At 44.5% G+C, this 113229-nt stretch overlaps 13 protein-coding genes and 1 pseudogene across 14 annotated transcripts; 9 read left to right on the top strand and 5 right to left on the bottom strand.

Moving 5' to 3' along the window:
• LOC8056874 (homocysteine S-methyltransferase 1) lies at window positions 5208-10120 on the top strand. 2 transcript variants are annotated; one of them, XM_002468214.2, is made up of 7 exons: window positions 6798-7165; window positions 8551-8607; window positions 8738-8943; window positions 9074-9203; window positions 9318-9521; window positions 9606-9677; window positions 9760-10120. In XM_002468214.2, exons 1-7 carry the CDS (start codon window positions 7013-7015, stop codon window positions 9907-9909), a joined length of 972 nt encoding a protein of 323 aa, XP_002468259.1. In that variant the 5' UTR covers window positions 6798-7012; the 3' UTR covers window positions 9910-10120. The 2 variants fall into 2 exon arrangements, with proteins under 2 accessions (XP_021305554.1, XP_002468259.1); XM_021449879.1 differs by lacking the exon at window positions 6798-7165 and adding an exon at window positions 5208-5473 and having other exon boundaries at window positions 9318-9677.
• Window positions 10307-17447, bottom strand: LOC8085287. The gene is made up of 14 exons (XM_002465584.2): window positions 17114-17447; window positions 16787-16964; window positions 16368-16699; window positions 15336-15538; window positions 15201-15249; window positions 14467-14551; window positions 13808-14081; window positions 13642-13734; window positions 13510-13558; window positions 13291-13413; window positions 12141-12245; window positions 11958-12049; window positions 11712-11865; window positions 10307-10942 (listed from the first exon to the last, which is right to left on the bottom strand). The coding sequence occupies exons 1-14, from the start codon at window positions 17162-17164 to the stop codon at window positions 10661-10663; spliced, it is 2070 nt and encodes a 689-aa protein (XP_002465629.1). The 5' UTR covers window positions 17165-17447; the 3' UTR covers window positions 10307-10660.
• LOC8085286 (glucan endo-1,3-beta-glucosidase 3) lies at window positions 21398-25888 on the top strand. The gene is made up of 3 exons (XM_002468213.2): window positions 21398-21741; window positions 24041-25297; window positions 25410-25888. The coding sequence occupies exons 1-3, from the start codon at window positions 21675-21677 to the stop codon at window positions 25592-25594; spliced, it is 1509 nt and encodes a 502-aa protein (XP_002468258.1). The 5' UTR covers window positions 21398-21674; the 3' UTR covers window positions 25595-25888.
• On the top strand, window positions 32432-35083 carry LOC8056873 (G-type lectin S-receptor-like serine/threonine-protein kinase At2g19130). The gene has a single exon (XM_021464687.1). The coding sequence runs from the start codon at window positions 32597-32599 to the stop codon at window positions 34985-34987; it is 2391 nt and encodes a 796-aa protein (XP_021320362.1). The 5' UTR covers window positions 32432-32596; the 3' UTR covers window positions 34988-35083.
• LOC8056872 lies at window positions 35187-44025 on the bottom strand. Its single transcript, XM_002465583.2, has 11 exons — window positions 43410-44025; window positions 41952-42209; window positions 41610-41852; window positions 41333-41488; window positions 39494-40929; window positions 38637-38710; window positions 38363-38444; window positions 38155-38280; window positions 37907-38016; window positions 37109-37263; window positions 35187-35621 (listed from the first exon to the last, which is right to left on the bottom strand). Exons 1-11 carry the CDS (start codon window positions 43869-43871, stop codon window positions 35385-35387), a joined length of 3339 nt encoding a protein of 1112 aa, XP_002465628.1. The 5' UTR covers window positions 43872-44025; the 3' UTR covers window positions 35187-35384.
• Window positions 46659-49228, bottom strand: LOC8085285. The gene is made up of 2 exons (XM_002465582.2): window positions 48923-49228; window positions 46659-48842 (listed from the first exon to the last, which is right to left on the bottom strand). Exons 1-2 carry the CDS (start codon window positions 49007-49009, stop codon window positions 47001-47003), a joined length of 1929 nt encoding a protein of 642 aa, XP_002465627.1. The 5' UTR covers window positions 49010-49228; the 3' UTR covers window positions 46659-47000.
• Window positions 54820-56597, top strand: LOC8085284. Its single transcript, XM_021453253.1, has 3 exons — window positions 54820-54985; window positions 55056-56104; window positions 56256-56597. Exons 1-3 carry the CDS (start codon window positions 54820-54822, stop codon window positions 56595-56597), a joined length of 1557 nt encoding a protein of 518 aa, XP_021308928.1.
• Window positions 59240-59912, top strand: LOC8085283 (chloroplast stem-loop binding protein of 41 kDa a, chloroplastic). The gene is made up of 2 exons (XM_002468210.2): window positions 59240-59511; window positions 59615-59912. The coding sequence occupies exons 1-2, from the start codon at window positions 59240-59242 to the stop codon at window positions 59910-59912; spliced, it is 570 nt and encodes a 189-aa protein (XP_002468255.1).
• LOC8085282 (peroxygenase) lies at window positions 63041-66474 on the top strand. The gene is made up of 6 exons (XM_002468209.2): window positions 63041-63594; window positions 63789-63938; window positions 64334-64419; window positions 65177-65271; window positions 65376-65501; window positions 66066-66474. Exons 1-6 carry the CDS (start codon window positions 63492-63494, stop codon window positions 66202-66204), a joined length of 699 nt encoding a protein of 232 aa, XP_002468254.1. The 5' UTR covers window positions 63041-63491; the 3' UTR covers window positions 66205-66474.
• LOC8085281 (peroxygenase) lies at window positions 74617-77541 on the top strand. The gene is made up of 7 exons (XM_002468208.2): window positions 74617-74834; window positions 74993-75141; window positions 75458-75607; window positions 76254-76339; window positions 76623-76717; window positions 76836-76961; window positions 77110-77541. The coding sequence occupies exons 1-7, from the start codon at window positions 74758-74760 to the stop codon at window positions 77249-77251; spliced, it is 825 nt and encodes a 274-aa protein (XP_002468253.1). The 5' UTR covers window positions 74617-74757; the 3' UTR covers window positions 77252-77541.
• Window positions 78928-86775, top strand: LOC8085280 (chaperone protein DnaJ). Its single transcript, XM_021453234.1, has 17 exons — window positions 78928-79254; window positions 79453-79521; window positions 80206-80301; window positions 80678-80802; window positions 80880-81075; window positions 81437-81612; window positions 81928-82057; window positions 82329-82489; window positions 83103-83170; window positions 83255-83345; window positions 83657-83875; window positions 84506-84536; window positions 84603-84752; window positions 84858-84907; window positions 85007-85112; window positions 85200-85258; window positions 86301-86775. The coding sequence occupies exons 1-17, from the start codon at window positions 78970-78972 to the stop codon at window positions 86353-86355; spliced, it is 2067 nt and encodes a 688-aa protein (XP_021308909.1). The 5' UTR covers window positions 78928-78969; the 3' UTR covers window positions 86356-86775.
• LOC110432553 lies at window positions 87477-89033 on the bottom strand (annotated as a pseudogene).
• Window positions 89779-94253, top strand: LOC8056870 (probable inactive receptor kinase At1g48480). Its single transcript, XM_002468204.2, has 2 exons — window positions 89779-91574; window positions 93320-94253. The coding sequence occupies exons 1-2, from the start codon at window positions 90173-90175 to the stop codon at window positions 93940-93942; spliced, it is 2025 nt and encodes a 674-aa protein (XP_002468249.1). The 5' UTR covers window positions 89779-90172; the 3' UTR covers window positions 93943-94253.
• On the bottom strand, window positions 110126-112108 carry LOC8085277 (cytochrome P450 94A1). Its single transcript, XM_002465580.2, has one exon. It carries the CDS (start codon window positions 111994-111996, stop codon window positions 110437-110439), a length of 1560 nt encoding a protein of 519 aa, XP_002465625.1. The 5' UTR covers window positions 111997-112108; the 3' UTR covers window positions 110126-110436.

Genomic DNA, 113229 nt, shown 5'->3' with positions numbered 1-113229 from the left:
ACCGCATCGCTGTGCGGTGCGGGGCGTTGGAGCGTCTTTTCGGAGGTCCGCACGTGCCACGTGAGAGAATTCCTTGCGTTGGCGGACGGGCACGGCGGTGGGAAGGGGGTGGACGCTGGACGGAAGGCCTGATGGACCGAATGGGTCGGACCTAACATACGCTTCTGGGCTGAAGTGAGGTCATGTACGTTTGTTTCGTGTGTGCGTGCACAAGGTCCAGATGATCAGCTTGACACTTCTAGCCCAGCAAACCTAATCACATTATGCGGGCCCATTTAGGCCCTCTTTGGATCATAGGGTAGAGAATATATAGGGATACAAAAAATATAGGAACACGCCCCGTCTTCTCCGATCCTCACGACGCTGTGCCGTGGCCGTGCAGACGTGACGTGCATGGCTGCACGTCCTCAAATAGCATGTTCGTTTGTTTAAAAAATCATAATTATAAATATTATTTATTAATTTATTATGAAAGAAAAAACATTATTGAATGATGGTCAAATGTGGTAGATAAGCTTTAAACAAATAGGCTCTTATTTAAATTTATGTTTGTTAAATATAAATAAATCTATAACTAAGCTATACATGATTTGATGAATGTGAGATTTTTGCTATAATTCAATCATATAATGGCTCTGTTCACTGTAGATATGTCAACGAGGCCTGTTCCCCAATTCCCGTCGGAGAATTCATCCATTAGGAGACGGGGATGGTATAGATTTTGCCCCTGTGGAGAATTAAATAGGACTAAAGTTATCCCCGTCGGGGTTCACGGGGTCGGGGATGCTATGCATGCTACCATCCCCGCTCCTCGCATGGACCCGACTGTGAAAGTTTATATACTTGCAAGGTCCAATAATAGTGATATATAAGTAAAATTGAAACCCTAATATTTCACTTTCTTTGGTCTCAAATGTGAATCTTTATAGAAGGGATTTGTTTGTATACCATTGATAACAATTCGTGAATATGTGAATAGTTGACATCACATAAACTAATATGAACTAATGCGATACGAGGAACCCCACGAGGATTACTCCCCGCACGGGGACGGGGATGGGGAGAAAATCTCCCCCGTGACATTTGGCGGGGACGGAGATGGGAATGGGGAAAGTTTCTTCCCCACAGGGATGAGGATGGGGAAGCACTCCCCGATGGGGAATTCCCCATTGACATCTCTAGTTCACTACGCTGAAAAGCCAAGGCCGAAAGTACTGTTTGTTGATTTATTTAAAAGAAAAAAACACTATTGTATGACTCACAAATTCGGTAGATAAGCTTAAAAGAACATGCTCAATAATTAGTCCACCATAAATCTACAAATTATTCCAATTACTCAGTGAAAAGCGTAAATCTAAAAAGTAACAAAAACTTTATACTAAACTAAACTATACTATATTATATGTTCACGTGTAGATTTATTCATGTGGAGTTTAATAATTTTTTTTTATTTTATAATTTATTTGTGATTTAATGTGATTTTTTAAAGATTGAGCAAAAAAGATAAAACCGCCTTTAAAACTACTTTAACATGGTTATTAGTAGATAAATAATTTTAAAAATTGAGAAAGATATTTTGGTTGATTTTGGAGTTTGGAGCGGAAGAATAGACTTTTGCGAAAGTTCATTTAGGTAATGGACTTTTTTCCTTTGTTTCGTGTGTGTGCACAAGGTCCAGATGATTGGCCTGCCACTTCTAGCCCAACAAACCTAATTACATCATGCGGCACATTCATAAAGGAACAAAGGCCCAGGGCGTTGGCGCGAACGGATTCGATGGACCGGCTCGAGTTTCGCATATTTGTGGAATTGAGGCCTTGTTTAGAGGGATGTTTGGACTGCTCCACTCTATATTTTTCAGCTCCACTTTATATTTTTTAGCCAAATGGTTTCAGCTTCACACACTCTGTTCAAGAAAAAAAGATGGAGATATGAAAGCACCTAAAGAGGTACTCCACAAACTCTAGTTTTTTGTGGAGCTGCTTGGAGTTTGTGGAGGAGTCCCAAACACCACCTTAGTTCACTCGAAAAACCAAAAACTTTTCTAGATTTTCGTTACATCGAATTTTACGTCACATGTATAAAACATTAAATATAGATGAAAATAAAAATTAATTATAAATTTTGCCTATAAATCGCGAGATGGATCTTTTGAGCCTAGTTAATCTATAATTAGACAATATTTGACATATAAAAACAAAAATAGTACAATATCCAAAACCAAAAAAAAATTCGGAACTAAATAAGGCCTGAACTAAGAACATCTCCAACAGTTATGCAATTGGACTTTGCATTCTTAAAATTTGCCAAAAACCTTAAAAATTGCTCTCCAACAGTTTTGCATTTGACTTATGCATTTTGGCAAACTTGGCATTTGATGGACCAAACTTGGCATTTTTGCATAGGCACAATGGCTTGGCAAATTTGATATTCCGAGAATCTTGGACTCCTTGTCGTGCCCGTACTCCCCACGTCGCGATAGTTTCCCGCGAGACGAGTCCTCCTCGCGCACGACTCTTTTCTTCCCCCGCGCGACGCCTCCTTTCTTCGTGCGCCGCCTTCTTTCTTCGCACGGAGACGAAGGAGATCCATCACCGCCTCCTTTTCTTGCAGCGACGCGAGGCTAGGAGATCGATCGCCGCATCCTCACCGTGCCACTCCTGGACCACAGCGCCGTCATCTTGTTGGGGTTCACCGCCGTTAGGAAGACGTCGAAGTCCACGCGCTGCTGCTGTCATCTTGCAGCGTCGAGTTTTTGACCAAACGACGATGTGGACTTGCGAACACGGGCGAACACGAGCGAACCTGGAACTGTTGCCTCGATTGATGAACAAGGCTGCGCGACGCGCGAGAGAATTGACGGCGACAGACGAAGGAATTGCACGCGAAAAAAGCGTCTGCGCGACGCGCGAGAGAAAATCCCGCGAAGATGAAAGATTTCCGGACAAAAATAGTTGGGTCCACTATTTTGGGAAATACCAAGTCAAAAATGCCAAACACTTGGAGATATACTTATTTTTGCTTTGGCAAAACGTTTAGGGACTTGGCAAACTCCAACAAATGGCAAATTCCAATTGCATAACTGTTGGAGATGCTCTAACACAGAGTCCAATCCTTTTGCTAAAAAAAAGGTCCAATCTTGTTGAGAGTGAAAGTCCCGAGTGGCGCGATGGTCCTTTAGGGCCTTGTTTAGTTCTCTACCTAAAAATTTTTGGTTATTATAACATTTTTATTTGTATTTAATAATTATTGTCTAATTATGAACTAACTAGACTCAAAAGATTTATTTTGTAAATTACAGATAAACTGTACAATTAGTTATTTTTTATTTATATTTAATGTTACATACATATGTCGTAAGATTTGATGTGATGAGGACTTTTGATTTTTTTTATTTTTGGGTAGAAATAAACAAGGCCTTATTCTAGGGTAGGTTCCATTGAACATTGCGAGATTTTGTGGTGTGGAATGAACCCATTACCGGTCTTTGCCTCTTGGGTAGTTGCACCGCGCCCAATTCTTAATCCAGCAGCTAAAGTACCACTAAAGCTAAATTTAGCTACTAGAGATCTAAACGGCCCAGCTAAAAAACCATCTAAAGTTTAGCTGTGTTTAGTCATTTTAATTCAGCTAAACATAGCTAAAGATTAGCGGAGAATCCAAACACCCTAGATAATTAATCTCTTTTATAAAACACACCCCACCTAATTAATCTCTTTTTTGAAAAAAACACCCCAACTAAAGTTTAGTTGGGCCTTGTTTAGATTCGATTTTTTTGGATTTCGCTACTGTAGCAGTTTTGTTTGTTTGTGGCAAATATTGTCCAATCATAAACTAATTAGGATCAAAAGATTTATCTCGCGATTTACAGAAAAACTGTGTAATTAGTTTTTGTTTTCGTCTATATTTAATGTTTTATGCATGTGTCGCAAGATTCGATGTGACGGGGAATTTTAAAAACTTTTTGGTTTTCAGTGTGAACTAAATAAGGCCTTAGCTAAAGTTTATCTTTGAAATTTTAGCTATCTAAATTTTAGTTGGATGAATCCAAATATGACTTTAAAGTGGAGAGTGAACTGAAACTGTTTCTTGGTTCCTTGCGTCAAGTCTAATGCTTTAAAATTATTTTAGTTACTTTTGTATGACTAATGGAACTAAACTATTTTACCTCTTTTAGTCAATGTTTTTAGAACTTTAGCTATTAAAGTGACTAAAGTTTAGCTACCTAAAATCTAAAATTTAGCAAGCAGAGAAGTCGATGGTGCTCTGCCCGCAGTCACGTGTTTTGACTTTGAAGATTCCACGAGTAGGATGTAGCAGTAAAAACGACACAAAGCATCGCTTCAGATGAAATTGAAATGCGATGGTTACTGAATCTTCATTCGACTAATGGTCCAGCTGTTTTACGACCACTGGCGCAGGGATACCGATACACCGATACGGATACAACGATATGGTCATACAACATTTTTCAAAAACAAGTACCCATAACATTTTTCACTAGTAGGACAATCAAAATAAAAATGACATAACATAGACACAAATCTAGGTCATCTGATAACACATCAAAGATATCATAATAATTGGTCTTACAAAGATTATGGCTTCAACGAATAGAGACAAATAGCTAGCGCCATGAAGCATTTAAGATAGTATAGTATAGTACTTGAATTTAAGGTTCTTATTTATCACATCACAATAATAAAGATTATGATCATATGAGGGTCTGTTTAGATGCCTTCAAAATTCTAAAAGTTTATAAAATTTTTCATTACATCGAATCTTTGGACACTGAAACATTAAATATAAAAAAACTAATTACACAGCTATAAATCACGAGATAAATTTTTTGAGCCTAATTAATTGTTAAATATAAATGAAAGTTCTACAATATGCAAATCTAAAAAAAAAGATCTAAACACGCCCTGAATGCTCCACCCGGACTGGCGGACTGCTGAGATGTGCTTTAATTTTGTGGGTTATGGGATGTAAAGTATCAGATAAGTATCAACATAGCATCGAAATTTAATTAATTTATATTTTTATTGGTGGTATTATCCGATACTTATCTGATACGGTATCGAAGGCGTATCAGAGTATCCGATACGTATCTCGATAGCGATAAGCAACTAGGGCGAAGTATCGGGGTATCCTAGCTCACCAATATGTACCTCTCCCCGTAACGCTCCTCGGTTGATCACGTAGCATTCGCAGACAGAGCAGCAGGTCTCCCATCGGCTGGCTCTGCATCCCACCCCCGACTCCGGTTGCTGCGTGCGGCGGACCGAGTAGTCGTGCTTGACTGAACCGGCGCGCGGTGATGGGGGCGCTGGAGGAGCTCGTGGCGAAGGCGGGCGGGTGCGCGGTCATCGACGGCGGCTTCGCCACGGAGCTGGAGGCGCTCGGCGCCGACATCAACGACCTGCTCTGGAGCGCCGCCTGCCTCATCACCAGGCCGCACCTCATCAAGGAGGTAAATATAATAGCCCTGGGCCAACGCCCCGCCGCGCGACATGCCGATGCCGGCATGCATGTGCACAGCACCTCTATCACACGGGGACAAAGCTGCGCTAGCTGTTTATTACTAGTACATTGCAGGCTTGCGATGCAATGCAACCCCCAACGTATGCCATCTGATTACTGTGTTGCTGTTCGCCGCGAGAAAGCTAATGATATTTTTTTGGGGGGGGGGGGGAGTTGGTGATTGTAGTCTAGCTCCCCAGCTCCGTGGGCGTGCAGACGTGACATGAGTAAAGCTTTCGGTTAGCCCATTGCTACCGGCACGTTTTGGTCGACGCTGATCTCAGCCAGGGCCGGCAGCGGCAGGGCGGTCTGGAAAAGTGCCCGACCGGCCCACCGTCGGCCCCGTAGGCGAGGCACGGGGCGGCGTTTCAGGCAGGTTTCCGCAACCGCGCGCGCGTGGAGTTGATGACGTGCGAGCAGCCGCATCGCTGTGCAGCAGGGCCGGCGATGGGACGTGAGGTCCGCACGTGAGAGAATTCCTTGTGTTGGCGGAGACGGGCACGGCGGTGGAAGGGGGTGGGCGCTGGACCTGGACGAAAGGCCTGATGGGCCGAATGGGTCGGACCTACATACACTTCTGGGCTGATAATCGGCCTGCCACTTCTTATGCGGCCCATCGGGAAAGGAGCAGAGAGGCCCAGAGCGTTGGCGCAAACAGATTTCATGGACTGGCTCCCATTTGGCATATTATGGAAAATTATTATTGTGGAATGGATGGATTGAACGAACAAAGTCCAATCCTGTTGAAAGTGAAAGTCCGGACTGGCGCCCTGGTTCAGTTGAACGTTGCCGGATTTCGTGGTGTGGAATGAACCGATTACCGGTTCTGCACTACGGCGGTTGCACCGCGCCGATTCCTTTTTTTTTTTTAGAGTCGACTAAAACTGTTTTCCCGGTCGCAGTTGCTGCACAAAACTGTCAAACCTTGGCTTTTGACTTTTGAAGATTCCATAAGTAGGCTAGCACTGAACAGACGCAGAGCATCGCTCAGATGAAATTATGGAAATACAGGTTCATCTCGTTGCGGTAGGCTGGTTCAAACTTCAAACTCGTTGCGAACTAAACAAGGCCTATATTACCTGGGTAGTCAAACCCAAACAAATTTCCCGAACTAATTAATTTCGGTTACATCTGCACATCTCGTTGCGGTAGGCTGGTTCAAAACTTCAAACTCGAAGCAACGCATACGCATTCAATCGTGGTCCTGGACGGTCCAGCTGTGCGAGCGCACCTACCCCAGAAACCAGTCCGCGTTCGTATCTAAGCTCGATCGCCACTTGGATTGCTTTGCTTGTCGCCAAATTTAGTCGTCGTCTACCTACTACTCTTGTATATAGGCCATCTCATTCTCAGCAATATATATCCCTCTCCCTACCGCTCCTCGGTCGATCACGAGGCATTAGCAGCAGGTCTCCCATCTCCCGTTGCTGCGTGCGGCGGGCCGAGTGTCGTAGTCGCGCGCGCTTGACTGAACCTGAACCGGCGGGGGATGGGGGCGCTGGAGGAGCTCGTGGCGAAGGCGGGCGGGTGCGCGGTCATCGACGGCGGCTTCGCCACGCAGCTGGAGGCGCTCGGCGCCGACATCAACGACCCGCTCTGGAGCGCCGCCTGCCTCATCACCAGGCCGCACCTCGTCAAGGAGGTAACAGCCCTGCCCTGCCCTAACCCTGGGCCAACGCCCCGCCCAAGTGCCGGCATGTGCACCTTCATCACCGTACCGGGGGCAAAGCCGACGCTGTTTTATTATTGGTTTATTACATTGCAGACTTGGGAGTTGCGATGCAATGCAACCCCCAACAGATGCCATCTGTGTTTCTGTTTCGCCGCGGCCCGCGAGAAATAAACTATTGTTGCGCTAGCTGTGAATGTGAAGATATTGAGTTTGCGCGTGTTGCTGATGATATTTTTTGGGAGTTGGGATTGTATTCTAGCTGTATTTTTCCTATTAAAAATCAATTTATATTACTGATCAGTGATATGGCATTTTCTGAAAACAAGGATACACCAATACGGTAAGTATATAAATATACCAAAAACCAGAATACATTTACTCATATATTTTTCACTCAAACAATCAATTTGGTTCTAAGACAGTATACTAGTATAGTACTGTACTTGATTTATAGTTAGCATAATAATAAATTTAATGAATGTGTAAATGGGCCACCAAGTTGGACTGCTAAAATGATATACTTCAATTTAGAGTGTTATAGGCTGTGAAGTATCCCACAGTATCGACGGTGTATTGAGATTTAATTTTTGTATTTTTATTAGTGATATTATCTGATGCTTCTCTGATATGGTATCGGAGGTGTATCAGAGTATTTGATACGTATCGCGATACCGATACCCGGGTTTTTTTTTTTGAGGGAAATAAACTATTGCTGCGCTAGCTGTGAATGTGAAGGTACTGAGTTTCCGCGCGCGTGTAGCTGACGATATTTTCTTGGGAGTTGGTGATTGTATTCTAGGTGTATTTTTCCTATTGAAAATCGATCTATATATTACAAAAAAAGAGTACTGGATCTATGGCCTGGGCAGGTCAAATGAACCAAGTCAAAGGAAGGAATTGAATTTGTCCGGCTCTTGTCTTGGGGGTTGGTGGTGACTGGTGACCAGCCCAAGAACAAAATCCCCTCTCTTTCCTTTCTTCTTGGAAAGACAAACCTACATGTATACCAAACATTCCCCTCCCGTAAATGCGGCCATTGTCTAGTTGGGCACAATCTGTCATCAGAAATCCAGAATGGCTTTCTGTGGCATGGAAGTGACCATTGTTTAGTTGGGCACAATCTGTCATCAGAAATCCAGAATGGCTTTCTGTGGCATGGAAATTCCGGTCTTATCCGAACTTTTTGAAGCACCCACCGATAGATAAGACAAACAAACCCTACCGCCACCGACCAGTGCATCTAGGACCACCTGGCAAGTCTCAAGTTTGGATAAACAAAGACAGCGCAAGGAATTCAAACTTTTTGAATTGTCTCCAGCTATCCATTTTGACATCTTGCTATTTTACCTGTCCAGGTTCATATGCAGTATCTTGAAGCAGGCGCCGACATCATTATTTCATCATCTTACCAGGTACTACTGGCGGCTTTCATCTTCAGAACTGTAGATATTGACCAGATTCTGCAGTTCATGGTTGTTTCATGTTTAGAACTCAATAGAGATTCAAATGTTACTTACTACATACACGTTTCTTTACCTGCAGGCAACGATCCCAGGTTTCCTGGCTAGAGGAATGTCTGTTGATGAAGCCGAAGATTTACTGCGAACAAGTGTAAAACTGGCCGTTGAAGCTCGAGATGAATTCTGGAAGTCAGCACTGAGAAAGGCCAAGCCTATATACAACCGTGCCCTGGTTGCTGCATCCGTTGGGAGCTATGGAGCCTATCTTGCCGATGGATCAGAGTACAGGTAACACGACCACACGAACCATGTGGCAGCATCAGATTCGGTGCCATTTTTGTAATGATAGTTACTTGTACATTCTAGAGACTGTCCTCGTGTTCTGTATGCCTGTCACTCACACAAATCGGTCTCGCAGTGGATCATACGGAGCTGACATCACAGCCGAAAAGCTGAAGGACTTCCACAGGCGCCGGCTGCAGGTCCTTGCAAGTGCCGGTCCTGATCTGATTGCGTTCGAGGCCATTCCTAACAAAATGGAGGCACAGGTGCATTCCCACTCAGAGCTCCAAGAATGAACTGAAACATGATTGTTCAAGAAACAAAGGTTTGAACTTAACTTGTGCATGCCCAGCGTTCAAACTGAGCCCTTTCTCGTGTAGGCATTGGTTGAGCTTCTGGAGGAAGAGAAGGTCCAGGTCCCTTCTTGGATCTGCTTCAGCTCCGTGGACGGCAAGAACCTGTGCTCTGGGGAGAGTTTCGCAGACTGCCTTAAGATCCTCGACACGAGCGATAAGGTGGCCGTTGTAGGGGTGAACTGCACACCACCTCAGTTCATCGAGGGCATCATATGCGAGTTCAAGAAGGTCTGCAGGCACCTCTACGCACACCAGTTCCTTTCTGACATTTGCTTCTGTTTAATAATCCATTCTCCCTTCTGTCTCCATCAGCAAACCAAGAAGGCGATTGCAGTGTACCCGAACAGCGGCGAAGTCTGGGACGGGAGAGCGAAGAGGTGGCTGGTGAGTATACACCACATTTTTGCCCCTTTTGGGAACGAAAACAGGGAACTGATGATTATATGCATGTGATGCTGCATGGCAGCCGGTGGAGTGCTTAGGTCACAAGAGCTTCGACGCGCTCGCGAAGAGATGGCAGGAGGCTGGGGCCAGCCTCATCGGAGGGTGCTGCCGGACCACGCCTTCAACTATTAGGGCCGTTTCCAAGATCCTCAAAGGAAAGACGGGACATTGATTTGTTCAGAATTGAGCTGTTGTTGCATTATGTCAGTAGCCAGAATAACATTCAGAATATGCATCCTGCTGCTCTTTCTTTTCCCTTTCAATTTGAGCTCATTAAAAGCGGGTATCAATATAATTTTGCAGTGTAAAACGTAATACTAGTTTGCAGTGTTAACTCACAGTAGTGCTTAGTCACCGCTTCAGGTATGGATTTTAACAGTCAATGTTGTTTGGGCATGTTTACCATATTAAGTACGTATTTAAACAAGACTACCGAAATTCCTTATCCAATCAGTCTTGTTTAGAAAAGCTCAAAGTAGACATAGAATACAAAGGTTATAAAAAAGAACCTGTGCAATTAGTCTCGTGAGAACTTTAGTGCTACCTGCATTTGCTAGACAGGACAATACTGGCGAAAATGTTAGCTTCGTGGAATGAAAATACTCACGAACGAATTCAGTTTACAATTCAGATATACAAGTGCCACGTTATTTCATCAGAGAACTGCAACCAGGGTGCTCATATCGCTACGAACCAAGTACATTCATCAACCTACCTAAAGTGTCCTGGCAACAACCGAGATAGCTATGTCCCAAACTACAGTGGCACTGGCACTGGCACACATAAAAAGGTTACCGATCACTAGCCTAGTGAAGGTCAGATAAGTTGCAAGTCTTTTTGTACAACCTAAAGTTTATTTGGATGCATTCAGGACTATACGTACGACTACAAAGTACATATTGTACCTATACACAAGGGATCTCTCAATAAGGATCCTCCAACTTTATTTCAAGTTCAGCATCCCCAGTAGCTTCCAACAGGTCCACTATTTTCTTCGGACCATGAGTTGTGACTGATTGGCCCTCGGCATAACCAACCATTAGAAGCTTCCCTATCTTCGCCCTCCAATCAGCAACACATTTCTCAGTCCACCTGTCATGGACCACACGATCACGGTAGTTGACCATCGTGCCAAGCCCAGTGTTTCTAACCCAACCATATTCTTCCAAAACATGTGCCTCACCTTCTGTTAAATCTTCACCAACCTGAAACATACAATGGAAGCACAACAAAGGAAAAAGCAATGAGTCTTCATTTCTCAATCTAGCACACCTGGTTCTCAAATCTCAAATTCTCAATGCATTGTTCTAGAGAGATAATAAACATTGAGTCTTGACTCTTATAATTTATAATGGTTAACTACAGGACCTCATCTTAACTACTTTACATCAAGTGAATGCACAGATTCTCATTTTTTGGTTGGAAGAGGTTGCATAAGGGCGTCCCCAATGGAGATTAAATCGCTAGCAGACGTGAAATTTGATTGGCCATGGGAGGTACTGAGCACAGCGCTAGCTAGTCTTGCACGGTATTCAAGAAAATCTATCTCACAGTCCTCACGAGCTTGGGCTCTGATGTCCTTTTTTTAACTGTTCTTCAAGCCAAGTCGCTAGCGATTTGCTCAGGGCCGTTGAGGACGCCCTAAGGAGCTGAACTAGAGCACGATTCAGAAAATCAGTAGCAAAGCCACATTTGTGTTTAACCATCAAATTCTGGAACATCTAAATTAAACCATAATCAGAAGCACACAATAGTGTGAAGGGACTGAAAAAGATAAACCAGTGCCTTTAATAGCCCATATACTTGGCCTTATACATGGAGCAGGTGGTCCTACTTGTTACCACGTAATCCCAGCCTCCCTGATTACATAATCGGCCCAGTTACACCATACAACCACTACTAGGTCGGTGAGTTGGCTCTTAACAGTTATTAAAATCTTGAAAATAAATTTCGTAGAAGCAAGAAGCCTCTTACCATTAATGGCCTGTTTTCAATAAGAGCTGTCCTTCCACAGCCACTAAGCTTCATTGCAACAACCAGCCTACGGATCTGCCATTCTATTGGAGTTGATTGGACCACCTCAAAGAAGTATGTTGCATAACCATATTCAGGACGCTCAAGAACTATCCTGTGTAACAGATGAAAAGGACAACAGTTATAACAAGTCTTTAAACCATTTTGACAAGAAATATTGGACAAAGATCAATCAGTAAGAGGCACCTATTATGGCTTGTAAATACAAAAATAAAGGATTGCAGATCCCTGCACCATCCCCATTCCACAGGACAGTCACGGAACTGAAGGTATCGTGACTGCAAGAGAGAAAAACAAAATGAATAAAGCTCTCAAATTAGCATGAAATTGAAACTTATTGGCTAGAGTGTATCAATGTGACAAAAATACCTGCTCAATAAGAGAAATTAAACAGGATAGGCAGTAAATAGCCTTTTCCCCCCTTTCGTATCTAGATACTGATAGTAAATAGCCTTTTCCCTTCTTTGGAAATATCTGCACAATGAAACAAATAGCATTGTCAATTGAAGGTCATATTGTTTTATATTCAGTCCATATCACAAAAGATGGTACTACAGTACCTCGACAGAGATATCAAGTACTGTCTACTAACTGTTTCATCGGTTACTTACAAGCCTGTCTACTAATTGTTTCATCGTTACTTAAATGGCAATACACAAGTTTAAACTAGATTACAGAGTAGCATCTTATATGCAGGGGCGCAGAGCCCCTCCAGAGTCTAAACAGAGGTATATATTATTTAAGGGCTTAAATATGGTCAATAGAGCATTCTTAATGGTGACACCAATGATCTTAACTATTTTCCAATTGGTGGCCTCAAAGTATTTTAAATTTAAAATTTCCATATAGTAGTTATTTAAGCTGCAAACAACGTTCAAACAAGTAAGTGGCAGACTGGTACCAGATTGCTAGTGGTTCTTAAGTTCACTGAATGGCTTGCGATAAACCAATTTACATCAGCACTTGCAAGAAAATGGCATTAAACACTACTACCTACATCCTGAAATATAAGGGATCCAAGTTTATCCTAAGTCAAACTGTATTAACTTTTACTAAATTTATATAAAAGAAATAGTTACAACATCAAATTAACATCATTAGATACCTTATGAAATGTATCTTCATAATTTACATGTTTGATGTGACAGGTGTTGATACTGGTCTATATAAATTTGGTCAAACTTTGCATGGTTTGACTTATGACAAACTTGGATCCCTTATATTTCAGGACAGAGGGAGTATATCTTAATCTAGTTGACAGGATTACAGCACATCTTTTAGAAAACTGTTCAATCCGCCTCCAGTTGGTAACTTGAACTATTCCAACTGTTAAAATTAAAATTTTCAAGTCAAAACCAGCATCACCACTTCAAAGTACAGGACCATAAATAATGGTTGCAAGTGTAGTTTGTGACTTGTCACAAATTGTGGGATTATAAATACTACACCAAATCAAACTGCCAGTGGTTCAGATAAGAAAATCATGTGTCAAGCTAAGCACTGTTGTAAATCATCTTACATTTGCAATGACGTTTTCAAGATCTTCAAAGTTACTTTCTGTAGAATCTTCTATCATTTCATTATCTTCTTCAGCACCATAAAGTTTGATTTCTTCAACCCCTATTCCTCTGTTTAAAAGAATCTGCACGACAAAAAGAAAATGCACCAGAAAGAATCACAGGCTGAAAGATTTTCCACAGCCTTATTATATTCATATATATATGCAATAAATGATCACCTGCAGAAGCCCTGGAGCATCTTCATCAAGTGCCTTTTCAATTGAATCCCTGCACAGCATATTTGTAACGATAGCCCCCCACCAAAAAAGTGTAAACTTTAAAAGAAAAGACAAGTTACTAATGAAACGTACGTCGCTGTTTTCTTTCTCCTTCGACGAGAACGGTAAGCAACACCCTCCTTAACAGTGTCAGCATCTTCTTCAAGCATTTTTTCAGTTGAACAACTGCAAAGATGCTATTCATAAGCATGTTGTGCAGCATACAATAAAAATGAAACAAGTTACTGATGCAGCATACCTCGTTTTCCTTTTTCTGCGTTGTCGGGAACTGAAAGAAACTTTCTCAGGTAGCTCACAGTCAGTAAGTTCATCTTTTACTCCTAAAGACGGTACTGAGCCTTTGGCATGAGTAGAATTTGCTTGAGGAGATTCAGAAGGGCCAATCTTATAACCTTCTAATGCAGGCTCCAGTTTTACATCAGCTAGATGAGCCCCTTGTTTTCTTGCAACCAGCTCACTGTTTTCACTCATACAAGTTGCAGTGCCATCTATCTGGTTTTCGGAACCCTCCACTGGATCATGACAATATCAATGTTCACATAGGGATGGGTTAGTATGAGATGACATGCAGGAAATATTCGGGAAACCTGAGTTCCGTGCATTAGCTTGTTTAGCAATACACGTTGCAGAATTATTGTTTTATTGACATTTAGATCATTAGATAGACACTAGGCAATAGGCATGACCAAGCAAGGAGTTGAGTAAATATAAGGCATGTCATGTCCAGCCTCATAAGTTGGTTGACATAGCCCATCTAACTGTTTGTTTTTAGGACCATCAGAAGTGCAAGAAACTACACTTATGCAGAATTTACAGTGTGTGTAGCTGTCCAGTGCCCTATGAGTTTATGACATGAAATGCTTCCAACAAAACATTCCCTAAAAGACATTTGGGTACCTGGAAGATCTTCACCAAGTAACGTCATGTTGCTGTTATCATCCATGGGATTACTCTCTATAATAGGAGGTGCAGAAGAAATTTCCTGTATCAAGTGTGATAAGGCCAAAAGACCAGGTTCTCAGAGGGGGGCAAAAAGGTAACAGAATCTCATGCTAGCTGGATGTAATTATTATTAACACAGCACAGCAAGCAAATCTGTGTAAATATACAGCACCACAGTTAGTATTTTATTAATATTAAATTATTAATTGATATGTAAAACACATTTGACACTCGTAAATTTAGATGTAGTTTCAACATTCCTTTTAATATCATTTTGAGTTGCAGCAGCTTGCCTCAATTACATTATTGTATTTTTTGGAAATGGATCTCGTAAACCAGGGCATGGATCGTAAACCAGGGCATGGATCGTAAACCAGGGCATGGATCATCAATCTCAGTGACGCCATAAACAAATCCACTCATAAATTAATAGCAACATTCACTAAACAGGTTTGAATAATATTATAATTTCACACACCGGATTGGATCGTCTTTCTTGGTGTTTTAAGTATAAATAAAAAAATAAATAGAATGAAAATTGGGAAATGATAGTCTTATGTTCTAGGTAAATAGCACCAGTGCTAATGTGATGTAGATAGAATTGAGCAAGCGAAGAGCGTGGAATTTTCTAGAAGTTTCATAGAAATGCATAATAATTAATCAGATAACAAAGGCAAGTGTATCAACACCTGCAACATGCTGCATATATCTTCTTTATGTGTTGTTCCCTCATGATTTCTGCAAGAAAAATTAAGTGAATAATGTTATGCATATAACAAAAGAAATCATAGCCCTCTGTAACAATCAATATAATTTCACACTACCTTTTGGGAGATGATCTGCTAGTTTCCACACACATTATAGATTTCCCAGTTGATACTGTACCAAGCCCTGAACTTTTGTCTGCTAGAAGGATCCTGTAGCGCTCTTTCAGAGGTATATGATCAAGCTCATCAATCTCAGTACAGATTTCAAAGTTAAAACCTTTGGCACATTCCACGCTTGAATCTTTATGTGTGGAAACATACTGCAAAGGTTCTCCAAAGACAATCATCCATTCAGTGTGAAACCTTAAAAAACTAACTCATAAGAAGCTTCAGGAAATAGCATGTCTACTAACATGAAACAACTAACTAATATGGACTTGAGAATAACTACAGTGAAATTGGAAGAATAACACAAGAAGAAAAAGAAGATAGACAATAGGTTATAAGAGAAAATAAGGAAACTGCAAAGGAACTACATGACAAAGTAATAGGAGAAGCAGATTAACAGTGCAAAACAGATCAATCTCTATAAATGAATACCTCCAGATACCATGGTCAATGTTTTAATCTAGGTTCAAACAGAAGCAGCAACAACTCTGATTTACTCCTTTCAACAAAAGTATCATTGCAAGGGTTGTAACATATAAATAAATGAGTAAATGACTTGCGTAAGCATAATTCTCTCTTTTCTATGAAGTCCAGCTTTTCATAGGATGTGAATGGTGCAGTCCAGATCTGTCATTCAACGGTAATACTAAAATAGAAATACATTTTTTTACCATAATTTCTGAAAAACTTCAAAAACCTTTTTTTTTTTTTGCTGTATCATTTGCCTAACCAAATTATTGTACGAAAATAATGAACGCCACAAACAAGGCAGAGACAAAAATGTTAGTAAATCAAACACATTTTTCCAGCACTGGTGATCAAACACATTTTTTGTGGGATTGATCCAGCATATTTCAACTATCCTTTAGTAATGATAATTGACAAGCCAGAGGAGGTGAGAGTTGATGTGAAACTACAAGACAAGTACTATAGGAATTTCTAATCTTATTATACGAATGGACACTGATAAGAAAGTTGTACCTGTTCGGATTCAATACGACCTTCCTCAGCCAATTCACACAGATTATTTCGTGATGCAAGAAATATTTTCGACACCACTATCTCTGACTCTGCCTTCACTGTGTTTTGTAAATGATACTGATGTAATCTCCAGTCAGTTTCCTGAGAGCTTTTATCACTCGTCATGTCTGCATACAGGGCAAACACCTCCTTGCAACCCTGCAGTGTTCCACCCAGGATGATGGATCTAGGGCTTCCAATTTTCTTCCAGCAGTTACTTGCATCATTCTCATTGTTGCACGGCTCAAAACTTCTATGGAAGAAGTATGATGCACGGCCATCTTGCCTAACACCTGCAATATTGCAGTTAAACTGTAACAGGTGCTGACAGATAAGTAGATGATGCTAGAATGTGACGTTACTTCAATAAAATTAAATACCCGGTATATCTTGAGGGTGTCTGCAGTAAAATCCTCCATCACCATCAACAAATTTAATAAACTCATGGATAAACGGATGGCGCTCAGTTCGACCATTCCCAACTTCTGCTGCGAGATGCCACAGAATATCACTATCGCTGGGGTTAAATTCTACACCCCTTGGTAGCCCTGGCCAACTCTGAAAGCACAATGGTACAGTAAAGACGTAGCCTTAGGAGAGGGGGGCAGTAAAACAAACTGTTAAGCTGCTTAATGATTCATTTCATTTGGAAAATAGACACGTCCACTCATAACAGTATCAGTTCTCAGAGTTCAAAATCATGGTACCTCGCAATGCATCAGTACTGTAGGATCAGGGGCGGACCCAGCAAAGAACATGGGTGAACAGATGCACCGGCGGAGCCAAGGCCCGGCCACCCTGGGCAGCTGGCCGGGCTCCCACGGTACAGCAGAGGCGGGAGGGGAGAGGGAGGTGCGTACGCAGGGTCGCCGGCCGGTGCCCGGAGGACGGAGGCGAGGGCGCGAGGCGACTGGCGAGAGGCGGGAGGGGGAGCCGCTGACGCCGCCGCCGAGCCTGGGACTGCCCCTCCGTCGCTTGAGGGCCCGAGCCTGAGCGCCGCGAGCGCGAGCGGGGGAAGCAGCAGAAGACGGAGCGTCGGCGCTGCTAGGAAGGGTAAAGATTAGGGTTAATCGGATCCATGCCATTACTATTTAAGAAATTACGCTAATGCCATTATAATTATTTTCTGCTTCGAAATATGACATTAGGCGCCTTGTTTACTTTAAAAAAATTTGCAAAATAGGAATAGTAGCACTTTCGTTTGTATTTGACAAATATTGTCCAATTATGGACTAACAAGGCTCAAAAGATTCGTCTCGTCAATTCCGACCAAACTATGCAATTAATTTTTATTTTCATCTATTTAATACTCCATGCATACGTCTAAAGATTCGATGTGACGGGAAATCTGAAAAAATTTTGCAAAATTTTTGGGAACTAAATAAGGCCCCTTTCACGCATTTTAAGGGCATGCACTTAAAAATCCAAAAAAATATAGAATTCTTCGTCACATCTAATCTTGCGGTATATGTATAAAACACTAATTACATAGTTTACCTGTAAATTGCAAGACAAATCTTTTAAACCTAATTAATTTATAATTTGACAATATTTATCAAATATAAACGAAAGTGCTAGTCAAAATAAAAAAAAGTTGCAACTAAGGTCTTGTTTAGTTCCAAAAAGTTTTGTCAAAAATTTTAGATTCTCTGTCACATCGAATCTTGCGGTACATGCATAGAGTATTAAATATAAATAAAAACAAAAACTAATTACACAGTTTACCTATAATTTGTGAAATGAATCTTTTGAGACTAGTTAGTCCATGACTAGACAATATTTGTTAAATAAAAACAAGAATAATACAGTACGCAAAATACGAAAATTTTGACAACTAAACAAGGCCTAAATCTTTTGTATAGACATTTTTGTCCCTGCTAGTCTCTCTACGTCCCACTCTATGATGCATCGGGCCCACTTGTCATCCCTTTCCCATCCATCGTTCTCGATCGCCCCTCCACTCTGCGTCTCGAGCAACCCCGCCGCTACAGGCCTAGCGCGCTGCGCGCCGCACACCGCCGGCCACAGGCCGCCTGCCCAGTCCGGCTGGCCGAAGCCTCGTCCTCAGCTGAGCAACCTCGAGCCCAGCCCCCATGGCTGGCAAGCGCGCGTGTGCGGGCCGCCGTGTTGCTGCCAGGCGAGCGCCACCGCGTCGCTGCTGCACTGCCGCCAGGCGAGCGCGTGGGCAGGCGGATGACGCCCTCTCATGTCATCTGCTACCGCCGGGGAGATACCGCCGGCTAGCCTTGCTGCCAGCTAGCTGTGCCACGGAGCCACAACGTCAAGGATTACGCTACCGTGGAGCCACGCCCATGCTGGTTGGCACCGCAGCTTCGTCGCGCACGGAGAGAGGAATTAAGGCCTTGTTTTCACCTCAAAACCAATTTTTTTTTTAAGATTTCCGTCATATCAAATCTTACGGCACATACATGAAGCATTAAATATAGACGAAAACAAAACTAATTGCACAGGTTATCTGTAAATCGCGAGACGAATTTTTTGACTTTAGTTAATTTATGATTAGACAATATTTGCTACAAACAAATAAAACTACTATAGTAGCGAAATTTAAAAAAAATTCGCATCTAAACAAAATCTAAAGGAGCACAGAGAGCCAACTTCTCGTTCCTAAGGTGTTGCAGGCGGGTGACGCGAGGAAGCCACGAGGCCATGTTGCGAGCAAGCCAATGGCATCTACAGAGGCGCGTGGAGGCAGGGAAGGTCATGGGTTAGCTCCTCACCGCTGGCGAGGCCTACACTAGCTAAATCAACGAAGGCCCTGTGCATGTGCTGTGTACAGGAAAAGGACTAGGGAGAGGACAGAGGAAAGGGATGACACGTTGGCCCCTGCTGTAAGTGAGATAGAGTGGGAGAGGTGTTTTGATCCATACAAAGATACATAATTGTTAGTACACCTAAACATGGGCCCAAAAACACCATATCATTTGGTGTGCTTCGCCGAATGATTCACCACAAGCCACCCATGCATCACCGGGTCATAAATTATCTTAAAGTAACTTGGCAAGTCTACACATTGTCATACTAGATCATATGTTGAACTCTAGTAAATTGGCCACTCGTCATGCAACTGAGTCTCGGACTAACCGAATGGTCCTCCAAGTGCCACCTAGGTACACCATCGTATATCGTATGGTGAACTCTAGTATCATGGTCAAGGTTAAGACAATTGAGCACATCACCACCGGATAATCCACCGAGATGGTCCCAATCATTCGACACACATATCTTAGGCCGTTTTAAGTTTGATTTCGTCCAATTCAACCTTTTGATACCCCATCTTTTAAAACCAATACAATGGACCCACTTTTGAGCTGACTCGGTGAGAGAATACCATATTTGTTCATCCAAAGCTCTCCATCTAAATCTTCATCAAGTTACTAGTCTCGCCCCCCTACTGAGCCATAATCTTATTCACAAATATCATTGTGTCCATACTTAAAATCGCCTTCGGTGTACTTTAGGGGGTGTTTAGTTCCCCTTTTTCCCAAAAAAATTCGGGTTTTGGTCCATCATTTTACAAAATGGAACTAAACACCATGCAAATTTTTCAGCAAAAAGATGGTTATTCTCCATTTTGGATTTTGGCCTCAAGAGGAGGCCAAAAAAAAATCCAAAATGATCCTCAACAGGCTCTCATGAGATAATAAATTCTGTATTTTGGATGGAACTAAACATGACCTTAAAAATTTTGGCATTTTGCATTCCACCATTTCAAAATATTTTGCATTTTGCATTTTTTTGAACTAAACACCTCCTTAATATGACAACTCAAAGTGATTGATACCCTGCAGATTGCAGAACACATGCGTTCGATCACGAGGGCAGCTTCTCGGTAATTACTTGAACGCTATGAAAATTGTGTTGGCGAGATAGGGAGGATAAGCATCGGCAGTGGCTTAGCGTCATCGTGGGTGAGGCCGTGCGCGGAAAGCAAACTAGGCAAATGAGCTTCAAATGCAGCGTTGAGAAATGGATTGGAACTTTGAAGCATGGACTACATGTCTGCAACCATACCGATCAGATTGACCCCTTCGACACGGCCGTCCTTCGTCCGAAATCCCAAGCAGAAAGATGAAAAGCGCTGCCGGAGGACAGCCGTTCGTACTGTACGACCTGCATGCCGGTTGCCGCCGAGGCGACGCCTGCGAAGACGACCGTTGGGACGAAAGCCCAAGAAGCCAGTGAGAGCATCATGGCCACGAGCACCGTGCAGGCGTCCAGCCCCAGCCCGAGCAAACCACATGCAGAAACCGCAAAAAGCGACGCGACCGGCGCTGCCCTCGCTGCCTCGCTTGCTGCTGCCACCACCGCCGGGGCTGGCGCTCGCAAAATTTGACCGTTGCTGCGCCACGTCAGACTCCGTCCCGTCCTATTCCTCCTCCTCGCAAACCGTGCTGTCGTCCCTCCTGCGGCGCTGTCCCCACTCCCCCATGCAGTCATGCGCCTAGCCGCTTCGCTGTAGCTGACGTGTGGGCTCCGGCGCTGGCCCCATGCAGTCATGGACGTTTGTTTTCCTCTCGTTGTACTGACAGTCTGACCACGGCAAAAGTCTGACCATTCGTTCCGCGTACCGAGTGACTGACAGGTGGGGGTTAGTTTTTCTAGCGGTCTGTATCTCTACACTCTACAGTACTGGTACAGTACACATGTACGTATGGGTCGGGATGGCATGGGTGCGCAAGAGCAAGCAAGCGGCACCGCCTCGTGGCGGCCCGAGATCGTGTTGAAGCCGTTGGATGCCTGACATGCGCAGCGTGATCCGTGCTGCCTGCCCACCGGCTAAGCGCGCTGCTTCCGAAGAGGGAGCCTTTTCACTGACATGTGGGGTGAACTTAAACCGGGCCTACCCATCAGTGGCGTGTATGAGGCTGGATGTCACCCAGCAGCTTCGCCCACCGATCACCGATGGGCTCCTCCTCCCATTGGGCCCCTTCTTGCTTTTCTACAAAAGACCCTCCATTTCTCTACTCTCATATTTATATCCCCAAGTTGCCTTCACACCTCTGCCTCTGCCTCCACTCCACTCCCAAGTTCCTTCCTTCCCGTCTCTTCTCCCCCCTTCCACTTCTTGGCCTGCTCTCTTGGCATCCTGCTCGATCGAATGCTGGATCAGGCAGATTGGAGGTTGCAGTAAAGACGGTAGGTGCTTTCCTTCTTGCTCCGTTGTGAGAGGGACAGGGGGAGAACCCAACCCAACAGAGAGAGGCTGCAAGTTCCCGAGGGCCGGGCTTCTCTTGCGGCGGCGACATGAAGAAGCTGTTCTTCGTCTCCTTCGTCCTCCTGCTGGCCGCTCCAGCAGTTCACGGTGAAGATGGTAAGGTTCCTCGTGCTCTTTGCTTCGATCTCTGGATGTGTATCTTGGTTCCGGATGCATGGATCGATCTCCACGTACGTTCTTGTTCACTGCGTCGCTTCGCTGCTCAGATTGTATTCTGCATATGCTTGTTTCTGTTTGCAATCTTGCAGCATCCACAGTGCGAGTGGATTGAGTGGCGTCCCTTTCCGATGCGGCTATGTCTGTCGTCTTGTGGTCTGCCTATATTAAGTTCTACCATTAGCCCTCTTCTCAGTCTCCGTAGATTAGCAGAAATTAATTTAATACTTACAATAAACACCTAAGGTAATTTTAAAAAGGAGTTCGTTCAGATACTAGAACAGCCCAAGTGCTTATTTTACCGGCACAGATAACTTTTGGAGCTTGGATTTGACTGAACATCCTGCCGCCCATGCTCTGCGTCTCATCGCCCCCCTGGGATTCCTTTCTTCTCCTTGTTTGTTTCCCCATGCTCTACCATTCTCGTCCGTCGCAACCATCACGTGCTCCAGTTTTTATATGGGGGTTATGCGTGTTGGTTGGAACATCCACTGTCATTATCATAGTATTAATCAGACTTGGCCCTGGAATAAGATTTACTCTAGTGCTGTACTTGCAGCCAAGGGAAGGAATACTGCTAGTAGTATACTAGTACAGCATTACATTGAACACTTGCCCATTTGGTCTATCAACGGCCAAACATACCGAGCAGCTAGCAACATCTCCCCCTGTACTGTAGTACAGCTCTCGTATTTAACCCAGCTTTCCGTTGGAAAAGTTTTGCAACAGCATAGCATGAATCTCTGATCGCTTTGTGCGTAAGTTTAGCCTGAAGAGGGTTGCCTCCGAGTTTGTACATCTTTAGTGCTAGCATCAGCCTTTCTGGGTCCTACCTGTCTGCCCTGCTAGAGTAGTGCTCCATCTTTTCTGCGTGGCGCGGTGGTGCCACTAATCTCGGTGCCAGGCAAATGCCATGGGCTGTCAGCCAGAGATTGTGCAAAGTTTGTCAGTGACTCAGGCCGGTCTCGGTCCTCCTAGTGAGAGTAATCACTGGCAGTCGCTGCTTTGCTTTGACCGCCACTGGAGCGTGCCTGGATTCGGTGTTCATCATGAGGTGGGCTTGGTGCTAAATGACTAGTACTCCTGTGTAATTAGAGGGTGTTTGGGACTGCTCCGTTCCACGTTTTTCAGCTCCGTTCTACGTTTTTTAGCCAAACGGTTTCAGCTCCACGCGTTCGAGTAAAAAGGGTGGAGTTGTGAGAACACTGAAAACATACTTCACAAACTCCAGTTTTTTTTTTGAGCTGGTCTATGCTAGAGTTTATGGACCGGAAAATTTTCGAATTTCGACACTGTGGCACTTTCGTTTGTTTATGACAAATAATATTCAATTATAAACTAACTAGTATCAAAAGATTCGTCTTGTGATTTACACCTAAACTATGTAATTAGTTTTGTTTTCGTATATATTTAGTGCTTCATGCAAGTGCTATAAGATTCGATGTGACGAGCAATCTTGAAAACTTTTTTTGTTTTCGGATGAACTAAACAAGGCCTTAGTGTCACAGATGACCTGTTGATTACTGTGCGTCCGTACATGTACAGCCCTAACCAGTGCCGCTGCTTGCAGTGCCGCGCTGTGTCGTTTGACGGCTGGGTTGAACAGAGTCGTTCCTGGGACCACCTGGCAGTGTCTTCTTCTGGGTTCTGGCTGGTGCCGGCCCCGCTGTAATTAAACAATCACGTCGTTTGTGGCTTGCTCGCTGCTTGACCGTGCACAAGTCTGCATCGCTGATGCATTGTGTCCACTGCACGATGCCCAGGATTTTCTGTGGACGGCTGGGACAGCAGCATGGGGGGCTCCTGTTTCCAACGTCTTTCCCCGTACGATGGCCTGTGTGTTGTGCTTTACAGCTAGCTCGGCGTCCTCTTCCATATCTCGATTTCCCTTTTGTTTGTTTTTTTCGCTTGGAAAACGCATGATATCATGCATTTGGTCCTTTCTTGTTTTCTACTGTTTGTGTACGAACATTTTTTTTTAAAATTCTTTGTTCCACACAGTCACAGCTTTCCTCGAAAGAATGTGTTTTTCTATCTGGATTCCTGCCTTACAACGCACTTCCTGTCTTGTATTAATCAAATCGTATAAAAAATACCATCTGATTCTTAAGTTTTGGCGTTTTGCAATAGGATAACTGTGATACTCTTCTTAACGTGGTTAGAACTCGTAACTTTCATTATCAAAAAAGATTTCTAATACTTTGGTTTGTCTATTTTTTTTTGTTGTCATTGCGTGCAGGTGCGTACATTGGCGTGAACATTGGCACGGCCATGTCGTCGGTGCCAGCGCCGACGCAGATCACCACGCTACTCCGCTCGCAGAACATCCGCCACGTCCGCCTCTACGACGCCGACCCAGCGATGCTGGCGGCGCTGTCCAACACCGGCATCCGCGTCATCGTGTCGGTGCCGAACGAGCAGCTGCTGGCCATCGGCAACTCCAACGCGACGGCGGCCAACTGGGTGGCGCGCAACGTGGCCGCGCACTTCCCCGCCGTGAACATCACGGCCATCGCGGTGGGCTCCGAGGTGCTGTCGGCGCAGCCCAACGCGGCGCCGCTGCTGATGCCCGCCATGCGCTACCTCCAGAACGCGCTGGTGGCCGCGGCGCTGGACCGGTACATCAAGATCTCGACGCCGCACTCGTCGTCCATCATCCTCGACTCGTTCCCGCCGTCGCAGGCCTTCTTCAACCGGTCGCTGGACAACGTGCTGGTGCCGATGCTCAAGTTCCTGCAGTCCACGGGGTCGCCTCTCATGCTCAACGTGTACCCGTACTACGACTACATGCGCTCCAACGGCGTGATCCCGCTGGACTACGCGCTGTTCCGGCCGCTGCCGCCCAACAAGGAGGCCGTGGACGCCAACACCTTGCTGCACTACACCAACGTGTTCGACGCGGTGGTGGACGCCGCCTACTTCGCCATGGCGTACCTCAACGTTACCAACGTTCCGGTGATGGTGACGGAGACCGGGTGGCCGCACAAGGGCGACCCGTCCTCGGAGCCCGACGCCACCTCCGACAACGCCGACACCTACAACAGCAACCTCATCCGGCACGTGATGAACAGCACCGGCACGCCCAAGCACCCCGGGGTGGCCGTGCCGACCTACATCTACGAGCTGTACGACGAGGACACCCGGCCTGGCTCCACGTCGGAGAAGTACTGGGGCCTCTTCGACATGAACGGCGTCCCGGCCTACACCCTGCACCTGACGGGCTCCGGCGTCCTGCTGGCCAACGACACGACGAACCAGACCTACTGCGTGGCGCGCGACGGCGCGGACCCCAAGATGCTGCAGGCGGCGCTGGACTGGGCGTGCGGCCCCGGGAAGGTGGACTGCTCCGTGCTGATGCAGGGCCAGCCTTGCTACGACCCGGACACCGTGGAGGCGCACGCCACGTACGCCTTCAACGCCTACTACCACGGCATGGGTATGGGCTCGGGGACCTGCTACTTCAGCGGCGTCGCGGTGGTGACCACGACCGACCCAAGTGAGATCACTAGCTCGAGAAACCATGCATGCTGATCTCTCTTTGCCATCTGCTTCTGCTGGTTTCACTGATTCGCTGTGTGTCGGCGGCTGGGTGCTTCTTTTTTTTTCAGGTCACGGGTCTTGTGTTTACTCTGGGAAGAACGCGACGGCGTTGATGAACGGCACGTCGCTGGCGCCGTCGTCGAACTCCACGGAGGGAGGCTCCGGCGCGCACCGGGCGTTCGGCGACGTCTCGTCACTCGCCCGCATCGTCTCCACCGCGCTGCTCTTCAGCGTCGGCCTCCTCCTGTTGTAGGCAGTGGCAGTAGTTAGTGGTAGCAAGTAGGCACCATGGAATCATGCAGTCTTTGCAGAGTTAGGCATTCGTGAGGGAGGGATGGATGGATGATTCTTTTTGCTGTCAAGAGGCAGGAACGGAGCCGGGATGTTGCTTCTGCTCTGTCTGTCATCTGCTGGGTTTCTCTCGTCTGGTATTGGTGTGGAATGGAACAGGAATTGGTTTGCTTCCTAGCAATTGCTCCGTTGCGAATTCGCTGGACTGCCGGTTGGTTGGTTGATTGTGATGAGCAAACAGGATGTTTGGGGTTCAGGTTGCATCTCCTTTTCGTATCTACTCCCATAGTCCCATTAGCTCCATTTCAATGCACTGTTTCCAAAACAAATTCGCTGACATGACATCAATGAAACGAATAATAAAATAACCTCCACAATGCATGAGTTTTATCTTGACGTTTCCTGAGACGAATCTGTCTATTGGAAACATGGGGGTGACGGAAACAATTAAAACACTCAGTTCTCGTATCAATTACAAAACAGGTGGCACATGGAAATCAAACACCCGAATTTGAAAACCACAAGACCTACATCGAACGTACCATATAAAAAACAAAGGATCCAAATTAAAAACAAATTAATTATATGGAGGCAAATTTGAAGAAATTCAAATTTAAAAAATAAAAACACAAATTGTAAACACAAATTAATTCTATGCAAGGCAAATTAGAAGAAATTTAAATTGAAAACATATCAAAAACACAAATTACATAGATAGATTAATTCCATGGAAGGCAAATAGGAAGAAATTCAAATTGAAAACATATGAGAAACACAAATTTCAGAGAGCAGATAAAAAACCATATTTACACCAATAATAAAATAAATTTACACCAACATAATCAATGTAAAAATTACAATATACAACTGTAAGAGAGAGATATGAATTAAAATAACACATGAACAAGAAAAACATGTTGACACCGAGCATGGACACTAATATGCATTTTATTTGAAATCTAGACAATGAACAAAACGGACTTCTAACATAGAAGCAAAGAAGAAAGGAAGGACTAGATCAAATAAAAGATGAATATGATGGCCACAAATCCAGGTGACAAAAAAGAAAAAATTGCCCAGGCAACGTACATATTTACCGTTTCACTAGCGACTTGTTGAAATCAGCGTGTTGCAGCAGACGGATTTCTCGTAGCGGCTAACCAGAGAGTTTAGAGATTTGTTCACCCTTTTCGTCGTAGCGGGCTAACCGTATTACGAATTTCATACAAGTTGGGCCGAACACTATCATTTTTTGGCCCACCCGCCCGGAATGGGTAAAGCTGTAATTTGCCTTATCCGCCGTGCGCGCGCCCTAACCAAGGCCCTATATAATGCTGCAAAGGCATCGCTCTGTTCGTCCTGCGCGCCGCCGTCTTCTGCTTCGTATCCGTTCCAAGGAGATTCTCCTGGTTTTTGCTGTTTTTTCCTCTCCAAAATTCGATGTTACTGTATCTCGTCTCGTTTTCTTGTCGCATGTTTGCCCACATAGCTTGAAATCTTCTTTCGTTTCTTCGATTGGTTTCCTTCGAGATGTTCTTTGCTCGAGCACTCTTTTCGTTTTGAAAGATCCGAAGCCCGTGTCGCCGTTGTGCGGATCTTGGCTTTGGTTTTCGGAGAGATGCGAGATCATACCACTGGACCTCTGGACATGCGGCGTCTTTCTTCCTATAGATCCTCGCATTTTCTCGTAGGTCCAACAATTTGCTTCTCTTACAATTGTAAATCATGAGATTTGTTCTTGGTCGTTTGTCTTTATTTTTGTTTGTTTAGTTTTTTTGAAATGGATTTGCTGGAATTAGTCAGATGTACCACCTTGAATCCGTGATGACGAATCGATGGCTCGATGATGATTACTCTTGCTTTAACCACACCGAACCAAAGGCCGGAGGAAGGGTTTTTTCTTTCCCTTGGGCGTCGCGCTCCCCTCTCTTGGCGTTTCCTCATGAAATCTTGCTCTCCTGTTGAAGAATCCAGTTTCTGTTTTCTTCCGCGAGAGGGCGAGGTAGAAGGTTTCAGTAAGAATTGGGAGCGTTGCAAGGGGGAAAGCGGGAGGCCTCTTCCGATGGATCTTGGCTTGTGGAAAACCCTGGCCTTTCACTGAGAGCCTTTTGTCCTGGATTTGCAATTGATACCCTTCCTCCGCTTTTAAGTATTTTTCCTTAATTAATTTTCAATGTACTTTGCACATTTTATCCGGCTATAGGTCTATCTCCAAGGCAACAAGCAGGGCATAGACGTGCAACGAACAAATATAGATATTTCGTAATTCAAATCAACATAACAAAATTAGCAGATAAATTAAATGCAAATGTAATTCTTAATGATTTAAGATTAATACCACAAATCTATTACTTTTATCTGTAATTAAATGCACGTCTTGCTTTCTAGAGTATTTTTTTTAAAAATTTAACTAAAAATATATCAAATAATATCAGTATTTGTATATGCAAATAAATATATTATAATAGTTTATTTAATTTAATATAATTAATATTACATATAATAAATAGTATATTTTTGTTAAACTTTAAAAAGTTTGATTTGGAAAGTGAGATGTGTATTTATTTGTGCATTGAGAGGGATCATTTTTCTATTATCAAGCGATGTACTCTCTCCGTTCCAAATTATAAGTCGTTCCAGCATTTTCAAGTTTGACCAAAAATATAGAGAGAAATATAAAGATTTATGTTATAAAATAGGTACACTATGAAAATATAACTAACAAAGAATATAATAATACTTGGTTGGTACCAAAAATGTTATTATTTTGCTATATAAATTTGGGACGGAGGGAGTATCGGTTAGCTGTTTTCAGTTTTACTGAAAGTGATAAACGGAAGGATCGAACGATTTATTCGATTGGTTGGAGGAAAGTGTTGAATAGGGTCATATTCTCATGAAGGAGCAAGACGGCGTAACACTGTATCAGATGGATCTACACGGCGTCGCACTTGGCATAGGAGATCACAGTTTGATCAGTTTGCTAGGCTAAAGCCCATTTTGGGTAAAGTACGTGTTCGACCTAGGCCCAATTAAGAGGTTGATTGGGCTCTTAACCAGCCCTCAGACGTCGTGGTATGAACTTTGTTCTGACAACATAGAAGAATTAAAATCTCTCACCAAGTGTCCACCACCAATATTCAAGTGTGTTAGCATTTCATAAATATTTTATCAAAGAAGTTAGGTTAGCATAAGACTAGATCCTAACACATATACACAAATATTTTTTCCCTCTTGATAGTTGGTTATATATCTTAACACGGTCAAACACTTTTCTACTCAATTTAGACCACCAAAAGTAAAATATTATGTTTATACCTTTGTCTTGATCACTTTACTCATTGTCATTAATGATATTTACTCTATGCTTCATCTCTTTGTAAACATGCTCAAAATCACTTAAACACAAGACATTAGAAACTTTGTCATTAATTATCAAAACTTTAGTTTTTAGGGATCCGTGTCCCCTTTGGTCAAAGGTACATCAGCGGCTATGGTTGATGAGGCATGCTAGAATGCGGATCGAGGTCGACCTTCCGGCAGCATGAGTCGTTAGTGAGTTTTGATCCGGGATTGGCGGAGCTCGTGGTGTATCCCAGTTGATGTTCTTCCCGCGACGATCTCGTCTTGGTCTCTGTGCCGGGTGACTACTACTACTGCTTCCTCCAAAACTTTGATGCGATGGGGCTCCTCCAGATTGGGGCAACCACGGTGGCTTTATTGATGACGACGGCCGTCGATGCTTTGATGGTGGCGATCGATGGAGGCCTCTGGCGTTTTTGGGAAGCACAAGGTCCTTGGATCTCCTTGTAATTTCTGCTTTTTTGAGGGTCCTTTGTGCTAGATGGGGACAGATGTCTCGAGCGTATCTGTATTTGCATGTGTACTTGTATGTTTTTCTTATCCAGTAATACAAGTACGTTTTCAAAAAAAAAAAAACTTTGTACGGACAACAGTGCTTGGAGTGGCATGGGACCATTTCTTATGAAGGTCAGCTTTGCTAGTGCCTCTCAGCGACAGCGAGTGGAGTTGAGGAAAAAAAAAACAAAAAACTTTTTAAGATTTCTCGTCATATCAAATTTTGTGGTATATGTATGAAACACTAAATATATATAAAAATAAAAATTGATTATACAATTTTAAATCTAATTAATTTAAATAATAATTATTAAATAAAAACAAAATGCTACAGTACTTGAAATAAAAAAATCAGGACTAAAGAAGACCAACAAAATGGTTTGCACTCACCGTGATGTGCAACTGCCAACCACCAGCAATTACCCATTGTTAGATTGTTCTAGCCTTTTTCTCGGGCTGTCATGTCGCATCAGCATCACGTACATTTAAGGCCATCAGCCAAACTGTTTTGAGAGCCTTATTTAGATTTAAAAAGTTTTTAAATTTTGATACTATGATATTTTTATTTTTATTTGATAAGTATTTTTTAACTATAAAGTAATTAAGTTTAAAAGCTTTGTCTCGTGATTTACAAGTGAAGTATGTAATTAATTTTTATTTATATTTATATTTAATGTTTCTGACACAAGATTCGACGTGACGAAAAGTTTTTAGTTTTGAAATAAACTAAACAAGGCATGCCCGTGCGTAGCGAAGCAGGGTGTGATTGCCGGATGATGGTGCATCTTGTATTCTGTATAAGAGGATATAGGTTAAGTGAAGCTGTAATTTAGAATAAAAAGATGTGTCGTAAAATTGTATAAACGGGTCTAAAAGATGCTAAAATTGTACTGTATGAAACTGTGAAACTGTAATTCTATCTCTCCTGAATTTTTTTAAGTTCTCTGAAGGTGTTGCGAGGCCTGCTGTATGGCACTTTGACCTTTTCTTAGGCCTTATTTAATTACAAAATTTTTTTAAAATTTTTTAAGATTCTTTGTTACATTAAATCTTTATACGCATGCATAGAACATTAAATATTGATAAAAAAATAATAACTAATTGCATAATTTACTTGTAATTTATGGAATTAATCTTTTAAACCCAATTAATCTACGATTGGATAATAATTATGAAATACAAATGAAAATACTACGGTAATTAAATCCAAAATTTTTCTTACCTTAACAAGAGCGAAACTATGGGACCTCATCGTCACCATCGTCCAACGACGTGTCGGAGTATCTACCGGTCGCTCACGTCTTTCTATCGGCCAGAGTCTTAGTTGCTGTTACTACATTGATTAAGCCGGGACGTCATGACGCGTGATGATTCTGAGGGAAAAAAAAAACCGGGGCACAGAGAGCCGGATCGGATAACAACGAAGGCGCCTGGATGCGTAACGGAGAAACTCTTGATCCGATCATCGAACACTCAACAGATACTTATGTTCATAGCGACATGTAACCAGCTGTAATAACTATAAAGTGGCGATTTCTTCATGCATACTACACTTATGAAGAGAAATGGTCAAAGGCGATGCATGCCGGCCGGGAAATGAAAGAGACGGGATCATACACACAGCACGTACTGATGGACGCTATAAAGCTAGCATGTTGTACATGATTTGCTGCCTATGGGCTATGGCTCTATCGTGCCATAAAGCGTGAAAGAAACAGTGTTACTCGATCGACGGAGCTCACTGACTCGGCACCGGTTACTTATGACCACCTCAAACTATTTTATTTAATATTTTAATAGAAGAGAAAGAAAAACTAGTTCTTAATCAAGAGTTAAACTTATACATATATTTCAAAATCATGTGAAAGTATTATGTGAAACTATTCATATTACGAGCTACTCCCTCCATACCTAGAAAAGTTGACGTTTTGGACCCCTGTGTAGATTTTGCAAAGCTTGTCGTTTTGCACTGGCAGCTGCTGCCGCGGACGGAAATGCCCCTGCGCTCACGTCCTTTCAGTCTCTGCCAAGAGCACGTCTGTTCGACTAGCCGCTGCACGAGCATCCAAGAAGCTGCACGCGCTCGCGTCCGTTTGGCTGGCCTCTGCCAAGAGCGGGCTCGCGTCCGTTTGGCTGGCCTCTGCCAAGAGCGGCGTCACGAGCATCCAAGAAGCTGCACGCGCTCGCGTCCGTTTGGCTGGCCTCTGCCAAGAGCGGCGTCCGTTCAACGCTCGAATTGCTAGGCACTAGCCAGCGGAGCCAGTTCATTTTCTTATATAAAGAGCCTCAGCCACCTTATTTATTAGGGGTAGACATGGAAAACTAACCTCTAATTAATCACTCCTTGGTTAGCACAATTATGTCCTAAACGTCAAGAATTATGGGTATGGAGGGAGTATATGCTAAACGTTAGCATAACTGAAGAAGTTGTCTTAGAGCTGGTAACTAGCTTGTACCTTTCGGGTGCCCTAACAAAATAATTAATACACCTTTATCTCATAAAAAGTATCATTCTCGTTTTCTAAAAAGTCATATATTTTTAACTTTGATCAAATATATATTAGAAAAATTAATATTTATAGTATCATCAGATAGATCGTTGAATATATTTTTATAATAAACTTCTTTAGAGATACAAATATTACTAATATTTTACTACAAACTTAGCAAAACTTATTTTTATTTTGACCAGCACAAGTTCCATAATGACTCAATAGAACGGAGTACTACCTTTGAACAAGCGTGCATCCTGTACTATCCTCGAAAAATAATGTTGAGTATGTTGTAAAACAGTAAAAGTATATCCTACAGTATAGCCTGTATGAGAACTCTATGATGAGTTGATGACTAATTACGAAATAGGGGAGGCAGTTTGAATCTTGAATGACGATTTTCTAATTTCTATGAGAGTGACGCAATCAAGTGTCCTACGGACAGCCAAAAAGAAATGAAATTTCGGCCGCATGGATCCGTGATCCAGTTCCAAGATGCACGCGTGATGCTTTATATAATTGCCTCGGCCTGTTTCTTGTATCTGAAACAACAAACTGAGACCAACAATCCTGAGCTCAAGAAGCAGGAGCTGTAACTGCAACTGCAAGCCACCATGCTCATCCTCGTTTTCCTGCTCTTCTCCAGCGTGGACCTCCAAATAAGTGGAGCAACCGACACGCTCACCTTGGGCCAGTCTCTCCCATGGAACCAGACGCTGGTCTCCAAGGGCGGCAACTTCGAGCTCGGCCTCTTCTCCCCGGGCAACTCCAAGAAGCACTACATCGGCATCTGGTTCAAGAAGGTCTCCAAGCAAACCGTCGTGTGGGTGGCGAACCGGGACCGCCCGATCCTTGACCCGTCGGCCTCTCGCTTCACTCTCAGCGGCCGCGGCGAGCTCCTCCTCACGACGCCATCGAACACCCTGCTGTGGTCATCCAACGCGTCCTCCCCGTCGCCGCCGCGCAGCACCGTCGCCACGCTCCAGGACGACGGCAACCTGGTGGTGCGGAGCAACGCGTCGGCGTCGGCGTCGGCGTCCGTGGCGTGGCAGAGCTTCGACCACCCCACGGACACGTGGCTCCCCGGGGCTAGGCTCGGCTACGACAGGGCCCGCGGCGTGCACAGCTTCCTCACGTCGTGGACCGACTCGGAGAACCCGGCTCCCGGCGCCTTCTCCATGGAGATCGACCGGCGCGGGCAGGCCAAGTTTGATCTGCTCGCCGGCGGCACGAACCAGTACTGGACGACCGGCGTGTGGGACGGCGAGGTCTTCGCCAACGTGCCGGAGATGCGGTCGGGCTACTTCGACGGCGTCCCGTACGCACCCAACGCCAGCGTCAACTTCTTCAGCTACAAGAACCGGATACCGGGCATCGGCAACTTCGTGCTGGAAGTGAACGGGCAGATGCAGCGGCGGCAGTGGAGCCCGGAGGCAGGCAAGTGGATCCTCTTCTGCTCCGAGCCCCACGACGGGTGCGACGTCTACGGCTCCTGCGGGCCCTTCGGTGTGTGCAGCAACACCTCCAGCGCCATGTGCGAGTGCCCCGCGGCGTTCGCGCCGCGGTCGCAGGGGCAGTGGAAGCTGGGGAACACGGCCTCAGGGTGCGTCAGGCGGACCAAACTGGACTGTCCCAACGACGGCTTCCTCAAGCTGCCGTACGCCGTGCAGCTTCCGGTCGGCTCTGCAGAGTCGGCCGGAGCCCGGAGCGACAAGATGTGTGCTCTCTCCTGCCTGCGAGACTGCTCCTGCACTGCCTACGCCTACGAGGCAACCAAGTGCTTGGTGTGGAACGGCGAGCTCGTCAACCTGAGGACACTCCCTGGCGATCAAGGCGTCGCGGGGGCGGTTGTTCTTCACGTCCGTGTGGCGGCCTCGGAGGTGCCACCTCCTGCGCCGCATCATTCTTGGAGGAAGTCAATAGTGATCCTTAGCAGCTCAGTGTCCGCCGTGGTCCTACTCCTGGCGGGCCTCATAATCGTTGTCGCGGTGGCGGTGGTTTTGCGGAAGCGGCGGGGGAAGGGCAAGGTGACGGCGGTGCAGGGCTCGTTGCTGCTGTTCGACTACCAGGCCGTGAAATCGGCGACGCGGGATTTCACGGAGAAGCTCGGCAGCGGCAGCTTCGGCTCGGTGTACAAGGGGACGCTCCCCGACACGACGCCCGTGGCCGTCAAGAAGCTCGACGGGTTGCGGCAGGGCGAGAAGCAGTTCCGTGCCGAGGTCGTCACCCTCGGCATGATCCAGCACATCAACCTCGTCCGTCTCCGCGGCTTCTGCTGCGAGGGGAACAAGAGGGCGCTCGTATACGACTACATGCCCAACGGCTCGCTGGATGCGCACCTGTTCAAGAACAGCTCGAGCTCCAAGGTCTTGAGCTGGAGCGAGAGGTTTGGCATCGCAGTTGGCGTGGCCAGGGGTCTGTCTTACTTGCACGAGAAGTGCCGGGAGTGCATCATTCACTGCGACATCAAGCCGGAGAACATCCTGCTCGATGAGGAGCTGGGCGCGAAGCTCGCGGACTTCGGCATGGCCAAGCTTGTCGGCCACGACTTCAGCCGCGTTCTGACCACCATGCGGGGAACGATGGGTTATCTCGCGCCAGAGTGGCTCGCGGGCGCGCCGGTCACCGCCAAGGCCGACGTGTACAGCTTCGGCCTGCTCCTGTTCGAGCTCGTCTCGGGCCGCCGGAACAACGGCTCCTCGCAGGCCGCCGTGTACTTCCCGGTGCACGCCGCCGTCAGGCTGCACGCGGGGGACGTGGTCGGCCTGCTAGACGAGAAGATCGCCGGGGATGCCAACGTGAAGGAGCTTGAGAAGGTCTGCAAGGTCGCGTGCTGGTGCATCCAGGATGAAGAAAGCGACCGGCCGACCATGGGGCTCGTTGTGCAGCAGCTGGAAGGTGTTGCTGATGTCGACCTGCCGCCGATCCCGTCGCGGCTTCACATGCTAGCGATGATGAATAACGGTAGCAAATTAGACACCGAAGTGCAAGTGTGTAACGAGTAGAAGTGTGAAGGTACTACGTAGGTCCGACAGGTAATTGTACTTTCAGCATGCGTGTTCATCATGGGTAGTATCCTATCCTATGGCCTGTTAAGCGTAGTTGCCAAACTGTTTCTTCGCAGTCTATTCCGTGAATTCCTGATCAAACCATCGTTGCGACAATACCCACCGCAAAGAGGTTCTGAACAAACATTCCGCCAGCTGCCAAAACTGCAACCCCATTCATTTACACTCCTACTCGCTCTGTTCTGTACAACTTCTGGCTGGGAAAACCATACTACAAAGAATACAGGAAACACAAAACTAGAACCTAACTATCAAACTGTACAGATTAACAGCTACATATACAAACCCCAAAAGAATGAATGAAATCACCGTAGAACTATAATAACCGACATTATCAGGATATACACTTTACAGGTAAAGACGAAGCTGCTGCTGTCGAGTATAGAGCCTTAAGTACAGAAATAAACTTCAGAGATGCTTCTTCAGAGAACCACTTAAGTTTCCATGTATGTACTGTGCCGATTTCATCAGACTGCTTGTTTTGAGGATTTTGGATGCTATCCTGAAACTCTCCTTGCCTACGACTATCCAAAATCAATGTCAAACATTTGTCGTTGCCCTGATCCATGACCTGAAGGTAGACATTGCAAACAATATCAGCTTTTTGAATACCTCGCACAGTTTGTGGGGCAATAAACAAAACAAGCACAAGCACCCTGTGCCCATGCCATGAATATGACAAGGACTAACATCAGAACTATAAGATTTCAAGATAAACTCATTAAGGTACTCCCTCCATCCCAAATTATAAGTTATTCCAAGAATGCTGGAGAGTCAAACCATCTCAAGTTTAACTCTCCAAGATAATAATATTTATGGTGTCAACTTAGTATCATTACATTGTTCATTAATTATATTTTCATATTATACCTATTTGATGTTAAAAATCTTTGTAATTCTCTCTATAATTTTGGTCAAAGCTGGGATGCTTTGACTCTCCAACATTATAACAGCTAGCAGAAAACCATATTATTCCTTGACCTCTATTGTAACAGAAGATCCACTAACCATGATGGATATAAAATCTATGCTTGCTACTATCACTATCAGCTCCATGACACCTAACTTTGTCATCTATGTTCTTCCAAAACAAGTTATTTCTTTTTTTTTTCTGAGCAAAATGCAAAAAATATACAATTGCTTTCATTCAATAGAAGTGACATTGCGCCTATCCCCCAAAACATGATTTGTCTCTATGATGTCCACAGAAACACCTTTTTTTTTCTTTGTTATTTCCTTCTAACCATTTGGCAATCCTGAATGCATATTTGCATCTGTTTGACAAGTTTACCATAATTTTCACATATCTTTTTTTGAGAGGATAATTTTCACATATTACATGCAATTAATGAGCTTGCTTGAATTACTTCATGCTCACCATAGAGCTTATGAGCTACAATGGACTAAAATATGCTGTAGTTTCCCCCCTTTAATTCCGATAATGATTAGACAGGTAAGAGCAGCAATACAAGACCCTTGTATTAGTTGATAATTTGAGTAGCAATCGAAGGCGAAAAGTTAAAGTCTTTTTAGAACACAGTACATAATGGCAAGAAAGTCAGAAAGCTATCATTCCTAAGTACAAAGTTAATCAAGACAGAACTGGAACCATAAGAGACTGTTCTAGTATAGCGACTGTCTTAGAAAAGTCACTTCTGCTGAACAGAAGATGGTGTGCATATTAGGCCTTGTTTAGTTCCAAAAAATTTTGGGAAATCGACACTGTAGCAATTTCGTTTGTATTTGACAAATATTGTCCAATCATGGACTAACTAGGCTCAAAAGATTTGTTTCGTTAATTCCGACCAAACAGTGCAATTAGTTTTTATTTTTGTCTATATTTAATATTCCATGCATATGTCTAAAGATTTGATGTGACGGGAAAGTTGAAAAATTTTGCAAAATTTTTTGGGAACTACACAAGGCCTTAGATATTAAACAACATATATGATTTTAATTGACGGAGTTAAGAAAGGGTATATGAAAATAACAATGTTGCAAATTATCATGTAGTGAACCAGAGAATTTGGAATTGCAAAAAAACAAATTGCTACTTACCACTTCTCGGATATTGCTAATAGAACAAGATGCATCAAGAGAAAAGTATGGGGGACTTGAATCATAAGGGATACCACCAAACTGATCTAGGTCCTCAATGCACACCAATATGGAGCCTTCAATGACAAAGATGGATCTAATACAAAGGGAGTCTTCTGCAGAAGAAAAATGACCAATAAATGTTTCAGCAACTTGTAAGAGTAATCAATAATATAAAGTAGGAAATGATCAATTGGAGTTAAGAGTGAATATTTGGGACATGCGACAGCCAGGAGTTTGCACTGAAAGTTCACATGATTGCACCCATATACAAGTATACGGTAGAAAAATCTACTTGATTGACTAAATCTATCATTTAACGAACAATTATATACACAAATAATTGCCCTTGGATAGGAGTACAAGGAAAGCAGCTATTCACGTGCCCAAACTATGGACAAGCTTTAGATCCCCCAATAATATTGTTATTGATGCCTTGTATATATGTCTCTTTCTTTTCCCTTTTTGCTGGTGGATCATATTGGGTTTCAACTCTAGCATACCCCAACTTTCTTGGGACTAAAAGGATACATTGTTGTTGCTGTAAAGAATAATGACTTATTTGAGATGACTTAACATTGGGCCCAAAGTTAATATAAGGCTAAAGAAATAAACTGAAAACCCTGACCAATGTTTGCAGCAAACACCTAATTCCAATTTAGTTACAATGAAGACTTCAAAGAATGGAAAGGTGATTCTGATGTGTTCCATGAATAAAATATAGGGACGTTCATCACCCAGATTGCCAGACAATGGTACCTTCAGCGTCATTCCTCCAGAACATCAACATAGAGTAGAGAAAAAATCCCATATTTGCAGTTCTGCGTATAATACATTTCTCGAACAATTTAACTTGGATGTTCTCCCAACTGCCATTTAAATTGCACAATAAACATAATAAGAGACATGGAAATGTAAGCTTTTAAAAAACAGGATAAGAATTCTTCATTTGGCTCAAAAAGAAGATTATTAGTTTGTGGTGATTGTAGAAACTACCAAGACTATACCTTTGAAATTGTATCTTGTGGTTTAATTTGGGGAAGTTGGTTACACTCAAGAGCCAAAGTACATCTTGTGCTTCCTTGGAAGTCCTTGTGAAGAATAGATGAGTTGTATCATCTGACATGTGTACTCTGTCACATTGAAAAATAAAAGTAAGCCCCAGGTAAAATAAGCCACCACTGTTAATGAATAACGATTGATATGCTAACACACCTCAGTGCCTGTAGTCCCAGCCCAATCGAAACTTTTTCTAGACTTTCCAGACTATAGCTGCCCAAAATTCTTGGCATGGTTTCTGTAAATTAATCAATACATTAGAAATTACGGCAATAACAAAGGTCCAAATAGAGATATGGGTAATAAAAGCTTCTATCAAGCAAATGATTGTGTAAATGACCTGTCACAGTTATCAAATAAACGCAAGGAAACTAGAAGCATGATTCAGATGGTGAAAATAAACAACATGTAGGAAATTAAGTAGCTATACCTTGTCCATCAAAAACCATATCAAGTAGTAGAACATACAATTTGTTTTGAGAACTTCGCAGCAAGGCTACCTCTCTACAGAAGGGAAAAGAAAAACTATCAAGTATAGATAGACGGTATAAACCATAATGTGAATACATACTAACTGCATGTCCAGGAAATTTCAGTTTCTTCAGACTTGAAGTGTCATTTAAGCAATGTGGCTTACAATAAAATACAGCAAGCATCTGGTTAGTTAAATGAAGGTGGCTATTTTGGTTTCAATCGAGAGGCTATTGGTAACTGCTTCATGCATTAACGGATGGAAATGGCTGCATGCCTGTTACCATGCAATAGAATTGATAAAGCATATATGTAAATGGTGCATATATAAAGGGTAGCATCAACTACCCTATATACAACAAGTCCACAACAAGCACATTTCTTCTTTAACTAATCTGCAAATTTGAAGATAAAGAAATGCAATTCACAAAGTGCTGCAGAGGTGTATTCCTTTGGGTTAAAACTAACTCTGGCAGAAAAAGACATGATTACATTCATCCGACATATTGTACTCAAGCCCTAAACCTTCTTTTTCTCTTCATTTTTTTCCTTCCGAGTACTAAGTCCTTAACCTTTAAACTTACAGAAAGATACTACTCTACATAGTACTCATAGTATTCACAGAAGTTCTACAAAACATTATTCTCAAATCTTGTAGCCCAACAAAATATTTTTTTTCATTTAGCTCATTCATATGGTGCATTCTAATTTATTAGCCAATGCAAAATCAGTTCATCAATATGGCGCATTCCAATTCATATGGTGCACTCTCTTATAACATTCTCAGGAATGGAGAACACAGAGAAAAGAACTCACCTTTGAACTAAACCACTAGAATCCTGAAACATGTATGCACAACAAGCTATTTGTTCACATGTTTCAGACCCATCCTTGTTTGCTATTTCCAAGTTGAAGAAATCCTCAAGAGTCTTGTGTTCGCCAGTGTCATGAGAAATTATATTTGTGCCAACAGATGAATTGTTCTTATGCAGGATATTAGAACTTTTAGAGTCTTCCTTGTGAGTACTTTTGCTTGGGTTGCATGTCAACTGGCCATTTCCTTCAACTAAAATATGCTCAGCCACCAGATCACCATTCATTTTTGGAATTTCTTTTTTGGTACCATTATGATTCTTGAAAGGAAATACCCTCCACTTAAACTTCTCCTTGCCTTTTTGCCCAATTAAATGACCTAAATAATGCCCTAGATGTCCATTTCTCTGGTTACTGTCATGGAACTCCTCAATATCAAACTCTCTGTGATCTGAACAACTCGCACCTTCTTCTGAGTGGTCAAACAAAGTATTCTCCCCTGAAAAATGCTCTAAGTTATTCTTTGCCTCATGATCATCACCATTTACAAAAGGAAATAAAACCATCTGGCCATTACAAGACAACTCCATCTTTGTCTGAATTTCTTCACAATCATCTTCAGAATTGCATGAACCAAAATCACTCGAAGAACCATCACTGCAGCTGCTACCACTACCAAGTGAACCAACAGAATGAAGATGTCCTGAAATCTGCAAAAATTCTTCCTCCAGAAAAAGTCTGCGATGTAGAATGTCCTCCTTGTATTGTGGAGGTGACTGTGGACTTGGATATGTATGGGGTGGACTTGATTCTATTAACTTGCTCATTGTATTGGATGGTGTCCCATTTGCCAGCATATTCCTAGAGCCATTTTCCAACTCAGAAAAGGGGTCAGTTTGTGAAGTGGCTACTAACTCTAGGGGAGGAGGTCGTTGAAAAGAATTCAAGTGCATCCCTAGATGATCTTGGTCAAAATTAAGTTCATTTGAGGATTGTTTGATGACTCCATTCGAACCAGAAAATGCATTATCCGTGAAAGATGAATCTGATTCCAAAAGGTTTGAGCTACTGCCACCTTCTGATACTTGTACCAAATCCGACATGTTATTTGAAGTCTCCTTGTGTGCTTTCTGCTTTTTCTTTTGTCTGACATACTTCCCATTGCCATTAGTTAAGTCAACAGATAGGTTGTCATCTTCTGTTTTCTCTGCATTGTCATCCATCCACTCCTTAAATTCACGAAGCCAATTACTTGACTTTTCTTTCTTCAGCAATTCAGCGGTGTTTATCAAAGAAGCAATTCTTATGTCATGATCAACAGCTGCAGTTTCATCCTTCTTAGAACTGTCACTATCACAGTGGGTTGACTGCTGCTCTACACCTTCATCACAGAGATTTTTCTCTTCCTCCACTATGCTCACAAGCCGGGAAATTCTTCTCTACAGTAAATAAAAGAGAACCAATATAATTTAATCGCGAAAGTAGTCGTGCATGCTCAGACTGTGTATGCAAGGTCCAAGGCTAGTTCACTGTATCATTTTTGCAAAGAAGGATGTAAGGCAGATCTTGCACTTTTAAAAATGAGGATCACATCCACCAACATCTGGGATGAACCAACTAGAGACCAAATTCATGAAAGTAAGAAAAGGACCTTCTGCGTTGCATGTGAAAACTAAAAAAGAGTGTGCAAATGGAACCAAACACATGCATAATTGCTATTCACCATAATATATGTGCCAAATCACCTATACTAAAGAAGAATAGTAAGGAATCTTGATATATGGTGGTACATGCAATGTATCAATTTAGTGCAGCTGGTATAATGGAACAACAGATACATACCATCTTCAAATTTAACATGTCTTCATCTTCATTTTCATGATCATCAATTGCAGGAAAATAAAATCCATAACCAGCAGGTTGATCTTGTCTACATGCAAACAGCACTTGCTTTTCCCAGTATTCTTGTGTGTTCATACCTTTATCATCTAGCTTCAACTGAACCAGAAAAAGCCAGGGAACAGAGCTGTCACTTTACTCCAGTACTGCGGAACAAACTATTATGATGGGGGAAATTTAAGAAACAAAAATATTTAATACTTTGAAGTCAAATACTTACATTCTCTGGATTACGAAAAAAACTGAAGACATGTGCTCGATACCACCGGGCACAGCAGATTGGGTTGCCTTCCAACCAGAGGTTTTGCAACAGAGATAGAGTACCAAGCATTTCCAATTCTGAGAAATTTGAGATGATATTGTAGGAGAGATCAAGCCCCATAAGTGACTTGAGATTTTCAATCCCATTTACTGTAGTTAAAGCGTTATTTCTCACAACAAGTTTTACGATTCGACTGGAAACCTGCAAGAAAGCACATGTAACTGTAGATACCACTAAATGAGTGTAAACGCAATAAGCTAATCTGCAGCGCAAGTTCAGGATTATAAAGGAAATGCTCACCTCACTCAAGGATGAAATCGAACGCAAATGATTAAATCCAAGATCCAGATTTCGCAACTTTGTACATTTCTGCAGATTGTCCACCTTTGCAAACTTGTTGCGACTAAGATCCAAGGTTTCAATTGCAGGTAACAATTGCAATGACTCATCCATGAGTACTACACCATTAGATGCACATGAGACATATGAAAGTTTGCTCCATACAGGAGAGTCCTTGATATCCATGATTCTACTCGCGAAGACATGCCTAAGAGCATCCTGCGGTAGCATGAAAGTCAACTAATGTGAGTTTGGCCAAAATATATTCACATAACATGGAAGTGCTTAGAAATGAAGGCTGGATCCAAATAACTACTTGATGAAGAGATGATTAATGCTACTACTCTTTCTAGATGGATTATTTGGTGCTTGCTGAACATTTGACTGTATCCATTATAAAGACTATAAGTATCACAAAACCCAATCAAGTTACAGCCACCAAAGCTGCAACTAAATACTAGAAGAGTTCTCCACATGCATGTTCAATTTCATTCCATATTTCCGTCAGCCAATAAAGAACATTAGAACGCCATGTACAATGGCTGATATCTGATACCTGCCCAAGCCACATGGAACAGGGGAAAACAGAAAAGCTAGAGGAATAGATGCTTGATAGTTTTTAAGGGGACTGTAAATCTCAAACTCTCAGATAGTAAATGCCAGCCAAAATTTCCTTCATAACTTGCAAAAGAATGTAGAAGAAGATACATGCAACTATGCATGTGTTGTGTGCATCCATCAAGAGGCCACGTGGATGAACACTTTTTTAATGCCAAAGCTTATTAATTAGGCCATGGAATAAATATATCAAGCGCAGCAGGGATGGTTGCTACAGTTACATATATGGTATCTGCAGCACAAGCATTGATACAAATAAAGCCCTGCACTGCAGGTGCTAAGAACTTGAGATTTGAGAAGCTCTGTAAGACGCCAAAATCTATTTAACTCTGAGAAACTGCTGAGCAAATACGTTCATTTCGAATTTAGTAAAGAGTGCTTGATTATGACTTAAAATAGCATTACATTAAATCCCATTAGCATGACCTGAAACTACAATAAACATAAGTACTAGAAGGTATCTTAACACGAATATCAAATTGATTGACGAAATGGCAGAAACATGCTGAGTAAATACTAAACAGGATTCGATCAGATCCTAGGAATAAATCAAGTGTGTGACCATAGTATTGCAGCAAACAGGCTAAAACCATAGTGTTGAAAAAAACATACTAAAAGCCATGGCACTTTACTAACTGTAGATGTAGATGAACCAGAAGAGCAAACTGTAGGTACAATTTGATAGTTCAGAATAGCCCACGGCAGTTGAGGATCATAAGTAGAGACTGTGGTCACCACCGCGCGAATTGTCGCAAAAACCGAATTCCAAACGAAATTGCACGGCGGATGGCGGAAACGCACCGTAGAATTGAAACAGACGAGCTTCTCGAGGGTGTGTCGGAGCTCGAGAAGGCCCCTGGCGGCCGAGGTGGAGAGGTCGCAGCCCCGCAGCTCGAGCACGCGCAGGCGCGCGAAGGGCAGGAGTGAGAGCGGCGCGGGGTCGCGCCCGGGCCCCGGGGCGACGACCTTGAGCGAGGTGAGGAGGCGCAGGATCCGCCGGAGCTGCTCGAGCGCGCGGTGGTCGCCGAGGTCCGCGACGTAGGCGCGGAGGTAGTCGACTGGCGCGCCGGCGCCCACGGCCTCGAGCTCCCGAAGCGCCTCGAGGCGGGAGGCGACGTAGTGCAGGCCGACGGGGTGGAGGCGGAGGGTGACGGTGCCGTCGAGCATCGCGCCCGCGTTGCGCTCCACGAAGCGGACGAGCAGGTCGAGGTAGCGGTCGCCGGTGACCGGGGACGCCGGCGACCCCGAGCGGGGAGTGCCCATCGGGATCGGGGCTAGGGTTTGGGGGCGGGAGCGCGCCGGCGCATCCGCGAGCGGCGGGGCGGGCGCGGGAGGGGGAGAGGGAGAGGGAGGAGGTGGAGGGTGGAGGCGAGGGAGGGAGGGAGGATGCAAGCGGACACCGTCGCGGTGGTACGTATGATTGGGGGACACGCGGGCTAGCTGTGGTGTGATGTTGGAGAGGGAACGGAAGGCGACGCGACGCAGATGTGCGAAGCAACCGCGGTTTGCGAGTCGCGGTTAACATTCTCCAAAGACTTGGTTTGTTGGGGCTTAACGGACGGGAATCGCGCGCGCCGCGGGCGGCACGGTGCCGTCTGGCTCTGGCGTGGGTTTGGCCGTGTTTTGCAGTTTCCGGCGCTGGCATTGAGGTGCGTGCGCGGTTACGGCTCGGCTGTGCGCGAGTTGGCGTTTTTGTTGCGGCCTGCAGCGAGCGAGCCGGGAGTTTGGAGTGTGGTGGCTGGCGGCATGGAGCGTTTTCTGGGTCTAGACTAGACCAGACGCGTGAGATCTGGCGTCAGGGCTCAGGGGGGGGGAGCGCGGAACGCCAGCGCCGTCGTCCGATTCCTATAGCCCTGGCGGCCTGGCCTGGCTACTCCTGGCCGGTGAAATATTCCTTTTAACAGTCTGTGTCAGTGGCTATGACTATGCGCTGTCAAGATTTGGCGTTTGCTCCCTCCTATATTCAACAGCACTCCAAGTGGCGTCTTCAGCAATCAGCACCGGTGTTTGCACAATATTGTGCTTATGCTTACGGAGGAATAAGGAATGGCTTAGAATATCGGCGGTCGGCGCAGATGGTGCAGACATCGCTGCCTCACCTAGGCACATTGATGCTAGCCCACATGTCCTCGTTCTGGAAAAAAATATTTCATCGGAGTAGAGTACACTGATAGATGCAGGCATGCAGAGCGACACGTTAACATCATAACATGATCACATGGATGCCTCAGGTCTCTGTGTCCTTTTTATTTATAGTTTGAGACTCATGTCAATCTCAAGTCCCAGAGAAGCCAAAATGTCAACTTGATCGTTGGAGGTACACGTTAAATTGCTAATCTGGGTATCCAAGGAACCAGGGAGATGCCCTTTATTCTTGTTTTTTAAAGTACTTTCTCCATCTTAAAAAAAACAGATTTAGGTAGATCAAACTCTTAAACTTAGCTAGATTTGTAAAATAAAAAAACATCAACAATATTTATATTTTTCATATAAAATTATTATAATAATATATTTAATAATTAATCTAATGGTGCTTATTACTCCCTCCATCCCAAATTATAAGTCAAAGCATCTCAAGTTTGACAAAAAATATAAAAAAATACAAAGATTCAAATAGATATACTATGAAAATATAATTAATAAAGAATCTAATGATACTTAGTTGATGTCATAAATATTATTATCCTATCGTATAAATTTAATCAAACTTGAGATGTTTTGACTTTTCAAGATTTTTAGAATGACTTATAATTTAGAATGGAGAGAATGTATCATAAATATCAATAATTTTTATATGTATTTGGTTCTCGAAAATAAGAATGATATTTTGTGTGGGACAGAGAGGTCTTGTTTAGTTCACTCCGAAAACCAAAAAGTTTTCAAGATTCCTCATCACATCGAATCTTTCGGCACATGCATGAAGCATTACATATAGACAAAAATAAAATCTAATTACATAGTTTACCTGTAAATCGCGAGGCGAATCTTTTGATCCTAGTTAGTTTATAATTGGATAATATTTGTCACAAACAAACGAAAGTGCTACAGTAGCGAAATCTAAAATCTTTTCGCATCTAAACAAGGCCAAAAGATTAGACGAGAGTCTTTAGAGCCGCTCCGACTAGATCGCCGCCACCATTAGAGCTGGCGGCTTGAGCGCAGGAACACCAAACACAACTTCATTTCCGTATATGAAAATAACTCTAGCTTCTCCTTCGTGAAAATGACTCTAGCTTCTTCCGCGCCGGAGCACCAAGCAGGCCTAATAAGCAGCAAGAAGCATCTAAAATTTATTGGGCCAATGTTGCCTTGTCGGTACTAGTACTGATCGAAATTGGGCAGGTGAACAGCCGGATGTTTATTAGGCCTAATCAGCCGGATGTTTTTCTTAACCAGTCGAACGATTATTTTGTTTTCACACAAAGTTTTGGACGTTTCTCAAAAAAAAAAGTTTTGGATGGTCAGGATTTTTATGATGCGTGTAGCCTTTATCATTTTGAGATTTGATTGGGGGAATTAGTAGCTAATAACAGGCTATTTTACTTCCAATTGTATTTTTTGGTCAGATTGAAAGTTGACTAAAAATTCAGAAAAAGGAAAATAGTAAAAGTCGAAAAATGATAACGCCAAATTTTGGTCCAGCCAATTATATGTGTCCCATCAATTTGATACTCTTCATTGTCCTCCCGGAGACCAAGACCAAAAGGTTAAGGGGCATTTAGAACAAAGGAATTTTGAAGGAAAATCGTAGGTGGTAACAGATAAAGGTTTAGGCTCCGCGAAGTTAATTAAGAATTAATTAGATTTAAAAATTTTGTCTCACAAAATACGGGTAAACTGTGCAATTTAGTTATTTTTAATCTATATTTAATATTCCATACATGTTTCCAAATATTCGATGTGACGAGACAAAAAGTTTTTAGGGTGAGATTTAAAATTAATGGTAAATGCACTCGAGGAGGCGCTAGTTTCAACTTTGTCTTTTGCCAATCACTAAAAAGTATAGAGTATGATTAAACATTTAAACAAAAAAAGTGTAATACAACATACTAACAAGGAGAAACATGGCACATTTTTTTCTGAACAAGTAAATTTGTCAAAGCAAATCATAACAACAGCGTAACAAATGCTGGGAAACATAAACTCTCCAATTCACAAGTCCTCTCCGCTAAACGCCATGCAAACTCCTAAGATGGAAGATCTGCTTCCAATCCTATACCAAAATTGTTGTGGGTTGTGGCGACATATATACTTCTATATAGTCCCTCTCTTGCTCCTGTTGATATACATAGTACAAGTATATATAGTGTGATATATAAAAGTACTAAAAGTTGCAGACGAACTCCCCAGGTAATGGAATTGCAGTGCTGCATCCTGAACGTAACCGGCTGCTCACGAACAAACGCCATTGGCAACTGGCTGCCCTGGCCTCGTCATCGAGAAGGACGGGTCCAGCCATCCTTCCTTCTTGGCGCGGTCGATGCAGCAGCCGAGCTGCTTCGCGGCGTCAGGCACGTCGAGTGCGAGGTCGTCGACGCAGTCGGCCACCCTGTCGAAGCCCTTGGTCATCTGGTTGGGCGTGATCAGACCGCGGCCGTAGCACTCGCTGAGGAGCCCCCAGAGGCGCTCGTCTTTGCCCCGCTTCTCGATGATCGCCACCAGCGCCTTCTTCACCACCTCGTGGTGGAAGAAGGGCATGCCGAGATCCTTGATGCATCGGCACGCCTCCCGGATGTCGCCGCCGCAGTCGTACTCCTGCAGCAGCTTGCCGATCTTGTCCTTCACCTCTTCCAGCTCCCAGCCTGCTTTGCCGCTGCCGCCGCCGCCCCAGCACCGCAGGATCCGCTCCGCGGAGAGCTTCGCGCCGAGCAGCGCACGGGCGTTCCGGAGCGCCAGCATGCCGGTGGAGCCATCTGCCTTGACGCGGCTGGCGTCCTCCTCCATTGCCTCCAGGTCCGACGGCGCGATCACCTCGTCAACCACGGACCTAGCAAAGAACATGGTCAGGTCCTCGACTATGGCCGGGTTGTCCAGCGCGGCGTCCTCGGCGGCCTCGATAAGGAGGTGGAACCCTGCCACGACGTCCTCCGGCGGCATGCAGAGCGAGGAGAGCAGCACCGACGCCATCTCCTTCTCGCGGCTCTTCCGGTCCATCGCGGCGTTGACCAGCTTCTGGACGAAGATGGCATTGAAGGAGGGACAGCACGAGAAGTTCTCTGCCTCCAACCAGCTCAAGACCTCGATGATGTCGCCGGTCAAGAAGTACTCCTTTATGATCAAAACGGCCTTCGCCTTGAACTGCCGCACCGCCGCGTCGTCGACCTCGCTGCTCTTTTTGGGCTCCGGTGGCAACGGTTTCAAGCACGACACGCACAGCCAGCCCTCCGACGAAGCCTTATGGATCACCGATTGCACAAGGCACCTCGCATTCGGCACGTCAAGCGTCAGATCGTCTAGAGAGTCGATCAAGCGGTCGAACCCTTTAGCGATCTGGCTCTCGTTGATAACCCCTTCCTCCGACGCCGACTTGAGCAGGTCCAGGATATGGGCCTCGGACGCACCGCCGCGCTCCACGGCGAGAACGAGCGCGCGCTTGACGACGTCGTGGTGGAAGAAGGGGATCTTGAGGTCCCTGATGCACCGCAAGGCCTCGCACCTATCTCCGGCGGCGAGGTACTCCTCCAGGATGTCGGATATCTTGGCCTTGGCCTCCTCCACCGTGATCCGCTTGCTGCCGCCCCACCTCTGCAGGACGATCTCGCCGTGGTGCGGCACGGACAGGTAGCTCTTCTCCGCCCTGCGGAGGACCTCGGCGCCCTTGCACCCGTCGGGCAAGCACGCGCTCTGCTTGGCCAGGAACGCCGGCGGCAGCATGTCGTCGACGACGGCGCGGGCGACGAACACGGCGAGGATGTCGACGGCGTCGGGCGTGTCGACGGAGAGGTCGTCGCAGGACTCGGTGAGCTTGCAGAAGCCCTTGCAGAGCTGCGGCCGGTCGACGACGTCGCCGTAGAGCGAGGACAGCAGCACGGCCGCCATCTCCTTCTCTCTGTCGTGGCGGTCCATCGCCACGGACACCAGCTTCTTGACGAAGTAGTAGTGGTAGCACGGCACGCGGAGCTCCCGCAGCTCGTTCGCCGTCGCCGCGACGTCGTCCGTGGAGAAGTACTCCTCCACGATCGTGGTGGCCTTCCTCTTGAACTGAAGGAATTCTTCAGAAGAAAGCGTCGGGCTCTGCCGGAGCCACCATTTCCTCGGGGTCGTTAAAACGCAGAGGAAATCAAGCATCAACACGACAAACTGCGGCCAAATACCTCGCATTTGAGCGGCGCCTGGTGTTCCTGAGGCCGTGGAACAACGCAGTCGTGGCCGCACTCCATGGGGACCCTTCCGCAGCTCATCTATGGCATCCGACCGAGAGCTGTAGGCAGCAGACGTCCCCTGCAATCAGCTGCAGACTGCAGGGGGCTTTCTTGTCATGAGTTGGAGAGGTTCAAAGCATGGAGCAGCACCGGAGCTTATTCGAGACAGTCACCGAGAGGATCGAGGGGCTCCCTTGTTTTTTTCTGAGTTATTTCTCTTCTTGACGACAGCTCTAACTCAGGGAGCGATTGAGAGAGAGCTGTGAGGAGCCAATGCATCAGATCGAATGGTTTTTATGTGCTTGAGCCTCTCAGTCAGCGTAGGAAGGAAGGGGCAAAGGCTGTAAGAGGTCTAGGCGCGCCACGTCATCTATGGACCTTGTCACCGTATGGTGGGCCCGGGTGTGGGAGATACGGCGCACAGGCTTTGCGGTGTACCGAGAATTGGTGGACGTAGAGCATGCGCATATGGCGCTAGGTAACTGGAGCCGATGAACCGGGTCCTGGCCCGGGAGACCCGGGCAAGCGGTGAATACTTTTTTGGTCCTAATCCTAAACATAGAAGAAAACTGCAGAACCCAAGCCCACCGTCCAGAGTTTTAGATGCGATGAATGAATAGGAGGAAGTGCATACATGCCGCGTACGTGGGGAGATTTGCGTGGAGCGCGGGATAGCTTCGTGAGTTCAGCGGACTTGATGATCAGTCTTGTTGTGGCAAAGGCTCTACCTCTAACTATAAATGTCTATGTAACCCGAGGCACGACGGCTGGCACGAGGCACGATATTTTAGCCCGGCACTAGCATGGCCCGGCCCGGTGAACTGTGGGCCTAGCCCAGCCCGGCCTAATTCTACATGCCATGCTTGGGCCGACCCCCTAGCCCGCGGGCTAGCACGGCACAGCCCGGTGCACAGAGGGTGGCCCGGTAGCGGCCTGACCAGTCGGCCTGCTAAGAGCCCCAACGGCCACCCTAGCTCCCTATTCGGCCTGTTAAGACCTCAATTGGCCCACCCCTCAACCCTAACTCCCTTTTACTTCCTCTCCCTCCTTGTCTCCCACGCAGCACCCCACGCTGCGCCGCAAAACCACCACAAAGGTCCTCCTCCCCACCCTCCGTATCGATGTTGCAGAGTGCAGACGCAGACACCCCTCTCCTTCCCTCGCGAGCTCTCTAATCCTTGCAGTTGCAGCGCCGCCAACCGCCGCCTGCCCCTTCCTCTCCTCGAGACTCGAGTGAGGCCGCAAAGGGAGTGAGGGCACGAGACCGCTGCAGGAGCGAGCGTGCCGCCCTGACGCCGGATCTGGTGACCGGCACCAAGGGCAAGCTCGCCGGCGGGCGGCGACCACTCCGGCATGCGCTCCTCCACACCCCCAACGACAGTAGTCCTCCACTCTCTGTCGTGGGCCTCGTGTTGGCTCGGCCCGTTGGCCATGGCGTGCTTTTCGGGACGACACAACACAAATTTTGGCCCGCAGTGTCGTGCTTGGGTCGAATCCTAGGCACGAGGCACGAGGCACGTGGAGGCATGGGCTAGGAGGCACAGCGTGTCGTGCCGGCCTGACACCTCGCGGGCCATGCCTAGCTCGTCCCCATGCCAAGTCGGGTCGGCCTGATGGCCATCTATACCTCTAACTCCTCAGAAAAATATGGATTCTTTAGTAACCAAGCCGTTTATAGAAATATATTTAGCAAAACAACTCCTCATCATATTATATTTAGAATGAAAGGCAAAAGAGATCGTCCATTGTGCTCTCGTACATTTAGTTTAGTTATTGTTGACGAAAGCTGGTCGGTAGTCTACCTTAGGGTATACCCACGGTAGTAGTTTATCGGCAGACAGGTGCGCAAGCTACAAACTTGATGGTGACATAAGACACAGACAATGATTTTATCTAGGTTCGGCCGCCGTGAGGGCGTAATACCTACGTCATGCGTCTGAATGTACTGATGCGAGGTGTAATGAATTGATCTGAGAGGGTCCCTTGTCCCTCTTTATATAGTCGAGGGGACAAAGTTATAAATCTAGAAACTAATCCTAGTCGGTTACAATTGTCATATCAATCCCTATTCTAACTGACCAAGATCTTGCTTGATCTCCACGTCGAGTTTCCTTGTGCAGAACTCCAAGTAGATGGATCAAGCTACGAATCATTTTGTAGTGGGCTAAATCTCTCGGCCCAAGTCTAGCCGTAAGGGTATAGGGGTTTATACCCCCACCGTTATATACTTTTTTTACGAGATTAGCTACACCGGATGCTTGCATAAACTAGGGTTAACTCACCTCTATGGACGTCTGTGCCGCATATCCTACCTCTATGGATCTCTCAAGAATTAAGGGGGTGTTTGGGACTGCTCTGCTCCACGTTTTTCACCTCCGCTCCACGTTTTTTAGCCAAACGGTTTCAGCTCCACGCACTCAGTTCGAGAAAAAAGGTGGAGTTGTGAGAGCACCTAAAGAGGTACTCCACAAACTCTAGTTTTTTGTAGAGCTGCTCCACAATGGAGTTTGTGGAGCAGAGTTTGTGGAGCAGTCCCAAACACCCCCTAAGTGGGACGGACAAATCTCGAGATTGACAAAATCGAGTCTCGCTGTTGATGCGCATATCGCCTGTCACTGTAAAAATAACGTCCTCAAATCCTAGATTAAATTAGAATAATGACAAATACCTTTGTTGACGGAGACATCGCCTATCACAGGATAGCACTATTAAATCTAGGAAAATATAATAACCCGTGTCAAATTAAGGGCTTTTAGGTGGACATGTTTCACCATAAAGATCCAACTAACTAAGCTCCGCATATACGTTAATAAGAAACTATTAAAATACACAAGTAATATAACTGTGCTAACGCCACGTCACTACTCAGACATGCAAATTAAAATAAATAAAAATTCAGACATATACAAATTAGAACAACTAAAATACGAGCTGACAAACTTAAATTTCATTAAAAAATAAAACAAAAACCCATGTCTTGATACATGTACAAATCGGTAACCTCTGAAACTTTGTATCCAACCTTTTCATTCCAATTGTTTTCTTTTTCATTCTCTTATAGGCCATTCTCAATTGGAAACTGGAATTTTGTAGGATTTTTTAGGCCATTAAATAAGATGAATGACATAGTACATATAGAAAGAGATATGATGAACATTTTATTGGCTGAAATAAGTTTTATAAAAATAAAAGAGTAAAATCCACCGCTGGTCCTTGAACTTGGCCGGTGGTGTTATATAGGTCCCTAAACTTCTAAAGTGATATATATGAGTCCATAAACTTGGCAGATTGTGTCATCTAGATCATTAAACTTTTAAGGTAACCACCACATGTTCCTGAACTTGACCGGTGGTGTCATTCCGGTCTCTAAATTTTTAAGGTGATCACTGCAGGTCCCTAAATTTTGCAAGCGATATCATCCTTATCCAAATATGATCTAACCTACTCTATAAGTTGTCATGAATCCAAAATATGTCAATTAATCAAGTATTATTTATCTAATATTTATCATGAAATTATAAATTATATAAAATAATTTATATCAACAAAAAATAAATTAAAGTGTCAAAATAATTTACACCAACAAATATATTAGGTTTAAACTAAAGTATAAAAATAGTACAATTAATTAAATATTTATGTATCATTGATAGTATTATAAAATAATATTAAAATTCCTATATATAGTATTAAAAGTTTTCTCTATTAAAAGTTACTCCTAATTTTAGTACTATTTTTAAAATTTTAATAGTATGATTATAAAAGTAACTTTTTCTCTGTTATTAATATTATTACATTATTATTAAATATTTTAATACCATAATACTACTATTAAAAGTTTTAATACTATAATACTACTATTAAAGGTTAACTTTTCTCTGTTATTAGTACTATCACATTATTATTAAATATTTTAATACCATAATACTACTATTGAAGTTTTAATACTATAATACTACTATTAAAGGTTACTTCTATAATATTATTATTAAAAGTTTTGAAATAATACTAAAATGAGAAGTAACTTTTAGTACTATAGGAATTTTAATATTATTTTGTAATACTATCAATGATACATAAATATTTAATTAATTTTACTATTTTTATACTTTAGTTTAAACCTAATACATTTGTTATTGTAAGTTATTGTAATACTTTAATTTATTTTTTGTTGATGTAAATTATTTTATATAATTTATATTTTCATGATAAATATGAGATAAATAATGATTGATTAATTGACACATGTTGGATTCACGTTAACTTATAGATTAGGTTAGAGTATGTTTGGATAGGGATGATACTGATTGCTAAGTTTAGAGACCTGTGCTGATCACTTTGAAAGTTCAGGGACTAGAATGACATCACCGACCAAGTTTAGGGACATGTGGTGATTACCTTGAAAGTTCAGTGATCTAGATGACATAGTTTGCCAAGTTTACGGACTCACAGATATCACCTTAGAAGTTTAGAGATCTAGATGACACCAGCGGCCAAGTTCAACAACCGGCGGTGGATTTTACTTAAAATAAAACTTATCTACACTGATTTTCAATATATAAAGACCCTGCTAAGACTAGCCTTACCGAAAGTATAGAATGCAAGATACTTTGACGTCAATAAATATTACTATATTCCATTAGCTGCGCAAAATGTACTGTAGTATAAAAGACAAATAATTAAGTCATAGCTAGTTGTTCGCCATTTGTTAGAGCTAAATCTAAAACACATATACTCGCAAAAAAAAATCTCAAACACATATGCCAGCAAATCCATATCTCCGGGGGAGAAAAAAGATCGGACAAGGGCACGAGGTCAAGTTCTTGATTTCACCATGGTTATCCATAGAGCAAAAGTAAGATATTTCCCCGTAAGTTAAAGAAAAAGAAAGATATTTTTCCCCCACTTAATGGATAAAATCTTTATATCGTCTCTTTTTTGTTTTCTCCTCTCTTTGCGTTGCACTAGATTCTTTTAACTGAATCATAGTAATAGAGACGGATGTGTGAGTCCTAAAGACATTCGTATCAGATATGAACACGTGGATTCGGTCTTCGTATGAGAACCTAGTAGGATATAAACGCGTAAGCTCTAAGTGAAGGTTGATTCGTATTAGGATGAAGACTGATTCTCGGTTTACTCGTTGGTGATAGATTTAATCTGCACAGGATCAACTAGTAGTAGATCTAGACGGGTACAATCTTTGATTGGTAAACAAAGAGTACAAATTGTACACAAGAGCAGCATGGGCGGCGGAGGTCGATCCTGAAGCCATATCGTCGCTGGTGAAGGAGATCCACAACGGTGTGACGACGGTGGCGATGTGGACGTCGGGACGGCGCGGATCCAGCGTCGGAGAGTCTTCTCGCCGCTTGTTGCGCTCCCTAGATCGGATTAGGGTTTTCTAGGGTTTTGGTGGATATGTCGGTGGGGAAGAGTGGCGACTGTTCAACTCGTGAACAGTGCCGCCCCCACCTCTTTATATAGCGCAGGGCGACGGGGGCCCACCAACCATGTAGTGTTGGGCGCCCCCGATTAGGGCACGAGTAAGGCCCAATAAAGCCGTTGGACCATATTGGTAAGAGATCAAACCAACAGTTGGAAAATATGGAATACACAACCGCAAGAAGGCACACAGTTGGATTATATTCCCTCTCATGATTACTATGCAATTCCTCATCAAACATATATACAAGTCTTGTTGATTTGTTGTCAGCTTTGTCTTTTGATCCTTATGGATATGGATTACGGATACTAGCTAGCTAATCTCGCCTACGGTGCAGGATCGGAGTACGTGCTAGTGCTACCGTGCTAGCTTCTGCACGGGCAGCACGGCCGCGCCGGTTCCCATGGCCATGGCGGCCTCGGCTGGAGATGTCGATCGGATCAGCGCCCTTCCCGACGATTTGCTTCACCTCATCCTGGGCTTCGTGCGCGACGCCAAGTCCGTCGTTCGCACGGCCACGCTGTCCAGGCGATGGCGGCGCGTGTGGATCTATGCGCAGCAACACCCAAGTGAGACCCGGCGCTGACCCCGGCCAGTTCGTGGATTGGGTGTTGGCTCAGCGAGGTGATGCTGATTTAGAATCTCTCAGCATCAGCTTCTCCAGATCTTCGCTCGTGTACACCTCGCAGGAGAAGGTCAACGGGTTGCTCCGCTACGCCATGCAGCGCGTCGTCAAATCTTTCCGTCTTGCCCTCCCAGTCCTAAGGGTAAGGGCAACGTCGTCGTCGTCCCCTCTCCGTGTGGATGGACCGCTGGCTGTCGTGTTGCCCGACCATGGGAGGATGACGTCCATCTCGTTGTCCCTAAAAGCACGCTACAGGATCCAGCTTCCGGTGTCCGCGTCGGCCATGTACGAAGCGCTTACAGAGCTCAAGCTTACCAATGTGTCCTTCTTCGGCGACGAGGACGACTGCAGCGCCGCCGGGCGTACCCTTGGAGACTTCGTGTCGTCCTGCTGCCCTCGCCTGCGTAAACTTGACCTCCTCTTGCTCAAAGGATTGGCCCAGCTTGCCATCCGCTCCGAGACGCTCGAGACGTTTAAGCTTCGATCTGCAGAGGACCTCCGAGTGCTGGACGTCGCCGCACCCAACCTTGGCGTCCTCGAGCTACACGACTGCTTTGGCGATGGCAGCGACGACGTCGACAACGACGAGCACGTCACTGTGGCCAGAACCAGAATCATCGTGTCGTCGTCGAGGCTGCAGGAGATTGGGATACGCCACCTTTACTGGTGGTGTCGCCGTCCGGACCTGGAGATACAAGACCTAACAAGTGTTTGCCGGATCAGCAGTCTTCGTGTAAACATGCACGGGCAATACTATGATCGCGCCACGGACGTTGGTTTCTGGCTGTTGGAGAAGTGCCCTAGCGTTGAACACCTAGACGTGGAGCTTGAACATCAGCCGTCTCCTAGCAGTGTCATCGAGGGTCATCATCACGTTATTGCTGATTTGACGTTGGAAGACGCGGCGCCATTTGCCAGTGTTAGGAGCATGGATATCACCATGAGCGCACATCAGTTTCAAGATTGTCAACTAGTGTCGAGTATATTTGCGCTGCTTCTGAAGTGCCCACGCCTGAGATCGTTGAGTATTAGGATCGTTGACGAAGATGCAGCAACAAGCTGGGTAATAAGCTTCTTTATTTTTAAATTTAAAATCATCTAAGTACTACTTCCCATGGAAAACATGCACACCACCACCTATATATCTACATTATTACTAATAACAAACTAAACACGTACGCCTTGCTTTGTTACTTACGGTTTTTCGTCTGCAGATGCCAATGCCACGGAAGTGTTTCTTCTGTGATGATCAGTATGCGTGGACAGATCACCGGGCGATCTCCTTGGAATCACTTGAAGACGTGAGATTAATCGGTTTCGGAGGAGCGGATGAGGACATGGACCTTGTGAGATTGTTATTTTCAAGCTCCAAGAACTCAATCAAGAGCATGACTTTAGAAGAAATAACTAAGACTTCCGGTACGGTTTCTTTGAAACGGATGACGGCAGAAGATGATGATGGCACGGAGACGATTGATCAGAAACTAATGAATATCCCTGCGGTTGATCGCGGGCGTTGGCATTTTGGGGACGCCATATACACTTGGACGTGCTAGTGCTATGCAACAGAGAATACAACACCGCGGCCGGCCGGTTCATGGTGACGATTTACTTATTCAGCAAAAGATTAATTGTTACTTCACGAACTGTATTATTCGAATCAAAATAACTTTTTTGTAAGTGTGTGACCCCGTTCTTAGCGTTAATTAATTAGGCTGTTAATAAACCCAAGCTGAAAATTCAAAAAATAAAAGCTAAAAACCCCTTCACTATTTTTAATACCTTTTTTCCTTTTCTCACCTGAGCCATATTGTAGGATTATGTTCGTTGGCATCATCTAACTGGACGCAATCAAGTTGCCATCTACAAAAGCTTTGATTTGCGTTTTATGTCTAGATTAAGTTATAATTTCTTTTCTTGTCATATTGGCTACAAATTGAATTGAGTTATTTATATTGTCTTTGACATGGATACTCTATTTATTCTCAACTATTAGACCGCCGTAAAATCCAACATTGGTATTTTTTTCTCCTTTTCCCCCTTATTGATCTCGTTTCTAGGCCTTATATTTTACATGTATATTCTATTTATTCTTAGCCATTAGATTATCATAAAGTCTAATGACACATATTCTTTTTTCCTGATTAATCTCGTAATTGTTGGGTCTTTTATTGACACAAATACTCTTTTTGTTCTCAACTGTTAAATCATCATAAAATCCAACAATGCATTTTTCCTCCTGTTTTCTAATTAATCTCGTAATTTCTAGTCTTTGTATTTTACATGAATACTCTACTTATTGTTCGTCGTACGTCACCATAAAAATCCTACTGTACATAATTTTTTTTTCCCAATGGATCTCGTGATTTCTAGACGAGCATTTGATAAGGATACTCTATCTGTTCTCGGTTATTAGATCCTCTTAAAATCCAACTTTACATGGATACTCTATTTATCCTCAACCTTCATAAAACGGTCTATATTCTTTTCCTTTTTATCTACTTTATTTACTTATTCTCGGTCATTAATAAATCATTATAAAATCCAATGGTGTATTTTTCTTTTTCTGATATTCTATTTATTCTTGGCAATGATCGTCATTAAACAACGGCAGGTAATTTTTTTCTCAATTAATCTTTTACTTCTAAACCCTCTTAGAGCAACTTGCTTGACTATTCTTGTTATGAAGGCTATTTTAAAATTTACATAGCAAAAAGTAGGCTCTAATAGATGTGCTATTTGATTTTGTAAAATAGAAAGTTGGCTATTTTTTGATTTTTGGTGACCATATATAGCCAATCACTTACATTAGCTATCTAATTTTGTAAAATAGCAAGGTTGTAGTGGATCTCTTCATTTTTAAGAAGTTTTCTATTTTATAAAATGATTAAACAATAAAATTTGGCTACTAATTTTAGCAGAGCTCTTGGAGTTGCTCTTAACAAACATGGGGGTGGGGCTCCTTTTTATTTTGTTGTATTAATATAGTAAAGATATCTTCAATGACAATGCAACATATCAAAATCATGGTAATGAGATCTTTCAAAAATCATGGTAATAACTATTTTGACATGTATAAAATATACATAAATCTTTTACAGATCACGGTATGCAAGACGCTTTGATGTGAACAATTATTCTATTCCCTGTCTACACAAAGAAAATGTAATGTAGCATAAGACAAATAATGAACTAATAATAAATTGTTCGCCATATATTTGAGCTAAATACCAAAATAAACCCGTGTGCCAACAATTGTTCTCCGGTAAAAAAACGAACAAAGGAAAGGGTTTTCTTGGGTTCACTCCATAGAAAAAAAAGTAAAGATACTTCCTTAGAAAGCATTCGATTATCCTGGATTTGAGTCGAGAACTATTCTCACTTATCAAAACTATACAATTTAGTGAAGCAAGTTCAGATGGAATAGTTTCAAGGACTCAATCCACGTTAAACGAATGGCGAACCAAGTCTCTTAGGAGTAATCTTTATTTGAGCGGAAATGCTGATGGACGGACGTCCGATGAGTTTCGACGCACGTCACTGCATGAATGGACCACCGCTCGGTGCCTTGGATTTATTATCCACCCGCACGACTTCTCCTTTCTTCTTTTTGCTCGTTGCTCTTCCACCACTCGACCAAACCGCTCGCTGCTCCTCTTCTTCATCCTCTAGCTCCTCCACTTTCTGCTCGTGCCCACGCCTCTGCTCCCTCCCTCCCTTCCACCCTTCCTCCCTCCGTCCATGTACAGTGACCTCCATGCCATTGGAGTCGAAGTCAGGGCGATGCCGGGGGTTTCCGGCTCCAATGAGCCACGTGGCTCCCTTCTCCTTGCTCTCTCTCCCTCGCGGTGTTCCACGACTTCCATGGATGCCAGCGACACTCAATAAGGTAGGTGGGGTCCTCGTCTAGATCTCAGCCTTTTTCTTCTTCCTCCTCCTCCCTCTAGACCGAACTCTTGTCTACCTTCTCCTCGTCCTCGTCCTCCTCCTACACCTCCTCTGGTCTTGATCTGACGGATGCGGCAGTGGCTAGGATTCCGGTGAGCTCTCGGGGTTAGATCTCGTCATTGTTAGAATGATTCTGTTTTAATGTTGCAATAGATGATTTAGAATATTGCAATGATTTTTTTTGTTGTAACAGACATTTTCTGATGCTACAGTAGTAGTGTGTGAGATGTTGTAATAGCACTAAAGTATTATGTTGGAGAAGTACATGATCATTGCCAAGAATGGCCACGTCGTGGTGGAGAAGTACATCGCGGAGCAGTTCGGGAGCTGGGCGTCGTTCCGGCCGCAGTACATGATCGGCTCCAGCAACAACAAGGACTGCGAGGAGTGGTTCTTCGACAGTAATAATAACAATCAGCAACCCGTCACTCCATTCAATCCAGTTGTTTTCTCTTCTCTTCCGGCCGCAGTACATGATCGGCTCCAGCAACAACAAGGACTGCGAGGAGTGGTTCTTCGACAGTAGTAATAATAACAATCAGCAAACCGTCACTCCATTCAATCCTGCTATTTTCTCTTCTCTTCCCTGACGAGGCGACGACGATCTCCAATTCTCCGATTGCAGGGATCGTACGGAACCGGCCGGTGCCGATCCCGGGGAACGGGATGCGCAGCTGACGAACATCGCGCACGTCCGAGACCTGTCGCGCATGCTGTCTCTGTCCGTGGAGAAGCCCGGCGCGGCGTTGGGCAAGATCTTCAACTGCGTTTCCGACCGCGCCGTGACGCTGAGTGGCATGAATAAGCTGTGCGCGGCGGGCGCGGGCGTGGAGATCGTCCTCAACGACCCCGCCGCCGCCGGCGTCGACGACAAGAAGGCCTTCCCGTTCGGCCGTTCCGCAACATGTACTAGTAACTACTGAAATAAGCGATCAACTGGTTCCATCTCGCAATTATTAATGCTGCTGACTGAACTGAATTGCGCGCCGCGGCGGCGCAGCATTTCTACTCGGAGTCCCGGGCGGCGAAGGCGGCGATGGGGTGGAGGAGCAGCACCAACTTGCCGGAGGACCTCAAGGAGCGGTACGCCGAGTGCACCGTGATAACGGTAGCATGCAGCCCGAGTCTTCAGCATCACGAACGGCGCCCATCTGCAGACGCGCGTGGAGTATGCGGCCACGCCGTTGCATGCGCGCGGAGCGCGCACACGTTGTGCATGCGCACGACGTGCGGCTGAGCCTGCCTGGTCCTCCCTGTATGTAGGATCGTAGAGACCAAGTGCTGTGCTAGCCTGTTGTATAAGTATTCATGCCAATGATTCAATGAAAGTGTGGCTTGAGTCTAAACTTCTTTACACCGCTAGTGGCCGCGGGGAGAAGGCCATGACCTTCGACCTCGACGACAAGATCCTCGCCGCCGTCGGCGAGCGTCGCCGTATAAGCCCCCGGCACCAGCAGCTAGCAGCACACGCCCACACCATCATCGTCGTGCATAAAGAGAGCCCAAATTTTGTGGATATACGCTAACAGCTCTTCTTGGCATGCATGCATGCCGCAAACTCCCTACAAAATATGACAAACATTTTTCTTTGCTTTGATTTGTTACAAGGATGAATGAAGAGAGGAAATATGTTCGTTTGTCCATGACTGTTTTGACTGTATGTTCGTGGAATGTGGATGGGCAAATGGCTGTCGATAGATAGGATCTCCTGCGGGAACATTTACAAGAACGGGGTGGTGGCGCAGTTGGCTAGCGCGTAGGTCTCATAGCTGAAATGCGAGTGATCCTGAGGTCGAGAGAGTTCGAGTTTCTCTCACCCCAGAGCGATGACAGATTTCTGCGCCAAAGTGATTGGTTGGGTCCGTCACAGCCGTCTGATCCTACAGACGATATAAGATGCGCATCTGAGCTCACGTTTTTTATTTTTTTCCTTAATCTATATCGCATCTTTTTGTACATTCGTTTAGAGGAATTAAATTCCCTTAAACTGATTATTATGCGGCAAATTGTGCCATTTTAACAAACATTAGTGCGCTACAACAGTCCTAACAAAAGCAGCGACTGTTTTCCCTAGTCAAGAAGCCACCGAAACTACTTTAGTGCTTCACAAAACGCATGATGTCTATGCCTTTGCGTCGCCACAAACTGTATTATGTGATTGCTCAAAAAAAGTTGTATTATGTGGATCAAAATAATTTGTGGTAAATGCATGACTTCGTTCTCAATGTTATGTCGTTTAATACACCCGCCAAGAGCAGATCTAGAAAAATAAGTTTTTTTAGCATATCTAGGCTTTGTTTAGTTCATCCAAAACAACCAAAAACTTTTCATGATTCCCCGTCATATCGAATATTGCGGCATATGTATACAACATTAAATATAGATAAAAATAAAAATTAATTGCACAGTTTACCTGTAAATCACGAGACAATTTTTTTAAGTCTAGTTACTCCATAGTTACATAATATTTATCAAATAAAAATGAAAGTGCTATAATATCAAAATCCAAAAAAATTTTAGATCTAAACAAGGCCCTAGAAAAACAAGTTATGAGGAGCTTCTCCAATTGTCTTTCATCTTTGACCCCTCCTTTCAAGCTTCCGAAGATAAAGATACCCGTTTGTGTAGGGAGCATTTAGGAGGAGCTCCGTGCTTCGAGTAGTTGTTGCAAAGACTCGACCGCTATTTCCTTCCTAGCCGGTGAATTGGACGTTCTTCATGTTGGCCTTTTTGGCATCCTCTTTGGGCATGGTGACAGTGAGCACACCATTCTCCATGGACGCCTTGATCCGCTTTGTATAAATAGTCCTATACAGTCATCATTTTCTATGAAACTTTTATAGTTTTTTTTCTTGTTGTAACGCATAAGCATATTTACTAGTAAAGAAAAAAAGAGTAAATAGGAAAAACTTTTAAGTTTCCAAGATTTGACATAATTTATATGTTATAAGTTAATACATACAATTTAAATAATATTTTTTATAACGACATATATAAGTGGAGTTTAATTTTGTTTGTCTCGTCATATAGAATACACCAATATAAAGAAAATTGAAAATAGATACATCAATTTAAAGTAAATGTTTTGTTTTTTTTAGCCTACATCAGCCGTGACATGACATCAATGGGCGCGTGCAGCCGTGTACGCGGGAGAGGCGTGGATGCACGATACCAGTCGAAAAAAGTCAAACTTTCCAAAAAAAGAAAAGCTATTATTTCTTTTGCTAAAAAATGGAAAATTGCCTGACAAAGTTCTCTCGATTTGACAAGTGAACGCCCACGGGATTAGAACTGGGCAATTGCCACGATGAACTACGTATATTAGATATAACGTGGACCTTTTAGGCTTCACAAACCCCCTTTGGTTCTATGTCTATGTACGACACGTACACGCGAAACAGACACGTACGTCTCTTTCCGTGGCCATTTGCAATCGCCAGGACATGCTTAACAACACACGCCACGCGCGGTCCCGTCGCCGCAGGCCGCACCCAGCCCTTCCCAGCGAGGAGCCAGAGGACGACGTCTCGGTAGAGACGTGTGAGCTTCGGAAATCTCACTCTCACAGCTGCCGTTGCTCGCCAGCCTCGCGGTGCTTTGTTTATTTAACAATTTAGATTAGATGTGTTCTGGCGAGATATCCGGGCCGGCTCCAAGAAAACAGATTGGGAAGACGCGTGTATGCGCGGAAAGAACCCAGCTGGGCAACATGCATGCAATGCATATGCATGGGTGTCCATTAATTAGCTATTTGACTCCCAACGGTACAAACCTGTTCTTTTGTTAAGAAAAAGATGGTAGGAACCACGAATTTCTCTCTCTGCTGCCAAGAGCATACTATACTATAACAGTTCTTGGACGGTGTCATCGTCACCTCCATAAACTCCACACACGCACGGCACTCGCAATCGTACAAGCAAGGATATCGCGTCTGACTCCGACGTCTCACGGAGGCCATGTGGGCCGATTACCTAATAGAATAATAGATTCTGGGTTGGGGTGATCTCAAATCTGAGCGGACAAAGCAGAACCGGCGATCGATCCCGTGAAGGCGAAGAATACGTTGCCCTGCACCAGTGCACCTACCGGTCCAGCACGAACTGCTCGTTCACTCGATCATCAGTGTAGGGACCCGCGCCATCACTTCGAACGCCGTTTCTATACTCCGAAACTGCGCGTGCGTTGTACTTGTGCAAGTTTGTGTTTCGCGATCAATGCTTGGCGCTGCTGCCCACCACGTGTAGTTCGCGCGCCCTGTGCGGCAGCTGCCGGGTGGACGGCGCACCCTGCCGCCCCATGCTTCTCGGCGTCGTGGTCGTGGCCGACGGCTTTAAAGCAGAGAGAGCCGTCTCGGCACCTTTCTCCAGCTCCCCAAAGGTATCGCTGGCTCCGGCTCCCGACCCTTCCTGCGTCGTCTCCCTGCTTGTCGCTGCACTTCTCCAAAACCCCGGTTCCTTGCTGGTTTGGTCTGCGGAACTCGCGAGCTCCAAGCGCTAGCGAGCATGGCGTCGCCGTCGTCGTCGCTGGAGACGGAGGCACCCAGGGCTCCCGTGACGAGGGAGCGGAAGCTCAACACCGACCTGCAGGAGCAGCTTCCCAAGCCATGTAAGCATTGCCGCAACTCCAATCTTTCATCAACGTCGTCGCCGCCTAATCTGGCAGCTCGATCAGCTGTGTTCTGTTCTGCACTAACTGCACTGCACTAGTACATGGCAACGACCAACGAAACATGATGCATGCAGCTCAGGGAGGATCGAAGCGCAGGAGCTCAATATTTCCGTGTCTCTCTGTCCCTGCAGATCTCGCGAGGGCTATGGTGGCGGTGGACGCGGACCATCCGAACGGGACCGAGGGGCGCGACCCCCGCGGCATGAGCGTGCTTCAGCAGCACGTGGCCTTCTTCGACCGCAACGGCGACGGCATCGTCTACCCCTGGGAGACTTTCAAAGGTAGGTGACCACTGACCATCGGATCGAATCACCCAAATGACATAACATGCATGTTTTCATGCTGGTAAGTCTGTGGGCAGCATAGCAGAGCCGCGTGCAGAGCAAAATCGTCTTCTCTGCCACTGCCAGTGGTAGTAATAAATTAGTAATCGATCGACAGGTGAAGATTAGGTCTTGTTTAGTTTCCACTAAAATTTAAAAAGGTTTCACGTCACATCGTGAAGCACTAAATATAAACAAAAACAAAAACTAATTACACAGTTTGTTTATAAATCGTGAGACAAATCTTTTGATCCTAATTAGTCTATGATTGGACAATATTTACCACAGACAAGGCTTCATCGATTCCGCTGTTCTGATGATCATTTAATTTGCTTTGCCTCCATGATTTTCAGGCATGCGAGCAATAGGGTGTGGGTTCTTTACATCCCTCGTTGTCGGGTTCCTCATCAACCTCGTCATGAGTTATCCCACTCAGCCGGTAACATTGTGTGGACCACTCTCTACGGGCTTGTTTGACACAGCTCAACTTCACTAGTAAAGCTGTTTTTTCAGAAAATAGCTTCATGAGTGACTTTCTAGATAAAGCTGAGCTGTTTTGGAAAAAGTGTTTGGCAAAATAGCTTCACCAACTACTTCATACATAGATGAGAGAGAGAAATGAGAGAGAAGCCGCAATAAGCTACTTTTTTCCAGCTTCATCAAACTTATGTATTTGTGAGAGGAGGGGAAAAACAGCTTCACCCATGAAGCTGTTTTGGAAATAAGTGTTTGACAAAAAAAAACAGCTCACAACAGCTCATGAAGCTGTTGTGAGCTGTACCAAACAGGCCCTACATGTTTAGGCCTTGTTTATTTGACAATTATGAATCCTGCAAGTCGGTTCTATGTCGAGAAGATGAGACCAACATGTGAATCCAGTGTTTCGGTTCCATGCCATTAATGTGTCACGCAGACGGATTAATTCAAATTTTGGTGAATTTAATCTCAAGTGACACAATCATTAAGTTTAGCTATCTAGATATACATTTTGGGGAAGAAAATTGGGTGAGCGACAGGTTCATTCCGTCTTGCGTGCGTCCATCAGCGAGGGGGTCGCACCTGAGATAGAATAGACCCATCGCCCACTTAATTTTTTTCCCCATTTTAGGAGTTTGAACATGATGGTAATACGTTGAGCCAAGTTCAAGGATCAGTGGCACATTTTACTAAAACAGAAATTTTCTCTTTCGATGTAGGGATGGTTACCCTCCCTTTTGCTCTCCATCCATATAAGGAACATTCATAAGGCCAAGCACGGTAGTGATTCTGAAACGTATGACACTGAAGGGAGGTATGTCTTGCTTATTCTCTTCTGAAAGGCCACAAATTTAAAAGTCATTCTCGACATAAAATTTCTCTTTAAAAGTAACTAGTTTTTAACTTGGTCTTGTTCAGGTTTGACCCATCAAAATTCGATGCTATATTTAGCAAGTATGGCCGTACTCATCCAGATGCGTTGACAAAAGACGAGATAAACTTGATGCTTAAGGCAAACCGCAATATATATGATTTCCTTGGCTGGTAAGAACGACATGCTTGAGAAGTACTATTCTTAAATTAACCAATGTTCAGTTACTATTTATAATGGGCATTTTTCTAATAAAACGTTGATGTCTACACTCATTATTGGGAAAATTGTATACTCAAGTCTTGACAGCATCTAAGTAATATTTTCAGATTCTACCGTATAGTAGATATATTGATGCTATAATACTTCCTCCATTTTGAAACGTATGACACTGTCGACCTTTTTTCATTCATTCGTTTGATATTCGTCTTTTCTATAGAGATTTGTACAAATAAGCAAACTTACAATGCATACTTAAGTACTTTGCATGACAGATCTAGTAATAATATTCCACTCTACCTATTGAATAAATTTGAACATAAATTCAATTGTGCCATATATATTTTAAAAGGGCTGGAGTGTATATTTCAGAGTGCAATTCAAAACTTTAAGCTTTTTCCCTGATCTATTTTTTCTTTCATTATTGTCTAGTTACTATAGATATATTTCTAGTTGTGCTTAAAATTAAGTTTAGTTTCTAAAGTACCAGATTGAAAGATTACATCGTGTATCCACAGGATTGCTGCTATTGCCGAATGGCATTTACTCTACAGCGTGGCAAAGGACAAAGATGACCTGTTACAGCGAGAAATTGTCCGGGGCGTGTTCGATGCGAGTCTATTTGAGCGACTGCAAAACAGCAAAAAATCCTCTTGATGAATGGGCCAGGAGTTGTCCACCTCAAAGAAGATTGACAGAAGAAAAAATTAGCATGTTATACTTGTCCTGCGTGATTTCTTAAAAAGAGTAATTTGAGTCACCTTCAAATAAGAAATGGTTCTATATTATAGTACATACATTATTATAGTGCAACATGGTCATCCTTATGTATTTGTGTTATGTTATATGTGATTATTCAAGAGTCAAGATCTTCTCATGTTGACATCATGTCTAGTAAACTTCTCTGTAATCTTTTTTTTTTCTGAATCTTGTTCTAAATAGGCATGGAAAATGAAAAAAAGGACCATGAATAGGTGTGAGCAAGATAGTCATAAGAGCATTTCTAGTAAGAGTTCTCTACTTAGGCCTTATTTTTGGGTGTTAGTATACAAAGAACTCACTCAAGCATTGACTCTCTATTGAGGGTCCCAAAAGTAGAGGACCCTTTCTCATTCTCGCCCCTAATCTTTTTGTTTCCCACTGTTTTCCTCCTACTCTCATCCGAATCTCACTCACGCCCGATTGTTGGGTCTGCCCCTTCCTTTGTCCCCATCGACCAAACTCGCTCCTCAGCTTGTTGTTCAACCACCACACCTTTCCCTAGTCGACCACCTCTACCACTTGCATGCCCTTCCCTAGCCATTTGTCCTGCACATGTCCTTCCCAACAGTCTCTAGCACCTGCACGCACTTCCCTAGAGAAAGTAGGAGAAATTGGTATAATGCATAGAGAAAGTATGAAGAGAGAAAATGTGAAGTGTGTGCCTTTATTTGGGGTGCATGCTCAAGATGAGACTAGAAAATGATGCATCCAAAAGTAGAAAAAGCCCATAAAAAATCAAGACCCTGATTTGAGGCTTATTAGCTAGATAGAGATGCTCTAAGCCTCTAATGTTATAACAGCTGGGGCAAAACTGATGAACTAAAGTATAGATAAATGCCATGAATCCATGATGGGCCAAAAACGATCCTTATTAAAAAAATCAGCCAAAGGCTTAGACATTAAATTCAATAAACTCATCAGCCAATCGTTTGAGGTTCGTTTTGAATAATTTTTTGTGATCAATGTGTAACAAGAACTACATATGCTAATGTATATTAAAGAACGACTTTAAAGCCAACACCTTTTGTAAAATACACATTAGTCATAATAAGTTTTGTTCATTAATCATCAAAGTTGAATTAGTAACCATGGTGTTTTCAATTATTCAAGGACCCACTAATTTTCATCGATGAGTAAATAAAGTTTAACTCCAGTCACATCAAATGTTTGAGCACATGCATAGAGTACTAAATATAGAATATTTGCGAAACTAAAAACACAGTTAGAGAGTAATTTGCGAGGTGAATCTTTTGAGCCTAATTAGTCCATGATTGGACACTAATTGCCAAATAAAATGAAAGAGCTACACCTCCAACCAAACACTCAATGATTTGAGTGCAAGGAATTTGTGTCTATTTCCTAAGAGAAAACTGTGTAGAAGCAAGAAAAATTAGGTACCCAAATTTTTATGTGGGCCCTACTTTATTATTAGTGTGATCTAGGGTTGACTATTTAAGAAGAAAAAGGACTTCTTTACTATAATAAAATCAACAATCTGTTTGACATCTGAAAACAAGATTTTATTAGCTCAATATACTCCAATAAACTATCTCAATTAATCCAATAATCCAAATGAGACTCTTTTTTTTTGTTTCTCCATGTATATGTTGAGTTTTAAGTTCAAATGATGCGATGAAATAAGAGCATGATATCAGATATATGGACTAGCAAATATGCCATTGCCTTGCAATGAAATATATACCTTGTCGCGTAGTCACTTGAACAACCTTATTATGATGTCACTTGAATGACTTGTTGTGGCAGAACCTCCTGAATTAAGTGGCCCACATACACCCATCCTTGTCTCAAAGACTTCCGATCGGCGTGTACGAGTTCCAAGTAACTCAAGAAGTCTGTCGGGTGTCCTCGGAAAACCCGAATCATCCACATTACATGCTATTCAGGAATTCCCTCATCAAGCATCACAGTATTACAACATTTCATAGATAAGGGAAATCAGAGTAAAAGCGGAAAGGTTACATAACATAGATTGAAACTTAAGTTCACGGTTACAAACCATAAGTATTTAGTACACAAAAGGTTCGGAACTTATTATTACATAAACCATAGATCACACAACAAGTTTTTACTTGCCCAAGGTCACACATCAGATTCCTCATCATCACTCTCCTCCACAAGAGTAAAGTAACAACGACCATCAAAAGGATTATCAAAAGGTTCACCTGCAACAGGGGTTAATAAACCCTGAGTACAAAAGTACTCAACAAGACTTAACCGACTATAAAAGAGGTGAAGACTCAGGTATGCAGGCTATAGGGATTCAAGGTAAAACCTTAACAGGATCAAAGCATTTCTTTTGCATAAAAGCTTACTAAGAGTAAAACCTACTTTCAAGTTTTAACTCAAGATCATTATTTATGACTAACCAAAATTGTTATCAAACTTGCATAAGCATACCATATCTTTCTTATACCAAAGGTTCACTTATTACTACGATGATGGGGTGAGGATTGAGGCTCCATATCCGAGGAAACACGGCGATTCGAATCGATTAAACCCAGCTGGGGATTCAGTACCACACGACATATGTAGAACTTAATCTTGCATATGTCAACCTGTTTCTATAGATCCTCCCATACAAGAACGGGTCCAGCGTCACCCGAGAGTACAGTACACCACCATCCTACAGCCAATCTAGATGTTTCCCGGTCATCTCAGATCCGTAAGGTGGGTACACGCTACTCTCGCCATCTCTCCACTCCCAGTACGCGGTTAGCCGTTCTCAAGTATCGGAATAGCTATAGGTAAGGCTTACCAGCGCATGTGGGCTGTACTCAAAGGTCTCAATCACAACAGGCCAACAACGGAACGGTCCTTAATCGACACAGTTGGAGACACTACTTTAAGACTCCATTCTTAAAGCAAGTCCACCGACCGGTCTCAAGTTGAACAGTATTGACCTTAAAAGTATTCCACAACAACCCTTCAAACTTTCTCATTTGAAAACTTATCTAATAAGCAGGGCTAAGCATACTAAGTATTTTCATAAAACAAGTATCAAGGTTAATATGGAAATCATCAAGGTAGGTAATGCAGCAAATAGGATTCACTCAACTCCTACTCACCTAATGCATCATATTAACTCAAGTGATATAAATAACTTTATGAAAATACAAGGATAGGGTTTAATGTCCGGGGCTTGCCTTGACCGGAAGGGAAGTTTGGCAACTCAGCAAAACCCGAAGGATCCACAAACTCGGAAGCAACCCACTGAGGATCAGATTCTTCCGGAGCGTATTCTATACGTAAAAGTGCATATGCATGATTATGATACACTCATGGCATGATAAAGACAGGTTACATGTTCTTGGATGACAACAACAAACATGACTACCTCGAGTACAATTTACCTTCATGGTAAAGAAATAAACTAATCTAGCTATCAAAGCATGGGTTATTACTAAATCAATTTTATTATTTTTATTAAACAATGTTGTGAATCCATCATACCACAAAGATCATTTATATGAAAATAAACCATAACCAGGGAGTATATTATGTTAAGTAACCACTGGTTGTCAATCAATCCAAAATATCACCCAAATCCTAAAGGGATTAATTATTTCTATTTCTTTTATAAGCATTTTAAATAGCTTTATTATTAAACAGATCATACTTTATCAAAAAGAGCTGAAAATATTCCTAAAGCTAGATAACAGTAACACAAGTTCACATATTAAATTTCATGATTTTTGGATATACCCATAATTTATTAAAAATCATAGGAGGTTTATCTATTAATAAACAAAGGCAATTTATGTATACCTGAAAATTACCAGAAAATAAAACCTAACATTTTTCTTATGCTCTATCCATTTTATGGAAGCTATACAAAAATTTTCACAATTTTTGAACCAGCACATGATTTAATACATAAAATCAAACATAACTCAAAAACTGCAGAAAAAGAAAAAGAAAACGCTACTGTGCCACTGCGGCCCAGAAGCTCGGCCCAAGCTCGCGCGAAGACTTGGCCCAGCCGGCCTCCCCCCGCGCGCGCTGACGGTTTAGCAGAAAAGCCCTCGGCTTTCTTTGAAACCAACCCGCAGACCAGCCAACTATTCACATGAGTCTACGGCTTCGCAAACAAACCCCTCCCCTTTCTCATCTTTACAACCACGAGGTCCCCGATACCCCGGCTGACCAGAGCGCGGCAGAACGCGGTGGCGTGGGTTACGCCGGGCAACTCCGGCCACCCCGAACTAAACTGAGGCGAGCACGAGGACCAGCAAGCAACCCGCAACCGAACAAGCTAGCAAACCCGCACTCTACTGCTCTAGCGAGCTCTGGCCACGAGCGGCGGCGGACATGGCCGCGGCGGTGCTTACGCCGGTGGCTCTAGACCGGTAGAGATAGGAATAAGAGGTCAGGAAGCATCGGCGTCTCACCCTGGGTGTGCTGACGCAGAGAGAAGGAGCGGAGAAGAGCCGGGTGTTGCTCGTCCACGCGACCAGTGACTCCGGCGGCGAGCTCCGACGAAGAAGCCGATGTTCCGGTGACAGCTGTGAAGCAACGGAGAAAAGAACGAGCCGATGAGCATCACAAGGTCATGACGAAGCAAAGACGAGAGAAAGAGAGAGCAGAGAGTTGCCCAGACGGGCCAACCACGAGAAACTCGAACTCGGCGGCGATTTACTCCGGCGAGGATTGAAACGAGGAATTCCGGTGCTCTGGTGCGAAAGGGAACAGAAGGATGGGTTCTGGAGATGCGCAAGGATGTACCAAAGATATGCCCACGGTGAATTTGGATATGGATCAACCGTGGTGGTGAATTTTGGATTGGAGTGACATGCTGCCCGTCGGTGCTCCGTGGCAAAACGACGTCGGTGAGCGCAAGAGAGAAAGGCACGTCGCGCTCGAGGTTGCCAGCAGCTGCTCCACATCGCCACGGACGCGAGCACGTGCTTGGACGAGGGAAAACGGTGGCTCACACGCTGGCAACACCGATTCAAGCTCGGCGGTCCACCGCCATGAACAGAAGCCAAGGCTTATCCCCCTCTTCCCCATTTACCCCTTTCTGTCTTTTTGCGAAAATCGACCAAAAGTTGAACTGAAGTCAAATTTTCACCAAAAAGAAACTTGTGTAAAATTTTGTGAGCTACAAAACATCTTTTGGTGGCCAGAGCTAATTCTGAGTGGAAATTAGCTAAATTGGCCAAACAGTTTTGAAATTCAAACTCAATTCAAAGAAAATCAAATTTTTGAATTGGGGCAAATCAGAAATTCTAAAATTACTTTTGATTTTGCATAACAACTTGAAAAACTTCCAACATGAAATTCGTTCAACTTTTTGAGCCCTACAACTTTCATGTTGACCATTTTTCAAAATTCCAAATAGATTTTGAATTGGAGATACAAATTGGAAAAGGGGACATTTTCCGGAAATCTGTATTTTCAAAATTACTTTGGATTTTGTACTAAATCTTCAAAAACTCAAAACACCAAAGTTGTACATCTTGACAAGATCTACAACTTTGCTTTTAAACTCAACTTCAAATTGTGCTTGGTTTTTGAATTGCACAAAAAGGGGCAAATCTAGGGTTTTTAAAACTAGGGTTTCCCCCCTAAGCTTCTCGGAAAACTATCACCCAAGGTCTCCAAAACAAGCATCCATACATAAAGTAAACACACTTAAATTCTTAAGCACATCCAACCAAAATTTAAACTTATTTTAAGTTCGGGCATCAGTGTGTGCTTAACAAATTTACGATGCAATGCTCATGATGACATGTCAGGTTTTAGTTCGCTTAACACCAGAGTGTTACACTTGTGGCTTGGAGATTTAGGTAATGCCCGTGTCATATGCTCTAGTAAGCGGTCTTTATAATAGGAATCTTGCACCAAAAGTGGATGCCACATACTCAAGTGCCAGCTAGGATATAGTAGTTTTTAATTAGTTGTTACGTCAAGCTTATTATCCATATACTAACCTTATCTCATGGCCTCTACAATCTCTGAATTTTTTGATCAAATTACACAAAGGAACCGAACACACACAAGACCATGGCACATTTAACAAGTTAGTCTTGGTAGGCTGGATTTAGATTTTAGTTGGCCTTATCAATTTAAATATTTGGATTTCAATCGAACTTATCTATATATATTTGGATTTCAATCAGACTTGTCCCATTTATATTTGGATTGCAATCCATCGGCCACCACTAGACCACTACACCTTCTTACATGTGACTCATAGAGAAATTATATTCATTTGTTACTTGTGGTGGAATTTGTTCAATGGGTTTAAATTCAAGTCCTTGGCTTAACATAGACACTCACATTTCTAGGATTATCGTTTTGTTGACTCAATTGTAGGACCAGTCTATTCTCTTAGGAGTAAGGTGTGTGCACACATACGTTTACAGGGATGAACATACATGCATGTATATGTGTCTATGCCTAAAAAATCTATATTTTTTCTTTTGAGAAAAGCCACATCTTACGACTCATTTTTATTCTTGTTCCCTTTAAGAGAAGCCACATATCTTAAGGATCTATTTTTGCCACATCGACAACAATACTAAACTACTACGTATTTCTTAGTACGAATAAACATGTTTGAGGTTGTCTCTGTCCTAAAATATAAAATAATTTTAGTTATTTTAATTAAATCAAATCATATTAAGATTGGCTAAGTTTATATAGAAGAGTATTATTTTCTATCAATCAAAATAAGTAAATTATGGAAAGTTATCATATAATATATTTAATAAAGGTCGGTGTGTAAAAGTATACTCCCTCCATATAAAATTTAGAAGTCATTTTGGACAAGGTTTGAGTCAAACATTGAGAATATAAATCATCAATAACTTTTAAATTATCGAGTTTACAAATATGGAATTATATAAATAGATTTGTCTTGAAAATACTTCAATAAAAGTATACATATATCATTTTTCCTAAATAGTTTTTAAAAATAAGAGGTCAAAATTGTGTTTTGGAGATCGTGTCGCTATTCTAAACAATTTCTAAATCCTAGATGGTTGGAGTATATCTAATGAAGCTCATATGTTGTTGTTGTTTTTATTATTATTATTATTATTATTATTATTATTATTATTATTATTATTATTATTATTATTATTATTATTATTATTATTATTATTATTATTATTATTATTATTATTATTATTATTATTATTATTATTATTAGATCAAACTTATTATTAAGGGGGTGTTTAGTTTCTCATAAAATGCAATATGCAAAATGCTAACTAATTTGGAATGATGGAATACAAAATGCCAAAATTTTCAGGGCTATATTTTATTATATCAAAAATAAAGAACTTACTGTCCTCATGAGGGTCTTTTGAGGCTCTGATGGGCTTTTTTCTTTTTGTCTTTTTGAAGATCAAAATCTAATATGAAGAATAACCATATTTTTGCTAAAGTTTTTCGCATGGCGTTAGTTTTTTTATGCAAAATAATAAACTAAAATCTAACTTTTTTTAATAGAAGTGGAACTAAGCATCCTTTAAGATGGTTTAAGTAAGAATAATTTAATTAAATATATCTTAGGACCAGAAAAATGCCCACATTTTGGCGCGTGACATGGAAACGACGATAAAAAGTGGATCGAGGCAGCCAGCATCAGGAACTGACACGTCCATCCTCCCACTCGCCGCACGGTACGCCACCCTAGCTCAATCGTCGGACCCGTTCACATTTTTCTGAGGTTATAAAAGGTAGCAGTAGCACTACTAAATTTGTGGTGGTACGGTGGTGGTGGTGGGGTGAGAACGATTGCGGGGGTCGGGGGACAAGCAGGGCAACGTGCAAAGCGAAAGCGTGTAGGTCATTTACCATTCGACATTACTAGTTGCTACCGCGACACGAATGTGTACCCTTGGTCCCTTTTTTTTTCCCAAGTGCAAACAACCTAATAATAAAAATGAAAATGATTTGGGGACGGCAGCATCTCCATGCACGTCAGTGAATATCAAAGTCACAACACCCACAAGCAAGGAGATCGCGTCACTCAGACGCCGGCCGTGTGTGCCCACCACCAGTTTATCGAGTCGTTGTAGCCGTGATCAAGGATGGGAAAATCAGTCATCGCAATGCAGTGCGGCAGTGCTGCATTGGGCAAGCGGCGCCGAGTTCGATGACGCGAACTGCGTGTCGTGATGAGTTCCTAGCACACTGTTTCGGCGGAGGTTGTCCTGATGATGATGACACGTTACTACTTTCGGAGGGTTTCTTTTGGCAACAATCTGTGCTTGTCGTGGTGCCTCCCGCGGCCGTCCACGCGTTCTTCTTGGCCCTGTGCGCTGTTCTCCGTGTTTTCGATCGAGGCGGACGGTGCACCGCCTGGCGCCTGCGCCTGCGTGCGCGGTGCTTCAGTTGCCGCCCCGCGAAGCTTTTATAAAAAGCAAGCGGAGCGCACGTAGAGAGACGGATATACCAGCGCAGCAGCTAGTAGAGCGCATGAGTCTGTGTGTGCAACTCGTTTCGAGCCTGCCCGCCCGGAGCCCCCGTCTCGCCGCCGTTCTCCACCTCCGAAGGTACCTGATGCTACTTCCTGATCCTGCCCCGCGCATCGCATTCGCATCCGCGCTTTTTTTTTTTCTTTTTTTGCTTTCCTCAATACTCCCTCCGGGCGGCGTTCACCGTTTCATCCACTCGCCGAACCGATTTCTTTCGTTTGCTGTTCGATCCGCAGATCCTGCGAGTTCATCCCGCGAGTCAGCATGTCGTCGTACTCCCCGCCGCCGCCGCCGGACCAGTCCCTGGACACGGAGGCACCCAACGCGCCGGTCACCAGGGAGAGGAGGCTCAACCCCGATCTGCAGGAGCAGCTTCCCAAGCCATGTACACACCTCGATCTCTCTCTCTTTCCTCTACTTTTCTGTTGCCTGTGTATGATGATCGTTGTGGCTACACGGGCCTGTTCGATTCGTGATCACACCGTGAAATTTGGTTCACGATCATGATGATCGTTGTGGCTACGTACGGGCCTGTTTGTTTCGTGATCAAAACACCGTGAATTTCGGTTCATAATCGCTGTGGCAAGGCAAACTAGGCATGGAGATAGCGCTACCTATTTCTCCTGATTAGGAGAGCCGGCGTAATCCAGCTCTAGTGCATTGATTCCGTTTTCTTGTTATCCCTCTTTCACGATTCGCAGATCTCGCGAGAGCTCTGGAGGCGGTGGACCCGAGCCACCCGCAGGGGACCAAGGGGCGCGACCCCCGCGGCATGAGCGTGCTTCAGCAGCACGCCGCCTTCTTCGACCGCAACGGCGACGGCGTCATCTACCCATGGGAGACGTTTCAAGGTACGTGGCATGCATGGTTGGTTGATCAGTCATCACTGTCACTGGGATGGCAGTGCTAGCTGATGAGAGAAGAGAAGGCTGTGTGACTGATTCAGCAGTTGTAGTACCGATGATGATATTTGTGTTGTCAGTGTCTGTCTGACTCTTGCTCGATGGGCTTAGGATTTTTCTGTCTGTGTCTGTCTACAACTCCCTTTCAAAAGGATTTGAATTTCCAGACAGACACTGACAGAGAATTCAAATCCTAAACCCTACTGCTGCTGAAACCTGCTTAGGTCATCCGCAATAGTTATCAAATAGCTAGCTAGAAGAAATTCTATTGGTTCTCAATAGCACTTTACAAATAGCTAGCGAGATGACGTATAAAAATAATGAAAAAGTAGCACTCTCATTGGCTATCGAGAAGAGAGATTAAATAGCTAGCGACTCATAAATAGCTAATCGAGCACGATTTTCGAGAAATAACTCTCTCACAATACTCTCCACAATAGCTAGCGACTTCCTAGTAGCTAGCGACTTTCTAAGCTAGCTATTTGTAAATTGCCATTGAGAGCCAATAACATTCTTCCTAGAGATCAAATAGCTAACGATTTGAACATTGCGGACGCCCTTAGGATTTGAATTTTCTGTCTGTGTCTACTTTCAGGCCTGCGAGCAATAGGATGTGGATTCCCCCTATCATTCGTGGGCTCGATACTGATCAACCTCTTCCTGAGTTATCCCACTCAGCCGGTAAACGTTCTCGGCCTCTTTCATCTACCTGCATGTTTCCTTTAAATCTGTTGTACCTTTGCGTGACTGTGCAGCACCCCTCAGACATTCCGCTCTGGAAGAGTCTTGGGTGTCTTGACACTTCTTTTTTATTTGTATTATTATTTATCAAAGGACTGGCTTGGAATTTGTTTGTAAGAGAAAAAATATTGTTTCATGATTGAAAAATAGTACTGATAAGTTCACTGAAAAGAAAAAGAAAAGAAAAGCTCTCGTGATCTGACCACCCTCTTTCTGAATTTAGGGATGGTTACCTTCTCCTTTGCTGTCCATCCATATAAACAACATCCACAAGGGTAAGCACGGGAGTGATTCTGAAACATATGACACTGAAGGGAGGTATGTATAGTACACTAGTACGCCTAACACACTCCTTACTGTCTCAGGCTGCTATGACCAAAGGTTGAATGCCGATCCAGCCATATATAACTAGTTTATACTTGCTTTAATTGCACAGGTTTGATCCATCAAAGTTCGATGCTATATTTAGTAAGTATGGTCGAACTCATCCTAATGCTTTGACAAGAGACGAGTTGGGCTCAATGCTTCAAGGAAACCGCAATACGTATGATTTCCCTGGCTGGTAAGTTTAATTTTTATAAACCGTTCTCGGATTAGCCCAATTTCCTATTTTTGACAATAAATTGTTTGGACATGAAGTTCATTTCAAATGTCTTGTTCTTATTATGTTTTTATTATTTTCTGAATGTTCTATGATCTCGTCCCTGCAGGCTGGCCGCTGCCGGTGAATGGCTCTTACTCTACAGCTTGGCAAAAGACAAGGATGGCCTGTTGCAGCGTGAAACTGTCCGTGGTCTATTTGATGGGAGCCTATTTGAGCGACTGCAAGACAACAAAAAGAAATCGTCCTGAATGCATGCGCTGAGAGTTGTACAGCTCAGAAAGGGCTAGCAGTACAAAACTACCAGATTATACCATTGGTCGTGTTCAAATAACAAATGTTTCAGCTTTGTCCAGCTGTCATTAACTGTGTGTGTGTTGGGATTTGTTTATATGTGTGTTGTGCCACCAGTTTCTTCTCCTTTTGTCTCACACAGGTACTGATACGCCTGTGTTTTCTGGTGTTCGTGCGGAAACTGTATTATAAGCTGAAAAATGTGCGTTTGAAATTGATTGGCAAAACTGTCATGTTGGTCTTGAAATCTGAATATCCTTTTTACTGAAATTCACGCTCTCTAAACAAACTCAAGGAAAAAACATTATATTTATCCAAATAACAAGGCGTCAATAGTAGCCACTGTAGATAAAAGACATTGTTTGACAATATTTGCTATGTACCCCATGTATACAAGAAAAATGCTTAACGTACGTACTTAAAAAAAGGCATCTATATCTCTTGTGAAGCTAATTCCTACTACAGCTAATTTTCAGTATAAGTCTATCTTAATATACGAGTCATCTATATTATTTTTTACTAACTATATCCACATTATCTCTACTAATAAACATGCCGTTCCACTGACTTTCGATATTTTAATGCAAGATATCATATCATCTTCATTAATTTTGATTCTACGTAATTTTCGTAGCAACGCATCTTCTAGTTTGATCCGAAGTGATGAACCACCAACTCAAGGGACTCAAATTATTTGTTATCATGCCTGTAAAATATTGGGTTGTATATATTCTATCTAAAACGCTCGATTCTAATAAATAATAATGCATCAAAAAATGATTTATGATGAACTTACTTAAATCTGCATTTTTTGTAGAGTTTGAAACACTCAACACATTGTCTTTTCATTAGTTCGCCTGGCTCCGCCAAGAAACCATTTGGGAAAATTAGTCCCGTAGCTTTAAAAGATTATACTGCATCCATCTTAAATTGACGTTTTGGTATCTTTAAATTTATAACACTATGGAGTGATACACTGACCAAACAACTTAAATAAATGGAGTAGATGTCAGTGCAACGTTTCGACTAAATTGGCTTAGGATAATTCAATAGTATTTGTTATTTTTATATCTTATAAATAAATTCAAATTTGGACAAAATATTTTACAAGATTGTATATAATCATATCATCGTGAATTTAGACAAATTTTTTATCGTGGTTTGTACGGATTTTTACAAAGATTGTGGTTTCCAGTAGATATGTTCCCTTGATTAAAAAGGTAAGCTCACATGGTACTCTCCCGTCGTCAAAAATAAATACAAATCTAGTAGGATATAAAATTAAAGCATCTTAAGTTTAACTAATTATAAATGAAAAATATTAATATTTACAATAGTAAATAAGTACAATTAGATTTGTCATAAGATTGTTTTCATACTAATTATTTGGTGTTATGTTCATACTAATTTATTTAGTTTTTTCAAAAATATTAATAACTTTACCAATATATATTTTTTGAAGCAACTTTACCAACACATTTGATTCAACTTTAAACAAGTTAACCAAGATTACACCTACAATTACATTGTTTTGTGGGTAGAGAATTAGAGATAGTATTGTTCTATTTTCTTCGTCTAATAAAAATAGTGGGAAGTAATAAAAAAAATCATGTACTGTCCGTTGGCCAAAATGTTCCCCACACGGCCGGCGGCGCGTTGGCCAACGTCCCGCTCCATGTCGGCCACCGCGCTCTTCCTGCCCGCAAACCCAAACTCCACGCCTAGTCCCGCTGGCACTCTCCGTCTCCGGCAACCTGCGCCGGCTTCCACCTCCGGAAAGCTCCACTTCCCGCTCCGCCTCCCCCGCCATGCCCGCGCTAGGACCTATCGCCCCGCCGCGTTCGGGAGGGGATCGCCTGTGGCCGGGCGTAGAGAGAAGGATCACTACGCCACGCTGAACATCCGCCGCGACGCCACGCTCCAGGAGATCAAGGCTGCCTACCGGATTCTCGCCCGCAAGGTGCTGTTCGCTTCCCCTTCCCCTTCCTACCGCGTTGAGATTGGTGTTGCGTTGTATTAATTTCCCTACGGTTAGCATCTGCATAGTTTCTAGATCCTATCACTCATGCTGTGTTGGATCTATTTTTGACATGTCTATCGCTATAGTGCCAAAGCTACATACATTGAACATATTTCCCTGGTCTGCTTTCGGCTACAGTACCATCCTGATATGAATAAGAGTCCTGAAGCCGAAGAAAAGTTCAAGGAGATCAGTGCTGCATATGAGGTAATCTTCTGCTTGTGGCTTCAGCTGAAGTGCTGAAGGAGAACAACACTAGAAAATGCTTAGTATTTGATTAGTTTAGCAAGATATGGTTATTTCCTATTAGATTAGTTTAATTCTGACCTGATTGATGCAATTTATCTATGATTTTGGTATTACCGAAGTGATAGACATTAAACTACTCTATCAATGTAGACATGTCTTGTGTAAAATCTGATGGATCTCAGAACTAAACTGGAGCAGCAATTCCTTAAACCTTTTGCAAGACCTTTTGCTTCAAAAATGATCTCACCATGATTTTTGTGTACCTAATTTCCGGTTTATGCCCCTTTTTCTGATATAGTTTGAATTTCATCTTAAAGGAGGGCAGTGAAACTTTACAAACCTGGTTTATTAACAATATCCTTGAATCATAACGAAATTTACTTTGTATTTAACCAGTGTATTTAGAATGTTGGTTAGTTCACTACTTCACTTGGCTGCTTCTACAGAATATACATGAGCAGAATACTTACAATTGTGATACTCCCTGCAGTCATTATTACTTTACATTTTTTACAGCAAAATACACTAACTTCAGGACAACTTGGCTGTCTGAAGTTTCAATTGATATTGACCAGAGTTAGTATTTGATGATGCTATCAGATGACCATCCTTTTATGTGATCTGTATTATTATCTTCTTCAGGTTCTATCTGATCAAGATAAAAGATCTTTATATGACCGCTTTGGAGAAGAGGGGCTCAGTGGTGATTACAGAGATGGAGATATTGGCACACATGGGGTACACAATTTATTTAGCACTAAGTCATTTTCCTTTTTGACCAGTTTGATTCCTATATTGGCCAATTGGGATATAAATCTATTTTCCTTTAGATGCTCTTTTTTCTCTAGCCAACATCTTCTTTGAAGCTATTATGCTGGACATTGTTGGTGAAGTGCATTTATGCCCACCAGTTGATGTAATAGCAGTAAGAACTGTTCAATTTGATGTTCTTATGAGCTGACTTATAGACTGGCTTCTCACTGTACCTGCAGCGAACGTTTTGATCTCGGGAACTCATTGATTGAGAAAATGGAGAACTGCTAGTTAATAGAGGAGTCATAGTTTGACATTTTTTTTGGTTAACTTGACCTTTGACATTTTGTTTGATTTGCAGATTGATCCATATGAACTCTTCAATGCATTCTTTGGTGGTTCTGACAACCTTTTTGGGGATAGTATGGGCCCTGGGGGATTTCGTTATAGTGCAGAAGCAAAGGGCAGTAGGGCACTTAATATCAGGTAACACTTTCAACTTAGCACCAGATCAGAATGTTAGATCTTGAATACCTGTTTACAACTCATTTTCTACTTTACAGCTATAATCTGCTCCTTTCTTTTGAAGAATCCATCCTAGGAGGCAAACGTGAAATCAATGTTTTTCGCCATGAAACATGTGGCACCTGCCATGGAACTGGAGCTAAATGTAGCAATGACATTACAGAATGCACCCGATGCAGAGGTCAAGGCAGGTTGATGAAAACTCAAAGGACACCTTTTGGTATAGTTTCTCAGGTGAAGTAGTTATTTCTTTATGAAATATGGTTTGCCAGTTATTTTCTATATTCACCTCCAATGCTAATTGGACCAATATTCATCACTATCATGGATGCTAAATTTACTTATATTGCTGGTACAAACTGTCGTCTTAGAACAACTTTTATTACTTTAACCATGACTGTACTTTCTCCCATGAAAATGTTATTAATGGATCTATCATATGAATATTTTTTTTTGCTAAATCCAAACGAGAAGAACTAGCAACAAAATGTCTGATATTACTTGTGTGTAACCTATTTAACATTGTCACTAATTGTTTACTCCATTTTTCATAACAAACTACACAAACAATATCTTATGTTGTTGCATTCTGTAGATTTCTTCATGCTTAAATTGTGAAGGCAGCGGGAAGGTAATCACTGAACATTGCACAGAATGTTACGGTTCGGGCAGAGTCCAAGTTGAACGCATTATCAAAGTAGATATACCTGGGGGTATTGATGAGGGCTCCACCATTCGAATCAGTGGTGGAGGTAATGTTGATAAGCAAAGGCAAGCATTGGTCTGCTGTTATATAATCTCTTGGATTCATGCATTGTTTCTGTAGTTTGTTATATTTTGATACTTATTTAAAGCCACACTATTGAAATCTTTACAAGTTGGCAAGGTGGTGATTGGGTTTTATAATTGAGTAATACCGCCTGGATGAAATGCTAGCCCCATTTCAGTTGTTACTAAAATGGGTACATGACCACACTTATCTCATTTAAATAGACACCCACCAGAATTACATGCTAACGATTTAAGATCCACCTATGGTAATAGTTGCAACCATTACATGTCATGCATTTCTGTCTTATTGTGCAGGGGTGCAAGTGGTGACCTGTATATATTTGTTCGCATTAATGAAAAACAAGGCATCCACAGAGATGGTCTCAATTTGTACTCAGATGTTTCAGTTGATTATACTGATGTGATTTTAGGAACCACAGTGAAGGTTAGCTGTTAATGGTCAAATACCCCATTCATATTGATGCGTTGTGTACCTTTTTTTTCTCAAACACGCAGGAGAGCTGTGTATCACTATTTTAAGAAGAAATATGCCTTGTATACCAATATCATGTGTTGTCAGAATAAATACGAAATTGGCATGTGTTTCATAAACTCAAGTCTAACTTATGTTAATTCCATAGTTCTGGCAAATTCTCATTTAGTTCTAGCAAACCTTTCAGTTCAGCTTAACCTAGCAAGGAAATTTATATTTTCAGGTTGAAACAATAGAAGGACTCAAGGATCTTCACATTCCTCCTGGCACTCAACCTGGAGAGAACTTAAAATTTTCTCAACTGGGAGTTCCGGACATTAAGAAGCCTAATGTCAGAGGAGATCACTACTTCATGATAAAGGTGAAGATCCCGAAGAGTATCAGGTTTGAATTGCTCGCACTTTCTAACAGCTCAGGGAAGAATGCTGTATTTACAATCAACAACCTGACAAGTTTGATGTTTTCTCCAACTTCAACTATTTTTCATTTCTTGATGAAATTCCGTGTAGCTCTCCTGCCTTGTTAAAAAAAATCAATTATTTTGTTGTTTTAACCTCCAGAAGTACTAAAACCTAACCAATCCATCGTTGTAGAAGGGCCAACACACAGATATCCAACGTCAGATAGATATAACATAGTTGTTTTCCCATTACACCCTTTAATGGCATAGCTAAGTGCCCCCTCTAATCCTAAGTCCTGGCTTCACTCCTGGTCATTGGCCTACGTATAGTGGTTCCTCTGGTATGAGCTGATAATTGGAAATCTAGTCTGGCAGAAGAATTTCTTCTTGTGTTATGGTGTTACCATGTTAGCATGGGTTTGTGTGGTTCTTTTGTAAGGGATCTTACCCCATGTTTTGTTCTCTTCTTAATATAATGATGCGCAGCTCTCCTGCGTATTCGAGAAAAAAAAACTTGTTAGCATCCCAAATATGGTCTCGATTCATATTGTTTTGACTTTTGGTGTATAATTCTGACAGTTATTTTGACTTCTACAGTGGCCATGAACGTTTGCTAGTTGAAGAGCTTGCCGCACTAAAGAAAGCTCAGAATATCTCAGTTCAAGGTGAAGTTTAATTTTTTTTTCCTGAGTTATTGTAGTTTGTATCTATCTCAAACCTGTTTTGTGCCTTTTCTTTGGCTTATTCAGAAACTACAAAAATAGAAAATTTTCGGGAGAGAAACCATCATCCATCTGCAAAGAGAAGATCATTCTTGGGATCTATCTGGAATTTGTTCAGGTAGACATCATTTCTCATTTTTTTTTCTTGTCATGAAATGTAAGTAGGCCTATACTGATTATGCCAATATTATTTGCATTTTATTGATCTGTCAAGCTAGTTGTTAAGTAACTAGTGCATGACAAAAATGACAGACTTGATGCTCTTCGAATATCTGATTGCTCTTTATTTTTTGGGGAAAAATGCTATTTAAAGGCAAGGACATATGTATATCAGTATATGTGGTTCAGATGCCTAGCTTATCTACATTCTGTAAAACTTGAATACACTTTTGATAAAGCTATTTAATAATTCCATTCATACCATTCTAGGGATGATAATGGCCATCAGAGATTTGCTTCAATCAGTGTGCAACCTATTATCCCAGGATTGAATTCTGGCCGAGGAACTGATACTGCTTTTCCCTTGCTGTTAAAAGGACTCCTCATGACCGCAGCATTCTTATTTTTAGTCAGCAGAACCAGTAAACTCAGGTACATTCGGAAGCGCGTTGACCGTGCAACTCAAGCCAAAATACCTGCAGAGCCAGAGTGAATTTCTGTTGTCCTCATTTCTGAACGTTAACGACATCACAGTTTTGGTGATCATCATTTCATAGTTTTGCACTACTTTTGCCGCGCAAAGTTTTTGTTCTGGGAAAAGAACCCAGCCCGGCCGGCTTTACTTGCAGTGGACGATGTCCAGACGCAGCAGTAGAATGATATGAGCTGCTTCTCACTAGTCATTTCTTGATTCATTATTCCAATATGTAGAAGACACTTGCAACAACTGATGAGTTTTGACGAACGCCAGAGTAAAGACATGAAGAAACATGACCGTGTTCTAATGTACACTGTATGCATCTTGTCTGCACAAAGTTTTGTATCTTCCGGGCTTGATATTGTTTAACGATTTTGTTGCGAACATAGTTCATGAGCACTGAATTTATGCAAACAACAGTTCTGACGCCAGACTAACTTTCTGCAATGCGCCAATGGTTATATTGGAGTGTAGATACTACATACATAATCACAAACATTAACAATATCTCCATACAGTAAATAGCAATGGAAACTATTCATATACAATCTGATTTCAATCTCACCATTTTTCGCTTTGAGATGCAACAGTTGAAATGCGTTTTTCACCATTTTTCTCTGCCATGTTCGATCGGCTTCCAGTTCCAGACCGATACAGGCGCAGCAGCAGAAGGTTTGCGGCATCCGTCCGCCCCCAAGCCGGCAAGCCCCCAAAACGTTCACTCTAGCCAGCTGACGGGATTCACACTGCGCCATGTCTTTCCGGCCGCCGCCGCATCCGTACCACCGGAATCCACGGCGAGTCCGCTTCGCCTGCTATCTCCTCGTACTCACCTTCGCTCTCCTCGTCGTCTCCACCGCCGCCAAGTCCTCCCGCCGCCCCATCTCCGTACGTCTCCCCGCCTGACCCGACCCTGCCTTCTCTCCTCCGTCCGCCTCTTCTAGTCTCTATCCATCTCATCGCGCTTACCGCTTACCGAACTCCGTGGCGCAGGACAACGAGATCCGGCAGAAGAAGGAGGCCTGCTACACCGACGTCGAGAAGTACGTGATGATGCGTTCCTGCTGTCTTTCTGTTCAGTGGAACGCATCTGACGCGATGTTTCTGAGTTCTGACGGTTGTTTCTCTCGGCCGTGCCGCAGCGGGCTGTGGGGGTGGGTGTGCAGGTCCTCGCCGACGGAGAAGGAGAACTGCGTGCTGCGCTGCCTCTCGCCGGAGTGCTACGACCTCATATACGGCGGCGATCCAGTGAGTGGTGGCATCAGGATGTGGGGTTTCAGCAGCTGCGATGTATACTTGATTTACTGATTTTTTTTGCTTGGCTGCGTTGTGCAGCTTGAGGAAGGGGAGTTGGACTATGTTCGAGGCCAGGAGTACAAGTACTGTATGCACAAGTAAGAATTACCAGAACATCTCGAATGTGTTCGTTTGGGGTTTGGAATGTTGAATTGGGTCTGCCTTGTGTTGAAGATTGAAGGATCGCATTGTTGTTAAGGTTTCGTAGATTATAAATTGGGTTGGAGTCCATGTAAGATCCCAATCATACTTAAACATAAGAATCATAAAAATGTGATATTATTGTTGCCTGGAATAATAGAATCAGGCCCTTGATCAAGATTATAAAGGTGAAAATTTGTAAGACAGAAACATAGATATCGACAAACATTATTGTGGGCGCATTTGTAAATGAAGGGAAATGATAGCTTTGATACTATGCCTCCCATGGTTGACTAGCTCTCTAAACATACAAATAAAACCGCATGACTAGGAAGAGAATTGAAGTATTGAAATCAGGAATGATTCTCAGTCTTCATTTACTAATCTTATCATAACTATCTGTAAATCTTGGTAAGTGCTATGAGCAAATTAAAAAACAAGGTAGATTATACCTCATCTGACTCAATTTTGTTTGCCATATTCTATCTAGCAACTATGGTGTCTAAAGGGCTAAATAGTGTGGAGGTTCTGAGCATAGTAGCTTCACCCAATGTTATTCCATCAATCAAACATTGGGTTAATCTGTCGTATTAATTATTGTTTAAATTACACAACCTCCATAAACTGCAGACTGCAGTAGAACTGAGGTTTCAGTCCCTACTACTGTTCCTCACTGAACTAGAAGTATATAACTAGGACAGTTGGTCTCTGTAATCTAGAAACTAGGATAATAGTTATAGTTCTCTACGAGAAGATTCTTTGCTTGATATATTCACATTGGGATTCACATGTTGCAGTTTTTATTATTCATTCTGTTTTCTGTTTCTGAAAGTTTCGGGCATTCTTTTGGAAACTCTATTTTTTTCCTTTAAGATATCAAACTTGTAATAGTTATAATCGTCATATGGATTTTTTTTTCTGTTTAGCACTAAACTGTCTGGCCTTGAAGTTGGTTACCTGATCATGTCCCCACACACCCACATTTGTTCTTCTTTTCAGATCATCCCTTGGAGAAAGCTTGGATGGTGTGAAGGGATCCTTCAGCTACTCATGAAGGAATGAGAAGAAAAAGGTTCAGTCTACTGTAAATTTTATTTTTCAATCTTGAACAGACATGCATATTTTTTTTAGATAATGGAATTATAAATTCCAGACTTCGCTTTTTCCCAAAGCATCACCGGTGCACCACCTTATTATATTAATCTTGATGAGGGAATTTCAGTACCTATTAGGTCTTGGTAGTAAATAAACTAAGGGGTGTTTGGTTGCTAGCCACACTTTGGCACAGTTCACCTTAGGCAAATTTGACCAAGTTGGCAAGTGTTTGGTTGGTAACTAAATTTAGACAAGATCCCTTAGGCATGGCAAAGTGTGGCCCACCATCTTTGAACATGCCCGGACCAACGACCTGTATGCGTCACTGCAGTGGCCAACCAGCTGTTTGGTTGGTAATGATTGCACTGAATCTGCTGATGGCATTGGTTCGAGGCAGGTTTGATGCATTCACCTTTGGAAGGCAAGGGAGACATTGTTTATCTTGTCAAGTTGCAATGACAATTACGACATGCACACTTAAGTACAAAGGCAAATTAAACATTGGATTACATTGTTGATCACACCACTGTTTCCTTAAAATAGTATTTTAGCCAATGCTTGTGGCACCAATAGAGGTTCTTTTTTAATGGGACCAACTAAGGCCTTGTTTGGATGTAGTTGGATTTGCATCGATCTACATGTGTTAGGGTGGATTGGAGTGGAACTTGAACTAAATTTCATCCCAATACATGTGGATTAAAGTGAATCCGACAACATCCAAACAAGGCCTAAGGGATTTTTTTTTTCTTTTGGAAGGGACCAACCAAGGTAATTTGTAAATAGTCTTAGAACTAGGGGCCAAGGGTGCTGGCCGCTGGGAAACCTCATTTCACACTCTTTAACGGATAATAAGCCACTGAAAGGGCATACTTTTCCATTTCACTTCTGCAGAGGAGAGTGCTCTCCAGAATCTCAGCATCAGTAGCACTAGCATCCATGGTTATACCAACAGGAGAGCATTCAATCGAAGTCCCATCAGCTACTTGATCACCTTGCTTTCCCTGCATTTGCTCACACTCCCTTCTTATCGACTCAAGGCTCTCTGCCACTTGCTTCATGCTGGGCCTGTCATCCATTTGCTCAGTCAATTGCAACACGGCCAACCTTATGAAGAAGCTCAATATTCTGATCTGGGAATGCAATCTCTTCATCATACATCTCACGTACCTTTTCGTCTGTGAAGTTCATCTTGAGGCTGTTATTTCCAGCATATGATGGCTTTTCTCTAGTAATCAGCTCTAGAAGGACAATTCCACAACTGTAGACATCGCTCTTCTCATTCAGAAGACCTCTGGCATACACAGGGTCCAAGTATTCAGTGTCCGCTATTGCATTCACAGATTCAGCATACATTTTCTCTATGGAAAGTAGCCTTGATGTCCCAAAGTCGGAAACCTTTGGCATGAAGTTCTCATCAAGAAGTATGTTACCTGATTTCACATCTCCATGGAAGATTTTTGGAGCGACAGATAAATGCATGTATTCAAGAGCTGCTGCCGACTCAGCAGCAATATCCAACCTTGTTTGCAGTGGAAGTGGAAGTCTTTGGGTACCATGTAGGACGTTGCAGAGGCTTCCTTTAGGTGCAAACTCATAGACCAGCATTGGAATTTCCACCTCTAAACAGGAACCCAAGAGCCTAAGAACATTCTTGTGTTTAATTTCAGCCTGGATCTTGATTTCATTCGCAAACTACTTCATTCTTATTTCCCAGATTTTGTTAAATTCTGGATAAATGGAGGTATGGAGTACTGGAGTGGAAAGCTTTTTCACTGAAACAATCTGATTGTCATTGGCAATTCCCTTGTAGACCTCCCAAGCTACCTTTGCCAATAACAGTGCTGAAATTTCTTGTGATGTGATTTAACTCCTTCGTGTAAATTTTGATGTGAATGATACTTGCCAGTAAAGGACAACCATTTCTTTCAAAGAATGCAGAGTGGGCATCCTATCAAATGTAGGTAGCTGGTGGAGTGGTTGAAGCAGTAAACCCAATTTTTCAACCACAAATCAACCGCCAATCCGAAACAAGTCCATGATGTTCATCGCCGCGTTCTTTTTTCAAAAAGAAATCAACATATGGCTATTGTTCACTGACAACATCGTTCTCGTGTGTCGTTTATATATGCAACAAAGGGTTAATCGATCGACAATATTTAATTTATCTTCCTGTGGACCTTACTGCGTGTTTTTTCTTTTGCCCGTGATCTGAGCGCAGTGACTTAATGTCACCTTGCTTCATCACCAAAACCGTGTATTTTAGACCAAAGGCCTTGGCTCTGCTTATATTGAAAGCGAACGGTACTGCTGGGAATCGGGAAACAAGCTCAGGGTTCAACATTACAGTAACCTCTCGTCAAAAAAAAAAAAACATTACAGTAACCAAACACCTCTCATCCTCCCAGAAGAACTAACAGAATCAAGCAGCTAGAAAAAGGCACGAACAGCAAAGGATGGCTAAGCCACCTGGCCTCTATGCCCACCTCAAACTAATGTGAATCCAGACCCAGATCACCTGAGTGATATGACAATTAAGGAAAAGGTGATCTCTGGTTTCTAAAAGTCGACAGTACTTGCAGGACTCAGAATGTTCGCTTTTCGTAATCTTGAGCTGTTCTCCTGTTTGAACCCGGTCATGTACTCATGCCAGAGCATCCATAAAAAGACTTTGATTTTCAATGGAAGCTTCACCTCCCAACTATAAAACCGTGTATGGCACGAGATCAGCCCAAAATATATGTGAGCCGCCTATTGGGCCATCAAGTTGTGATAGCCGGCACCTGTACGCAGGCCTTGACGGATCACCATTGCCACATGGGCCTCTATGTGTACGATGGAGCCTCTTTGTTATCCAGTGAGGCCTGATTGGAACAACCGGCCTGTTGTCTGTTCTACAAAAGCTGTATAACATAATAATGACCCCATAACTTAGCATAGCACAGGCTTCAATGGCCGGAAATTCGACTAATATACAGTCTCATGGCAACTGGCGTTAGTGTTACTGGGAAAACAATGTACTGGAAGATCATTGATTTTAAAAACGTACGTTTTTTGAACTCACGGGTGTACGTTAGAGTAGAGACCGTTGAAGTTTACTTCTCCTAACGTGTTACTGTCAATTGCATTAGTAACCTTTTGTTAAAGGATTCCAACTCACGTACGGTCCAAAAATGGTACGTACTCGTGCGGTTCGAATTCGTCTCATGAAATGGATAGGATGCGACGCTGGAGCCCAGCATGGCAAATCACGTAGGGAATTTCTCACTGTCAAGCGCATTCTAGCAAATACTGTATAGACTGACAAATCAACAGGAGTAGCAGCATCTGAAGAATTTTGATTGTCTCAGTGGTCGCTCAACTTATTATCTACCCAACCATAACCCATGTTTATTCAAAACTGAAATCATGAGGAAATTTATAATTGCCCTTGCTCCTGTCCAGCCGGTCCCACACACAGCCTTAAAAACACAACTGTCCTGCCATGCTGCCCTTTTCCCCCTCATCAGAGCTTGGATGGAAAGGGGGAAATTCTCCAACTAGGCTTCAGTAAGAGCCACCTGCAGCGGCTATCATTAAAGCAATCAGGCCAGGCGTTAAGCCAATCAGCCCTCCCAATCCCACCCTTAATCAGCTCATCCAGCTCCCAAATCTTCCATTATAACCCAAGATTCCCCTGCTCACTCTATTTCTACTACTGCTAGTACTCTCCCCACAAGCAACCCCCCTCCATGATAGTGCTCCCTCTGAGCTAAGGCTCTCTCACCTACCCACCCGCGATGGCCGCAATGCCGGCGCCGGCAGCGGGCTTGGCCATCCTGGTGCTCTTCGCCGCCGCCCTGCCGGCTCTTTACGCCGATGACCTCAACAGCGACGCGCAGGCGCTGCAGGCGCTGCGCTCGGCGGTCGGCCGCTCGGCGCTGCCGTCGTGGAACAGTACCACGCCTACGTGCCAGTGGCAGGGCGTCACCTGTGAGAGCGGCCGCGTCGTGGAGCTCCGCCTCCCCGGCGCCGGGCTCATGGGCACCCTCCCCTCGGAGGTGCTGGGCAACCTGTCGGCGCTCCGCACGCTCTCCCTCCGGTACAACGCGCTCACGGGGCCCATCCCCGACGACGTCTCCCGCCTGTCCGAGCTCCGGGCGATCTACTTCCAGCACAACAGCTTCTCTGGCGACGTCCCGGCGTCTCTGTTCGAGCTCAAGAACCTCGTGAGGCTGGACATCGCGGGGAACAAGTTCACCGGCGAGATCTCGCCGGACTTCAACAAGCTGATCCGCCTCGGGACGCTGTACCTCGACGGGAACAGCTTCACCGGCGAGATCCCCAAGCTGCAGCTGCCTGCATTGGAGCAGTTCAACGTGTCGTACAACCAGCTCAACGGGTCCATCCCCAGCACGCTCCGGAAGATGCCGAAAGACTCCTTCCTGGGCAACACGGGCCTCTGCGGGGGTCCACTCGGCCTGTGCCCCGGCGAGACCGCGCCCACGCCGGCCGGATCGCCGGAGTCGCAGCCGGGAGCGGGCGGCGCCGCCGACGTCGGTGGCGGCAAGAAGAAGAAGCTCTCCGGCGGCGCCATCGCTGGCATTGCCATCGGCTCCGTGTTCGGCGTGCTGCTCTTGCTCGCCCTGCTTTTCTTCCTCTGCCGGAAGAGGTCCAGCGCGCCCCGGTCGGCGGCGACGGTGGAGAAGGGGCGGGAACTCGGCATGGAGCCGATGGATGTCGAGCCAAAGGGGCAGAACGGCTCAGCAGCTGGCGCAGGCGGCCACAACGGCGCTGCGGCGGCCGTGGCAGCTCCGACCGCCGCCGCCGCCGCTGCGGCTACTGCAGCGGCAGCGAAGACCGGCGGGTCGACCGGGTCGAAGAAGCTCATCTTCTTCGGGCCCATGGCCGCGGCCCCGCCGTTCGACCTGGAGGACCTGCTGCGCGCGTCGGCGGAGGTGCTGGGCAAGGGCGCGTTCGGGACGGCGTACAAGGCGGTGATGGAGAACGGGTCCGCCGTGGCGGTGAAGCGCCTCAAGGACGTGGACCTCCCGGAGCCGGAGTTCCGGGAGCGCATCGCGGCCATCGGCGCCGTGCAGCACGAGCTGGTGGTGCCCCTCCGCGCCTACTACTTCAGCAAGGACGAGAAGCTCCTCGTCTACGACTACATGTCCATGGGCAGCCTCTCCGCCCTGCTGCACGGTAAAAAAAAAAACTTCCTCCCTTCCGCCATTTTTACCGCCGATTCTTCCTTACGAGTTCGTTACCCCCGTACGTACTGTCGGTGGGCGGGTTGGGTGAGGACGATCGTTTCGCCGGACGGACACAGCCTGGCAATATTCTGTGACAGGTAAAGAAAAGAGAGGGGAAAAAAAATAAAAAGGCCCCACGAGCTCGTGGTGCTCGGCACGAGCCAGCACGGTTTCCGAAAGCCAAAGCCGACGGCAGCCGGAGTCGCCGAGCAAGCAGAGGCGCGCGCGAGATGGCTACGGATTTGCTAGGTGCCGCGTCCCTTTCGCCGGATCCATCCATCCCGTTTATAATTTGGCCCCGGCGTTTGGTTTGGTCCGCGCATTCGTGGCGGCCCTCAATCAATTCGCTGGAACCTACTGTCTGCTTGCCCCAACTCCCAAGCGGCGTAGCCCCATCCATCCCTGATCCGGTCCCCTTGCCCTCTGGCAACGGAGCCCGCCGCCCCGGGCCTTGGGGTGCTGCTTCTTTTCCGCCATGCCAGCCATGGCGCGGCGTAGTTGCTGCGTCGCTGCGAACGAACCAACTGCTTTGCGAGCAATTTGGTTAGAGCAAGTTTAATAATACAGCTCACTTGATGGCTGTAAGGTTCTTTGCAGCCTTCTCCCAGCCCACCCATACAATAGTTAGCTATTCACTATTAATACATGGCCCAATTATCTCTCTCACAAAGTTTCTTGGTTATTGTGTCTAAGCTGGCTGTAAGCTTACAGCCTGCTTCTCCTCTTTCTCCTCCCTTCTCTCCTCCACATCAGCATTCAGTCAGCTTACAGCCCACTATAATACTTGCTCTTATAGCGGCATTGGCAGCTAGTAGCCACAAACTGAGCTGGCTCAGAGCTTGCCTTGGATCTAGTCTAGTTTAAGGCCAGACGTGACAACCATGACTGGTCCCGGAGATCGATTCGAGCTCAAGCTTGGTCCTTTGAACATCTCTGTACCTGTACTGGGGTAGTAGTTGTTGTATACAGAGCTCTGAATCAGTAGTACTCCCTCCATCCCAAATTGTAAGTCATTCCAAGAATCTTGGAGAGTCAAACTTTTGTAAGTTTGATCAAATTTATATGATAAAATAATTATTATTATGATACTAACTAAGTATCATTAGATTCTTCCTTAATTATATTTTCATAGTATACTCACTTTACATTACAAATTTTAGTATTTTTCTCTATAATTTTTGTCAAATGTGAAAATGATTTGACTCTTTAAGATTCTTGGAATGAATTATAATTTGGGATGGAGGGAGTAGTAGATTCGTGGCGGCAGTAAGTTCCAGGCAAGTTGCGCATGCATGTGAGCCGGTGTCCCGAATTGCAGGCCGGGCCGGGTAGTGTAGTTTCGCTGATCCATGTGACATTAGTTGGCGCCACTGTTCCTCTTCCTCGGGATTCTTCCCTTCTCGCGCCAATTATTAGCCTCCCCTAGCGTACTGTACGGGTTTTAAAGAATCATTCAAAAAGTCCGGACCGCCGGCAACATGGCACCGGCCACCGGGGTCCGTCCGTCCGGGTGCGTGAGATGAGACGTGTAACCGAAGCAATCGTGCTGTATCATCTGTATACGTACGCGCCGCAGTAATTGGCATCGACCGTGAATCCAATCCACCACCAGCTGACATTCCTGTACTCCTCCTTCCTTGTGACGCGAATCATGTAAAATCTCGTGGTTTGTGTGTTCCTCCTCTGGTGGCGCAGGTAACCGTGCCTCCGGCCGGACGCCGCTGGACTGGGAGACGCGGTCGGCGATCGCGCTGGCGGCGGCGCGCGGCGTGGCGCACATCCACTCGACGGGGCCCACGGCGTCGCACGGCAACATCAAGTCCTCCAACGTCCTGCTCACCAAGAACTACGAGGCGCGCGTGTCGGACCACGGCCTCCCCACGCTCGTCGGCCCTTCCTTCTCGCCCACACGGGTGTCCGGCTACCGCGCACCGGAGGTCACCGACATCCGCCGCGTCTCGCAGAAGGCCGACGTCTACAGCTTCGGCGTCCTCCTGCTGGAGCTGCTCACGGGGAAGGCGCCCACCCACGCCGTCGTCAACGAGGAAGGCCTCGACCTGCCGCGCTGGGTGCAGTCCGTCGTGCGGGAGGAGTGGACCGCCGAGGTGTTCGACCAGGAGCTCCTCAGGTACCAGAACGTCGAGGAGGAGATGGTGCAGCTCCTCCAGCTCGCCATCGACTGCTCAGCGCAGCACCCCGACAGGAGGCCCGCCATGTCCGAGGTGGCCACGCGGATCGACGACATCCGCCGCTCCAGCCTCGGCGGCGGCGACCGGCAGGCCGCCGACAGCGCCGAAGGCGACGAGCCATCTCTATAACCGCCCATAGCAGCAGCTGCTCCGATCCTCCCCTGATTTTCCACCACACGTACTTGTCAGCCTCAGCCCCCTCAGTGAATGAAAATTGCTTAGTTCTTTTCTTTGCATGGATCGATATTGCTCTTGTGCATGTACGTTTTTCTCCTTTTCTTTTCTTCTTCTTCTTCTTTATCTTTTTTTTTGGGCCTCTCTCTCACGGGCTTTGATTCTATTCTATAGCACATGTCACTGTACTCTTTATTCTTGGAAAGCAACATTTGATGATGCCTTGCCTGTATCTGTATCTACAACCGACACCATTACCAGCTGCACTAGTGTGTATGTGTATTGTTTGCTATATTCAAAAATACTACGCGCGAAATGAAATTATTCATTCGTGGACCATGGTAGCTCGGCTTTCGTTGCCAAGCCTTGCTTCACATCAACAACCTCTCTTATCGTGGTTGTTAGAGGGAGGTAATGGTTGTTGGCTTGGCAAATTCTCTTGCGTGAATAACCTACGTGGGTAGCTCCTTTTCTGGTTGAGAAGATTGCTGCCTGCCGATGAAAGCTCTGCTAATAGCGTCGCGTTCTTAGCTTGTGAAATCTGGTTGGTCTTATTTAGTAGGTCGGAAAGAAGAAGGGAGCGTGCGTGATGTGCTTATCTACGAGTGTTGTTGAAGTAAAATGACAGAAAGAGACCTGTGATTGCGTGGAGTTGTGTTCATCTGCAGTTACCTGTGAAAATGACAGAATGTTGCGTATGCTTGGTGCGTGCCTTGTTCAGTGCATTGCTAACTGCAACGGCATGGGGATCACTCAAAAATATAGAAAGATTAGGATGCCATCACTAGTGTTATTTACAGATATATACTAGTATATCAGATTATCAGGTAGGTAGCAGTGATTTTTGTTCGCTACTGTGTGCCGTAGTCAGCAACATTCAGCAGATCCATTGTATAGAGTAACCTACTCTATTCTGAAATTTGAAAGTGCTACTGCATTATGGACAGTGCAAACTGACAATCTGAATCGTTTGATAAGTGTGCAACGAGATGATTGGCGTGGTATCATTCAATCATAAGATGAGCATCTCCCAACCAACAGAAAAAATGAAAGAGAAAAGAACACCATACATTCCCAGTTCTGATACCGATTAGCTTGGGGTTGCTGCTGAGAAGTTTTGATATTTTACTTCAGATTTTCTTTCCCCTGCATTTTCCCCCATCAGCGTCTTAGCCGACGCATCGAGTGAATGAACTGGACCAGTGTGCTGTCCTATGTCGAACCAGCTGGCGTACTCGATGCTGGCTTCAATTCGCTTTGCCTCTCGTCGACACTGGCAATCAATAAAAAAATGCTAATGGCAGTTAAGCAGCATTTAGTACTGCCAACACCTCCATATAATGGAAGTTGTACGGCCAAAGCAGTTGGCAAATGTTTCACTCGTCGCCTGAAAAAATTTACCCTTCAGACGCAAATTTTTCGTTGGTGTGATTTCCTGCTTGTAAAATAGCCCGAGCCCAGCAAGAAGAACTTGCTGGCTGGCTGGCTGGAGCTGGAGTGGACAGTGCGCGCTGCTCACTTGCTCAGGCAGGCTGCCCTGTCGGCTGGCCGGTGTCGCGGCATGACCCAGGCTTACAGCCTGAAAGCTCTGCCTTTTGGCCGTAGCCCACCACCAACTGGATGCTCATGCTCATGACTCGTCAGATCCCCCTGTCATGTAATTAGAGTAGTTAATTGGAATCTCAACTTGTGGTTGTCCCATCGCTGCTATTCGCTTCTCAACGTGTTAAGCTTAACCAAGTCTCCTCCATGATTATAGTGCTAATAAATTACATGCTGCATTTTGTGTGGAGGATCCACCTAGAGAGTACTCTTTCTGATTTTTTTCGCTCTAGTATTTGTATTGGTCCGAATTCCGAACCTTTTTCAGTTTTGACCACACATTTGCAAAGAGCTACTTGTATGTTTTGTATTTGAAGGAGGACCGTCTTCATTTCTGTGTCGTTTGCAAGAAGGTCATAACTGTCTGCTCTGAGATTGGAGTGCACATTGGACCTGTGTTGGCTGGCTGACCGGAATTGCTCACCTAATGTTGACCTTCACCTCTGATAATGGCATTGGGTGAGGGAAAAGGTCCCATTATTTGCTTTCCTTGCTGCTGTGTACCAACACACCGAATTCCTCTTGCTGCATTCATATTCCATGGCAGTTGGCTGCTTGGCTCCGTTACTTGCTGCTAGACTATCACTAGGCAGGAGTGACCTGGACATGATCTTTGTGCACCAGGTTCGAGTGAGCTGTGAAACTCTTGTTCGCTCCCAATGATGAGTATAGTAGTAGAGTATGCGATCGGTTAGCTAGGATTTCGATTAGATATATATTGCTACAGGTCAAGGAGTAGGGTGGAAGTGATCTGGCTAGCATAAGTATTTTATTGTTAGCTTAATAATGCTTGCAAATTGCAGCTAGTCGTTGGATTGGGTTCTATTTTTTTTTCTTTAGCGTGGATGTTTGGAACAGGAGGAGCGTGATTTCGGACGCATCATACTTTATGATGGGGAACTGGTATTATAGAAGAAAAACCTGGAAAATATGCATGTGAAGACGAGTTGACTGTTGACATCAGACCGTTGCATGCCTGCTTGCGGTGGGCTATCGGCTATCCTATCCAGCTTGTGGCGGAACATGGAGGTTCTTAATTCATCACTGTGAAGTGTAGTGTTGGGAACGCTACATTACATGACTCGTGAAAATTGACACTTGCTTGAGAGAGGTTCAGACTGCATTTCGGACGTAAAAAAAAAAGCTCTAGCGATGAAAAATGTCTTCTCCTTAATTAACAGGCTCCCAAGTCCCGAGTCCCAAACAGGCTCTTAAATGATGATAATGATAAAAACAGGGGTCTTAAAAAAAGGCGATAACGTCTGTAAATAAATAACAACTCCCATATAATCTATTACTCTAGCTCAATTGTCGGTCTTCTCCTTACACCAGTCTCAGTGGAGGTTTCATCAGGATGTCATGCACATTTATTAGAGCGTCATGTCAGCAAAACTACACTTTTTGCATAAAACGAAGAGGAGAGAGAAGGAAGTAGTTTCACCATGGTGAAACTCCGCGGGCGTTGTTTCACACGTGGTGAAATGAGATGAAATCCCCACTGAGGGTCAAATCGTTTCACCATCTTACATGTGATCCAATTATTTTGCAGTAATTAAATGTTTTGCTTAGCCTTAGAAACAACAAAGTGAAATGCTTCATTGCTGGGGTTATTTCATAGATGGTTAATTTCAATCTTGATGACGTGTTGGTATGTGAAACCGTGCAATGACACTGGCCATTGAGACTGGCCTTAACAAAAACTATGGCCTCAGGGAAAGAAATAATGTACCATCACTAATTCATGTGGCCAAATGTCGCAACACTTCATAGTTGACTATGATGGTGATGACTGTCACTGTCAGCCCAGTACTAGATCTTTGCACCACTAATGAAGTGTGCCTGTCAGACCGATAAGCGTCGTCAAGTACAGGCATCTGCCTGCATTACTTGATCGATCAGTGAAGGAAAGGAGGGCATCGCCTAATAACGAAAGCGAAGCATGTCCAAACTCCAAAACACTAGCTAGTGATCGTGTAGTAATTTGAACTCGAGGTTACCACTCACAACAACAACCAATTGGTCCCGTATCTTCTTCTTTTTTTTTCCCCTTCCATGATCAGTAGACACATTATTCCATGACTCAGCTCTGTCAGATACCACGTTCGCTATAATCCTGAGAGATAACATAACAATTAACAACGCAGTGGGCCGGGAGAAATAACTAATAATTGACACAGAATGGTGATTATTGTAATTATTTTAAAATCTGAAATCTGCGCGGTAGTTACTTTTAAGCTCGTGATAGACTACCTGTCAGACCCGTGTCTGTCTGTCACCCGTGTTGCATAGTGTCTGTCACTGCAACATCAGTGTGCCCGCGCGTGTGCCTGAGAGCTGAGAAGAAGACAGTGTAGTGAAGGCTTAGTGAAAACGCAAAGCAGTAGCAAGGTACAGTAATTAGGTCGTTATCGTCTTCTTCTCCAGCAGATCAACATCGTTCACACGGTTTACCTGCGCTTCGACAGAGGCCTACAGCTTTGTCTGCTTGTCCTTGGACGAGACCAAAAATCGACCGGAGGCTTGCAGACAACGCAAAGCGAGCTGGGTGCTGAGGTTCGTTTCGATGGGCACGGGTCGAGGTCGGGCAAAGCGAGCGGGCACTGCGTGTGTGTTTTTTCTTTGTGTGGAAAGAAGAGAAAGCTAGCTAGAGTGCTAGACGCAGGGGCATGACTATGAGTAGGCCAGAAAGAGACCGTTAGCTAAGACTTACTAATCATATGGTAATCAGGGTTTACTTCAGTCGAGAGCACACGCAAGACGCAATAGTAGGCAGGTGAAAATGGGAGTCCTTTACTTTCGTCAGATAGAAGAGCCCTGCTGTCAGTGTGCTAGCTAGTATGTGAGGGATTTGTGATTTGATTTCATAGGTCAGGCTGTGCGCTAGGCCAGATTCTGCTCGTCCTAGTTAAGAGTTGACATCTGTTATGAGCGGGGTCAGGCTACATGTTTTTTGCTTGAATCCAGGTTGAAGAACTGGCAGCCCACATGCTCCCTTGCTTTGAAGCAAGTTAGCGTATATTTATCTATGATTCTTCATTCACCTCCTCTAAGAGAAAAACCTAGCTAGTCATCAAGCAAAGCAAGATGATTGCTCCTGGTGTTTCTCTTCAGTTGATAATGACCATCGAGGTAGTTCAGTGGTCGGTCGGTCTGCCTGCATCTTCCTTGAGAGGTCCTATATCACTAGTGGACACATCCATTCGATCAGTGCAGCACAAGATGAACACAGAATGGGAGCTTCAGTGAAGCGGAGCGTCAAGTGCGCGGGTCTGTGCCAGCACAAGAACATGATCATGCTGGTGAGCCTATCCTCATGATGGTTGATGTGATGTCAGGACCTGACGACGCTGATGGTAATCATACAGTCAATTGCGGTTGCGGTTGCAGTTTCGATTGCGGCTGCGATGCGAGCACCAGGTCTGCAGGTCACAGGAGCAGACCCAACACGGCCATTGCAGGCCCAACATCCGGCCCACGTATTTGGGCTTGAAGTTATTTGGCTGCTCTTGTCCATTTAGTCTACAGTCCACACAAACATCGTTTCGCACGGCCCATCATCTCTCCCTTTTCTTTTCTTCCGTTTGATTAAGAAGTGACTGTGGAATCTGCGTCAAGGCGTGGATTTGGAAGAATCAAAACTGTAGACACATCGTTTCGCTTTGGACTGTAGTCCGAATACGTTTGCTCCTTTTTTCCGAGGCCTTGTTTAGTTCCAAAAGTGAAAAATTTTCAGTACTGTAGCACTTTCGTTTGTTTGTGACAAATATTATCCAATTATGGACTAACTAGGATCAAAAGATTCGTCTTGTGATTTACAGCTAAACTGTGTAATTAGTTTTTGTTTTCGTCTATATTTAATGTTTCATGCATATGCCACAAGATTCGATGTAACGGGGAATCTTGAAAACTTTTTGGTTTTCAGGGTCAACTAAACAAGGCCCGAGTTTCAGAAGCAAAAAGGTGCGAAAAAAGTAAAAACTGCAGAGCAGCCTGACGTCTGACGGAAGAAACAGTTGGCAACTTGGCAAACCATGAGTCCATGACTAGAAATCAATGGCCAAAGGAGCTGTGAATCTTGTGCTTTGCGACTTCGAGTTCGAGGGAAGGTTTTCAGAATCTTCATTTTGGATCCAGCGGCGTTCGGGTTCTGAAGGTGTATCATATGGTTTTCAGGTCATTTTGGTCATGTTCTAGATTGAATGGACTAGCTCCACAGTAAAAAACTATCAATATGGTCCGCGCAAGTAGCAATGGTACTTATGTTTGTTGTGGCCATTAATTGCTACCTTAAGCAGCCACGGGTCAGCTCCATCATGGTGCCACCATCCACCGGCACTACAAGCCTTCTAAGCAAAACTGTGAAACGATTGATGACAGATGCGGTGTCTAGTGACGTACTCCCTCTGTCCTATGATACATAGTATTTTAAAAATTTTAAGATAAATTAAGAGAAAACATAAAAGACGTATATATTCTTATTTTTTTTCTAATTAGATATTATCATTAATGTATTTAATGGTGATTAGTTGATACATAGAATGTATTTAATGTAAAATTGATTTTTATCCTGTAAAATGCATTATATTTGAGGATTGTTGGAGACTTGGCCACACCTTCACCCCCCAGCTGCGGTATAAAGAGAATTCGGCACCGCCACAGGACTCAGAACCTCCGCCCTAGCACCATACCTTCGGAAGGGAAGTGACGAAGGTCCCGAGCAGACTTGACACTAATAAAGTTCGTATAGCGAGTTGTGCATGCAGGGACCGGCTGGATGTGGAGGATCGCAGGAGAAGGAGGTTGTGTCCTTCGTCCTTTACACGACGAAGGATGTGTCGAGTGCCACCAGGGGCGAACCAAAGAGCCGAAAAGGAATGGCCAGATGATCTTCGGCGCTCGTGTGACGGAGGATCGGCGACCTCTGGCACAGAACCGCCGAAGGTTCGGGATTCGGCAAGATTTGGGCTCCGACTGAAGGGGCGTACGGAAAGTCGCGGTTCGAAATTACCCAAGTGACCCTGTGAACTGTGGACCGTTGTAATGGAATATGCCGGAATATTCTGTCACCGTCACGGGGCATTCTTGTAACGGGCCTATGTTCGGATCCGCGCCCTATATAAGGGGATGTAACTGTTCATGCAAAGAGTTAGTTGAGACCATTTATTATTGCACTGCTTGTCTAGGGCAACAAGCTCGAGAGTTGCTTCCATCACGCCGCACGCTGCCGCAAGTGGGCCGGCATCCTCCCACCGCTCTTTCCGGAGGTGCCCCAAGCGCATCCTAACAAGGATAAATTTTAAATGCTACAATGTAGTATTACAGGATGGAGTGAGTACTGATTTATGCATGCTACCTATATCGCTATGCTGCACAGCAGCAATGTTGTGACAACTGTCGACGAAAGCTGGTCGGCAGTCTACCTTGGGGTATACCCACGGTAGTAGTTTATCGGTAGACGGTGCGCAAACTACGAACTCGATGGTGACGCAAGACATGGACAAGCTTTTTATCCAGGTTCGGCCGCCGAGTTGGCGTAATAACTACGTCATGCGTCTGATTGTATTGATTTGTGTTGAGAGAATAATATGTCCTAGGGGGGTCCCTTGCCCCTCCTTATATAGTCCGGAGGGCAGGGTTACAGATCTGGAAACTAATCCTAGTCGGTTACAATTGCCATAGATAGTTCGATATCAATTCCTATTCTAACCGACTAGAATCCTGCTTGATCTCCACGTCTTGTTTCCTTGCGTAAAACTCCAAGCTGTCGGATCAAGCCTTGAACTTGTCTCGTATGGGCCAAGCCTCCTGGCCCAAGTCTAGCCGTAAGGGTATAGGGGTTTATACCCCCACAGCTAGTCCCCGAGCACCATGTATTGTGAAGTAACACGCCGTCTTGAGCTTCTTCGACCGATGAAACTTAACATCTTCAATTATTATGAAAATTGCCCAAATAGTTGCAACAATAGTTTGAACAAATCATCATCATCGAAGAAGCCAATTATTCGAAGAATGCATGGTGCTCTTGAGAAAAAATATTTCTTTTTTGGTGAAGTGTGATCACTTTACTTTTCTGAAAAGTATGGTCCTTCAAAAAGGCAAGCAAGTTCACCGCAAGGTGAAGTGTGCCCACTTAGTCCCCGAGCCTAGTAGCAGGTGACGTAGTCACGTGGTGCCAGGGTCCAAAGAAGATTCTTCAAAGCCACTTTAAATGTGAGATGCATCGCTAGATGAATCGAACCGATGTAGTCCCCGAGCTTGCTAGAAGGCGAAGTATGAACCTTGTAGCAAGGTCTAAAAAATTGAAATTATCCAGTCCCCGGGTGTACACTACTCGGAGTCTTCAAATCTCATGCTTATTTACCATAGAGTTTTCAATTTAACGAGCTGGTCAACCAGTCCCCGGGTGTACACTACTCGGAGATCGATACAGCCTGCTGAGTCCCGAACTAATGAACTAGGCGACCAGTCCCCGAGCATCAAGCGCTCGGTGGTCGGTGCAGTTCCAAAAAATTTGACGACCAGTCCCCGAGCACCAAGTGCTCGGTGGTCGCTGCGCTCCTTGAAGTTCCGAGTTGACAGACTGGGCGACCAGTCCCCGAGCATCAAATGTTCGGTGGTCGGTACAGTCCTTGAAGTTCCGAGTTGACAGACTGGGCGACCAGTCCTCGAGCATCCTGCAGTTCCCGGATTGTTGACTCTCTACCATTTTTGTCTGCTTGTTTGGAAAAAAAATTAGCACATAAAAGTTGACGTGACGAGACCTCCTGACGAGATGTCAGATGGCTGCATGAAAAGTTGTGCCTAGCAACTGTACAGCCGCCCTTTGCGTGGTTTGAGAAAAGGAAACCATCAATTTGTACGAAAACTCCGCCGCATTAATTGTTGATAATCATTGAAAAACCGAAGCGCCGCGCCCGCCGTATGGCCCGCCCACTTCCCGAGAATGCGGGAAGTGGGGAGGGTGGAGTTGTGGTTTATAAAATCCTGACATTAACCCCTCATTGCTTTACCCTGCCATTGCCTTCAAGCTTACCGCTCTCGCCTTCTTCAACCACCTGCGCCCTCGTAGTTCGAAGCCACTCCCGCATCTCCAATGGCGAAGAGCGACTCCAAGAAGAGAGCCGAGCTGATGGCAAAGGAATGGAAGAAATCCCGCAGCACCGCAAAGTCTCACGGTGACCTCGTCGATATGGGGCTACTGCACTGCCCGGAGCTCGGCGGCTGGAGGGCGCCGGAGGGGGAGAGCTACCCCGACCCCCGTGCCGGTGAGATCGTAGTGTTCGAGGACTTCGTTAAGAGGGGTTTTGGGGTTCCTGTTCATCCTTTCTTCAGGGTCTTCTTTTGTATTATGAGATCGGGATTTGCAATCTGCACCCGAACTCAATCCTTCTTATTTCCACTTTTATCCATCTGTGCGAGGCCTATGTTGGCATAGAACCGCACTTCGATCTCTTTCGCTATCTTTTTTGTTTAAGAAAGAAGGGAGCGGTTGGAGGCTCCAAGGTTGCAGGTGGAGTATACCTCAACCTTCGCGACGGGATGAAGAACCGTTATCTGCACTGTCCATGGAACACCTCCCTAACCGAATGGTACAGGAAGTGGTTCAACATCAGGGAAGAACCGAGCAGCTCCACGTTCTGCGACGTGGGGTACATCCCCGAGAAGAGGGTAAGCTGGACTGATCGCCCAGAGTTCGACAGTCAAGTGGCAAACCTGATGAAGCTGATCGACTGGTCGCGCTTGGACGGGCTAGGCGTGGTCGGTAACTTTGTGTGTCGTCGGGTGATGCCCTGCCAGAAGAGGGTGCACTCGGCGTACGAGTATGCCGGAAGCGTGGACTCGACGAGGATGCGTCCTGAGGTCTTGGAGAAAGCAGAGGTGCACCAGCTGTTGAACGAGCTGTTCAACTTTGTGGACGGGGGCTTCGTCCGTGGTAGTGATCGGGTGCAAACCTTCAAGTTGGGGCGACCAGCACCTAAGGTATCTTACTGTTTATTTCTCCTTAGCATTTGTTTTTTGTCAGCTGCTGACTTATCTTTGTTACTTTTGTAGATCGGAGACGTTGACCGGTGCATAGTGTATGTGTCACTGGCACCTGGGATGGAGAATCCTGCGGGGGAAGATCCGTCGGAGGAAGACGCTGCTCGGTGTACTCGTTACACCAGTAGTGAGGAGGACCAGGCCCGCCCCATCCCGACCACTGAGGAGAGAGTGGTGGGGAAAAGGCCGTTAGCAGCAGATCCTTCGCCTGCGCCGACGCTGCCAGCAGAGAGCAGCCAAGCGCCAAAGCGCCGTCAGCTCGTCTGGATCACCGACGACGACGACGAGGAGGAGGAGGCCGCACCGTCGCTGGTCCGAAGACCTCGTAGCCGTCCGGATAGTGCACCGGCCACTACTGATCGGGTGGCCAGCGACCCTCCTGCGCCGCGCGTTACGGAAACGGGGGCGCAGGTGCCGACCGGCAGGGCTAGGAGGAGGTTCACCGCGGCCCATCGTCGATCAGACCTGTAAGTGTTAGACTTACGTACTTGGGCGATTTTTTTTTGCTGAAAATGCTGCCTTGTTTTTTAGCGCGGCGTCGGACGTCAACCCCGACCACGCCGCCGGCCAGAGGGTGACCGAGCCTGCTTGTGCCGCTGAGGACGCGGCGCCGCAGACCGCGGAGCAGCCTGTGGCAGCAGCCGCGCCTGAGAGCGCCGAGGACCTTCCGGCCTCGACAAGGACTGCGGCGAGCAGTCCGACAAGGGTCGAGGAGGCTATGGGGACGCCTCCCCCGAGAAACGTTGCGGAAGGGGAGGGCAGAGCCCCGACCCCTCCTCCCGTCGAAAGGAGGGAGGTTCCAACGCCACCCCGGGCAGGAGTCTCTTCGGCCACAGGATCCCCAGGCTTGGTCTAGGGGCCGGTGATGCCTGCGACCACCGCCGGGGGTGATGCAGCGGGCGAGGAAACCGAGGCGGCCTCCAGCGACGAGGTGGAGGAGATTGAAGGTCGTCCTCGTGATGGCCGCCAACACGTATATGTGTGGCGCCAACGCGGGGACCACTTTATCGGGCATGAGGAGCTCGCGGAGACAGAAGAGGCCGCCAGAGTAGAGCGCGCGGCCAAGCGTCTCGTGGACGAAGTCAAGGTAAGTGATTTTTTGCGCTGCTCGACACTGTTATGTTATCTTGCTGGGTCAATATATGTTCGTCTTGCAGGGCGCAATGAAAACGGCGAAGTACCGAAAGAGGTGCTTCGACCAAATAGAAAGCATTGTAGCCGAGAACAAGACCCTGGCCGCAGAGGTGGACCGGCTTCGGTCAGAAGTTGGAGAGAAAGTATCCGAGATGAGCACTCAGGAAGAGCATCGTCTCGAGCTTACCCGACGCTTGGCCGACCAGTTTCGGCAGCGAGAAGATTAGTTTCGTACTCCGAGGCAGCTGTTTGTAGCCGCGTTGGTTGACTTCGCGACCAGGGGATTATTCATGCAGGTTTGAAGGAGGAGGTCGCGCGCCTTCGACAGGAGAAAGAGCAGCTCAGCCAAGAGCTTGCCGGTGCGCTGGAGGCCGGGCGCCGAGCAGTAGAGGAGCTAGGCCGGAGGGACCGGGAGTTGTCTGGTAATACGCGCCGCCCCCGTTATTTGCCGCTTATCGCTCTTTTCGATATGTTGAACTAACATATTGCTTTATTTGCAGTGCTCAAGGTGAACGCCAAGAAGCACCTGGACGAGCTGGTCAAGGATCGGGACTCCTGGAAGGCTAATTGTTGTAAGATATGGAAAGGAGTAGCCCCGGTCCTGGACTTGATCAGCCCCGAGCTTCCGGAGAGCCAGCCCCGCGCACCGAGATTGACGCCAGTTGAAAAGGCGCAACGGGCGTGGGACTGGCTCCAGCAGTTCGTGAAGGACGCCGGGGAGTTTGCTGGCGCGCATATCCTTAGCATGGTGCGCGCCCACTACCCCCTGGTCGACTTGACCAGGCTGGAAAAGGGGTATCCCAAGGAGGTCGGCCCGCAAGAGGCGGACGAGCTTCGGGGTGGTCTGCTGGATTTGTCGTCGACGGTGATCGGCGACATCAATCTATGCGGAACGGCCACTCCCCCCGACCAGCCGGGTTCAGACAGGTCGGCCAGGGAGCTGTCTGGCGCGTCTATTGCGGGAGATGGACGGTCGACGCCTGCGGTCTCGACCAGCCAGGCGCTGGTGGCCCCGACCCCTTCGTCCGGGCAGCAAGGCCAGGCGGGTGATCAGCCCGAGCAGTAGGCCAGTAGGGTAGTCTGTAGGAGTAGACTAGTGTCCGCCCGTCAGGGTATTATTGTAAACTTTGTATGTAAAGTTTGTAATAAATTTTGCTTTTGTCATGACTGCTATTTTGAGCGCTGTACAATTATCCATAGCGACGGCCACATTGGCGCCCGGCAGCTTCACCAATGTGATTTTCAACAGCTTCACCAATGTGACAATGTTTTTTTTTTGACAAGTAATGTTGTGACAATGTTTATTTCCAGTTGTATGATCAGCTTCTCACAAAGAAGAGAAGATAAAGATGTCCATTGCTTCTGCCCACGAGCTTACCACACCTGCGCATCAAGGAATCAATGGACTAACAGCATATGAGATATCAAAAGTTGATATGAATTTTGATGTTCTCATTATAGAGCCTGTTGATATGGTTTTGATGTTAGCCTGTTCGCTTGAGCTTATCTGCCGAATATGTCAGTCATTCAACGATATTTTTCTCTTATAATAAATCAGTGAACAGTATTTTCAGACGTAACTTTTCAGCCAAGCCCCATCTTTAGTCATATATTCCAACGATTCTTTTCAGCCATAAATCAACGAAATTTCGAAATACGTCTGTTGCTTACTTTTCAGCCAGCCAACCGATTTGAGAAAAAAATCGTTGAAAAGTCATTCAACCAAACCTATCAAAAATTCGAAATGGAAAAATACAAAGAACGATATGCGTTGCAAATATACAAAGATTGAGGGCCTGGATGGAGCAAACATACCAAAATTTTCAAAATGATATAATTCAAAGATCAAAATTATCCTTTATCCGAATCACAAATGTAAAACATATACTATAGACATGTTACAAGATGCATATGTACCCTTTGGAGGCAATACGTGGTTGTGTCTTGGCACGTCGGGTCGACCTCGGCATCGTACGTGCGACGATGATGCACGCCATCGTTGATGAGACAGACACCAGCAGCCAAACTGCGGATGTGTGCCTCTCGGTCCCCTCCTACTTCTATCCTGCTAGGTGGCTCTAGCACGACGTCGACCAAACGAGAGCCTATTTGGTTCAAAATCACAAATTAAAAGTAAGGTGCGGATCACAACAAAAATAGATCATACATCCTACGGATTGTGTGAGCAAAGCTATTGAATCATTCGAGACAACTACACGCGGAACTAGGAGGCCGTGCCCCCCACCCCCCAGAACATTGGATTTTTTAAATACTTTAAAAAAATCAATTATATAGCTAAAATTATTATTTCACTATTTTTATGATAAATATTATGTTTTCGTTATGAGTACTAAATATATATGTAAAAAAATTAGAAAGCCATTGAGACATATATTTGCTGTACATATTTATCATGTTACATTATGCCATCGCAGTGTTCGGTCCCTTGATCAAAAGTTATGGTTCCCCCACTAATAAACTATAGAATATAATACAATAAAAATATTAAACAAATATAAGAATCATAATAATCAATTTGATCGACTACGCCTGCCGCCGACGCCAGAAGCAAGTCCTCGGTACCTATAGAAACTAGAAAGAAGAAAATATGTAACCACAATGGGAGCCACAACAACAACAAAAAAGACAATTGAGCAGAGCGAGTAATACAAAGCTAGAGCCTATTTGAGAGAGCTCTATCACCTCTAGCTCCACTCGGTATGGAGCAACAGTATTTAGAATCCTACAAAGTGTTTGATATAGCTCCACCTCTTTCTATCCCACTTCCACCTACGCCTAATGCGTCAACTCTCCATCTCTTCCTTCTTACCATTCAGAGCTCACGACAGAGGAGGTGCTGAGTAGGGAGGAGGAGACACGTAGCAAGGTGGCAGTGCCAACGGGCGTGGCCCTCGCTAGAGCCCGTGGCCACAGTAGGCGGGCACAGCCTTGCTGGAGCTGAAGACCACACGCGCGGGCACAACCTCATCAGAGCAAGGGGCCTAGGCGGGCGGGAGCAACCAGAGTTGGAGTGGTCATAGCAGATCTGTTGTTAGGGCTCAACATATCCTTACTGTGAAACAAGAAAAAAATAGAACAAAGCGTTATTTTTTTTAAGCCATGGCAGTGGTGGATAATTTTCTCCAACTCTACCAAACCTGGTGGATCAGGGGGGTCATGATTTTGGTGGGGCGGATCTACGGTAAAACTGTCAAAGAAGTGTTTGGGTAAAAAATAAATCTAGATATATTTTTTCGTGGATCTGGAGCCGGTGGCACTCTCCCAAACAGACTCTTTTTCTATTCAAAGAAAATAAAAAAAAGTAAAGTCTATTTAAACAATGCAAATAAAAAATTGATCACACTACACTAGCACTAGAATTACACCAACTTCTACCATGTAAAGTGAAATAGATTTCGAATGTGAGGAGCCGCTAAACAACAGGTGTCAAAGGCCCAGAGTTCCGTTGCTCCGCTTCAGCCTCAGGCAAATCAGAGAGGAAATAGGAAAGTATCGAAACGTATGAAGAAATCAGTAATGGTGTCTTTCTCGAAATCAAAGTTAAAAGACGCTGAAAGTTATGGTCATACAACAAATAAACTAGTTTCGGAGGACACGGAGTCGTTTTAGAGGATCTATAAATTGTTTCTCAAAATTAAACATGCTGTACAACACAAACAAACTAAAGGTGAAACTTTAAGGCCTTGTTTGTTTGAAAGGGTTTCTCTTGAGGAGCCGGAGTGGTTTTGAAAAAGTAAAAAATAACTCGTGACTTGTTTTTTGCAATCTTTTGGTAGAGTTTCTCCGGAGAAAGTGAAGCTAGAGTCTGAGAGGAGCCTTATCCCTTATTAAACGGGTCTAAGAAATTATAAGTGCCTATACATATAGATTTGTTTGGATGAAGCCTTGACAAATACTCCCTCATTCTCAAATTATAAGTTATTTTAAGAATCTTGCAGAGTCAAACCATCTTAAGTTTTACTAAATTTATATGGTAAGATAATAATATTTATGATATCAATTTAGCATCGTTACATTGTTCATTAATTATATTTTCATATTATACCTATTTGATGTTATAAATCTTTGTAATTCTTTCTATAACTTTGGTCAAAGTTAAGATATTTTGACTCTTCAACATTCATGAAATGACTTATAGTTTGGGACGGTGAGAGTAAATCAAGTAGATGCATATACTCGAGACGTCCAAAATCAGACGTCTGGGATGATTGTCTGGCTCAGGCAGCTTTGCCCAAGCTCCCATCCAAACAGATCGATTGCCTAGATTTTTCATTCGGACTTCGGGAACCACACCCTCGCACCGTTGCTGTGTGGCCGCGGCGAGCCTCATTTGTTGGAAACGCGCCATACAATATACTCGTACCATTGGGCCTTCCCTTTTTTTCATGAACTGATTATTTTCTTTATTATAGCGAGAGCCACGATGCAGATTTAAAGATAAATATAGCTCAAACGTCCCATAATTAGTGTGATCAAAGGTGTCAAATCACCAAAGTAAACCATAGCTTTGCAGAATATATATGAAAATCAAACTTTTTTGTAACTTTCAATTTCAGAGTTTGCTAATTACTAATTACTGCCTCTGTCTAGAAAATATGCAATTCTACATATATGTTTATTTGATATCATAGATATTTATAATTTATATATATAGTTAACTGAACTCAAAATACTTTAAACTGTGCTAAAATTGTATTCTTTTGAGTATATATGGAAAATTTATGTAGATATTTTACTTTTCAGTATGTTTGGAGACCAAACGATTAATTTTTCATAGTTATTATTAAAAATTTGCTTTTGCTAATTATGTGTTCTACATGGAAGGTTTTATTTGAGTATTTCTCTTTTCGACTTGTATGGAAATCAAATTATTTCCCTTAATTTACTATATATTCCACATTTATTATTTATTATTACATTAAATATAGGCTCTTTGGTATAATCTAATCCATTAGATCATTATAGAATCAAATGATACTGTGTTTTTCTTGTTTTTTGATTAATGGGGTGGTATTTTGTAAGCCCTCTCGGCGAAAGTGATGTCTTATAGATTTTACAATTCAAGTTACTATACTGACCGTATGAGTAAGATTTTATTGTGGAATGTTTTCTACAGCCTAGATTCTACGATTTAATAACCTTGACTTCAGTGTCAGCTTCTTTCACATTTGACATGAAATAAGAGAAGGACGTATCTGCTTGTTTCTATCAGCTTCGCCGGTGGATGGCCGTGGAGCTGTACAATCTCTATCTTCTCTTAATGAAACAAGTGTGCTGCACGGAACAAAAAGAGTGATGTATCCGCTTATTTTCTTATAGTCCCTACACGTGTCACTCTCTGTGAAGGAATACAAATTCTTTCTATACAGAACGTACCTATATACTGCTGAAAAGTCCGCACAAAAGATGAGTACAAGAATAGGGGAGTTTGGACTTTGGACATCAAACCCCGAACAAATTCTGCGGATCTCAAAAAAATTGCCAGTACAAGAATTGCCATTGAACTTTAAGCAACTGAGAGGTGCTTTTCCGAAAGAAATAGAGAAATAGACGAATTTAGTGGATTTATTCACGTATAGGAAAAAGGTACACCATTTCTTTCCAAATGTTCAGCCTCCTGCAGAGTCTGCAGTTGTTTGTGACAGCAGTTCGTCAGTCCCGTCTCGGCTTCACGGTCACAGGGAGCCCGTCCGCCATCCGCAGCGTCAGCGACGCAACCGGTCGGGGCTGGTGCGCGCCGTCCACCGCGACGTCGAGCTCCTCCAGCACGCACGCCACGATGGACTTCATCTGGATGTACGCCATCTCCTTGCCCAGACACAGCCTCGGCCCCGCATGGAATGCCACGAACCGGAACGGGCTGTCCGGCCGGAACGTCCCGTCGCCGGTGTTCAGCCACCGCTCCGGCCGGTACTCCCGCGCGTCGTCGCCCCAGACCGACTTCATCCGCCCCATCGCATAGGAATTGTACGCCACGAACCACCCTGCCTGCACGGCTGTTCCGTCGGGCAGGACGTCGTCCGTCTCCGCCCGCAGCGAGTTAATCGGCACCGGCGGGTACAGCCGCATCGACTCCGTGATGGCCGCGTGCACGTAGTGCATCTCGCGGAGCTCGTCCAGGTCGAACCCGACGATGCTATCGACGTCGCCTTGTGCACGCCGCCGGGCGCGCACAGCAGCGACCTCGTCGCGGATGCGGCGCTGCAAGTCCGGCCGCGAGGACAGCAGCCAGAAGAACCAGGTGAGCGCCGACGACGTGGTCTCCCGCCCCGCGAGTAGGAAGCTGATCACCACGTCGCGGAGAGGCACCTCAGACTCGGAGTAGGTCTCGTCCTGGCTCGCCATGAACCGCGACAGGAGGTCGTGCTTGTCAAAACCGGCAGTCAGCATCTCCTCCCGGCGCGACTGGATTATGCGATCGGCGAAATCGTGCACCATCGCTATGGACTCCCGCAGCCGCTTCTCAGAACCCACGTTCAGGGCTTTCTTGATCTTCCAGAACCCGGGGAGCGCGTACCGGAACCGGCCCGCGCTGAGATTCTCGGCGTCACGGAACGCATCGGCGAAGCTGCTGTCCGCCCCGGCGTCGCCATCGTCCGGGAGCTGGCACGGGTCGTGGTCGAAGGCGACGCGGCAGATATTGTCGAACGCGAACCGCTCGAGCGCGTCCTGGAGGTCGAGCGGGGAGCCGGACGCCGCGGCGCGGCGCAGCAGCGGGAGGAGGCGGCCATGTAGCTCGGTGTGCACGCAGCGCGCCACGAAGGCGCGGAGCGAGCGCGTGTTGAACTCGTGGCTGGCGACCTTCCGCTGCGCGCGCCAGGCCTCTCCGTCGGCGTTGAAGATGCCCCGGCCGAGGAAGTCGTTCAGAAGCAACGAGAACCGGGGCCCCTTGGGGTAGCGGTCGAAGCTGGTGCGCAGGAAGTGCTCCACGTTCGCCGGGTTGGCGGTGATCGCGCCCCGCACGCCGCCCGGCCGGCGCAGCACGAAGGTGCACGTGGTCTGGCGCTCGAGGAACTCGGTCATCCAGTCGAGCACGCGGTGCCGGTTAGCCAAGAACTGTGGCAGGTGCCCGATCAGCGGGTACGGCTCCAGCCCCGGCGGGTACGTCGGCCCTGCCTGCCGCGCCTTGCTGATGATACTTCGAGCTCTCCATGTACGAAGAACAAGGACTGCACTAGCGACGAACAGCAGCAGCAACCAGAAAGCAGCCATGGGGAATCTCAGAGGTTGTGTTCTGTCTCTGCCTGGTTGTGGTTGGTGCCTACTGGGGAAAATATATGGGGATGTAGAGCGGTTTGCGCTGCCTGGAAAGCCCCTTGGCCACGCGCGAGGATTTTGTTTGCTGCCCGGCGCTGCGGCCCGTGTCGTTGTTCGACGTGGCCCTGGTCCCTGCCCACGGGAGGGGAAAATTTTTCAAAACCTTTTCCCGACGGAAGGTTAGTTATCGGACTGAACAGACCTAGATTATTTGCAGCTGAATGAATTTCTTCTATTTATTTTATCCACTGGTGGATTCAGGATTAAAATTCACATGTGGCGAACTTTATACTACTAATTTTTGTGATAAAGCGATCCAATAGAAAATAAAAGATAATAACTTATGTAAATAGTGTAGTAAAAATCATGTCAAACAAAAAGCAACGAGTCATAAAAGATGTTTATTGCAGAAAGACCTTATAAACACACTCTCTCTTCAAGTCTACAACTAACATTTAAAGAATGGTATAAATCAAAGCTTAAAACATCAGCTACTAGCCGGCTGCAAAACAAGGAGAATGAAATTTATAATTTGGATCCATTTCATTTTTTTTTCTCCTTCTGTGCTGCACATCAGATTGGTCAGATTGTGATTCTTTCTGAGCAGGAGGTAGTAGAGTCGAGCTGAGCCCTTTGTCTATGTAGACTTGCAGTCGCTCTTCGGCTTTGTAGACTTCTAGTCAGTGCATAACTGCATATAGATGGCCAAAAGGGCTCGGTAGGCCAGCGACATGAGTGCATCAAGATACCTCGGGTGTCCCAAGGCACCGAGACCTAGTAACTGTGGCCCACCTAAGCCACACAAGTTCCCGGTCAAACACCAAGCCAAGCGGTCCATGACGACCTCTCCCTTCTTCTTTCGCCGCGCGTTCCGTAGTCGTGCTCGACTTCTTCTCCGTCTTGACCTCTAGGAAAGGATATCGAGAGGGCGGACACCATCAGGCATGCCTGCCCTTACAGAGACAGGCACCCACCACTCACTCTGCTAGGACTGAGAGGACGATTATCTCTTGGGACATGAGATCTCAGGGCAAATAACGCCATTCCTATGCACCCCTACGCAGATAAGACAACACCGCGGACGGGTGAAGACTGGTACGACACTGCACTGTCCAAACTTAGCTCGATAAGACGGGCGTACGACCCCACCTGCTAGTGGATGTGTTGCATAATCCGCCCTTGGCTTCA

The sequence above is a fragment of the Sorghum bicolor genome, chromosome 1, assembly GCF_000003195.3.
Source record: "Sorghum bicolor cultivar BTx623 chromosome 1, Sorghum_bicolor_NCBIv3, whole genome shotgun sequence".
Lineage (NCBI taxonomy): Eukaryota > Viridiplantae > Streptophyta > Magnoliopsida > Poales > Poaceae > Sorghum > Sorghum bicolor.
This window is presented reverse-complemented; position numbering and strand designations above follow the sequence as displayed.

Coding starts and splice junctions, on each gene's coding strand:
- LOC8056874 (XM_021449879.1), top strand. CDS start 5,321: ATGGGGGCGCTGGAGGAGCTCGTGGCGAAGGCGGGCGGGTGCGCGGTC. Junction 5,474..8,550: donor GGCCGCACCTCATCAAGGAG/GTAAATATAATA, acceptor TTACCTGTCCAG/GTTCATATGCAGTATCTTGA. Junction 9,204..9,317: donor CTAACAAAATGGAGGCACAG/GTGCATTCCCAC, acceptor TTTCTCGTGTAG/GCATTGGTTGAGCTTCTGGA.
- LOC8085287 (XM_002465584.2), bottom strand. CDS start 17,164: ATGTTCTTTGCTGGGTCCGCCCCTGATCCTACAGTACTGATGCATTGC. Junction 13,559..13,641: donor AGGAGAAAGAAAACAGCGAC/GTACGTTTCATT, acceptor TATGCTGTGCAG/GGATTCAATTGAAAAGGCAC. Junction 11,866..11,957: donor GTATTTACAAGCCATAATAG/GTGCCTCTTACT, acceptor TCTGTTACACAG/GATAGTTCTTGAGCGTCCTG.
- LOC8085286 (XM_002468213.2), top strand. CDS start 21,675: ATGAAGAAGCTGTTCTTCGTCTCCTTCGTCCTCCTGCTGGCCGCTCCA. Junction 21,742..24,040: donor AGCAGTTCACGGTGAAGATG/GTAAGGTTCCTC, acceptor CATTGCGTGCAG/GTGCGTACATTGGCGTGAAC. Junction 25,298..25,409: donor GGTGACCACGACCGACCCAA/GTGAGATCACTA, acceptor TTTTTTTTTCAG/GTCACGGGTCTTGTGTTTAC.
- LOC8056873 (XM_021464687.1), top strand. CDS start 32,597: ATGCTCATCCTCGTTTTCCTGCTCTTCTCCAGCGTGGACCTCCAAATA.
- LOC8056872 (XM_002465583.2), bottom strand. CDS start 43,871: ATGGGCACTCCCCGCTCGGGGTCGCCGGCGTCCCCGGTCACCGGCGAC. Junction 40,930..41,332: donor ACATGTTAAATTTGAAGATG/GTATGTATCTGT, acceptor TATTTACTGTAG/AGAAGAATTTCCCGGCTTGT. Junction 35,622..37,108: donor TTAGCAATATCCGAGAAGTG/GTAAGTAGCAAT, acceptor GTCTACCTTCAG/GTCATGGATCAGGGCAACGA.
- LOC8085285 (XM_002465582.2), bottom strand. CDS start 49,009: ATGAGCTGCGGAAGGGTCCCCATGGAGTGCGGCCACGACTGCGTTGTT. Junction 48,843..48,922: donor AGGCGCCGCTCAAATGCGAG/GTATTTGGCCGC, acceptor TGGCTCCGGCAG/AGCCCGACGCTTTCTTCTGA.
- LOC8085284 (XM_021453253.1), top strand. CDS start 54,820: ATGGCCATGGCGGCCTCGGCTGGAGATGTCGATCGGATCAGCGCCCTT. Junction 54,986..55,055: donor CTATGCGCAGCAACACCCAA/GTGAGACCCGGC, acceptor ATGCTGATTTAG/AATCTCTCAGCATCAGCTTC. Junction 56,105..56,255: donor AAGATGCAGCAACAAGCTGG/GTAATAAGCTTC, acceptor TTTCGTCTGCAG/ATGCCAATGCCACGGAAGTG.
- LOC8085283 (XM_002468210.2), top strand. CDS start 59,240: ATGTTGGAGAAGTACATGATCATTGCCAAGAATGGCCACGTCGTGGTG. Junction 59,512..59,614: donor CGAGGAGTGGTTCTTCGACA/GTAGTAATAATA, acceptor CTCCGATTGCAG/GGATCGTACGGAACCGGCCG.
- LOC8085282 (XM_002468209.2), top strand. CDS start 63,492: ATGGCGTCGCCGTCGTCGTCGCTGGAGACGGAGGCACCCAGGGCTCCC. Junction 63,595..63,788: donor GGAGCAGCTTCCCAAGCCAT/GTAAGCATTGCC, acceptor CTGTCCCTGCAG/ATCTCGCGAGGGCTATGGTG. Junction 64,420..65,176: donor TGAGTTATCCCACTCAGCCG/GTAACATTGTGT, acceptor CTTTCGATGTAG/GGATGGTTACCCTCCCTTTT.
- LOC8085281 (XM_002468208.2), top strand. CDS start 74,758: ATGAGTCTGTGTGTGCAACTCGTTTCGAGCCTGCCCGCCCGGAGCCCC. Junction 76,718..76,835: donor ACATATGACACTGAAGGGAG/GTATGTATAGTA, acceptor TTAATTGCACAG/GTTTGATCCATCAAAGTTCG. Junction 76,962..77,109: donor ACGTATGATTTCCCTGGCTG/GTAAGTTTAATT, acceptor TCGTCCCTGCAG/GCTGGCCGCTGCCGGTGAAT.
- LOC8085280 (XM_021453234.1), top strand. CDS start 78,970: ATGTCGGCCACCGCGCTCTTCCTGCCCGCAAACCCAAACTCCACGCCT. Junction 82,058..82,328: donor TTTTAGGAACCACAGTGAAG/GTTAGCTGTTAA, acceptor TTATATTTTCAG/GTTGAAACAATAGAAGGACT. Junction 83,876..84,505: donor AAAATACCTGCAGAGCCAGA/GTGAATTTCTGT, acceptor ATCGGCTTCCAG/TTCCAGACCGATACAGGCGC.
- LOC8056870 (XM_002468204.2), top strand. CDS start 90,173: ATGGCCGCAATGCCGGCGCCGGCAGCGGGCTTGGCCATCCTGGTGCTC. Junction 91,575..93,319: donor CCTCTCCGCCCTGCTGCACG/GTAAAAAAAAAA, acceptor CTGGTGGCGCAG/GTAACCGTGCCTCCGGCCGG.
- LOC8085277 (XM_002465580.2), bottom strand. CDS start 111,996: ATGGCTGCTTTCTGGTTGCTGCTGCTGTTCGTCGCTAGTGCAGTCCTT.